At 36.0% G+C, this 144,179-nt stretch overlaps 2 protein-coding genes across 3 annotated transcripts; one reads left to right on the forward strand and one right to left on the reverse strand.

Annotated features, from left to right (window-relative positions):
* The first annotated feature begins 21,637 nt into the window (after positions 1–21,637).
* LOC145663681 (uncharacterized) lies at positions 21,638–89,887 on the forward strand. The gene is made up of 6 exons (XM_081729777.1): positions 21,638–21,781; positions 33,861–33,973; positions 47,851–47,992; positions 53,768–53,853; positions 58,817–58,970; positions 89,587–89,887. The coding sequence occupies exons 2-6, from the start codon at positions 33,926–33,928 to the stop codon at positions 89,709–89,711; spliced, it is 555 nt and encodes a 184-aa protein (XP_081585903.1). The 5' UTR covers positions 21,638–21,781; positions 33,861–33,925; the 3' UTR covers positions 89,712–89,887.
* A 32,542-nt stretch (positions 89,888–122,429) lies between these two features.
* Positions 122,430–139,510, reverse strand: LOC145664498 (uncharacterized). Of its 2 annotated transcripts, XM_081731219.1 has the most exons (7): positions 138,973–139,510; positions 135,255–135,489; positions 133,659–133,883; positions 132,080–132,310; positions 129,297–129,538; positions 126,208–126,367; positions 122,430–123,984 (listed from the first exon to the last, which is right to left on the reverse strand). In XM_081731219.1, exons 1-7 carry the CDS (start codon positions 139,078–139,080, stop codon positions 123,755–123,757), a joined length of 1,431 nt encoding a protein of 476 aa, XP_081587345.1. In that variant the 5' UTR covers positions 139,081–139,510; the 3' UTR covers positions 122,430–123,754. The 2 variants fall into 2 exon arrangements, with proteins under 2 accessions (XP_081587345.1, XP_081587346.1); XM_081731220.1 differs by lacking the exon at positions 126,208–126,367 and having other exon boundaries at positions 123,768–123,984.
* Between the last annotated feature and the right edge of the window lie 4,669 nt (positions 139,511–144,179).

The following is a 144,179-nucleotide window of genomic DNA, read 5'->3' on the forward strand; positions in this document are numbered from 1 at the left end:
GTTAGTGTTCATCATGGATACACAGTGGAAACATCCGTTTACCTGTATTCTCGCAGGACCTACTGGGTGTGGAAAAACGTATATTGTAAAGCGATTACTGTCACATCTCCCAACCATGATCAATGCGAAATTTCGTAAGATATACTGGTATTATGCAGAATGGCAAGACGTGTATGCGACAATGCCGGTTCCAGTAGAATTTCACGAAGGACTTCCACGAACGAAAGATTTTCAGACTCAAGATGGACCACATTTGATTATTATTGATGACCGTATGCGAGAAGATAATAGAGAATTGTTGATATGTTCACGAAAGGATCGCATCATCGAAATATTAGTGTAATTTTTATAACACAAAGTGTATTTCATCAAAGTAAAGCAAATAGAAATATGAGTTTAAATTGTTCGTATTTGTTGTTGTTTAAAAATTCACGTGACAAGTCACAAATCAAGCATATGAGTTATCAAATCATGCCTGAGCATCCACTGTTTCTACAAGAAAGTTATGCAGACGCAACAAGAAATCCACATGGCTATCTACTGATGGATCTTAAACAAGATACACCCGATGAAATGCGATTTCGTACAAATATTTTTCCCGACGATTTGCATCATTATGTTTACGTACCAACAAAACATGTTTAAATTATTGTGCATGTGAAAAGAATGACTTAGTCTGTCACGATGTCTCCTACAGTGAAACACGCTGATCTGCTACGTGCTCTGCACAAAGCTAAACCAAGATTGCTTAAAGCTATTATTGCCAATGCAGACGCTTCATTAATTCATAGTATTTGTGAATGTTGTTATAATGTCTTAAAAGGCAATGTTCCACTGACAAGTGCGCAGAAGTCAAGATTAAAGTGTTACAAGAACACGCTCCGCTATCTCGTAGACAATACAAAATCATTGGATAAAAAGAAGAAACATTTAGCCGTACAACAAGGAGGATTCTTACCTGCATTACTTGCACCTATTGTAGGAAGTGTGTTATCCAGTATTTTGTGTAAACAATAAACATCATGGAACATAGCAAGATGGTTTTAGTGCCACCAGAAATGCTTCAACGAATGCATGCATCATCATCCCATGCGAGTGAAAATCGAGAATCTAATCCCGATCGTGAAATGGAATCTATATTGAATACATCGTATCCAAGCAGGCACGTAGCCAAGGGGTGGGTCCGGGGGGTACGGACCCCCCCCCCTTCGGATTCAGAAATGAAAAATATTAAGGAAGGATAAAACAAAAAGAAACGAGAAAAAGTTGAATCAGCGTCAAAAATATAAAGTACACCAAGCGTTGCGTTACTCTTTCTTATGAGGAGCTTTGTGTGGAGGAAACGGGGGAGGAGGGTCAAGTTAAAAATGGATATTATTCTCACGAAGCATTCCGAATTCCGTCTAGCTCCATGCTAATCCTATGGACTACAAATGACGATCGATAAACCGGTTCGATTAGATAGACTCTCAGGTAGAACTTAAGAAATGCTCAAAATCACCAATAATATGAGCCATTTTGAATTTCGCGGCAACACTACTCCTTTTTATAGGATGTCTTTACTTGATGCCGAAAGAGATCTCGTTGCTATCCTTGACCTCTGCTATTAAACGAAGATAAGAAAAAGAAGAAGAAAGAAGACAAGTAAAATCGAGTTCAAATGACCTCGGAAGACTTTATTTTTCAATACTTTTTTATATTCTTTTACTCAAGATTTCTTCACAGTTTTTTTATTAAAATAATTATTAACATATCCTCATTTTATTGTCGGAACAAAGCAATATGGGTATGTTGTCAGTAAAATAGTTTAGATTTATTGATCTCCTGGTGTGTAACCACGTATTTCATGTCACGCCTCCCCCCCCATTACGAAATCCTGGCTAAACGAATGAATATATGTTGCCACTAAAATAGCTTAGAATGATCGAGCCCCTGGTATGACAACCACAGTATTTCGTCACGGACCCCCCTATTGCGAAATCCTGGCTACGTGCCTGATCCAAGTAATGAAGAAAAATGGAATCAGTACAATAGAATATTACAGAAATAGCTTTATGTGATACGTAAACAAGAAGAACCAATACCACTTACAATTACATCAATGAAACCTGATGGTGACGTCCCGAATGTTGACGATAGCACGAAACAAGAAATTTTAGCCGCAATACCACAAATGTATCGTAAGAAAGCCGAACTACTATTCCGTCGTTTAAAATAAGATGACGCAATTACGTGGGATCATAAAGGAACAGTATACATCAACGATAATAAACTACATGGATCCAATATTGTAGATTTAATGTGCGATGTGACTCGACCGAGGAAACATTCTAATCCTCAAGGCTGGGAATTGTTTTGCAACTACCTTGCATCGTCAAACACACCTCAAGAATTGATTGGTAATCCACGAAGATTAAACTATATTGTCAAGCATAATAGTACAACAGCATCTGAAGGATCTGCACCATCAAAACCAGCACCTGAATTATTTTCTTCCGGAGAAAAAGAAGAAGATGATGATGATGTTTTAGAAGTCCGACCAAAAAGAAAACGTATCATTCCACAATGGTCAACGTACAAACCATGAACAAAAAGTTGAAATCCATTTATTACAATCCAGCACACCCTGCATCGTTTTCTACTGCAAAGAAATTATGGCAAGCCACAGGAAAATCTATACCTTTAGCCAAAATAAAACTTTGGTTAAACAAACAACCTACCTACAAGTTACATCGTCCTGTACGTCGTCGTTTCCGTAGAGATTTTTATCTTGTCAACAATATTGATGATCAATGGGAATGTGATTTAAATGATTTACAATCACTTCAAAACTATAATGACAATTACTGCTATATTCTTACAGTGATTGATGTGTTTAGTCGGTATGGGTGGGCTGTACCACTAAAATCAAAAAGTGCCGAGGATATAGTGAATGCATTTGAAATGATTTTCCAGGACAGGAAACCAATTGTGCTACGTAGTGATCAATGAACTGAATTTGCCAACAAGACAGTACAAAAGTTTCTCAGGAAACACAACGTGCAACATGTTACAACAAAGGATCCAGATATTAAAGCCAGCATCGCAGAAAGATTTAATCAGACATTGAAACATCGTATGTGGAAATACTTTACCAAATATCAAACATACAATTACATCAAAGTATTGCCTTGTAAAAGCATACAATGAAAGTCGGCATTCCAGTATTAAAATGGCACCTGCAAACGTTTCTCAGGACAATTTACTGGAGGTGTGGCATAACTTATACGACAAAAAGCTACAACGTTCAAAACAAGATACGGATTTATCTGTTGGTGATACTGTTCGTATAAGTAAAACAAAACGTATCTTTGACAAGGGTTACCTCGAGAACTGGACTTGGGAAATATTTAAAGTAAAAGCCATTGTACCAAGAAACCCACCAGTGTATCGACTAGAGGATTTAAATCATCAACTCATCGATGGTGTTTTCTACAGAGAAGAATTACAACCAGTACCGCTCCCTTCGACGTTCCTCATCGATAAAATATTACGTACAAGAACAAAAGGTCACAGAAAGGAGTATCTCGTCCAGTGGAAAGGATATCCTTCCTCATTCAATTCATGGATCCCTGCAACTTCATTGAAGAAGAAGAAGAATGGAACCTGATCAAGATTTTTACGTTACACTTCCCAGTAATAGTTCCATGGATTACTTTCCAGAAAATACATTGACTTCATACATTACGAAATTGCAACGACGTGTAGTTTCGCCAGAAATGGGATGTGGCAATTGTAGAGATTCATTATCCACATTCTTTGCTGAACATTAACAGTGAAAACAATAAAATATATTACAAATCATCAAGTAGTAGTGATCAAGAACCGTGGAAGTTTGTAACGATCCCTGTACGCTATTATAACATTATACGGGATCTTATTCATGCAATTAATATACATCATAAAGAAACCAATTTATTTATATCTCATGACGCAAGTAATAATATATGCCTCATAAGACATCCTAACAAGGAAATCCATACTTCTGTACAAATCTCACCAAGTGTTAGTTTAATGCTTGATTTGAACCGAAAAGTGATTTAAAAGATATGCAAAAGGGACAATATACACCGAATGTACGATTAGGCTTAACATCCAAATGTACGTCTACTGTGACATTATTGAATCTGTCATTGTTGGAGATACAATGGTACCCTTGCTACGAATTGTCAACATGGATCCTGTGAATCATACTTTTGGAAGTCATGCAGTACAAATCTTTAATCCTGCACATTATGTTCCGGTGGAAAAAATTCATTTTGAGCAAATACAAATCGATATAAGGGATAGCACAGGTCATCGTATGCCATTCACCTTTGGAACAGTGTGTACAAAACTACATTTCATTCGTCGTCGTCATGACTGATCCGTATTTGTGATACTACCAAAAACAAGCGTTGTCCGGTATCGGCAACGTCTATGTGGGAAGTCCCTATCAAGCAGGACATGGCATTGGAAGTTTCCTTGGTGGTTTATTTCGTTCAGTGTTACCACTTGTGAAGCAAGGAGCTAAAACTCTGGGAAAAGAATTATTAAAATCAGGTGCCAATATGATTAATGATGTTGTGATCTCGAATCAACCGCTGGAAGAATCGTTTCATCAACGTATGCAAGAGGCAAAAACAAATTTACAAGAAAAAGCTAAAAAATAAGTTGAAAACTATGCTGGGAAGTGGATATCATAAACTAAAATGGGATGACTGCTCTCAGTTTGAGGTTGACCTTCCAACGATCAACAACACCATCAATCCTACGAAGAGACGTAAATTATCACATAAGAAGAAGAAGAGATCATTGGCATCGTCACCAGATATTTTTGATTAATTCAACGATGGCTTTCTTACATCATCAATCCTGTGAATGTGTAAAAAGTGAATTGGACATTTTTTCAGCGTTACCCACGCAAACCATTGTTCTAGACAATCGTATTATTGGCTACAAACCAATTAGTTCAATAGCTGAAAATTCACCAATAGAATTTGTAGTGAGTGGTAGCAGTGATGAGTATATTGATTTGCCACAAACCTTATTATACATCCAAGCACAAATTGTGAAACCAGATGGTTCCTCCTTTACCAATACGGATAAAGCAATTGCACCTGTCAATGATTTTCTAAATGCTATGTTTAGTGAAGTACAAATCTACTTGAACAATAAACTGATTTCATTTCCGTCACATAATCATCCATATCGTTCGTACCTGGAAAAACTGCTCAATTATAGTGATGGAGCTAAAAATACACATTTACAAAGAGCAATGTGGTTTCAAGATACGGCTGGTCATATGAACGCAACCACCAGGGAGAACAAAGGATTTCAACAATGCTATGAACTGACAAAACAAAGTATGAAATTCGATATTATTGGACATCTTCATTGTGACATTTTTAATCAAGGTAAATTTTTAATTCATGGAGTGGAATTACGTGTGAAACTTATTCCTGCAAAGCCAAACTTTTGTCTCATGGCCAGTGACAGTGGTGTCAATGCAAAAATCAATATTATAGATGCATCGTTGCAGGTGAAAAAAGTCAGCATCAGCCCTAGTGTCAAATTGGCATACAATAAAATTTTATAATCTACACCGGCAAAGTATCCTCTGACAAGGGTTCAAATGAAATCATTTACCATCCCGAAGGATATACAATCCAAAACTATTGATAACCTGTTTATGGGAACATTGCCAAATCGTATTATTGTAGAATTTACATCGAATGAAGCATCCAGTGGAAATATTACCAGCAATCCATTTGAATTTCAACATCTAAACATTAATTTCTTTACATTGTACGTGGATGGAAAAGCTGTACCTTCAAAACCATTGCAACCCAACTTTGAAGAAAATCTCTACATTTCATCGTACCACACATTGTTCTCAGGCTCTGGCATACATTTTACCAATACTGGAAATACAATTTCAAGAGCCGACTACAAGAATGGATATACACTGTTTGTATTTGACCTAACTTCCGATTCTTGTGCTGGAGATTGTCAATATTGGAATTTACAACGACATGGAGCCATCCGATTGGAAGTTCATTTCCAAGAGAAATTAGCAACACCTGCAAACTATTGTGTATGGGGAGTTTTCCTCACTCCTAGAGATCGACCACCAGCGCAACATTATCCTGGACTTTTAAATTACAAGGTACGTATACGTTATGTATCATTTCCATTCACGATGTTGAATACATTACAATTAGCTAGTGCTTTAAACGGTAGTCCATTATTCAGAAATCATTTTACCGGGGTATTTGCAAGCGATGAGTTGCCCTCACGGATTTCTCTTCCTCTGGCAATCATTGTAAATACAGATCCATCCACAAAACTAGGAAGCCATTGGATTGCAATTTATATTGATAATCGCGGTGTTGGAGAATATTTTGACAGCTATGGCCTTCCTCCTTATGTACCACAACATGTTGCATGCTTAAAACTTCATTGTATGTACTATAAATATAATAATAGCCAAATGCAAAGTCTTGGTTCATCCGTATGTGGCTATTACGCTTATTTTTATTTGTGCTGTAAAGCCCAAGGAAAATCTCTGCGTCAAATTCAATACTTGTTCACAACAGTACCCACGGTTAATGATCGTAGACTACTGCAATATACCTTCCAGGTAATTTTATCATATTTATCATTGTAAGTATATTTGTTTTATCATCATCTATTTCTATACCAATCATCTTTTTCCTCGTTCTTTTTACAGAATTCACAATACGAAGCTTTGCAAACGGGTGCTATGCTGCAAAACATGGAAACAAATCATTACAATCAAGAAGAGGAGGCGGTCTAATGAAGAAACCCAGCTCAATATACAAACATTGGCAATAAGAAAGAAAAAGAAGAAACCAGAAAAACGAATAAAATACAATTTATGCTTATCTATGTGTTTTTATTGTCCATTCCATCAATATGATACATACAACGTTATAAGATTCTCCTAAAGTACTGTGCGATATAAGACGAGAACCCTGGGCAAAGTTTCCACCTAATTCCTAGACAACATTGACCAGGGACCTCGTCGCGCATCAAAACCAAATCATCGATCACGTGACCGTACTACACCCGAAGGGTCCTACCAAATTGAAAGGGAATACCCGTCCATACCTTATAACCTTATCAAATGGGATAAATTGAGTCAATAACCGAACACGTGGTTGTACTAAAAAATTTGGCAATAGGACCACCGAAACATATTGAGGTCCTGTACTCTGCTTAAATTGGACAATTTCCACAATTGAAGGGGTGTACCCCTTGCCAAATTTTAAGAAGGGTGCAACAATATACCCATGTCTTATGATAGGAAATGAACCCCTGTAATCATATAAGGTAATAGGATCTCATCAAAGGGGATAAAATGGACCAAAAACCAAACACGTGGTTCAACATATTTCTTACGTTTACATTTTGGCAATTTTGTACCTCTAAAAGGGAACGAGGTGGACCATCCAAATTTATCATGATACATATTGAGGTCTTGTACTATAATACCAAATGTTTAAATTTGACATTTTCCAAAATTTAAAGGATGGGCCAAGGTACCCTTCCCAAAATTTTAAAGGGGTGCACCAATGTACAGATAATGGACCCCTATACATGACCATATAACCATATAAGGTAATAGGACCTCATCAAAGGGGGATAAAATGTACCAAATACCAAACACGTGGTTGTACTAAAATTTGGCAATTTTGTACCCCTAAAAGGGAACGAGGTGAACCACCCACATTTATAGTGATACATACTAGTGTTCTATACTATAATACCAAATGTTTAAATTGGGCAATTTCCAAAATTTAAGGCGTGGGCCAAGGTACCCCTCCCAAAATTTTAAAGGGGTGCACCAATGTACCCATGTCTTATGATAGTTAATGGACCCCTATATATGACCATATAACTATATAAGGTAATAGGACCTCATTAAAGAGGGATAAAATGTACCAAATACCAAACACGTGGTTGTACTAAAATTTGGCAATTTTGTACCCATGAAAGGGAACGAGGTGGACCACCCAAATTTATAGTGATACATACTAGGGTTCTATACTATAATAACAAATGTTTAAATTGGGCAATTTCCAAAATTTAAGGGGTGGGCCAAGGTACCCCTCCGAAAATTTTCAAGGGGTGCATTAATATACCCATGTCTTATAAAAGGTAATGGACCCCTGTATACGCCCATATAACCATATAGGGTAATAATACCTCATTAAAGAGGATAAATTAGGTCAAAAACCGCGAAATTTGAATTTTTAGCAATTTTTTACCCATGAAAGGGAACGACATAGACACCCAATACTGATAGAGGTACATACCCTGGTCCTAGGCTCCCACACCCAATTTTTAGATTTGACCATTTCTAAAATTTAAGGGGGGTGGTCCTATATACCCTGCCAAAATTTAAGGGGGGTGGTCCTATATACCCTGCCAAAATTTAGGGGGTGGGCCAAGGTACCCCTGCCAAAATTTAGAGGGGGTAGTCCTAGGTACCCCTAGTTCATTGACCCCGGGACAAGGTCATTGACCTTTGACCTATGACGTCACAAAGGTCGGGGTCAAAGTCCAAATTATTCTCAAGTGACGCCATTACTACTCCTCCCAACCGCCCTTGACTGTAGGTTTCGATTATGGCGTTGTCAGTTCGATTGTATGTTTTGTATATACGATTATTTTGATTATTTGGGTTTACTTATTATTAGTTATTAGGAAGTCATTCTTTTTAATTATTAGCGTTGATAATGTTTTATTCTTGAGTAGTTTCGGTAACATTTTAAGAAATTATGTGACTATTTTTGATCTCCCTCGTATATATATTTCAATTATTATTATTATATTATTATTTTGGCAAAGTTAGTGTTATTTAATTATCTTCGATATTTCTTGTTCGGTAGAGTTTTGTGTTATTTCATTTAGGATTCTAATATTCAGTGCAATTTTGGACGTGTTTGTATTTTTAAAGAGTACAAAAAGGAAAATTTATTCTTGCTCGTAGAAAATATTAGTTTTTCTTTTATCGTTTGTATTCAGTTAAGAAGGTTTCGTTGTATGAATGAAGTTTTTTACTTTTGTAAACATTACGTTAGGTCAGTACCGTACTTTGTTCTGGAATTTTCACCTAGTATTGCTATCAGTTTCCTCTTGCGACTTTGAGTTTGATGTGTCAGCTTTCTTCGCGCTGTATACTGGTGCGAATGTACACTTTTTAGAATGTGTTTTAATTAACATTGAGATTTGTGACTGAAATGAATTAAAATTATTTAATACTATTTTGTTAATTTTAAATATCTCCTTGTTTTCCTATTACTATTTTAACTTGTACGAAGTATTATATGACCTCCTTTAGTCAGGAACATATAGATCGAAAATTTGGACATTTTATTTTAGTAATGTCTATTATTATTATTATTATTATTATTATTATTATTATTATTATTATTATTATTATTATTATTATATTGAAAAAGAAAAAGAGAACATATTCCTGGCTGCAATTTTTGGTTATCCCTGACACCATTTTTGGAAATTTTGAGTAAGATTGTGGCAATTTTTCCCCTGTGGTATAGCAACGTTTTTATGATATTATTCTGATGCCCTGTTTTTGAGTACCTTACTCCACTTAGTGATTTTGAGAAATTCGTTTTGGAGTTAATTTTTAGTTTGGTGCTTCAGATTTAGTTTTTATTGATTATCAGTATACCCTTACGTAGCCTTTTTCTAGTTTTTGTGTTACTTGTCAACGGGAGCAATGACTGGACCGCGTAGGAGTGCAGTTTTTTTTGCCCAGGGTGCCACCTCCCGATATTGTCACTTATTCGTTGTTTCCTCAAGCAATTTCCCCATGTTCTTCACGGCTAGCCAAGTTTTGGGCTGGCATTTGTTTGTGTTTGTTTGGATCAGAGTGGTTCAAATTTTTTTGGCGAGGTACAGTGTGCCACCGTTTACTCCGTCTTTATTATGACGATGTTAATTAATATGATTTTTGGGGATATGTTTTGTGTGTGCTTTATGCTTGAAGAAATAACAGGTTATTTGTAATGGTATACACAATGGTTTGGTGGGAGTACTTATTTTGTGTTTTTTATTAAGAAGAATTGACACTCCTATTTAGTTTGAATTATGTTACATATTTTTTTATTTTTTTTTTTAAATTTTGAGGTCATATATATTTTGTTTATCCTTTGCATGAATTATACTTTTATCTGTGTTGCACCATTCTAGTTACATGAGAACTTAAATCTTTTTTTCCTACGATTCCACAGATCTTTGCTGTCGAATCGCCAGGATTTTGCAAGAGGAGGGAGGCCATGTTACGGGATATGAAGTAAGGACAAGCTAGGATATATTTATTTCATGTGGAAATTCAACCAGTCATCAATGGAAGCCAAGCAGCCTTCAAGAGTTCACTGCCTGATGTTATTAACACCAATATTCTGTTGTACGTCGTTAGCTGACTTTACATTGAATGATAAATTAACTATTGCTTTGCTGTTATTGAGGAAGTCTTTGTACTTGTAATTTGTAATAAACAGTGGTAGCGACCTTTAGAACCTTCACCCTTTAACAGTCTCACACGCAACGCTTTTCGTTCGCTTTGTTAGATTAATTGCTTCTCTCAATTGGTTCGACCTCATTGGCCCCTCATAGTCAGGCTACTACAAGACATTGTCCGTTTCGTTCGTTTACCAACGACACGATGTTACAACAAGGAAGTAAGAACTAAGGAGATTATAGAAGTAAGTACTTTGACTCAGGTGAGTCTCCTTTTGGTTCGTTTATCTGACAACGTTAGCAAGCTCAGGAGCAAGTTTGAGAACTTTGTGTTGAATCGACGACATGTAGGAACATGGACTTGGTCAATGTCAGTTTAGGGTAATCGAGCAGGCTCAGGAAATCTTATGGTGTCACCATCATCTCATCCAGACTTAAGAGAGACAGTCAGGTCAAAAGCAATTGAGAGAGCACGATCTTGGTTTTTGGATCTCAACCACGACGCGAGACACATTGGAGTTCCCTGACTTTGGGTCCGGCATTCAATGCCATGGTTGTTTGTGGGACAAGTTTTCACCATGGAGATCATCAAGACATCCCGACCTGCAAGTCACTGGAATTTCGATGACAGCGACTAAAGATCACCTACGAGTAAAAAGGAGGAGAATGGAAAGACTTCGAATTAGAGTGAGACTTTTCAAAGTTAGTTGGTATTCCTTTGCTCTACCTTCTATTCCTTAACGTCCTTATTGCTACCAATTCTCAATGAAAATGCATTGGTTATTTTTAAATTATTTTAACACTAAATTCATATTCATTACCTTATCTAATTTTGCTCGTGGTTCTAGTCACCTAAGACTAGTGGTTCAGGCCTGAGAGAAGAGACCATCCCGGCATGCACCCGGAGGGATTGAGGAAAACCATGAAAAACCTTAGTTAGGATGTTCCATCGAAGCAGCTTACGTGGGCAGGTCCTGCCTACCCAAATGCCATGTGGTAGGCAGGCACGCTATTCCTACACCAGCGGCTGGGTACGAGATAATTAATCTGTCTTGTTTAAAGTCGTCTGGAAATTGGCGCTTCTGTTTCTAGGAGAGACAAGAATTCAATAATGAAACAGGATATAAGTGCCGCAATAAGTAGTATTGAATTGTATGGTTCAAAGTTGTCTTAGTACTAACTTGTAAGCATAATACGTTTGTAAGGAGCTTATAGCCTAAAAGTTGTTGCTTCACTTTTAAAGCACTCACATTTTCGCAGTACCCGTTTAAATTATATTGCGATAACTCATGTTTATCGACTTTTCTCTGTTTTTGGATTTTGGCACTTAGACTCTCTAATTTTATTCAATTGTCGTCTTGTCTCATCTCGTTGACATCACTAAGCAATTAATATCAGTTTCTCGTGAATAAATTCAATTCAATTTCTCTTTCGTGCCTGCCCCCTCTCCTTCTCATGGTGATGCTACTGCCTTGGATTCACGTTACATGTCATCCTTCTTCAGATCCTTCATTGTGGCCGTCCCATCTATTCTCCTTTTTCCAGGATCATTCAAAGCACATGCCCTTTCCTTCATTGTTGTCCAACAAAGACGTTGCAACGTTGCATTTTTCTTTACCAGTGTAGAGCCCAAACGGTAGGTCCAATTCCGAATTTTCCAACTTTTAGATTGAAAACACACACTTTTCAAAACATTGCTCTCTTATCATTTTTTCGTAACTTCAATAGTTACCAAGATGGCTTATGTAAACGGACTTATGGGACACCCTGTAGGTTACAAAATGTTTCTCTACAAGTGGCATTGAGAACAAAATTAAGTACATACACAACCACTTCTCTCGAGAATATCTGAAATTATCAGACAGTTGATGATGATTTGCTGCATTCACTCTCATTGTTGGGTAAATTAGCGCAAACTTTGTCCAGTGAAACTCACAGTGTTGCGAAAATACTGTCAGATAAACTTTGCCAAGTATTATGGAAAAATCCCGGGTACAAAACAATGTGACATTGCAAATATACTTAATAGTGAAAACATGGAATTAAAAAAGGACCTAACACAGGAAGACATTTGATGTTTTTCGATATTTGTCACATGCATCAGTGACTTCTTCTGATCTAGAAAGGACCTTTTCGATCTACAAAACGTTTCTCACTGGTAAACGCAGAGGGTTTACAAAATAAAACCTAAGGAAGACGTTACAGAGACGTTACAGAAAAAATCTAAGGAAGACGTTCAAGCAACAGAGACCATTAAGGTGAGATTTTTACAAGAAATTAAAATTTGACTTTCTTAGTGTATATTTCAGTGCATATGTTAAAATTTTTAATGCACTTTTTTGGTATTTTTCTTGCATATTTGCATGCATATCTTGTGGCTTGTTTGTGCATGGAAATCAATACAATTACATAACACACTATTAATTACATGCATAGTAAAAAAAAACTAATAAAACAAAAAATGAAACCAGGCAAAAGAAGTAATCTAAGTAAATCCTACGTACATACATCAATCTAAATTCCAGTATAAAAATAATGTTCACTTAGAAGAATTCATATTTTATTAATAACATATTAACAATGACGAGTGTATAATAATGTTAAAATTCAAATTTGACAAGGATACTTATAAAATATTCATACTTAGCTATTTGAATTTTTAATTATAGATTTTATGATTTTTATAAATGTTACTAAGAGAACTCCTAAATCCAAAACTAGATTTTTTGCTGACAGATCATTATATAATTTATACAAACGTACTAAAGGAGAGTTCTTGAATTTTTCGGTTCTAGGAATATCATATTTAAATAAAATTCTATTCCTGTTTCTAATTCAGCATTAAATGAGATGTTTTCCAAAAATTCTGAAATATCTATCTTATAATTTACAATTTTATGCAACAAAATTTGCTGATGTATTACACTCCTATTCTCAAGGCTAATATATTGGAGTATGAAATCCTTAATCTTAGTGCAGACATATATTTCTTAAAGTAAATAAATTGTAAAAATTTCTTTTGAATCATTTCTAATTTACTTGAATTTAACTTACAAGATGTAAACCACACAGATGAACCATACTCCAACTTACTTCTAACTAATGTGTTATACAGTAATTTGAAGCTGTTAATGTCATTTAAATCAAAAGCATTCCTAATTATGAAACCTAACTTTCTATAAGCTTGATTTCTTACTTCATTTATATGAGACTTGAAGATCAAACCATCATACATTACCACACCCAAATCTTTACACATATTCATTCTGTTTAGCTGTTATCTGTTTATTGTGTAGCATGTATTATATGAGCGTTTTGTTGTTGAAAATATCATATATAAGCACTTTTTAATATTAAACTGCATATAAATTTCAACTGACCATTTATAAGTGAATCTATTTCATTTTGCATAACACAATATCATCGTTACCTTTAATTTCTCCATATAATTTTATATCGTCTGCATACATAATGCATTTTGCAAATTTGACCCTTAATGATAAATCATTAACACAAATCAAAAACAATAGTGGGCCTAGATTTGAACCTTGTTGTACCCCTGAAGTTGCCACAAATTCAGTAGATTCAAAATTATTGTAAACTATATATTGAGTACGATTTACTAAATAAGATTTTAATAGAGACATGAACTGATTTGAAAAGCCCATATTAAATAACTTTAACAATAAAATAGAGTGATTCACTTTATCGAGTGCTTTAGAAAAATCAAAATATATGGATGTACAATTGATCTTCTATGAAATACAGAGTATATATATATTGCGTATTCGTTATTAAGTTGGAAATAGTTGACCTTCCTGGGAAGAAGCCATGCTGTCTAATATCAATATATGATTTTACATGAGCAAGAATACGATTATATAAAATGTGTTCTATTAATTTAGATTGAGCACATAAAATTGCAACTGGTCTATAGTTTTCAATCTTACTAACGTCTCCTGATTTAAAGAGAGGTGAAAAGTTTTTTTTTTTCATAAGATTGGATAGGTCATAGTCTTTATGATTAAATTGTAAATAATACATAATGGTTTCTCTAATACTTCTGCACAAGCTTTCAGTATGTAAGGTGCAAAACCATCTGAACCACTAGCTTTTTTCGGGTGTGGTAATGTATGATGAGTTTCTTGACTGCTTTTCTAAATTCTTCAACAGTAATAAAATTCAATACTAACACGTGTGGAAGTAAGTTGTTTAACTGCTTTAGATTATTAATTTTACAACAATCCGAATTTTCATAAACTAATTTAAAGAAGTCAGCAAAGCCATTCGCAATTGAATTATTTATGTCCAATACATTTTCTCCATATGTCACTATTCTGTTACGATTATTTTTAGTATTTATGTTTTTACTTCTTAACAAATTCCAAAATCATTTTATATTTGACTTCAAACCTTGCTCTATATTATTTATATATTTATTATATGCTTTATTCATCATTTTCTTGGATTGTTTTCTGAGTTGTCTAAACATTATTCTATCATGTTCTGAATATTTCATTCTCTTTCGATATATTTGTTTTTGTTTAACCCTTTCACTGTGGAAGGCGACGGAAAGCAAATTTCCCTAACCTGCGAATGTCGATTATAGTCGACGTGTTAAAATTTGTCTGTATCTTGCTTTGAATTAGTTAACTATAGTCGCCAAAGGTTTTCTGTGTGATTTCTATTGTTTATCGAAAACAATAGAACACAAAAAATGAACGGTACAACTTCGGCGACTATTCTCGACAAAGCCAAGATACGGACAAACAAATTTTAACCTGTCGACTATAGTCGACATTCGCATGTTAAGGAAATTTTCTTTCTGTCGACAAAAGTCGACTTCCTCTGTGAAAGGGTTAATTATCTCAATTATCTCATTGTCAAACTAACATGGGTATTTGTTTCTAGTTGAAGAAATTACTTTCGGTACATTTTTATCAAAAATGTTATTCACTTTAGAATAAAAATAGTCCATCGCCTCATCAACATTATCACAATTGTCAAGCATTTCAAACTTTTCTTGCCTGAACATTTCATAAATCTGAAGAAAATTAGCTTTTTGAAAGTCATGTTTTGATACATATTCATTTTTAGTGTCTAGTTTCTTAATTTTTAAAATTACATTCAGCATTAAAGCTGGGTGATGTATATCTTCGTTGACAAATGGACTGTGAATTCTAGATAATTTTATCGCTTCTTCTTCCACATTAGTTAACACCAAATCTAACATTTTTCCATTTTCATTATTTGCATCATTTATTGATTTTAAACCATTCATATTAATGAAATCTGCAAGTGTATTGTAACATACCCCATCCTCATTAAGATCATAGGTAGGACCACTAATATGCAGCAGATTAAAATCGCCTACTATAATTACATTTTTTGTGAATATGTTTACCATAGAATCACAAGCTTTAAAGAACGATACATAGTCTTCATACTTTGAAGAAGGGGGTATGTAATAAGTAATAATATAGTATATATCACCATTTATGTTTAACACATATACTTTCTGTATTACATTTAAACTCTATTTTATGAGAAATATAAATAGTATTAATAGCCACTAATATACCTCCCCACCTCTATCAATCCTCTCATCTCTATAAACAACATAATTATCAGTAATGAATTCGCGACTATGAACATAACTATGCAGCCAACTTTCGGGCACTATTATTATATCATACATAGCATCTGCACTATTAACATAAAATTCATCTGATTTTGTGTTTAGTCCCCTTACATTTTGGTAATATATTACTATCATTTATTGCAAATGGTATTACTATCATTTATTGCCATTAGTATGTGTTACGAATCTCGTGTCTGAGAATTGGGCATTTTACAATTGTAAAACATCATCCATTGTCTTTAATAATACAATATCTCTATCAGTATCTCTTTTCTTTAATTTTACCATTTCAGCATTATCAACCCAAAGAAACGCATAGCCTTTTCTTTTCTTTACTTTCCTTGCTTGTCCCAAAATTTTTCTTCTATAGTTAGTTATACTATGATTGATGTAGATGGTTTGCATAGCGTTCAAACCTAAGTGGGTTGTATTTAAATTTTGCTTCTCCTTCCGCCTTTGTACAACCTTTTCTTTATGCGTTCTCCTAACAAACTTAACAATAATACCTCTGTCTTTTTGATTTGGCACTTTTTTTCATTCTATGACAAATGTCAATTTGTTCCTCCCTGATATCCAAAGCTTTACAAACATTCCTAACAGTTTCAAAAGTATTTTCATTCTGATTTTCAGGTACACCGTAAATTTCAATAGAATTACGTCTATTGTATTGATCGACCTCATCTAATTGCAAATGGTATTCAGCTAATTGCTTCCTTAATATCACATTTTCATTCTCTAAATTTGAAATTTTTTCAATACACGAATTCAACATTTCCGACTGTTTCTTGATTGTCAGTGTTCTTAACATGAATAACTTAACTAACTTCCCATGTAAAACATTCAGCGATTTCCCTAGGTTAAGTTCAATTTCTCTATTGTTTCCCTAAATTTGCTATTTCTTCTCTTAACTCATTCAGTACTTTGTGCATTTTCTCGACCGTAATTAAATCTTCGGATACAGTTTCTCCTAGTAAACACTTACGTCTTAATTTCGAGCAATTGTCACATCGCCATTTTTGATTCTCCGATCTCATATACGTCACATAATCTTCTTTCAAATTAACACATTTCAAGTGAGCGTAATTCATGCACTGCACACACTGTATTTTTCACAAATCCTGACGAGTAACCGATTTATTGCACTCTAAACAAACACTCGTGATTATTTGCTGTTATTACTTAGGTTCTTCTTCTATCTGAACTGACAACTATGAAAATTCTCACGTCTTTAATTTTACTTCTTGTGGGTTTCATTCTGTTAGGGCATTTATTGTTTACACCCCGATTAATTTCAAGTATGAACTGGCAACTTTAAATATACTAACGTGTCTGGTACTATTGCAGATCGATCTTAACCTTGATCGATCTTAACTTCGATATTTGTTTACATTAGTACTAGTTCACAATTTACACTCACAAAATGCTGTTTAATTAGTTCAAATTTCACGAACATCGATTCTAATACGAAAAATGTGTACCACAATTACTTACTTTCTATTGTACCTCCATTGAAATTTCTCCAGTTCATATTTCCAGATATATTACACAGAAAATACGGAGTACATTCACTTAACTTCTATCACCACACTATCAGTGTTTCTATTGTACACACATATATATATATACCGCCGCAGATCCAGGATATAATCAAGGGAGGGGCTAAACCATAGTTTGCCGCTTTATCCATTGTAAAGAAGATAGGATTGAAGCACATTTTATCCAGTGTATCCTTGAGCGTCAAAGGGGAGCTATAGCCCTCCCCATGAATCCGCGCATATATATAGTGTGTTTATAAATCAAGTTTTATGGAAGCGACCATCACAGACCTGTTATTTGATTTAATTGGCATTTGTCTGTCTGTTCCACGATAACTTTTAGAAAACTTATCCGATTTTAATAGACTTCACAAGCAAGGTTTTCCAAGTGTCACACCCCGATATGCTTGAAACTCCTGCAGTGAACAAAAGAATCAAAAGTAGGACATACCTGTTTTTTTTATCGGCCAACTCAGGGGATAAAGGTGGTAAACACCAACCTAAAGTGCGAACATAAAGCAATATAACACATTTTAGCAAGGCCATAACTAGCAATGGACCATGCGGATTTGCTTGAAACTCCTGCAGTGAATACAGGAATCAAAAGTGAGACTATGTGTTTTTTATGTGAACCAACGTGGGAGAAGGGGCAAACATCTGCTAGTATATGAAATACTACGTCTGTTAAGAAGACTATAACTAGTTACGCGGTTAGAAATACACCAAAGCTAATGTTGGAAATTAGCAATAAGTTTGGTCACTTTACGTGAAACAATATTGTGCACCAGCTTAAATGCCCACAAGCATGTTTTTGAGGCCGTAAATAGTGTTGCCACGAGACGAGACGAGACGAAACTTCAAGCTGTCACGTCTCGTCTCGTGTAAAGCATGTCTCGTCTCGTGTCTGGTCTCGTCTTGTTTGTCTCGTAAAATATTGTAGCAAATCATACGAACGAAAGTCAAATGTAGCAGACTGCACCATGCTGATCAAGATACAACAAAGTTACTCAGAACACAGAAGACAAGAAATGTCACGGTAGTTACACCGTGAAGCATTCATCTCTGGTGCGTGTGGTAGTCGGTTCGATCTCGGTTAGTGTCATGTGAGCTTTGTGATGAAAAACGAGTGTGTGTGTTTTCTAGGAATTACCTCGTATCCTACCACTTTCTTCATTCCACTAATTTTCTCATATCATCCATTCAGCGTGAGCCAAAGTTGCCTAAAGGCCATAGAAATAAGTTCAAAAAAGCTCACAAGGCAAGGGCAAATAGTTTACAAAATAATATTTTTCTGCTGTTAGTTGTCTGATTCTCCTCGACCCTGACTTCTTTTTTTTTTTTTTTTTTTTTTTTTACATTCTGAAACATTGAAATTTATTTCACGAGTTTCAATACACGAATATACAGTAAAATGCTCATAATTGCATCGAAGACGAAGACAATTCACTCCATATATTCCTGAAAGATATACCTAGGTATATACTTTGATTTAATATATTCCAGCCTTTAGGTTTTGCAGTGGTAACCCAGACCAATCCAAAAACTACTTTCCATTTTAGCATGTTAGGATGTGTTGCAATTATTAAAAAAAAGAAATAACAATAGCTTGGAACAAAATAATTTTACTGAGTAATAAAAAGTATTTAATTGAAATTTTATAGGTTACTGCACAATAAGCTCTATTTAAAGTGCCATAGTACTGGAAGCTGAACGACACATCGGAGGAAAGAATGCTTGGGGGACATTCTACATCCCCATTTTACAAATCTGTCCCCATATCCACGGGGTCTGTGCCCCTATATGGTGTTTGCCCCGTTTGTGTAACATGACGGTACATCCAGATTAGCTAGTGGTGTAAAAAATGATTTTGGGGTGGCAAAGCCCAAACAAAACAAAAACAACCTCTTCATCTCCAATGCTTTCGTTAGTATCATAAATTTACTGATTGCAAACAACAATTTGAAGGGTTCGTCGACAATATCTTGGCTTCCTTTGTCCTTCGCCCGGCTTCCAAACGAAGAGCTGAATTTTACAACATGACTGTTGTATATTGCAGATGCCCCTAAGCTAGCGATTGGTAAAATGGCAAAAGTATATGTGTGCACGCGCGTGAGAGAGAGACACAGAGAGAGAGAGAGAGAGAGAGAGGAGACAAAATTTTAGTTGCAAGATGACGTGCTTCAATTGCCGTTTTCGGTGCATTTAGCAAAAAGAATACCGCCACGAGAGAATAAAGACCACTATAGTCTATTCTCTTCCGCCACCTCAGCCAGAACTTTCAACTACAGCTTGTGAAGAGTGTACCCAGTTTTCAAATTCAATGGATGGTGTTGGTAGTTCGGTTTCTTGAGCTTGTAAAAATCTTCCCTGTCTTTGTTTTGTTTTCATCATTCCAGCCAGAAATGAAAAAAATAGAGAATTCCTCAGTTTACAGCAAGAGGAATTCAGGACAAGACACTAAGGATGATATTCTTGGAAGCTCATGTATCACGATTGTTTCGTTTAATAGACAGAGGACACTTTTCGATGAAGGCTTTTCAACATGTTTTCTAACAAAGAGGATTTTTCTTTTGCAATCTATATGACAATTGGTAACTTCAGTCTTCGCCTTTCCCGCCAGCGCTTGCATTTTCAAGACACGAGACGAGACATTTCACAAGACGTCTCGTCTCGTGTCTCGTCTCGTAAACGAGACGAGATGAGACACGGGAAATGTTTTTGTCTCGTTTCAACACTAACCGTAAATGAAGCGAGGTTATACTCCTGACTTGCCTGGAAAGCCCATTTCTGCAAATCTACATCATGCAATAGTAAATGTGCATCTACGGCGGTTTGAAAGTTCTGAAGGACGACGAGCGACACCTTACGCAATTTATCTTTACGTGTTCCACCTGAAGAAATTTGCTTTTCCCAACGATGCGACTGTTTTCAGGAAGTTACTCTCTTGTAGTGTCGCACAACGGACAGTAACGACAAACACTTTCGTTTTCCACTCGTTCATAATTTAGTTGCTTTCCTCTTGTATTCCAAGTCCACAGACTCGTCACTCATATTAGCGCAGGTCACCGATGCTCTCCTCCGCACATATTCCTTGTAGGATTTATCCATTTCTACAGAGTCGGTGATGGCATTTGGTTCCATGATATCGTCTTCCAAATCAAAGTGTACAATAACGTCTATGTTGCATATTCGCATGGCTCTATCTGCAGCGTCATTGATCAATTCTCAGAGGTAGTTTGCAAGATGTTTTTCTGCCCTGTTTGGAAGTAGTTCTGGAATGTCTATAATAGCAAAATAGGCTGCAAGTAGACGAATGACATTTTAATGGGTATAAACCCATTTTGGATAGGGCCCTATAGCACTGACATATTGCAACCCAATAAACATAGTGATAAGCATGCGTTATTGTATATATATATACAAGGTGTTTCAAAACTCCCTGCATAAAATTTGTCACGTGAGCACCGCAGAGTTCTGAAACATGGATTTTTGGAAAGGGTGCATACTAGTTTCTAAGTGAAGTCTTGACTCGACTACGGTAGGTCTCGTAACTTTGGAGCTATGGACCTTTAAAGTTCATTTTTTTATGTTTCCGGCAGCCTATAACTCCGAAAGTAAGAATTTGTGCCGAATATCTTTAATCTTATTCCTCTATTGTATCCTGTACTTGTAGATATATTTCTTCTAGTGTGACTATTGAATTCGCATACTTTGGAGGTTTACCGCAGTTTCACACTGTAAAATGAAACTCACTTGTTTAATCAGACTTTGTTCCACTGAACATCGCAACCCCTATTTTAAAAATAATTCACTTCTGAGGTATTTGATACAACATGAGTATTTATAGGGTTAACTTCATCTGCGTCTGTTTTTATAAAGAAAACAATTCAATGGAGCACTGGAGTAACAATGCAACTTGAACTCTATATATATAAGGCTGTTTCTTAGCAACAAACAAAATACTGTCTGAAATTTATTGTTTTTTGTCATCTGATTCTATATTTACACGAAACTTCAATCCTACTTTGTCACCCATGATGTAGAGAACATATGCAATAGAAAAGTACTCTTGGTATGTATGGTTTACATAATTAATGTATTATTTTATAGACATTAGGTTTTGTCTTTGTAACAACACTAATGAAGGTTTGAAAAGTAGAGTATTTACCTGCTTTATATAGTCTTTTACTTACATTGATCATTATGGAACCTTTTTGTTATCATTTTTTATTATCATTTTTATGGAACTTTTCATTTTTCACGTTACTTTTATCAATGTTTATTAATTTCACCATATAAAATACTCTATATATTGTAGTTTACATATATAATAAAGTGTAATTTCACATTCAGAAAACTACACAGCCGATATAAAAGTTAATTATTGACTTAATAAGAAATATTGCAGCTATGAATAGTTGTGTTTTACTCATCAAAACTTGTTGATATTCAAATTTACACATTATATAAGGGGCAATCAACTGAAACCCGTTCGTTCCATGTATTATTGGTATAGTGTGTAGGAGGATATTGTTTGTTTAATAGTGTGTAATGGCTAATGTCCCTGTGTGGTGGGTGTAGAAATGTTGTTGGTATGTGTTTTCGCTTTGCAGGTATAACGAGTGAAAGATGGCTTTCAAGATCCCCAATCCATCCAAACAGAACCAACGTGCCGTCATCCAGTTTCTGAGTGCCGAAGGTTGTCAACCAGCTGAAGTATTCCGGCGTATGAAAGACGTGTATGGTGATGCATGCGTCTCCAAAATAAGTAGTGGGCTGTGCCAGAATGTTTCAGAAGGGGCGTGAACAAACCACTAATTATTCCTGTCCTGGTCAAGCCCATGTCGTTGCCACAGAAGACAATCGTGAAAAGGTGAATGCGGCTATAGCTGCGGATAGACGCTTTAGTATTCAATCCATAGCTTGTGACTTTCACATATTTGAGCCTCTAAAGAAGGCATTGGAAGGTCAGAGATTTCAGTCTGACGCTGAGGTTCAGGACGCTGTGCGTGATTGGTTTGATAGTCAGCCGTCCGAATTTTACATGGACGGCATTTGTAAGTTAGTGACACAGTGTGACAAATGTCTCAACTCTCATGGTGACTTCTTCTGAACAATATTTTTACTGCACGCTAACCATAGACGCCTCTAGACAATGTACAAGTTTCCGCTCGAAATAAAACTTATTTCATGAATTATGACCACTGAACGGGTTTCAGTTGATTCCCCCTTATACATGAGGGTAGCCGTTATTGTTTGATTTTTGAGTTTCTTTGCTAGTTTCACTCCTAAAGTGGTTCCATATCAAACCAAAGTAACCCATGAGAAAACTTAGTTCAATAGAATAATATTAAATGGTGCCCCTAGCGATTTTGAGTTTTCAATGCATTTCAATATCAAATATACCGTAATTCAAAGATAACTCGTAAGTTTGAAAAAATGGAAGGTTAATAAACATATATTACACTGAGAAAAATGATTGGGTTGAAATTGACCCTATTGATGCATATTTTAACCTAACCAGGTTCCTAAAACTGCTCCGACCCAAATAGGGTCAAAGTGTTTAGTTAAATTGGGTTGAAATAAGTTCAACCCACTGTGCAGTTAAATATAGGTGTCCAACCCAACGACTCAATTGAGGTGAAATCGCACAACCTCTTGATACATCTAACCGAACTTGGTGTACAACATGATCCAACAAAGTGTAAATTCCGAAGACCCAGAGGCAGTCAGACCCATGACCCACGAGACTCGGTAATCCGGACAGACTCGTGACCCTGACATACCCGGTGTGACCTGAATAGATGATAAATGGGAGCAGCGGCGTAGCGTAAGGGAACGCCGGTATGCCCGGCATCCCCTATTAATAAGAAAAAGTACGTATTTCATTACATATAAATTGTTTGCTTGTAATTATCACAATTATTTCCACCGCAATCTTCTGGCGCGCTCTCTCGACTTACTTTGACAAGAGGAACGTACGCATGCGCTTCGCTCAGATGCACATTTTCTGTCTTTCCCCCTGTCGTATGCTATTTTCCTCTGGCTTCCAGGCCTACTGAAAGCATCGGGGTTTTCGTCTGCTTTCTGTTGAATGCGCATGCGCAATACTTCCCTTCTCACTCTTCCTCATCCCTTGCAACCCGACATTTGTTTTAGATATACGCTGGCATATTCAAGTATTTCCAACTGTATATATTTTGAACTAAGCTATAGTTTCTGAACAGAACGTACGAGCTCTAATATAAAGGAAATAGAACAAAACGGAAATGGTTATTTCAACGCATTTTTGAAGCATACCGGTTATGTAAATAATAGTATTAAAATAGTTATGCCTTAATCGTAACTAAATGCATCGTAATTGTAATCTTCATCGTAAAGGAGCTCACAGACACAGGCATAAATTTAAAGCATTCTGTAGAATTACGGTCACCGATCTGGTAGGACAAGAGAGCCACCACTCCCCGTCACTCGCAAAGATTTTGCCAGGGCCTTTCAGTCACTGGCACAAATCTCGGGGACATAAGGGGAACATGTTCCCTACAATCTTGTCCACTCCCCCAATAATCCGATTTGAGATTGTGATGATGATTTCTATCCGACTGCCACAAAGGAAACTGATGTCCTTTGACTTGTTTCATTTTTAAAAAAGAATCGTATTCTTTAATATTTCATTGCCATTAATTATTAGTAGTCTATTTTCAACTATTTGTTTAATTTCTGTAACAATTCCTATAATGCTATTGTGGTAATCATAATTTTGCTCAGATAAGAGTATTGTTGCGCCAAATATAGGCCTGATTGATTTTCTTTCATAGTTTTGGGGAAGTCATTATTTGTATTGTTATAAAACAAATGTCCTAAAATTTTAATGTGGATCATTGTGGATGCGTAAGTAGAAACATGTCAATTATTATTATGCATATATTCAAATTTCAGAATGTGCTCACGGCACTGAGTTGTAATAATGATATGTACCACTATTTCATCTACATCATTTGGTATATAATATACAAGTACAACAAGTTTACCTCAGAAATCTGATTCATCTACTGTAATATGAGTCTCTTCTCCCCTTCCCCCACAATAAGCCTTAAAATGTGCCCTTCTGCCGATGTTATAGACAACTCTGCTCCCCTAATCCTCCACAGCATTTTTTTCAACTTCATAAATATTTTGAACATCGTTAAAAAAAGGAAAGGATTATGGGAACAGTCTTACCCATCCCACGAACGTTGAAGACAGATTTCCGCCCTTGACTTCAGTATCTGGATACAGAAACAGGCCCCCAGAGTTGGTTTAAGTGCTTTGTATTTACATCTTCAAATGATATATACACTCAGGCCCATATTCACGAACGGGCGTCTGAGTTCCAAACCCAAGATGACAAATTTCTAGGGGTGATATTTTTTTTTTTTTAAGAATGAGATTGACGTGTGGTATGTGGAGAAAAAAACCGCCCACGAGAAAGAAATGAAGGGAACGATACTGGAAACAATGTTTATACAAAAGTGGGGCCTAGTTTTCTCGTCACAACGGTAGTGGCAAGAAGGAGCTGAGCCAATTGGTTATTAAATTCTAACATAATCCACGCATTCGCTTCTCTATGCCCCACTAGACCTCCAATTAGGGGGGCTTCCTCCTAAATTTTGTATAACCCTATATTTCCATTCGGAATAGCTATGTATTGCTGCTTGCAGTAGTACTATATCGCACAAATGACTAACTTTGGCATCCTCCTTTCGGAATATCACGCTACGCTACTGATTCGGAGAGACCCATGACTCAGTCTGAACCGCGCGGACCTATGTTGGAGTGACTCAGTGATCCGGTAGGGACCGGAGATGTAACGTCGTCACATATATGGGAGTGTGTGAGGGTACTAATGTAATTCTAACGAACATGATTCCTCTCTCATTGTCTTTTCACTAAATATAATTTTCTTTCTGATTTGTTGCTTGCATCTGTTTGTCAAGCATTTCACTAAAAGATAATCTCAAGGTTTTCAGAAAAATAACCGATCACAATCACAGAAAAATAAGTTATACATCTCTGTTACGAGGGATCGTTAAAGTTTAATCGATCTGTAAAACTTGTGGTTTAGAATATAAAAGATATAGCTGAGCCCAAAGAGTGTTTTGTGATTCTTTTTGTATACCATATGTTCAAAAAACGAGTGCGGAAAGACAAATAAACATGAAATTATATTTAAAATATTTAAGACATGTTATCTTGATTAAGAAATGTCACACATAGAATCAAAGAAATGAATGTTTGGGCAGAGAACACAATTAATCAACTATAAAACTCTACAGTAACTCTGCAGAGATGATATTTCGGCTGCTTTTGAGTCACGGATCCGTTCGATTTACTGAGTCTGTCTGGGTGATGGGGTCTAACTGGGTCAATGGATCTGTCCGGGCCACCAAGTCTGAGAAGTGAGACGGAAACTCGGATGACCTGGACAAAAGCCGTGACCCGGTAAATCCATGACCCTTTTCATCACTGCACTATTCATCTCAGCGACCATAACAGCTATGAAACCGACACTAATATCTGTCGTTTTCGATTCTTTTATATATCACCACTTGCCACCCTCCAAGGTACCAGGGGTCTCTTATAATCACGATAATCATATGTGTACTTAGTCTGGAGGTGACCCATGTAAAAATTTGCGACACCGTAACATTTAGTATAAAGCTTTTTTCTTTGCATTTTATGATGGTTAGGTACTTCAACCTTCATATTATGACGGGTGCCACCCTGGCACTCGTGGCCAATTCCCGTGACTTTCAGATTTTCGGGATTTCATCCGGAATCTAAATGTTCGATTTAAAAATAACAACTTAAGCCTGTAAATGTCACAATGGTACAAATTATATTATCAGTTGAATTACAATAAAAAACACTTTCAAATGATGTAACGCCAATGAGATCAATACGTATAAGAGGAAAATAATAGAGGGAATTTTATTGGGAAAATTCCCCAAAATTACCTTTTCGCGATTTTTCATTTGTAATGTGGCAGCGACTTCAAAGTACTAACAGAAACAAAGAAGAGAGTTAGGGGAGAGGTCAGGAGAAGTGAGCATTGATAATCGTTTATTCACATATGTGCGGATATGCAGCTATATAAACTAACAATGATTAATGAAGATTAAATAATCAGATCCCAGCCGTTGGATACATCTAATAACAAGACCCGGGATGATGTATACTCTGATGTCTTTCATTGGTTGCATTGGTCATCTTATGCAAGAGACTGGTTTGGAAGAGCAGCGTACGGTGGAGTTGCCAATATGTTGTCTGGAAAGACAAGTTCAAAACAATCAGAGGTCTGCATATGGTAGTGACGGTACTTCTTGAGGACAAAGTGGAATTGGGGATGTAAATTCTCTTTAGATGGAACTTGAGAAAATCCGACAGAACCCCAATGGTAGATTGTATGTAGACATGTTCATTATACCCGTCATGGTAATACACTTATTCTTACAAATCCAGAGAGAAGGAGATTGGTTGCTTGAATTGTACTATCTAAAGCACCTGATACTGCACTTCTTTGTAGCAGAACATTGAAACTATGCAAGATAAATCACTTGTCACGTATTAGTAATGGAAAATGTCTTACCTAGTAACGTAAGAACTCTTCTAGAGAAAGGAGTGCATGTCTGTAGACACAGACCAGATTCCTGGAATGTTGTGACGCTTGACCAGTTTGGAGAGCAAACTTACATCCGGTATGACAAAGCAAAAGGTGGCCTTGTTGAGATGAGCCTGTCTGTTGGTCAAGTATGAGGGTGGGTCCTTTTCAATCCTATCTCCAACACATTGTCTATGTTAATGGATACGATGTTCGAAACTTCATCTCATGATGTGGAGTGTGGTGCACATAAAGAAGTCAGACAACACAGACAAAACTTGACTGGAAGAAAATAATGCTAGATCTTTTTCAGTACATACACTCGCAGCTGCTTCAAGAAGAAACTGTAATAAACATCGTCAGTGAGCAGACAGCTGATGAAAAAGTAAGTGTACATGATGCATTAATAATTGGCGACAGAATGACCACTACTTTTAAAAACAAACTCACAAATGGATTCCATGATAGCATCCGCAAAGAAGTAATCACCATGGCACCAATGAAAAAAAACTCTCAGGGTCAGAAAAAAGAGTTATATGATGTAGAAAAACTGTATGCTCGACTATTGGTTATCTTTCAACATAAGAATATAGATCTTAATACTCGTCTTCAATATGAGCTTTCTCCCATGCGATTCTCTCTGTTTGATGAATATGGCAACATGCGAAAGGGTAACAACGCAATACTAACAAATGAGCTTGCTATCATAGTTTCAACAGACCCAAGACCAGATGTGCTGCTAGCAGATGGGAATGTTTTATTGTATCATGCGCTGTGGCCAGTTAGGAGTAGTTAGGTCTTTAGTCGAACATGTTAAAGGGAATGCGACTATGATACGTATTCTTCCCATCCCATGATTATGATACGCACGTAATCTTCGACAATTATAAGACTCCATTTATAAAGTCTCATGAATGAGACAGACGTTCAACTGGTGGTGCAGTGCAACTTGTTTTGACTCTGTAGACACCACTGCTCGCGCGAAGTGCTGTTCTTAGTAATATGTATACTAAGGCACAACTCATTCATCTTCTGTGCTCTATTGAACATTCTAGCCCTCATGTAAAGTTTATAAATAGTGAAAGAGCCTTGTTTACGCATGAGGAAGCAGAGTCACTCTTACCAGTTACACTCTGCAGATGTTTTCCCAAAATGGACAGAAAAGTGTGCAGCTTCTTGGTGGTGATAAGGATGTGTTCGAGCCAGATGCCCTTTTCTCCATGAAAAAGTTCAATGGTAAGATAATTGACACCAATGCGAGTGTCATTCATTTGGGTGAAAATTCAAGGAAATACTAGCTTTATACACTCTTACAGGATATGATTCAGTCTCTTGTCCATATCGTAAAGGTAAAGCTGCTGTATGCAAACTCTTACTGAAATACGAAAGCCTTGGGTTAGTTATTTGGAGAAATCCAAGTAACACTCCTTTCCTCTTAAAAAGGAAATTATTAAAACACATTGGGACACTTGTTCTCTTATTTCTAATGCGGAATTGGTTTACAGAGTTTCATCTTTTTAATTTGACGAACTCGGTTCAATACTGTATTTTTGCACGATTTTTTAAATCTATTTATCCCCCACCACAACACATCTTTCAGGAAAATCAATACGATAGAACGTATGTTAGTCCATGGTCCAACGACGTACCAAAAAGCATGGAAATACATTCATTGATTTAGGAGCAGTTAATTGTCCAACATTATTGTCATTCTTATATAAATGGATAGGTTACGTATTTCTATCTGAATTGGTTTGTATTTAATGTTTTCATATCCTGAAATAAGACTTTCGGGATAAATAAGCTCGGTCCCGTGAAAAACGTTTTGCCTCCCTCTTAGAAGTCTATTGGCTACACGGGGGCGCGGTGGCTCAGTGGTAGAGCGTTCATCTCCGGTGTTTGGAATCCCTGGTTCGATCCCAGCTCGCGCTGTGTGGACTTTGTGATGGACAAACACCGTGCTCGTGGGTTTTCTCGGGGTTCTGCCGTTTCCTCCTACTTTCTTCATTCCACCATTTCACTCATCTCTCATCATCACCGTCTCCTTTAGCCTAACCGGCATAAACGTGGGACGTAAAACTTAAAGATTTCATTATTTTTCTATTGGCTACACTCCTGGGCTTAGATTTGATCTGGAAATACTTCTTGCTTAAAGTTTCATTTATTAATATCTTCTCACTTACTTACATTCCCGAAATTTACACAATAAATCTCGTATTGAACCACTATCTAGATTTAAAGCAACCTTCGGCAAACCATTCTACTCAAATAAACATCAATTATTTATCTTCCTTTGTAAAGAAGTACAGCTACAGATAGTTCCACGAAGAGATTGTAGACTTACCGTAATTAAATTTTGATATACTTCATCTGCACTAACGTTTCCCTGCTTCATTATGCAGACTGATTAAAATATCATGTTTAGTTGTAGACCGCTTTGTTTTTCTAAATTAAATAGAAAAAAATCCTAATTTTTTGTAGGGTGTAGAGTGGGCCATATAAATTCTTGAAGTACAAAATCCGTGAATAGGCAACCCAACTAACGCCCGCTCCAAGATTAATTACGCGTGGTAGAGTAGCTAGAACAGCAGCATATATATATATTGATATTTCAACAAAATATACATACGAATATAAAAAAGAATAGTTCCTTTTACAAATTTTGGTTGAACAGATATAAGGAACGTGTTGGAAATGACGAACGAAAGTATTATTATTATTTCTAGCAGTAGGAGTAATAGTGTAGAACGTTCGGAATAATTGCTAGGAAACCATATCGTTTCAGACACAATTATGACTCATACCAGGCCCTAAGCATGACCCTTGTGTATTCATGAATAGTTTGCTAAGCATGATAGGTTCCAAAGACAGGACGATTCAAGGTTGTATACAGACATGTGACGTCATATTGCTAGTACAGTATTTCCCCTGTGAAGAAAGCCGTTTCCACTCTAAATTGTAAAACCGAAAGAAATTGAGTATTTTTCAATTTATTACACATCAGAAGTATATTGTATTTGATAAAAAATTCCTTAATTACCGCAGTGGGAATCGAACCCGAGACCCTTGAATTACAAACAAAAATGATCACGCGTGGGTTCAAACCCGGCCAAAAGTTAGCTGTTTTTATATTTTATTTTTTAATAAATTTTGATACTTCTTTCATTAAAATAAATAATACTCGAAAAATTTATTTTAATCCTGTGCGTACGTCTCTACTGATAGCTAAATGTTAAACGAAAGGATTCCAGTCAGATTTCATGTAGGAGGTAGAGCTACTGAACTCATAAAAGCCGAAAGTAAAATTAAGTTTTTAAGTTTTACATTCTATGGTCATGACGGCTAAGCTAAAGGAGACCTCGATAATGATAATGAAACAATAGCGGAATAAAGAATGTGGGAGGACACATAACTCCGAGAAAATCTACACACACGGCGTTTGTCCAGCACAATGCCCACTGGGCGGGAGATGGAATAGATTCAGTGACAGCAGCTCCAAAGCTGAGCGGGCTACGACTAAAATAAGCATAAAGAGAGCGCTTAACATTTGCGATACAGGGTGAACCATTAAATTCACAAAACTTCAATAATAATAATAATAATAATAATAATAATAATAATAATAATAATAATAATAATAATAATAATAATACAATTTTTAAAGTTGCCATAAAATTAGGCATAACTTAGAGATAAGTCGGGATTTTGGGGATTGTCCGGAACTATAGGACAAACCTGTGTAGCTACATAAATTTTTAAATGAAAGTGTTCCACTAAAGCTTCAGGTATAAAGTATTGTACTGTACGTTTTAAGGAAAATAACTGTAATAAAAATAACTGAATATCACTGAACAGTAAAACATATAATAAACTAACTTGTAGAATATGCAGAAGTAATTATAAAAGCTTTGCTACAAAAATACCTACACAGGCAATAATAAATTTAATAAGCTCCGAAATATAAAGGAACAAAAAAGTGTATAAGATTGAGTATACAAAGCGATTGTTACTTAAGAATGCACATACAATATTTCGGGTTGATTTGAGTTGATTTTAGTTTAGCGTCCCTTTCAGCAGCGAGACTCTATGAGACGTGGACTTACTGATTAACGTGGAATCCGAAATTCTGCCGAACATTATTTCGAGAATCGAGATAAAACGAAAAATGATTACGATACTTTTCGTCTTTTCTCAATTCTCATCTCCAAAGTAAGATGATTATTTGAATGAGCCTTGTCCCGTCTCGAATGTAAAATGTCTCGTTTCGATTTTGTTTGTGTTGTTTTAGAAATGAGATGAAAAATTCCGCTTTTCGTGGGCAACACTAAAGAACACCAAATTATTATTGCCAAGTGTCACGTTTCTGGTTGTAATGGTATGACCTGAGCGATAATAAGCTCCTAACTTTTAATCTTCTACGATATAATAATAAATATTATTAGTTTATTATTATGACTATTATCATTCCTGAAGATTTGATAGTTCAAGTATTGAAACATTCCAGTATTCAAATATCTGAAGATAATAAAACATGTGTCATCGCCATTCAATCGCCATCACAAATTCTAAAGTAAAAAAAAAAAATAAATACTGCCCTTCGGATCAGATCGGAGAACCTTCAGATTGCTGGTCGAGCGGCTTGACCACTGAACCACGATTACACCTTAATCGATTCGTCTTTAGTTTATTTAGGATTATAAAATACGCGCTGTATTTGATTCAAAATAAAGGAGTTTTGTATTTCGCTTTCAAAAAATCTGTAATGTTGATAATTCAGTGAACACAATGATATAATGGCCTCCGAGTTCTCAATTACATATTCCTGTGTTTTGCCAATCAATTTGACTATTAACAAGCTACTGTTTTTTACCAAACAGAAAAGACTCTTTATTTAGGCGATCGCAAATAAGTAACGCTTTAGATTAGCGGTTAGCGTTGTGGTTTCGTACTTCCGCGTTTCGGGTTCGATTCTCGCCTTTTACACTTTTTAAAATGTTTCATTTACAAGGCTGAGCTCCAGTTGGGTGCTGCTAAATGAAAGATAATCTCTAGTGGAGAAATTCAGTGATGTAATTCTCAAAATAAAGGAAGAGAAATGAATGAAGAAAACGAGTTAATTTTGTTAATGGTTCTATATTTGATATTATCCGTTAATTTCGCGCATTTTTAAATTGTTGTTTATTTACACTATATTCTTCTCTTTTCTCCTTGTGTCTCAGTGTGTAAAATTTTACAAATATTATACAAATATTATGCAAATCAGGAACCCTCATTTATAGTTGCAACGTAAGGGGAAATACGCTTAATACTGATAAGTTCTCCAACTCGTTTGAGTGTTATCGAATTTTGCATTTCTAATTTTTACAAATAATTTACTGCACACCAATATTCAGCATTTTCAAAAGTCATTTAACGAATAATGAAATCGGACAAGTTCTTCTTTCGAAGTAATATTACGTATCAATCAGTGGCGCCGGAACCTAGAATCTCAGACCCTGTCAGACCCACAAAATTTTCATGAGGGGCTTTGTTCTTCCCTTGAATGATCCATCCATACTTTAATTAATTTGCAGGTAGGACTACTGTTAATAATTTCAAAACTCAACGCAAGGCTTTGTTTTTACTTAAAAAAAAAATAACCTACTACATATACCGCATAATCTATCCGTATATTATTTGATACACATGTATGTTTAGTCATTTGAAGTCAGTTAACTCGTTTATATAACCCTTCATTTGATTTAATTATAATATTATATAAGTCCCCCGACTTATCTTCTTAACGGCCCTCCGGTGTCTGTATTTTTTTCTGGTACTGTGCTGTGTACTTTGAATACAAGTATGCAAAGACTCCCTTTTGTCATTTCGTCAGCCAGCGTTTTGCCTCACTCCTGCACAAAAACCTCTTTATGATTTGTTCTTTTAACAGGTGGGGGCAACTTCGTGCTGCTGTTCTAGCTACTCTACCACGCATAATTAATCTTGGAACGGGCGCAGTAGGGTTGCCTAACTTACGGATTTTGTACCTCAAGAATTTATGTGGCCCACTGTACACCATAAAACTCGAACATTTAGTTTCGAAATAGTTATTGTGTGCCAGTGTGTATGTGGATTTTCTATTGAAATAAACTTTGCACATTAAAATCCGCATGGGTATTTGAAAGAATATTCTTGAGGTGAAAAAGAGGAATAAGATAGAATTGCATGAAATATTAAGCTTTAACTATTTGGACGAGAAAGAACAAGTAGTGATCATTATCCTATTAACATTCACATATTCAAATATAAACCACACAGAAATCGGGTACATATGACAGAAATTACATATTAATGAAGTATTTCTTATAGTTTGCGTTCAACGCCCGTGCTCTTACATAACTTTAGGTCAGTTTGACATCTATGTAATACCTGTATTGTATATCAGGGCTAAAGATATCCCGAATAGCTATTGAAGTAATTAAGAATTCATACTTAATTTGTTTAACGTTTTGTTCCGTTTTCTTCTTTGTAGGTTCACATCTGGTTGGCTCATTGTGTGTTGTATGTTGGGAAATTAGTGTAGTTGCGGGCACAAGAATGAATGCGACGAGAAGAAAAGCTTTAATCATTATTGTGAGTGGACTGGTAAGTAATTTAACAGTCGTTAGTATTCTTACGTAAAGTCCTTCTAGGTTTAAGTGTTGATCAAATTCAAGTTCAAAGGTCTTCTAAAACTGTTGTAAGCTCATGATGAGAAGTTTCTATTTATACTGTACAATTAGTATAATTAAATTTTAATATAATAGTATACAGCAATCGAATTGGCAGTCGGCATGAACATCATTCCCAAGTATGCAATGAGAACTTTTCTTTCAGCATGCGAATATTTCGACAAGTTAACAAGAGTCTCCCTTCGCTAGAAACATACAGTATGTCAGCGCAATCGGATTCGCACATCAGTGTTGGCAACGTTGCTGTAAGCAAGTTGGATGACGTAAGATCAGCGCTCAAGTTCAAATTTGAATTCAACTGTCGCACCAATAGTATTAGGTTGATGCGAATGAAATGTTCGTCCTAGGTGCATCATTCTGATAGGTCAAAATATGAAAACAAAACTTTGTTAATCAAATAGTCGCAATCCGCCACCACACACGTTTGTCATCCCTCAAACCTTAACTAACGACTAGATTCTATGGCAAAAGAAGTGTGGAGTCTCGATAAGAAGTTCCCAGCCGTTCATTACACAACCTAATTATCAGAGAAGGTCTTCCTTTCAAGAAGTGATCGAGATGTCAGAATAGGTGGTAGTCAATGGGGAAATATCAGAGAAATACGTAGGTAAGAAAGAGTTTCATACTGCAAGTTATGTAGAGCCTGCAACGTTCTTTGCACAACAACATTATAGTGCAAGATGTCTACATCACGTATGTTAACTATTGTTGAATACTTTCAAAATCTTAATGCATTTCACAGGTTTTAGCACTATAAGATTTCCATTGATGGTTTCACCTCACCTGAGAAGAACACAGTGGATGATTCTCACCATACCAAAAATATTTGTGAGTGGAGACGTAGTTAAGAAGTCATTCTAGACTTTGTCACGATCCAACCATTGTTTTAACAGTTTAAAATTTTCATAACCTTGTTTTACATCTACAGTGGCAATCCGAATATTGTGCTTCAGCTGCAGGAAACTACACACCTTCAGACGGGATTCTTGTTGTCAGTGTGAACTCATGTGGCACTCATGAGCCCAAGTTTTTCAGCTTATCTATTTCACAGAGCCACTTATGATAGTGGTATAATATATATGTGTAATCCGTCTGCAATGGCACATTTTTGCGAGAGTCTGTTTAGCGTGGTATTCCTGAGTAGGTCATCCAAACATAATGTTGGTAGTTTTTTCTTCATTATTAATACTCTCCACTGTCCCCTGCCTTTGCGCTTTTGTTAACGGCTTACTGACAGTCACTTTTGCCTCTTAACTTTTTAAAAATTCTCTCGTTTATTATTTCTCATCTCTCTTTTCTTTCATTTCCTCGACAGTTGAGGTGGAGCCTTTGTTTAATTATATGCATAGAACAATGATATATACACACATAAAAAACACACAGCACATATAAATATACATATATTCTTGAATTTCTTATTTATAGTACATTTACTTGTTTTCTCTAACTTATAATTTTATTATTCATTTATTACTTTTTGCATATACAATACATTTATATATAAGGTACATACTTTTTTACGGTATATGAGTTACAAACTATTTCACTTAATAGTGTCTTTACATTCTTGGAATAGTCACAATCCCCCGGTCTCCTGGAGAACATAGTAATCGTGGAGATGAATCTGTCGATTTTCCTTATTGGACTTGCATCATAGCACTACACTATAATGCACTTTTACTAAACACTCACTTTTATAACACACACTTGTGCTCGCACTAATTGAAACATAAATAGAAAGTATTTTTTTTTTTCTCCCTTGTTAGGATTATTAATTCTAAACCCCCATGTGCCCTCATATTCTTCTTGCTGTTGCATTTTTATATTGTTTCTTGTTATAGTTTTAAAGTTTCTAGCATAATTCCTCACATTCTTTGTACGAGTCTTCTATTCTTAATATTTCATTAATATTTCTTTCTGCTATTAGAGTAATTATGTTTGAATCCATATACATTGAAACGCTACATGTTCTGGTGTTTCCAGTTGGTTGTAAAATCTACAATTCATATCTTCAATTAGATGTAATCTTCGTAATGTTGTATTATACAGACTATGTCTTGTCATGTAATGTATCATGCCTTCCCTGAAGTGTATATGTTTCAAATGTAGTCTCTCCTTTATGTTTGGGAACAAACCATACGTTCTTCTTCCTGTAATTCATTCATCCCATTCTGCTTACCAGTACTTCTTGTATAACCTCTCTTCATGTTTCCAATGATCTTCCTCGTAGTTTTTCTAGTTTCGCTGTTGATTTTTATTTTTCCAATATGTTGCTGCTCTTTTTAATATTGTTAGATGCATTGGCATAATTCCTGTTTCTACCAATAAAGAATCTTTTGCCGTTGTAGAATATGTACCAGTTAGCCCAGGGATGCAAATAACCACTTGCCCACTCGCCCGGGGCGAGTGGTACATCGGTGCGGGCGAGTTTTTAATATCACTATTGTTTATTTCAAGATAAGTAAATTATTTTTATTGTGGGATGTGGGCTAGTAAAATTTTGTTGCTTATTTGCATCCCTGAGTTAGTCTTATTAATATTGGTCTTTGAGCACTATCTATTTTAAATAACATTTCGGTAGTTCGGGAGATGGGTTCAAATACTTGACCCGTAAATAGTGACAATTTTTTAAATGTTACTGTGGTACAGCTTCAGAATTTTGAGTGGTAACTGAAATTTCGTTTCCCAATTGATATTATTTTGTACATTATATTTTTCATTTTTTCTGCAATATTTTCAATGTGGTTGTTCAAGGTCAAATTTTCACCAAGAATTATTCCTAAATAATTGGTTTCCTTTACCCACTTTACATTTCTAATCTATTTTTATGGTTAGATTCCTTACTAATTTTCTTTTCATAAGTATATAGGCTATACTGTTTTTGTTGGAGATAATTTTAACCTCCTCAGTGGATTTGTACAGTATACTGTACATCTAACTTAGGTATGCTTTAGGGACACTTATTGATTTAGTTGAGATAAAATTATAATTATTGGTCATAAACATTTATTTTGGACCCTTAAGGCACTTTAAAATGCAAATTTTAAAAATATATACATCTACACACATTTTTCAAAATGTACATTATAATGTACATTTTCCCGCTAGCATTTGTGTATAGTACACACAAAATGAAAAATTTCAGAACACTGTACTAGATTTTCGAGTATGAAAAAGTGTACTATAAAAATGTCTCTTTTGTGATTACGCATTATAAGAAATCACTTTTGGTGGAATTCATAGAAACAATTTTTTTTTTGGTTTAGATACAATGTACTTGGAATTTTTGACAAAGAAAGTGAGACCTGAATTTTCCGTATGTCTGATATTTGCAACGGGTTGGTTCATCCTGACACTCATGAGTAGGAAGATGGTCTACTTTCTCCACTTTTACACTTCGCCAGTGAACTTTGTGGTGGACAAACACCGTGTGCCTGAGTTTTCTTGCGGTTCTCCCGTTTCATCTCACTTTTTCATTTGACCATTTCTTCCATTCTTATCATCATCGTCTCCTTTAACCTAGCTGGCATAATCGTGGGACGTAAAACTGAAAGATTTAACTTTTTCATTTTTACCTGCGTTGCAACCAGAATCCAACAAAAAAAAATACACTGCACGGAGTAGAACTTCTGTAAGCAAAATGTACAGTATGCTGTACATGGTTTTTCTTAAATACTTTTCAACCCAAATAAAAATAATGTGAGTGTTATTTGACATATAACATTCAAAATCAGTCTTCTGCAATACAGAAACGCGCAATTGTTTATTTTGATCATCCCTGTTTACTCAATAGAAACACAGTTTTAAAACACAAGGAAAGCACAATTTTCACAAAGCGCAAACAGTACCACATTAGTAGTTCAATGATTGACCAACAAGTAGCAACACTGTCTATGCACAATCTTCAATGAACACCAAACACTGCAATTAAATTAGCACAAATGCATTTGAGTGACTGTTGGGCGGTTTTCATTTTTAAAACAAATAGTTGAAAACTACATACAGTATACTGTACATTTTCCTTCAATGATTGTAACATGGAAACGTAAATTTGCCACGGAGGAGGTTAATTTATTGTTACTATACCACTATGTTAATTTTTGTACTGTTGCATTGGTCTACTTTCTATTTCTATTCTGTTATCGCCCTCAATTAAAATGTCTATATCATCAGCATATGCTACTACACCATTAATCCTTTTAGGATTTATAGTATCTTTTTATACCATGGCGTAGTATCGTCTTTGACCGCTTATTTAGGTTCTAAAACAGGTACTTAAGCCGGTTGTTTTATTGATCAAGTGAAGGGTGGACACCCTAGATGCGTTGGGTCACCTTCAGACTTTCAAAAATTTCTCCCGACTTTAGTTCTCAATATGCAAGATTGAAATTTTCTATCCATATTATGTACATAATAATGCATTTTGTTAAAAAGAAACTCAGATCCCTACGTGAACCCAGGCCCTGGCCAATGAGGCGCAAAAATTTCCAAAATAATTTTCTTGAAAAATCTCCCACTTTTTCCCATTTCTAGTGTATAATACGGACATGTGAGCAATACCGTTGGCAAGTATGCTCTATCCTGGAGAAAACGAGGTATCAACCATGATCCTACCATAAAAAGTGAGGAAACAGTAGCTGTTTGAGTAAAAGTCTAAACTTTACCTCAAAAAGTGGAAATCCTGAAAGGGTTAACTTCTGAGATGGATTCTAGTCCTTAAAGACATGATTCTACAGATATATTCCATAATACTGTACCGCATATTGATCATTGAAGACACCATTTGTTGTTATTTTCTGTACATTTTCTTCTTGACTTGATATTGTTACTTTTCTGTTTTTGCAATAATCTAGTAATGTCTAATAGAGATCTTCTGAGTAATCTATAATAGAGATCTTGTTGTCTCATCGTATTCAATAATCCTGAGTACGGCAATTAACAAAGGCACCACTCGTATCTGCAAATATTCCAATTACATATTTCTTTTCAGACATTCCTACTATATCCATCTTTAGTTGATTCTCTTCTGTATCCAAATTGGTTTTCGTACATTGCTATTTTTTCCCTAACTTCATTTATTATTGTTACTAGTTATTTTTCGAAACTTTTACTAATGTGTTTATTAAACAAATTGATCTGTATGATTTCGAGATAGTAGCAAAGGCGCCCATGTTGTGGTTTCCAAGGGGGGCAAGTATAAACGACGTTTCAAAAGTAGTTTCAAATTTTGCTGTAACTAATGTAAAAATTCTATTGGATTTTCGATATTCTGAAGTACAATTTCCTCTAGGGGCAAGCGCCCTTGGATAGTAGGGTCCTTATCTTCTCCTTTCTTTAAAATTACCAGTGTTGATTCCTTCCATTTTTCCGTTATTCTATGCTGTCTTAAGCATTCGTTAATACTAGTATTAATTGCACTTTTATTTCTATTATTCCTTCGTTCTTATTCCATATAGACCTGAAGTTCTTTCTTCTTATTCAACTATGATATAATATTCCCAATCTCCTGTTCTGTAATTGGTTTTACTTTTTCATTTCTGTAATGCTCTACCATTTTCTTCTTAGTTTCTTTCGTGTCTCATTATCTGTTACATTATCATCTGGTAGAAGTTGTTTCATTAGTAATTCTACTGATTCTTAATAATATGTTGTCTTGTTCCATCTTCTTTTTGTAATGTGGATATTACAGTTGGTGATTTTATCTTTTCCATGGCAATTTTGTAGGAAGTTCCCCCAAGCATTAGTTATTAATTAGGGATTTATGTTAGTTTCCTACTTGACTTTTGTGTGAGTTTCTTAATTTAACATTATTTTATTTTTGAATTTGCTTCTATCCTTAAGTATTCTTTTCAAGTCTGTTAGTGTACTTCAGATGTTTTCTGCTTTCTCATGAATCCTTTTGTATCTGAGGTTTTACCTTCCTTTACATTTTTGTATATTCCTGAGACGTTTATTTTATTACTGCTATTTCTAAACATTCTATTTTCTCTTATATTTACAGACGCTATCAGCGTTTCTTTATATAATTTGTCATCGTTTATCATCATTTTGTAGTTTATGTGGTTGTGCATTTTCCCAAGTATCCTCCAAATATTTCCATAACTTCCGAAGGACTATGGGCCCACAATCCCATGCCTACTGCTGGTAGTATAATTTTTGTTTTGTGTCACTTCTATTGTTGCGAGAAATTCTATTACTCCCTGCAAGTCTTTTCCGAATTCTTCTCTACTTGATTCAATGTGCGTAAAAATTACATCAAAAATTGTTAGTTGAATAATATATCATTATTTTTCTTCGATTTTTACTTTTAATGTATAGTTTTGATATTTTTTTCCAAATTGAAGTCTGAATGAGTTTCAACTAGTAACTTAGTTTCGGAAACCCTTTTGGAAACGTTTCCAACTATAAGTTTATAACATGTAAAATACAAATTTTATCTTGAAGGTTTAGCCGCCCTTTTTGTATTGTTAGCTTCATTTTGTCTTTACTTATTATTTTTAACCAATTTTTGAAACTCGTCAAATGATTCAATTATTTTGTCAGATCTATTACTGTTTTCATCTTGTTCGAATTTGTTGGTGTTGTATATATAATACCAGGATATTTTTCTCTTTTATCCATAAGTTATTCTTGATATTGTGCGTTCATATAACGATTTGTAGTCTGACATTCTTTCAGTTCTTTAGCATATTTCCCCTATGTAGTGGCACAAAGTATAAATTAGGGTGTGTCGAAAAACAATACTTTTTCGAAAAGGTAGAGTGGGTAATGCGGAAAAGTGGCCATTTGTGACCAGAAAGACATCTGATTTTTTTAAAGATTTTGTGGAAATCGTTTGTGTATTGCGCATCGACCTTGAAATTTTGATAGTGATTTGGTTATGCAACACACACAACAATTTCACAGAAAGGAATTATTTAGCTATTTTGTGTATCTTTTTTGTATTATGGTAGTTTATTGTCTTGTTTGTGATAAATATGTTCAATTCACGTCTCAGGAGTTGTTTCATATACTATTTGTTTATGCTTTTCGTCAAAAATGTCAATTTTAGATTAAAGCCATTTTTTTCTATTGATGTTTTCCAGTTGGTTTTGAGTTTGAGTTTTATTCGGAAGTTTTCCGATATAAAAGACTAAATAAAAGGTTTGGCTTTCTAATTGCTAATAGTTCCTCAATTACTGTCCAGCGCTTCACTTATTTTCATAGCCTATTATGCTTTAAAAATAACTCAAAGCTAACCACGAGGAGGTGGCTGGACTTCAGGCTGTCTCGTCTCGTCTCGTGTATCGTCTCGAAAAAATGTGCTCGTCCCGTCTCGTGCCTCGTCTCGAGAGGTTCTGTCTCGTCTCGTCTCCTTTTGTATCGTCTTGTCTCGTAAAAAAAATAGCAGCATACCATGGGAACGAAAGTAAAATGTAGCAAATTGCACCATGCTAATCAAGATACAACTAAGTTATCACACAGAACACACAAGACAAGAAATGTCACGGTAGCTACACCGTGAAGCATTCACCTCTGGTGTGTGTGGTAGTCGGTTCGATCTCGGTTAGTGCCATGTGAGCTTTGTGGTGGACAAACATCGAGTGTGTGTGTGTTTTCTCGAAGTTGTCTTGTATCCTATCACTTTCTTCATTCCACTAATTTTCCCATCATCATCTATTCGGAGTGGGCCAAAGTTGCCTAAAGGTCTTAAAAATAAATTCAAATAAGCTCACAAAGTAAGGACAAATAGTTTACAAGATAATATATCTCTGCTGTTAGTTGTCTGAGGCTCCCGACCCGGGCCTTTTTTTTTTTTTTTTAACATTTTGAAACATTGAAATTTGTTTCACCAGTTTCAATACACGAATATATAGTAAATTGCTCATAGGTACGTGGAAGATGAAGGCACTAATGTCAAATAATGTTTTCACGACAAGCAAAGTTCGATGTAAAGGTGTCACCATCCCCGGCACTACCGTATACTATCAGCTCACTTGCTTTATAGTGTCGGTATATATATACATATATATTAGGTAGATAGATAGATAGATGTGTGTGTACACTTTGATTTCATATATTCCAGCCTTTAGGTTTCACACTGTTAACCCATACCAATCCAAAAACTACTTTCCATTTTAGCATGTTTAGATTTGTTGCAATTATATATATATATATATATATATATATATATATATATATATATATATATATATATATATATATATATATATATATATATATATATATATATATATATATATATATTAAAAAAAAAGGCTTGGAACCAAATAATTTTATTGAGTAATGGAAAGTATTTGATTGAAATTTTATAGGTTACTGCACAGTAAGCTCTACTTGACACATCGGAGGAAAGAATGCTTGGGGCCAGTCTACACCTCCATGGTACAAATCTCTTCCCATATCCGCGGGGTGTGTGCCCCTGTATGGTGGTTGCCCCGTTTGTGTAACAAACTCATGACAGTACACCCAAATTAGCTAGTAGTAAAAAAAAAAAAGATTTTTGGGTGGCCATTTTGGATTAAAGTTTCTTATATTGTCGTGATCTATTCGTAATCATACAACGTACATCTTCATACCAAGCCGAGCTATCTGCGGCGATAGACCATCGGCTTGAAGGCCCCGGGTTGAGTCCCGGAAGGGTCATGTGTATGGATTTTAACAACATTTGTTTTTTCACATTGTGTCAGGGAGCGAAATCGTACGGGATAAAAGCAGTGTTGAATTCAGACATTTTCACCCGGGGGGAATGTCAACTCCTCGGGGGGGAGGGTTGTTTTTCTGTATTTTTGAAAGAAAGCAGCATATTTAAAAATTCCATTCACATCCACATCTTATCTAATATTGAGACTAATTGCTGATAAATATTCAATGTGAGATTATAATTTTTAAAAAACAATCGTTTAATTTTATCTACAACATTAAATAAAGACTGGCAAAAATATTTTAGACTAAAGTTTAACTGCTATTTACAGTAACTATTTTTATTTCCTATATTCAGTAGTTACTGTTTGTTACTAATGTAGAAGTTTTTAACAAGATTTAAATTAACTCAAATATTTTTTTTGTCCTAAAACAAACATACATAGGAATATCTTAACAAAAAATTATCATTCTTTCTCACACTTCTGATTCTAAATCAAGCATATTAGCCTTGGTTTCTTCACTGCATACACATCAATAGTTTAGTTTACGAAATCTTCAGTAGGATTAGTGACGTATCGTGGAAAATCAGCGCTTGGCGCGAGAGTATACAACGGCACCCCCGTATATATGAGTGAGGTCGACAGACCAGTCGCGAAAGGTTAAAAAAAAAATAAAATAAAAATAAAAAGTAAACCCTGCTTTTCCTTGATTTTGAGCACTTTTCATTACTTTTTTCCTTTCATTTTCTATATGTGCACATGTGTTTCATTCCTCTGTTTTTCTTTCCTTCTTTTATTTTCTTTTTCCCCTCCCGAATTTTGCGCCCCTTACTTCGGCGCCCGGGGCCATCGCCCCGCTTGCCCCTCGCCCATGGCACGGCACTGAGCAGGATCTTCATCACCTTCAATGGCAATCTTTCACTTATATACTACTATTATATTGATAAATTCTATATACATCTCTAACATAGGATGGATAACTGTTCCTCCCTGATCCCTCTAAATGACGTCTTCTGAATCTCACCCTTTACCTGAATTATTTTTAATTAAAGAAAGGTGTGTTTACTTTAACAATCGTAAAACACATTTACGTCTGTTACTTCCGATGCGAGAAATGAGATTTAGACGCTCTATTTCAAATAATGCAAGAACTGTACATTTTCAAGAACTGAATGAAGTCTGCTGACATCAGAGATCATATGGAATCAATCTGTGCTAGTGCTACCTACAGTACATGCTAATATATAGACCCTAATATAGGGCGAGAGTATAGTATCTACTAAAATACAAACCTTTCTTCAACAGTTGACAATTTCATGTTCTGCCAAACTCGGTCATAGCGTTAAGAACTACAAATTTTATTGACTATTTGGTATTCTATCTTAGATGTTACATGTTTAATATTTATATAGAATGGGTCTGCGTCATTTATATGTATATTGAGAGATCGGATTTCGTCTGCACGTGCACGGAAAGAAAAGCAAATAATTGAGTGAAGTAATTTTCTATATTTTGTGACTGAAATATTTGAGTTTCTCCGGGGGGGAATGAATTTTCTTCGGGAGGGAGATTCCCCTGGGCTACCCCCTGAATTCAACCCTAGATAAAAGGATTTCAGACTGAAAAATTTGGAGCGAATACCCTCCTGAGGTTACTTTCATGGGAGTAAGGAATTAGTAAAAATATAGGATATACATTTTATAGCAGGGTTAAAAATATGGTTTGGGTATCCTATTTCTTTTCTGTTAATTATGTTCTTCAATGTTCGAATTTTGATCATTCTCATGATATTTTCTGCTTTCAACGGAGTTCCATGAATATTATACCAAATGTTCTTTACATTTATTAAGTTCGAAAGGTTTTATGCGCCTGTAAGAAACCGTGTTTGAAGATAATTCAGGTAATAATGAATGTTATTCACTAAGAAAGTGAAGTATTCCCCTCCTTCCAACATGGAAGCAGAGGGCAATTTCGCACTCTGGTCAAATCAAACATTTTCGCGTAACAAAAGGAAGCCCCCCCCCTGTAAAACCTCTTCAGCTCCAGGGTTATTGTTATACTATAGGGGAACCATAAATTTGCTGAAAGCAAACAATTTGAAGGATTCGTCGACAATATCTTTGAATTCTTTGTCCTTCGTCCGGCTTCCAAACGAAGATGTGAATTTCTCAACATGACTGTTGTAAGCGGGCGATTGGTAAAACGATAAAAGTGTGCTTTTATGTGTGTGTGTGAGGGAGAGAGAGAGAGAGAAGACAAAATTTTAGTTGCAAGATGACGTACTTCAAATGCCGTTTTCGGTTCATTTAGTAAAAAGAATACCGCCGCGCCACCAGAGAATAAAGACAAGTGAAGTCTGTTCTTCTTTGCAACCTCAGCCAGAACATTCAACTACAGCCTGTGATGAGTATAGACCTTACCCAGTTTTCAAATTGAATAGCTGGTGGTGGTAGTTCGGTTTCTTGACCTTGTAAAAATCTTCCCTGTCTTTGTTTTGTTTGTCATCATTCCAGCCAGAAATGAAAAAAAAATGAGAATTTCGCAGTTTACAGCAAGGGGAATTTGGGACAAGAGATTAAGGATAATATTCCTGGAAGCTCACGTATCACGATTGTTTCATTTAATAGACAGAGGATACTTTTCTATGAAGGCGTTTCAACATGTTTTCTCACAAAGGGGATTTTCCTTTTGCAATCTATAGGACCACTGGCAATTTCAATCTTGGCCATTCCCGCCAACGTTTTCATTTTCGAGACACGAGACGGGACGAGACACTTCACGAGACGTCTCGTCTCGTCTCGTGGCTCGTCTCGTTTTCGAGACGAGACAAGTAGTCTGTCTCGTCTCGTGTCTCGTCTAAAGGGGTTCTGTCTCGTCTCGTGGCAACACTATCCACCCTAAATTATGTTGCCAAACATGATTTTACTAAGAGGAAGGCTAAGATTTTCTTCAGTTTTCTCCTTGTATTTTATAGTCACTTTTTGTTCGAAATGCCCGCATACGTTCTCTAGATTCCAATTTCACTTTGATGTAGCCATCACGTGCGATTATTTTTCGATGTTCTACAAGTAATCATAGTTTCATTCAAATCGGTGAGTGACACTTCCATAAGTCTCCTTGTAAGAACAACAGAAATTTCATTAATAACCGAAATTGCAACTACAGAAGACATGTAGTTGCAATTTCGATTATTAATGAGGTTTCTGTTTTTCTTAGTTAGTGAAGCTACTTTTTCTTTTCTTTTCTTTTCTTTTCTTTTCTTTTTTCTTTTTTCTTTTTCTTTTTCTTTCTTTTTTTTTTTTTGATTCCTTGCCAAAACCAGTCGTTTCTGTAAATCCTTTACATTTTCATCTGAATTTGGTTTTAAGAACAATACTATTTTTTTATGTGTTGCTTGTTGTGTTACTGTTGTTCTTTCTGACTGAAATGTTCTTGTTGCTGTTGCATAGATCGTCGTATACATGGAAAATTCTTCTGCTTCTCCTCAGGATAGATTTGCATTCCGTCCCTTATTTTAACCAGCTTTAGTTCTTTTATTTGTGTAATTTCTCCCCTAAGTTTCTGATTTTCATCTTCTACGTTTTGAATTTTACCCTCAACTCTTACTTGGTTACTAGCCGTATTACTAGTTTATCCTTTGTGATTCTATCTTTGTAGACCCTACTTATGTTGGTTTTAATATAACATCAATAAATTTTAATATAACATCAATAACTTTTCTTTGTATATATCTTCTATCATTTGAAAGATTTCATCGTTTTCTTCACAGATGACTTCTCTAATTTACTTTTATCATTTCGTTCCTCTTCCTGATTTTGACTGACAGGTGAATTGGGCGGAGTCCTGTTCAGCCTATGGCTTCTCGGAAATGGGGATCCAGAAGCCATGTCTATTTCTTGAGGGAATAACCCTCTTTTACTGTCTCTGTACTATGTGTTAGACTTGTACAGTTTTTCACCTTAAACAGTATATTAGTTATTCTGTTTAATACCTTTCGACATGTGAGTTTATATCCCCTCAGTGAGATACTTGTTTAAATTACTAGTTACGCGCTACGTCTAAACGTATAGTCCACCCACATAACAGCTAAGTTATACAGATTGCCTATCACTCCGCAGATTTAGCAAACTTTCATGTATACTAATATGTTCCCATTGATTTATTTTTTCGTATTAGCAGTAAACTGAACTTTGGTCTTATATTCTTCTTTTTCTACTTTTGTTTCAAGGGTACTTAGCTTCTCATTAAATCAGAAGTTTAAAGGTCTTCTTCTGCTCAGTCTTCGTACACGGAAACACATCACATCACTACGTCACACATCCTATTGTCTTGCAATTCTCGCCCTAATTAACGAAGTCGACTTGTTCTACGTAAACACAAAACATTCACATTAATTGTTTTATTATATGTTTTTATTCTCACTACTCGAATAGTCCGTGGGGTTTTCAAACTTGTTTTTGTCAGTTTTCCATTTTTCTAGATGATTAGTCAATAACACACACACACGACATAGCTCCTCACGATATAAACAATATTCACAGAGTTCTGTAGTACACACTGCACACTTAACGCTCACTATGACTCACTTGTCGGTGCGTACGGGGCTCATTTTACAATGTTGTGTTACGGAAACAAAATTTGACAAACTAACGGCAATGGGGCGCCTATTCCAATTCCTGGTCCAAATATACCGTTAATGTTTTTCGCCGCTTGCTGTACATAATGTTCTAGTTTAAATTCATACGTAAAGAAAAATATGAAGGTCGGTCAGTATGATTTTTCTTTCGTAGAGAATTGTAGAAATTCAGATGCAATTGCAGAATTGTAGAATATTCTGCAGAATGTTATACTGACAAAATGATATTTGAATTGAATTGAAATATAACGATTAAGTTATTAAAGGAATGAATTTTTAACGATTCTTTTTTAAAATGAATTAATTTCTGGAAACTTTATTTGATTAAATTAAAAACCAACAATTTTTTTTAATTTGTTAATTTAATCGTTGATTTTTTAAAGGATTAATTGCAAGCCCAGATAAATCTAACACACGCAGTATTAGGCCTTCACAGTTTACCATTTAAATTCAGCTTTTATAAAACTTGAAATATTTATCAAATAATTATGATATCGTACAATCCTTCAGATTTTCAGTGTTTGGTGTTTGTACTCTGGTCAAAGAGATGTGCTTGTGAACTCTACGGGCAAGCTTTTCGTCGTGAGTCCTGTGTATAGTGCTAAGCTAAAGAATCAAGTGCAACATAGAAGTCAAGCATTGAAGGAACAAGGTAACTTTCTGAAGCTTTAATTGATAACTTGGAACTAGTTCTAGGCATTACTTAATTGAATAATTGTAAATCATATGTTCTAACTTCTATCAGCCAAATTTGATGTTGTATGTTACGGTAAGTAATATTTCTTTATTTAACATTCTTCCAGATGCAGCCTGAAAAGCCAATTTACACTGGAATAATTAAGAAGGAAATGACCAAAGGTCCATACTTAGAGATATCATCCTGATTATAGCCTAGTAGTAGTTAGGTTTTAGAACTAAGATAAACCTAAGAGAACATACTCAGGATGGCAATCACAGATTCAAATCCCGGTCTTCCTGTGATTGTGAAACAAGGATGCCAACCTCTAGTCTACAGCCTACCAGAAATGAATCATATACGTATAGAGTGGGCCGGACTCAATTAGACAGTTTTGAATAGTTGTTATTCTTATTGAGAAATGTATAACATATTGCAATGGTTATTGAAATGGTTAACAAATGGTTAGGTTAGGTTACAAAATGAAATAACACACACATATTGTAGATAATCGAATTTCAACATAGAGGTCGACCTGCGCACCACCTAAGTCAATACAGGCTTGCAGATGCACAGGAATATTTTCACATGCTTCCCTACACATACTCACTGTAACATTGTTCAACTCCTGAACAATCACTTCGCGTAGATGTTGCTCACTCTCAATAGGATTAGTGTACACTTTGTTTTAAGGTGACCCCAAAGGGAAAAAATGAAGTAGGGTTTTGTCGAATGATCTGACTGGCCACTCCACAATCCAGCGTTGAAGAAAAATTTCTTGCAAGAAGACCCGAACAATTTTGTTGTAGTGTGATGAGACTCTATCTTGCTGCCACCACAGTTCTTGAAAGTTCTGTCGCCTATTAACTTCTGGAATAACAGTTTCTCTCAGTAATTGTAGGTAGCTTTCCCCTGTGACGCTACCTTCCGGAAAAGCAGGCCAATCAGTCCTTTCTACGTCACGTTGCACCACACCATCACTCCCGGAGACTGGAAATGGCGTTCGATGGTGATACTGGAGTTCCCTGTCCGGAGAAATGATGAAGTTGTATCTGTTTATCAATCCCGATGAGTGAAATATAGCCTCATCGGTCCACACAATATTCTGAATAAGGCCAGGGCCCTCTTAAAACTTGATCAACATCAATCAGCAAACTCAACTCGCCTGTCCAAGTCGTCCTCGTTCAGAACATGAATAAGCTGTGAATGATATAGCGTCAGCTTCATCTCACTCAAAACTCTACAAAAACTTGCCCTTGAAATATCCAGCAGGGCAGACAAACTCTGTGGTTTGATGGCTGTCCAAGTCCAAACTCTTCCAACATCATACGTTTGAATAGGCACAATCTTCTCCACTTTCCAGCTACTAGTGCGTTGCCAATTGAACAGTCATTTGTTTTCCACTTGCATGGCAAAAAGCAGTCGCCTACTATTTGTTTCAAAATAAGCTAATCAGATTTAATTTCAGTTGTGCGGTTTATCTTGATAAAACGAAGATATATATATTTCATTGTATATACCTAAGCGAAATATGTTATTATGTTGCGTCTACGCTAAAAATGTTAATCTCTAAATTAAACAAAATACGTACTTCTACTAAATGAAAGAAATATCCATTAAAACAGTATTATTTAACGTGTGTTTTAACTGTCACGAATATTCTAACCTTAGTGTGCAAGATTTCTGTTATACAGTATACTTCCCAAAAGAGTTATACAAATTAACAATGTATCCCCTCCTAAATAGTAATTACATTTTGTTTAGAAAATGAATTACGTCGTTGAAATAAACGCAAGTAATACACAAGAATTTTAATGTACGTGCTCGTAATTTAACTATTACGAATACCGAGAAAAATAACTTAATGCATGTTAACCAAAGCAACTCAGTATTTTAGCATCTAGGCCAGCGTTTCCCAATCTTTTTCAACTTGCGGCACACTTCAGGATAACTTGAATTCTCGCGGCACACATATTATTATTATTATTATTATTATTATTATTATTATTATTATTATTATTATTATTATTATTATTATTATTATTATTATTATTATTATTATTTGAAAATATAAAATACTGCAGTTTTTTTTTCTAATTACTGACATCCTTGTCACAAAGAAGAATGCTCGATCACTGGTTTTTCCTCGTGGTAAATCATTATGCTTATTTTTTATTTTAATTTTAAAATAGAAAACAATTGCAATGAGATATAGGACTCAAGTTGTTAAAAATACACTTTCTTTTTCGAAAACTGTATCCAACCTTCCATTAAGAATGAGGATCACTAAATAACGAACGAACAAACAAATCTCTTTTACTTTTAAAACGCAAATGTAAGTAATTCGTATGCATGTTTACTTTGCCAGAAGGATAGAATAATATTTTAAAATTTCAAGTTACGAAATAGTCTGCAACAATAAAGAAGCAATAATGGTCATAACAATGATAACAAATACTTTTTTTTTTAAAATTAGAAATGTACAGAAAAATATTCTACAGAAAATTAAAAATTTTCTACAGAAAAGTAACACAGTATCAAACTTTAAATTTTAGATTCATAGTAGTAATGTGAAATACAAATATACCTTTTTCTCTATGTCTTGCAATTTGATTGCTATAGAATTAATAATTTTGTTTCGATTTCCTCGCGGCACACCGGTTGGGAAACGCTTATCTAGGCTGTCGTCAGAAAATAAAGTTAAGACGGGAGTTCATGAAGGAAGGACTCTTTTGAATCAATGGCAGAATCAATGGCAATCGTTTATTCTTCTACAGGAACAGAATTGCAACTCCTCGAAATCAACTGGACTCGGATCAGGAGTGCAGACAAGTTTTGAAGAGTGAAAAAAATCCTTGTCCAAGAAAAAAAAACAAATTAAAATGAAAGTTCTCATAATCATGCTTAATTTATTGCGCAATGAAAACATTTTTGCAGAAACTCCGACTCACAAAATTTCTCAGCCATCAAACAGTCTGAGCTCAATGTCCATTAGTGTGCAAAATATCAAGCAAAAAGTGTACGACTATACATAGGTAGGGGGAGAAAAAGAAAAAAACTCTTCCACAACCCATAGGGAGGATAGTTTTATTTGGTAAAGTTAACATTAAAAAAGAGAGAGAGAGCAACAAGGAACTTACAATAGCGATAGCCAGGAAGAAAAATTGGGAGCTGGCCCTCTTAACCGTATCCTACTAAATGGGGTTTCGTTTGTTATATGTTTATTAAACTTGTTTAATACTTACAGCCACGGACGTAAGCAGGAATTCTTTTCGGGGGAAAGGTATCCACATTCAATATGAGAACAAATTGTATTAAAATTTGTAACAAGGCCCCTAAACAGACAAAATTTACAGAAAAGTTGGGAGCTTGGGGAGGGGGAGTTTGGACTCTATCACCATTTTTGGGGGCTCATTTATTGCTTTTAATTCATAAATGGGAAAGAGTGTCAACTTTGAACTTATTAAACAACCCTCGTATATAAAAGAACTGCTTCTGTCACAAGTTTGATATGTTTATCTATGTGTTTGTGCGCTTGGCCCCGATCTTAAGACCTTATATGCCCAGGAAAACAGGAAAATTGCCCACGCACTGCGTTCCTCAGACCTATATCTTCGATCTAGTCGCTTGAGTACGAATGTTCGGGAAATTTTCTTTTCCACCCACTCTTTGTTATATGCAGACTCAGCAGACAACAACGACACAACCCTGTTGCTGGTTGATGGCATCTCAGTAGAATGCCTTGAACGAGTGTAACACAAGAGTGTAATAAAGATTAGAGTTCGGTATAAAGAGTTTGATCAAACTTGTGTAAATATTAACATGCTTTAATGTTTCTATATTGAACATTGAGTATAAGAGTAGCCTAAGTACCAACAGAAATAGGTCGAAATTAATATTGATGTGCATATTAAGTTGGATATTATTGCTGTTGGTACTTAGGCTACTTCGGCATTCAATCATTCAAGCCTGTTGAATAATGTCTAAATTTATTTCTGAGTGCTAATAAAGGTCGAAAATTCATTTATAATGCCATAATTTCTTAAATAAATACAAAAAAATGTTTATAACCATTTCCTGATATGCTTTTCATTTTGAAAAATTGATATTTCTGTTTTTTTTTAAAAAAAACTATATATACTGAGAGAATAGATAGAGCATGTATATATAGAGCAGCGTTTCCCAAACTTTTTCAACTTGCGGCACACTACGGGTGTAACTTGAATTCTCGCGGCACACTCATAGATATTATTATTATTAGTAATAGTAGTAGTAGTAGTAGTAGTAAATAGAAAATACCGTCGTAATTTTTTTTCTGTGATTACTGACCTCCTTCTCATAGAGGAAAAAGCTCGATCACTGGTTTTCCCCCATCGTAAATCACTATACTTATTTTTCATTCTAATTCAAAAATAGAAAACAATTCCAATGAAATATAGGACTCAGGCTTTTAAAAATACACTTTCTTTTTGAAGACTGTATCCAATCTTTCACTAAGGAAGATACTAAATAACAAACGAACAAACAAATCTCTTGTACTTTTAAAACAGATGGAGGTAATTTGTATGAGTGTTTGCTTTGTCGAAAGGGTAGAATGATATTTTAAAATTTCAAGTTACGAAATAACCTGTAACAATAAAGAAGCAATAATGGTCATAACAATGATAATAAATACTTTTTTTTTTAACATTAAAAATGTACAAACAAGTAACACAGTGAAACTTATAATTCATTAACGTGATTAATATACGTCACAATTTTTAAATATTAATACAATTCTGTTTTCGAAATACAATCTGTGTAGTAGTAATGTATGTATACAGTATACAATAATATATTACAATTACAGTATTTTTTCCATTGCAGAGGTTCATAGTAATGTGAAATACAAATACACATTTTTCCTGTCTTGTAATTTGGTTGCTATATAATTAATAATTTTGTTTTCATTTCCTCGCGCAACACCAGCGGCCCATTCGCGGCACACCGGTTGGAAACCGCTGATATAGAGAAATAAATAGAGTATGTATACAAAAGTGTACAGTTATCCTGTATCACATAGTGTCTGATGAAGCCAAAGAGTTACTTGGTGAAACTGTAACACACGTTTAATATTTAATGAAAATATATAGTTTTGCTCAGCAAATAATTAGTGTGTATTTAAATTATATACAAAGCAAAGCTTCTACTTACGGAAAATATTTCAGTTGATATTTTCAAAAATCGAGTTTTGAAAACCGAAAACTTAAAATCGATTTTGAAAACTGAAACCGAAAATTAATTTTAAAAACCGAAACCGAAAATCGATTTTGAAAACGAAACCTAAAATCCGATTTTTTTATATTTAGACTTATAAGAGTTTCGTTTTTCCGAAAAATCGATTTGGACAGGACCAGGCCGGTAGCCAGCCCAAAAATTTAGGGGGGGGGGCGGTAGAAGTTAGGAGGGCCCGATGGAACCATATTATAGTTCATTTGGAAGCCTACCGTCAAAATTTTAGAGGGGGGCAGTATAAATTTAGGGGGGACCGGCCCCCTAGACCCCTCTGGATAGGGGCCTGGACAGGACTAGTATCCTCCTTCGTATTACTTTGAGTTACAGACTGAACTGACCCAATAATTTTTATTTTACGACTTTCGGAAAGAAGCTATTAACAGTTAAACGCATTTGTATCAGTTAAAGAAGTCAGAATAAAATTTATTAATGTATAGTAAGTTAAATATAATAGTAATCTGAATCATCTCGTTTCAGGTTTACTTCTTTCTTCAGGTTTAGATAACGAAAGTGCTGTGACTGTTATTCTGTGCTTCCTCTGTGCTTTACGAGGAATGGTCAAGGTAAACGAAAATAATGTGTCCATAAATATCAAGAAATAGTGAATGACCGAAGTGTCCTTAGGGACAGAATCAATCACATGAAATATTGTTACTATTGAAGCAGAATTGATTCTCCAATTACAACAGTAGAGTAACGAGGGGCGAAGGTCTGCACTTTGACTTTGAATGACTGTAGATTCGATAAAGATAACGATTGCAGTGGTTTAATTGAACCAGAAAACACCGGAATAAAACACATTATGAGTCAATATGGGGCTGTTAAATTCGTAAGGTGATTCCGGTAAATAAATATATATATATATATATATATATATATATATATATATATATATATATATATATATATATAACTAAATCAGCGTAGCAGTGGTGCCAACCCCCCTTATATCCATGATGCACCCCCAATTGTCTAAATTGTCTATCCGTAGGTGTTCTTCCATGAAAAAATCTTTTCGATTAATTTTTACACCTTCTCAAACATATTTATATAGATTTTTAACCCCCCCAAATATTTCAATGACGCAGTTTGCGTCATAGCCTTCCTCTGTGGGCACCCCTGAATAAAAGCAACTTTCACACAGACGTAGGAGTGAACCTTCGTCTATATTTAGGAGCTGCTAAAAAGTCTACAATTGCATTACTTAATGACATACATCCTTTTGAAACATAATGAGCAAATTCAGATTTTTACCCCAGTATAGGAGGCAAAACTCTTATGATAATAGGACAAAATTCCATTAAAATACACAGCGCTCACCTCTGGTGCATGGGGTCCCGGGTTTAAATCCTGCTCCCGCCAAGTGAACTTTGTGATGGACAAACAACGTGTGTGTGCGTTTCCTCGTAGTTCTCCCGCTTCCTCCCACTTTCTTCATTCGACTATTTCATTCATTTCTCATCATCACCGTCTCCTTTAGCCTAGCCGGCATAACGTGGGACGTAAAACTAAAAAAATCATTTTATTTTTCCCATTAAAATACACAAAGTAAGAAATCGATACACATATATTTTGAATTATTTCTAAGTAGCTCAAGTGGTAGAGCGTTGGCTTCGCATTCGGGAGGTCGTGGGTTCGAATCCCGCTGCCGACCATCCTGACTGAGGTTTTCCAGGGTTTCCCTCAGTCCTACCAGGCAAATGCCGGGATGGTAACTACTAAAAGGCCCTGTCCGATACCTTCCCAAATCCTTTCCATTGTTATTGTTGTTGTTGGATATCCAGTGTAAAATGGCCTCTGAGCTGTATCTGGTGATTGTTAAATAAATAAATAAATAAATTTATTGAAACAAGAAAGTAATGGGACCTGTTTTTAAAATTAAGTATCATATGGAAAACTGTCCCTCTTCTTTCAAAATAATAAGAAGATAATTAAATATCAAGATAATTAAATTCGATACAATGCTTAACAACAAACGTTGCTGTGCTATCAACTATTGACCAATTTTAAATATCTGTAATAATTACAAAATATCAGAAGAATGGAACACGTGAATATTCCTTTTCTATGTGTATAAAGGATAAGAAAAAGGCATCTTACGGTGCAAACAAAATTTTAACACCATAATTATTAGACTAACTTTTCTAATGAGTTAAAAACAACTAAACCTTTGAAACATGTGAATATCGTATAAAAAATACATAATTATTTGACCACATGAATGTTATATTTTTAGGAAAAAGAAATTCACTTAATGTGTAGTGCACAAAGTACGAAGTTTCTCTTCCAATTAACAAGATGTTAAACTAAAACAAGAAAGTATCCCACTAATTTAAAAACAAAAATTATGAAACTACGAAATTGCTTGTATGGTCATTGTCAAAAGTATGAGCACACTAGTGATTTTTCAGAATTAAAAATATATACATATGTATTCATACAAAAGCCAATTTGTTGGACTTGTTCTTTAAAATATACATCATTCTTCATATAAAGCAATCAAAACGTATGGTCCACTGGGACAAATTTATTGAGTATGTTTAGGTTCAATGAAATGCCCTTACCCTTAATAAGAACTTCAGAACTTCCAAGCATTTGTTTGACTAATTTGTTCAGCTTTTGAGAAAGCTATGCGACTCTAGTAGCTTTGAAGAGTCTTCCAAAGACCTTCAGTATTCGTTGACATCTATTTACAGACTGTCAAGTTCATCTTACAAGAGCTTGATTTGCAACAAATCCGGTGACTGTGGGAACTGCTCCATTTATTGATTTTGTAAGAGTCTCCTTCGCATTGCAGATAATTGCTGCTTTCTGTTCTATTAAATGTATGGAGATTTATGACAAAAATACGATTACCTTATTGTCAACTTGAAACTTCATTCTACTCATTCATCCACGGGGACTCCGTTTATAGGGCTTCCTACATTTTACAATACACTGAGCTTTTCGAGGCGTAAGGCGTCGCTTCGATCCTCAAGATAAGGATTTTTCTGTTTGTTTCTATGTTTGCATACGAAATCTTCTAATATAAGTTTGGCAGACAATCTAGACACTAGGTTTAAACCAATAGATTCAACATTTTAGTCCCTTCTATCCCTTACCTAATTCCACTACTATAAATTGAGAGTTTCCCTTCGCTTCTACAATAACCCCTTGAATGAGGACGATTCCCAAAACACACTCAATCTAGCTGAAGTTCGTTTCCTACTTATAATTTTATTAGACTTCCTAACTATGCTCTATGCACAAGTCTTACATGAAGGCTTTGTTCGTCCGTTTGTCCGTCTGTCGATAGGTACCAGAGCGAGGGTAAGACATATAGAGATGCGGGAATTGACTCAGTGTCCTAGGTATAGATTCAATCTCCTCCGTTAACCCTCTATTCAAAGCGGAAGTGATTCATATTGGCCCTTTCCGGTTTCAATATTTGCCGTATCGAAGACAAACGGTAACAGATAGCGCGAAGTGTTTTTTCTTTTTTTTTTTTTTTTTTTTGCGGACGATTCGGTGCCTCAAGAAAACACATCATGAGTATCTATAATCCTCTATCTGAACCGGAAGTGTTCAAATTTACTATTAAGACCTACTTCAAGCTTCAATAGTGATTTCCATACAGCAAAACGGTAGGAGATATTGAGACACTGCTTTTTTTCAATAGATTCATTGCAATAAGAATAGATTCCACCTCCTTTGTTAACCTATATTCAAAACGGAAGTAGCTCAAATTAATCATTTGCAGTATCAACATTTATTGCCACAGAAAAAAATGGTGATAGATAGCGACAAGAGGTTTTCTGCAATCGATTCAGTGTCTCAAGAGAACATATCGTCATAAACCCTAATACCCTACCAAAACATGAAGTTTCTGAAATTTACTATTACATCGGGTTTAAAACTGATTTCCATACGGCAAAACGGTAAAAGATGTCGAGATGCGGCTTTTGCAATCAATTGAGCATCTCAAGAATAAATTTCATCTTCTTTGTTAACACTATATTCAAACCGGAAGTGGTTTAAAATATCCATTTCCGAAATCAACATTTTCCTACTAGCAGAGACAACTTGCAAAACGCTTGCTGTAAGCTTGCATTGAAAGTCGGCAAGCTTGCACCCGGCTTGATTGGAAAGCATGGAAGCATGATACAAGCCGGATTCCAGTAACGAAGTTAGATGAGGGCAACCTTGAATTCAGTGTTCCATTGCAGCTTGACGCTAGCATTTTACGTTGGCGGCAAGTCAATAGCCAGTGAACGGCCAGTAATTCTATGACGCTCTGCGAAGAATCTAAAGTATCGCTTGCAAGTACAACAAAAGGTTGATTTTATGAAAACACGCGTTAAAAGTGCAAGCGTAGAAAGCGTAGAAAGCGTAGAAAGGCCAAGCACACGCCAACTGGTCGAAACCTTTCTTGTTACTTAAGTTATCACCATAGAATAAAAATGGTAAGAAATAGCGACAAGCGGTTTTCTGCAATCGATTCAGGGTCTCAAGAAAAGATAATATCACAACCGACTGCATCCTATAAAACCGGAAGTGGTTAAAGTTTACTACTATTTCCGGTTTTGAATATTGATTTTCATAGAGTAAGAACGATAAGATTTACTGAGATGTGTTTTCTTGAATCGATCAGCTTCCAAATAATAACTTCTATCCTCTCCGTAAACCCTTCATGGAAATTAAAAGTAGTTCAAATCAACTATTTCCGGTTTCAACATTTATCACCATAACAAAAACCGTAATTGATAGCGACGAACAGTTTTCTGCATCCGATACAGTGTCTCGAAAGTATATAGCATCGCAACCCGAATCACTGTACCTGAAATTTGAAGTGGTTGAAATTTACTAGTACTTTCCATCTCAGATCTGAAATTAGAAGAGCAAAAATTGTAAGAGATATCGAGAAGAGTTTCTTGCAATCAATTCAGATTTCTAATTATAGGTCTCAAATCATCTTCGTTAACACTCTATTCAGACCAGAAGTGATTCAAATTAGCAATTTTCAGTTTCACCATTTACCACCACAGAACTAAAACAGTAAGTAATAGCGAATAGGCCTAATGGCCTTTAGATATGGATTCAGCGTTTCTATCTTTGGTCTTATTACTCTTTTGCAACCAGTATTTATAGATATACTTCTTCAACTCTGAGCATTGAATTCATATAGTTTGGAAGTCTACCGTAGTTTCACACTGTGAAACGAAACTCATGTGTTATTTCTTGGGAACGTTTTCATACAGGGAATGCTTTCTATCATGTCCACTTACTAATATCTCAAGTTTAGAAAAAGACAAAAGTAAAAACTACAATAAATGCAAGAAATTGTGAACTACAGTGTACTCGCAAAATTTTCTGCGCATACGTGTACAATTAATGATATAACTTATAAATACCATAATAAAGTATTAATTTGATACCATGAAGTGTATCGCTTTTAATTTAAAATTAGTGGGTAGTAGATTTCTATTTTGCTTACATACTTGCCAAGAATAACGTCAATCCATTAATTATGAACCTTTTCTTTTTCAGAATGAATGTAAGTATCTAGTGCCAGCAATCTCTATATTATCTTACAACGCCATGTTGGACTTCACCAACTTCTTAATTACCAGCTTCGTTGCATTTAGATCATTTTCTGTGTTTCGTGGTTTTGTATATTCAGCAGCAGCTCTAACCCTTGTTGGTAAGTTTATACTCGTTAATAAAGAAAATTAAAAGACAAAGGAAACATATTAATATATGAAAGCGGAGTAAAAGTAATCTGAAAACCTTAGTGTAGACTGGAAGATCAGATGGTGATGGAAAAGCCGGTATCAAACAAGGTTCATTTCTAATACTCGGTGTGAGAAAACGATATCATTCAGGTACATAAAATTAGTTTTTTAAAAAAAACTGATGACCGTCAGAGGCGTACTGGGATGAGGCAAGGATATTGAAAGAAAACGTTAAAAAAAAACTAATAGTAGTAAACGAAGAAAATTATGCAAAGTACTGGAGAGGAGTCGCTACAAATTAATTCTCTTTAACGAGGACGATTACGAAAGATCACTTACTGATTGAAATCCAGATTATTTTCCAATAGAGTAACTTCCAATAAACCTTTTGTTATTGTTAATTATTCCATATCGGACTCCCGAAGAAAACTCATCTAAACAACTTATTGACCGTGCCAATAGCGATTACTCTCAATCATGACTCCGTTTTCTTTCATTTAGAAATAGGAAAGAAAGAGAAGAAAGTAGAAGGGTAAAAGAAGGAGGTAGGTAAAGAAGAAAGAAAAGAAATAGGGTATTTTAATAAGAAACAGATTACTGGATAATTCCGGAAATATAGTAAAAGGTCGGGAAAGTCGTTGAAAGATGAATCATTCTAAATGTTATTAACAACTAATCAATTTTGGAATGCTTCGGAATAGACACATGTTCCCTCATACCACCCAGACCTAGCTCCAGGCACCACGATCGTGGGGTTGCCCAGACCTAGACCTGGAAATGAGAAAAGTGAAATCATTCTTTGTACTGTTATTCCAACCGGTGATTGATAACCATCCAGCATCTGAACTCTGTTCTCTAGGATCGACCACACATATGAATTAGCCAAGGAAAAAAAAATCAAACTTATAAACTCAATATAAATTTATGTGTCGTATCAATCGAAGTCTCAACTTCCTGGAAGAAAGATGTCGTATTTAGGCTTATCCTGCTATTTTTGTTTCACTCCTAGAGCCGATTTAAACCATTAGTAGCGGTCCTTCATGACCTAGGTTATTTACCTTAACACATATATTAAAACATGACACATATATTACAGATGTTAATATGACAAATTATATCACTAAAATTACTTAAATTAAATCTATCATGCATTCACACGCTCACTCACTCAGGACAGTGTATATATGTTTAAAGGAAACCAACTAACTACAAAGATACAAATAATTTATTACATCCATAGTGAAAAGAAAAGACAAAACAAATAATTATAAAGGAAATCTTAAAAGCACAAGTTCTTGGTTATATATTAATAGAGTACATAGTATTATATTTTAGTAAATTTTTATATATTCAATCATATTGACAAATGTGAAAAAAAAATAATTACATGTATCATATCTTAGGCATGCTAAAACAAAATTATGATTTGCGACATACGCAAAGGAGACACTTATTTCACTTAAAAAAAAATTGGACAAAGAGGAAAGAAAAAAAACTTTTTGGTGTATTAGAACTTATATGAGTCTCTACCTCACATTGGGTAATAAGATATTAATGATTTTGAGCGTTCAAATCACAAATCACGCACTACTCATAGTGTCCAAAACATTTCGCTCCATTTAACTTCGTTCGTGTTTATATATATCTCTATATATATAAATATATATATATATCTATTGGTTTACAAAACCATTCGTCGTCTATACTTGGTTTATAACTTTTAACAGTTTATATCTGCAATCGCACACTGCGACGCTTTATACCCATCCAGGGATTTCGACAAATCACTATCGCTAGAGGATGTTTCTCCTCTTAGACGGTCCATTTCCAAACTTATTAATTGAATAGTTTTAAGTTATTTATGCAACACTGGGACATGTCATGAGGCCTTTCCTTAGGATCACTTTCGTATATATTTGTATATAATTCGGATTTTTAAAACGATCTCCCGCAGATGTACGGAGTATAAAGGTTCAAATTGAGGATAAAAAAAAACTGGTCAAGTCACAGGATACATATGCAGGTGAGAAGGATTCAAGGTACACTTTCCACAATGGTTTTTGGTTGGTAGTTCAGGGATAATATTCGTTATGATGTGGGTTACGTTTAGACCTGCCGTTACTTTCCAATACATGCCATTACAGAATTACATAAGGTATCATTTACATTTATTCAAAAGAAAAGGAAAATTACTTAAGTGCACGGCGGTATTCATGACAAAATCTACATTCTCAAATTCGTCGGAAAACTCACTGGCAAACTATAGCAACCAATACACGTTTAGGGGGGACAGACACGAGCGCTCTTACATATATTCATAATACATTTAATATCATACTTTTACTTTAAAATCATATTCACATATTAAGTACATATACATTTCGACGTATTCATTTCTCTCTCTATATATATATATATTTATATTCAATAAATGCGCACACATTTAAATTAATCACCCCAATAATAACATTTTTTACAAGGTTGCAAACATTGTCCCAAAACAAATGACTTCCTACAGTACATATGAAAAAGAAAATCGCTTTTCTACCTGATACCGCGCATCTATAAATTTTTCACTTTTATATAATCAATTCGTGTTTAAATCATGAAAAAAAAACTTTGTGAGGCAGGCACGTAACACAGAGCATTTCTAAAGATATAACTAGATAAACCAAAGTACAATTTCTGGGCCCAGGTTAACTACAAAGTAATCGAAAACCAAAACAGAAAGGAAAGTGACCAATGGATCAAAAAAAACTTAAGAGGAACGACGGTGAAAGAACGTAATCGAAGTGTCGTCAAATACTAAGTCTTTGTTCATTTCAGCGATAGGTCAAAATGTGATGGAGGACCCAATCATTATCTACTCCATTCATGAATCGTGTCTTGCAACGTCTCAGCTGGTAATTTCAGATCAGAGTTGTACGTTAAATAAATCGTAAGCGACAAGTTCAAAATCGGGGGGGGGGAGGTTGAAATTAAAAAAAAAAACTTGAAGAAATGAAGACAGAGAGAGAGATAGAGAAGAAGGAAGACGAAGAATAGGGGCGCCAAAGACTTAAGTGAGAAATAACTAACGCTACAAAGATAGAAGTCGAATTTCGCTCTCAACAAAATCCATAGCCAAAATATTCTTAACATGCCAAAAGGGTGGTCTACTCAAATACGTAGACTCAAGGGGCGCCCTGCTGCCAAGGATGCAAGTTCTGTGTCCATCAGATCCCAATCCCACAAGAGTTTGCTTGTAAGATTGAAATCCGATCCCCGTATCCGGCCCAGACCAGCAGGATAAAAGGAGAGGGGGAAAGGGACCAGGTAACTGCGTCCCCAATTTTGAAATCTCTAAGTAAAAAAAATATTCGACCCCTTAGAAAAACTCAGAAGGTTCGAGGACAGTAATGAAACTAGAATAGAAGTATTATCTAAGATATCCCTAACTAATGATTTGCCGAAATAAAAAAAAATTAAATAAACTGAATTTTGGATCGGTGATTTCTATTGCCAAACCTCACCGATAGCTACCCTGCGCAGACACGCCACAGTCTGGGATGTCGTTAATTTCCCTCGTCTAATTAAACTAAGAAAAGAAATGAAAATACTTAAAGGGACTAGGGGTCGACATCCGGGTACGCAAAAATAAATTTCAATAACTAATTGTTTTGATTCTGTAACCCTATCAGAGCTGTCGCCTCCATGAACATTGTAAGCTAGCCTGAGTAGGTAACGTGAAGGAAAAAAAAATCTCACGGAGCAGGATATTCTATTTTAAAAAAAACCGACTAGAAAATATAATTCACTACAGCCCTGTTCTATAGCTACTATTGTCTTTTCATAATTTATTATTCAATATGTCTAGTCAACGATTATATGATGCTACCCCTTCTATCAGATGGTATTACTATGGTTGATTATTATTATAACACATTAAACTACAAAGTATTACCATAGTCCGACTATATATTGCCCTCCGGTCCGCGTGATATCATGGTGCAGGGGTCAGAACTTGAGATGTTTGTAGCTACACGTATCTATTCAATATCTATATATCAACACACGGCGAAGTATTCACTGGGCTACTATATATTTAACTATATGGGTGTCCTATCTTCTATATTCATTTACTACAATATTCATACACTTTATATTCATATTCACATTAATATTCATTTGCCACGACGCTATATTCTACAAACACCCTGTTTCCTCTATCTACGCCCAGCCTATTTACACATTTCATCATAATACTTTAAAATCTATAGTCACTACAAACATTTCCCATTCCGATCACCGCACGACAACCTCACTCGAACTCAAGACTCTTTCACACACACACAATACTATGTAATACCTGGTAGCTTTATTAAGAACGAAAAAAAAATCCTACGTATGTTCACTGAAAATAGAATTATCCGCGATAATATTTAATGTTTATAAAATTCTGCAGCAACAATGAGCTTCTGCAGCCACGAAGAAAAATGAACATCTAATATAATTCCAAAGCGAAGAACTAGCATCATATCGCCCGACTTCTGTTAAAAAATTACGTATTGTTTATTTACTTAAATATCTCGATTTCTAGACTAGGCAGAATGTTGAAATTTTCAGAATATATTAATTTTGGGTCACTTGACCTAACTGTACATTCATATGGGCTGTGAATTATACCTTCTAGGTTTTATTTCGGAAAGAAAGGTCAATTTCATGAAATCTAAATCACTAAGCACCTCGACAGAAGAATGGCGGTTAGTACTGACTTTTGACACTAGGGCTAGCGACGATATAATCAACCCTTGAACAACTGAATGTGACCTTGTACACGGAATTATTATACTATATTAAGTTCACTATTAAATATTGTGTATGAGTTCACTTAATGACGGAATAATAAAGAATTTATCGCATAGTAAATACTACACTGTCCATATTTAATTATCTCACACACTCTTTCATCACTTAACTACCACAATTACTACTACTAGAACATGTTTCTACATTACGAACACATACATGCCACATTCATACTACACACTACATTAATACATGTTATACTAATAAATATACACAGAAAACATTCATATTTTACCATTTTAAATCGGCTCTATGAAAGGAAAGGGGAAGAAAGGAAACAGGGCCAACTGGCCCTGTATTCACTAAATCACATTCTTGAGTGTTTAATTAATGCCCTGAGGGGACATATCGGAGTATTAGCTAACAATAGGACCCCTGCCCTGAAGGGGCAGGAACCCGGAACAAACTACATGTTCAACTCATCCCGCTGGAAGCCGTACTCCCAATTTGGGAGTCAGATAGGAGCCCTTACTGTAAATTTACACGTACATTGTGATTACTATTCTAACTACAACAAAATTAAATACCGCCATGTATGCTAAAAAAAAATCACTCGCTACCTACATAAACAAATCTCTATGTGGACAGGTCTTGTAACCCTCAATTAGCAGGAAAATTGGAAGGTGGAAATATGATGGGAAACACTGATCTTCAGAACCGGTTTTAGAAAGGAAAACAGAAATCACACCACTTCTTAATCCTGTCCATATCGATCGGCAGATGAAATCATGGCGTCAGTATATTGCCCTTACTATTTCAGCCTTTTTTAGTCCAGTTTTGACTATGAAATTTAACAGTTTTTGGCTCCTCGAGACTTCCAGAGATTTAGAGGTTAAAAAACTCCCAAATATTACCTTGTTTGCAGCTGTTCTACTCCTTTTTCAACTTTTTGAGCTAGACGATCCAAATCTAGTGTCTTCAGCGAGACGTTCCGGCATGGAATAGAATAATTGCGCCCTAATATCATAGCGTGGGTTTATCATCCAATCAGAACAAAGCATTTTTGGCGGTGGGGCTTTAAAACGAATAAAATTTGGTAAAATCTGGATTAAACTAGTTTTTAGAAGGACCTAGGTATCTAAAAGAGAGGTGAAGGGTGGTCCTGAAAATTCTGTCGAATTTTAGATTGGTTATTTGATCTGGAAAGTTCCGTCCAATAGTGGATCTATATTTTCGGATAGCACTGACACCGTAAAAATTGTAATAATCCATTTACATATCCATATACAAAACTTATAACTAATTTAAAATATAAATAAAGATATTGATTCCCAAAACTATCATTCCCAATGAATTTTTTACAGTTTTTCCATGTTAATTTGAAATAGAATAACAAATAAAATTACGAATTATATGAACAGCCAGAAATTTTTTGTTAAACGTCAGGTACAGTCGGTGCAAAAAAATTTCGGGCACCCTCCTATTAAAAACATAATCTCATTAGACTGTAATGGCATATTACAGTTCCCCGGCGTCGTTAAAAAAAATTTTGTTTGAATAACAAAATTTTGTTGAATAGAATTAACATGTATTAATACTAATAAACTAACTACTCACTCATACCCTCAAATGAGACAGTGTAACATTCACTTTGGGTATTGAGATAGAAGTTCCCGTTTTTTGTCCTCAGTACAGTTGAAAAGCTTAAGATTCTGAAAATTGTGAGTTCCGATACTTTCACCTTTTAGATTGTGTAATACAGCGCAATTTTTCAATAATTTAACTGCTAAAAATGTTCACAAAGGAACAGAACGGACAGGAGTTCCAGCTGAGATATTGAAAGAGACAACTCATATAACTATCCTTCCTCATTTCACCAGGTAGTTGCGGAATTAGTTTGTCGATTTGACAGCGGTCTCGCGACTATCAATCCCTCGAGTGGCTAGAATTCCATTTCCGCCATTAGTTTGTATTTGCGAAGGGGCAGAATTCTGAGGTCTACTTGCACAGTTATTGTTAACATTGCCGTTTTGACCAGTACCGTTTTCTCTTCTCCGGTACGCCCCGTTAAAGTTCCTCCTATTATCGTCCCTATTCGGGTTCGATTCCCCCATTGTGCGGTCATAGGGGCGATAACCCCGGCGATTGTTAAACATCGGTCGGTTACGGAACAGACGTCGACCGTTATATTGATTGTTTTCTGAGCCACTCCCACTCGGATAGCGAGATCCAGCTTGGGTGTAACTCAGAAAGTCCGTTTGGCAACTTGTCGTTGCCTTGCTTTTCACGGGTTTCACGACTTTTGCTTGTCGGGCGAAATACCTCTTTGGTGGGCCTCCAGTTTCTTTCCCACACAGGGCAGCTAGGCGTGACGTAACTTCTCGCACCGTTTGGCACAAGTGGGAAGCAATAGCCCGCGACTCATCTGGTGGAAGAGCGTTCACTATGATGTCTACTAGTTCGGCTTGCGATGGGTTTTCTGCAATCTGATAGTACAGTTCGATGATCTTCCAAGCATAGTCCAGAAGGGACCCATACTTGGCTCGATCATATCTTAAAGATTGGAGGTTGCGTTTCTGAAGCCTCTCTATATGTTCGTTGCAGTATTCTTCCTTAAAAAGGATCAGAAAATCATCAAACGTATGAATTCTATATTTAATAGAAGCAAACCACGCGCCTGATGCTGCAATTAAAAGTTTTTCAACTATTTGTAAACGTTCTCTATCGGTCAGCCGATACATTTCTAAACACTGCTGCAATCTACGCAGAAAAACACGAGGCTGTCCATTGGTAATATTCCCGTCAAAAGTGGGAAAACGTTCGATGTCCCTCAGCGAAACCTTGGAACCCATACTAACATAAGCAGGGGAATAGTTACTGGGAATTAACATATTCTCCTGCACAATCGGAGTCGTCACCGGATTTACCACCGACGACGTAGTAGCGGTGTTATAATTACCCATGTAAGTGAAAGGGATTTTGTTGGTCGTATTGAACATGTTGGGCTCCATCCTTGGACCAATCGCACCCATGAACAACGACTCAGAATGGCACCCATCTCCTCTTCCCGGCAACACGCTATGTGATTGTATACCTCCATGTAAGGAGGGAGCACTCACGCTAGTGACCGTAGTCGTCACAACACTCGACTGATTCGGCACACTATTGGAATTGAACCACGACTTTGGTTCTGACCGATGCATGGGGTAGTGCGTCGCAATATCCCGTGCATCAACTGACACTAAATTTTCTTTTCCTGCGCCACGGGTAGTTGTTATAGCGGGTAAGATTTCTGAGGAATCGCTACCGGGGAAAGGATAGGTTACCTCTGATTTTTCGCGACTAGATTTTGTCATTTCTTTTTGAATATTTGCTATCTCGTTTTGAATTTTCGAAATTTTCTGGTCAGTTACTTCCAGTTTGGTTTTCAATGATAAGTCTGACAAGGTTGACTTTAAACTATCAATTTCGGCCTGCTGTGTTTCTAATTTATTGTTGATTTTATGCAATTTGGTATCCATTTGTTCAATTTCAGAATTTACATGCTCTAATTTACCCTCAGTCTCCTGCTGAAATTGCTTTAGGGACTGTTGAGCCTCGCATCTGACCAAATCAATTTCAGTAGACGTTTGCTGCCTCAATGTGGTTATTGAGGAAGCAAAGTCCAAACATATGTTGTCGATTTTCTGGGTTAATGCCTCGAATCGAGATTCGGTTTCTCGTTTCGAGGTGTCAAATTTCTCATTTATTTCACGTCTTATCTCCCGGCTATTTTCATTCATTTCCAGGCTATTATTATCTATTTTCTCATTTATTTCGCGTCTCATTTCCCGTAGCATTTGTTGCAATGAAAGGAGGAGAGCGTCATTATTAGATGACACAGTCTTCCTTTGCTTTTCTTTGGGTTTATCACCAATTGGATCCCCATCTTTTTCATCATCATCGAGGTCAGATATCTCCACTGGAGATATTTGGCCTCGGTTCTTCGGGGTACTATACCCTCGCTCACCGTCCGAATCGGGATGTTCATTTTCTTTTTCAGAGGATAAACTCATGGGTTCACGCGACTGGTGGAGCTTCCCCTCACATTCTTTGCAGTATTTAACTATTTCACCAGCCCGGACCTTTTCTGCATTTTCAGCAGTATCCTCTAAATTAATACAACTGAAATGTATCCATTTCAGCACACATTCGTGACACCTCACTAGCCTACGAGAGACGCGAGCTCTTTTCTCACTACTTTCTAAAGTACATTGTGTACATGAGACTTCCGCGTTCTCGTGTGATACTACTTCCCTATTGGTTGCCATAGTTTCCATATAAAAAGACACAATATAAACACATGCAATTATATCCTTATAAACTAACAATACTTATTAATCAGGTACTATTCATAAATTAAGGGACTCCTATCTAATTCCCTCCTTGGGTCAACTTCCAGCATTTTCAAATTTTAGAAGTCACTTTAGCAAATTCCTTCATTTCCCCCTTTCTACAGAGAGAGACAAAGATAGCAGAACAGCCAATGACTATAATTATTTAATCTCACTGTAACTTTTTAATTATGCACCTTTTGTGGCCAAGTCAATATGTGCTCGATCCTAAACAGTGTTTAATAAATAATTTCAGATTCGTTACCAGGGAAAACAATTGTTTCCATGGTAACTGTCCGATGTCAACGGTCGCCAATATTGAAAGAAAACGTTGTCCGTTGCCATAGAAACCGCCGTTTCCAGGGCAACAGGTCCTGTCACGGTTAGCCAATATTGAAAGAAAACGTTAAAAAAAAACTAATAGTAGTAAACGAAGAAAATTATGCAAAGTACTGGAGAGGAGTCGCTACAAATTAATTCTCTTTAACGAGGACGATTACGAAAGATCACTTACTGATTGAAATCCAGATTATTTTCCAATAGAGTAACTTCCAATAAACCTTTTGTTATTGTTAATTATTCCATATCGGACTCCCGAAGAAAACTCATCTAAACAACTTATTGACCGTGCCAATAGCGACTACTCTCAATCATGACTCCGTTTTCTTTCATTTAGAAATAGGAAAGAAAGAGAAGAAAGTAGAAGGGTAAAAGAAGGAGGTAGGTAAAGAAGAAAGAAAAGAAATAGGGTATTTTAATAAGAAACAGATTACTGGATAATTCCGGAAATATAGTAAAAGGTCGGGAAAGTCGTTGAAAGATGAATCATTCTAAATGTTATTAACAACTAATCAATTATGGAATGCTTCGGAATAGACACATGTTCCCTCATACCACCCAGACCTAGCTCCAGGCACCACGATCGTGGGGTTGCCCAGACCTAGACCTGGAAATGAGAAAAGTGAAATCATTCTTTGTACTGTTATTCCAACCGGTGATTGATAACCATCCAGCATCTGAACTCTGTTCTCTAGGATCGACCACACATATGAATTAGCCAAGGAAAAAAAAAATCAAACTTATAAACTCAATATAAATTTATGTGTCGTATCAATCGAAGTCTCAACTTCCTGGAAGAAAGATGTCGTATTTAGGCTTATCCTGCTATTTTTGTTTCACTCCTAGAGCCGATTTAAACCATTAGTAGCGGTCCTTCATGACCTAGGTTATTTACCTTAACACATATATTAAAACATGACACATATATTACAGATGTTAATATGACAAATTATATCACTAAAATTACTTAAATTAAATCTATCATGCATTCACACGCTCACTCACTCAGGACAGTGTATATATGTTTAAAGGAAACCAACTAACTACAAAGATACAAATAATTTATTACATCCATAGTGAAAAGAAAAGACAAAACAAATAATTATAAAGAAAATCTTAAAAGCACAAGTTCTTGGTTATATATTAATAGAGTACATAGTATTATATTTTAGTAAATTTTTATATATTCAATCATATTGACAAATGTGAAAAAAAAATAATTACATGTATCATATCTTAGGCATGCTAAAACAAAATTATGATTTGCGACATACGCAAAGGAGACACTTATTTCACTTTAAAAAAAAATTGGACAAAGAGGAAAGAAAAAAAACTTTTTGGTGTATTAGAACTTATATGAGTCTCTACCTCACATTGGGTAATAAGATATTAATGATTTTGAGCGTTCAAATCACAAATCACGCACTACTCATAGTGTCCAAAACATTTCGCTCCATTTAACTTCGTTCGTGTTTATATATATCTCTATATATATAAATATATATATATATATATATATCTATTGGTTTACAAAACCATTCGTCGTCTATACTTGGTTTATAACTTTTAACAGTTTATATCTGCAATCGCACACTGCGACGCTTTATACCCATCCAGGGATTTCGACAAATCACTATCGCTAGAGGATGTTTCTCCTCTTAGACGGTCCATTTCCAAACTTATTAATTGAATAGTTTTAAGTTATTTATGCAACACTGGGACATGTCATGAGGCCTTTCCTTAGGATCACTTTCGTATATATTTGTATATAATTCGGATTTTTAAAACGATCTCCCGCAGATGTACGGAGTATAAAGGTTCAAATTGAGGATAAAAAAAAACTGGTCAAGTCACAGGATACATATGCAGGTGAGAAGGATTCAAGGTACACTTTCCACAATGGTTTTTGGTTGGTAGTTCAGGGATAATATTCGTTATGATGTGGGTTACGTTTAGACCTGCCGTTACTTTCCAATACATGCCATTACAGAATTACATAAGGTATCATTTACATTTATTCAAAAGAAAAGGAAAATTACTTAAGTGCACGGCGGTATTCATGACAAAATCTACATTCTCAAATTCGTCGGAAAACTCACTGGCAAACTATAGCAACCAATACACGTTTAGGGGGGACAGACACGAGCGCTCTTACATATATTCATAATACATTTAATATCATACTTTTACTTTAAAATCATATTCACATATTAAGTACATATACATTTCGACGTATTCATTTCTCTCTCTATATATATATATATTTATATTCAATAAATGCGCACACATTTAAATTAATCACCCCAATAATAACATTTTTTACAAGGTTGCAAACATTGTCCCAAAACAAATGACTTCCTACAGTACATATGAAAAAGAAAATCGCTTTTCTACCTGATACCGCGCATCTATAAATTTTTCACTTTTATATAATCAATTCGTGTTTAAATCATGAAAAAAAAACTTTGTGAGGCAGGCACGTAACACAGAGCATTTCTAAAGATATAACTAGATAAACCAAAGTACAATTTCTGGGCCCAGGTTAACTACAAAGTAATCGAAAACCAAAACAGAAAGGAAAGTGACCAATGGATCAAAAAAAAAAAACTTAAGAGGAACGACGGTGAAAGAACGTAATCGAAGTGTCGTCAAATACTAAGTCTTTGTTCATTTCAGCGATAGGTCAAAATGTGATGGAGGACCCAATCATTATCTACTCCATTCATGAATCGTGTCTTGCAACGTCTCAGCTGGTAATTTCAGATCAGAGTTGTACGTTAAATAAATCGTAAGCGACAAGTTCAAAATCGGGGGGGAAGGTTGAAATTTAAAAAAAACTTGAAGAAATGAAGACAGAGAGAGAGATAGAGAAGAAGGAAGACGAAGAATAGGGGCGCCAAAGACTTAAGTGAGAAATAACTAACGCTACAAAGATAGAAGTCGAATTTCGCTCTCAACAAAATCCATAGCCAAAATATTCTTAACATGCCAAAAGGGTGGTCTACTCAAATACGTAGACTCAAGGGGCGCCCTGCTGCCAAGGATGCAAGTTCTGTGTCCATCAGATCCCAATCCCACAAGAGTTTGCTTGTAAGATTGAAATCCGATCCCCGTATCCGGCCCAGACCAGCAGGATAAAAGGAGAGGGGGAAAGGGACCAGGTAACTGCGTCCCCAATTTTGAAATCTCTAAGTAAAAAAAATATTCGACCCCTTAGAAAAACTCAGAAGGTTCGAGGACAGTAATGAAACTAGAATAGAAGTATTATCTAAGATATCCCTAACTAATGATTTGCCGAAATAAAAAAAAATTAAATAAACTGAATTTTGGATCGGTGATTTCTATTGCCAAACCTCACCGATAGCTACCCTGCGCAGACACGCCACAGTCTGGGATGTCGTTAATTTCCCTCGTCTAATTAAACTAAGAAAAGAAATGAAAATACTTAAAGGGACTAGGGTACGCAAAAATAAATTTCAATAACTAATTGTTTTGATTCTGTAACCCTATCAGAGCTGTCACCTCCATGAACATTGTAAGCTAGCCTGAGTAGGTAACGTGAAGGAAAAAAAATCTCACGGAGCAGGATATTCTATTTTAAAAAAAACCGACTAGAAAATATAATTCACTACAGCCCTGTTCTATAGCTACTATTGTCTTTTCATAATTTATTATTCAATATGTCTAGTCAACGATTATATGATGCTACCCCTTCTATCAGATGGTATTACTATGGTTGATTATTATTATAACACATTAAACTACAAAGTATTACCATAGTCCGACTATATATTGCCCTCCGGTCCGCGTGATATCATGGTGCAGGGGTCAGAACTTGAGATGTTTGTAGCTACACGTATCTATTCAATATCTATATATCAACACACGGCGAAGTATTCACTGGGCTACTATATATTTAACTATATGGGTGTCCTATCTTCTATATTCATTTACTACAATATTCATACACTTTATATTCATATTCACATTAATATTCATTTGCCACGACGCTATATTCTACAAACACCCTGTTTCCTCTATCTACGCCCAGCCTATTTACACATTTCATCATAATACTTTAAAATCTATAGTCACTACAAACATTTCCCATTCCGATCACCGCACGACAACCTCACTCGAACTCAAGACTCTTTCACACACACACAATACTATGTAATACCTGGTAGCTTTATTAAGAACGAAAAAAAAATCCTACGTATGTTCACTGAAAATTGAATTATCCGCGATAATATTTAATGTTTATAAAATTCTGCAGCAACAATGAGCTTCTGCAGCCACGAAGAAAAATGAACATCTAATATAATTCCAAAGCGAAGAACTAGCATCATATCGCCCGACTTCTGTTAAAAAATTACGTATTGTTTATTTACTTAAATATCTCGATTTCTAGACTAGGCAGAATGTTGAAATTTTCAGAATATATTAATTTTGGGTCACTTGACCTAACTGTACATTCATATGGGCTGTGAATTATACCTTCTAGGTTTTATTTCGGAAAGAAAGGTCAATTTCATGAAATCTAAATCACTAAGCACCTCGACAGAAGAATGGCGGTTAGTACTGACTTTTGACACTAGGGCTAGCGACGATATAATCAACCCTTGAACAACTGAATGTGACCTTGTACACGGAATTATTATACTATATTAAGTTCACTATTAAATATTGTGTATGAGTTCACTTAATGACGGAATAATAAAGAATTTATCGCATAGTAAATACTACACTGTCCATATTTAATTATTTCACACACTCTTTCATCACTTAACTACCACAATTACTACTACTAGAACATGTTTCTACATTACGAACACATACATGCCACATTCATACTACACACTACATTAATACATGTTATACTAATAAATATACACAGAAAACATTCATATTTTACCATTTTAAATCGGCTCTATGAAAGGAAAGGGGAAGAAAGGAAACAGGGCCAACTGGCCCTGTATTCACTAAATCACATTCTTGAGTGTTTAATTAATGCCCTGAGGGGACATATCGGAGTATTAGCTAACAATAGGACCCCTGCCCTGAAGGGGCAGGAACCCGGAACAAACTACATGTTCAACTCATCCCGCTGGAAGCCGTACTCCCAATTTGGGAGTCAGATAGGAGCCCTTACTGTAAATTTACACGTACATTGTGATTACTATTCTAACTACAACAAAATTAAATACCGCCATGTATGCTAAAAAAAAAATCACTCGCTACCTACATAAACAAATCTCTATGTGGACAGGTCTTGTAACCCTCAATTAGCAGGAAAATTGGAAGGTGGAAATATGATGGGAAACACTGATCTTCAGAACCGGTTTTAGAAAAGAAAACAGAAATCACACCACTTCTGAATCCTGTCCATATCGATCGGCAGATGAAATCATGGCGTCAGTATATTGCCCTTACTATTTCAGCCTTTTTTAGTCCAGTTTTGACTATGAAATTTAACAGTTTTTGGCTCCTCGAGACTTCCAGAGATTTAGAGGTTAAAAAACTCCCAAATATTACCTTGTTTGCAGCTGTTCTACTCTTTTTTCAACTTTTTGAGCTAGACGATCCAAATCTAGTGTCTTCAGCGAGACGTTCCAGCATGGAATAGAATAATTGCGCCCTAATATCATAGCGTGGGTTTATCATCCAATCAGAACAAAGCATTTTTGGCGGTGGGGCTTTAAAACGAATAAAATTTGGTAAAATCTGGATTAAACTAGTTTTTAGAAGGACCTAGGTATCTAAAAGAGAGGTGAAGGGTGGTCCTGAAAATTCTGTCGAATTTTAGATTGGTTATTTGATCTGGAAAGTTCCGTCCAATAGTGGATCTATATTTTCGGATAGCACTGACACCGTAAGAATTGTAATAATCCATTTACATATCCATATACAAAACTTATAACTAATTTAAAATATAAATAAAGATATTGATTCCCAAAACTATCATTCCCAATGAATTTTTTACAGTTTTTCCATGTTAATTTGAAATAGAATAACAAATAAAATTACGAATTATATGAACAGCCAGAAATTTTTTGTTAAACGTCAGGTACAGTCGGTGCAAAAAAATTTCGGGCACCCTCCTATTAAAAACATAATCTCATTAGACTGTAATGGCATATTACAGATATAAGTGCCACCAGCATTTATTATTAACTGAAAGCGCACCACCTGTCACCCATAATAACGTCCCGATAATACACAGAAATATCGTGCACTGCGGTAACATAGAGGTCCATCTAATGTTGTATTAATCGTGTTGACATTCCTTTCACATTTCATCTCTGTTTCCTTTTTTTATTTAAAACATGGCAACTAAGCTGTCACCATTGAAACAGTGTCGATATTTGCAAGGAATACTGGCAGATTAATTTTAAATGGCTCCCATGAAACCGTCTCAATATTACTTACCACCGTCCCAACGACTGGTAAGTGACTGAGGCATAACACGTTCTTATCTGTGTTGGCATATACCTATTTGTTTTCAAAAACTTCATAATACTGATGTAGGATTTGATTCTGCAAAATCTTCCTAGTAACAAAACAAGAATTATTTAATTTTAAAAACAACGAAGTTCAGCGGATTAACGTATCACTGGGAAAACCGTTTAAAGAATGAGCATCTTTGAGTTTGACATGTTTTGGAAAAGACGGAGAAGGATGTGGATTATTCCGTAGTTTCTGATTGTTTAGCGTTTACAAAATCGAGGAGTGAAGTTTGTGAAATTATACAAAAACTAATTTTAAATGCTAAAAATTTGTGTAGTAAGACAATCAAAGCTAGGTATTTTGGAAAGAAAACTGGAAACCAGGACGGAAGACCTAAGTTAGAATCGGAAGAAGTTGGAAATCCAGCAAGTTTCTCGAAGTTTCTTTAATGAATTCTAAGCAAGTACTTCAAGAAGCTTGACATGCTCGATGTCCAGTGCATCTCACCTAGCAACTTAGATTACGAAGGTAAACTTCAAATACGTCAAAAGCGGAGATAAAGTCGATCGAGTGCGATCAAGTAAAGAACTCTACAGCAGAATCAGACAACTGTAGAAGCAGTGACATCAAACACAGTTACAAGCACGAATATACTAATGTGGAGTTTCAATATTAGAAGTGATTGGACAACATAACATCGGACTTTTTGAATTCGACAAGATTACAGGAAGAGCACTGTTGATTAACTTCTTGAGACAGAAATATGCGCATGACTCCAGAGTATTTCCAAAATAATAAGGAACCTTTTACAACTACAAATTATCGTTCAAGAAACAAAGGTTGGTTTTAAATGAAATTAAGTGGCATTACGGCAAGGAGTATTGCAATATTCTTCTAAAAATTTGGCATTTGTTTCACTGTCTTCCCTCTCTCTCGCCATCAGATGCATTAGAACATGGAACAGAAGTTAATCATTGAAATGCATCTGAAAGGTTGAATTACAATGAAAATGTTGAGAAATATATGTGCTTCTTTCACTCTTTGGAAAGAAATAAATTTGAAAATAGAGGAATTATAAATGTAGAACTTAAAACATAGAATTCGAGAGAAAAAGGAAAGTAACATGATGCATTTGAAAGATTGTTTGATTGCGTAAAATTCGATGCCACACAAAATTTACCAAAGAACGCAGGGAATCATTTCAGATGAATGGCAACTCCAACATTGTTTCATAGCTTTTTCCGAAACAGCTTCCTGTTCATTTCATTTTGAAACAACAGTTAACTCAAGCAGAAAAATAACTTCAATCAATATCTTATCTTTCGCCCAGTGTTATTGAATTTTTCTATCTGATAGCATCTATTATTTGGCAGATGTGAGTGAAAAGTATCAAGAGTGAAAGCTTCAGTCTTGATCAAATATATCAAGAGCAGATGTACTAAGGTATGGAGATATTGATTTTGAGAAAGAACAGCGCAAATTAGAGTTCTTGATTCTATGGAAATGAAGTAGAAGGATGCAGATAACGTGGTTGAAATCCTCGTGAAGGCTGACGAATTGATCTAAGATATTGTCGGTCCAAATGCTATGGCAACGCTGCTGTGATAGTAGGGCATAGATGTAGCGTTTGTCAAAGCATTAACGAGAAAATCAATGTAAAAATGTTTGTAAACTGTGATAATTATTCCCTTAACTTGCCGGATATACATGCGGAGAAACAGAAATCTTTAATTTAATATCTTTTGAAACTATCTAAGACCTCTACCTTCGTTCGTTCTGGTAAAAATGAGCAAATAACCGCTGTTCTCTATTGTTTTAAAATAGGATCAAATATTTGACGCAGTGCAAAAGTAGAAACTGTGAAGCCCTTCGCTATGTACCGGTACTTGTAGATCTACAGGTCATGATGAATAATGAGGGCGAGAGCAGTAAATCAAAAAGTGACAAATACGCAGAAGTTATTCAAACGAACTTTGAAATACCACTCTATTTGTGAAGATTTTGGAAAAAGGTATTCCAAGGAGTTCCAGGATCCTACGATAAACTTTCCTGGATACAAAATACCTCAAGTATCATTTTTAGGCTGAAAGAAAAACTCTACTCTGCAAGTCCCTCAATAAATGACTTGACCTCTATCAAAAAAGAAATAAAATTATACCGGTTAATATCTCGAGAGAAAAGGATAACCACTAAATAAGGGATGGTTCGACCGTGTTCTCATAGAAATGGATGAAAGTTTCATTTCGTTGTTAAATGATGATTCAAAGTTCGGCTCCTTCCATATGCTAAAAAAAATATATTACCTAGATGACAGTAACGATTTAGGAAATATTTGCGGAGACCTACAGCAGAAATATTAATCCAATTCAGATCAATTAAGAAATTTTGGGCTATAGAATGCTGTGCGCTACTACCAGTTCCTGTTTTAAAAAATCACAACCTAAAGAACATCTTGAGTTAACCATTGCTTTTTCCGTTGTACGAGCTGTGAAATATTTTTCAACAAATTAAAAATTAAAATTTAATTCTTTCGTATTTGAAAGCATCAATGGATAAAGATAGATACCTAACCTTGCTCTATTAAATGTTGGGAGGGAAGTAATTTTTTAAAAAATGAAAATATCATAGAGAAATTTGAAGCAGTTAAGGAAAAGGAGAAATGTGTTGGAAAATGTGTACAGAAAAAAATATATGACAATCATACTCAAAAGTGAGATGAAACTTCAATTATTTTAACATGTTGGATCTCGTACAAAAATTGTGGCAGACTTAATACCTTAAATTCTAAAATTTTGTTTTTTTTCTTCACAGTTAAGTCACATACATGCTTAATAAACATAGCACGCAGGAAAAGATATAATTGATATAAGATGAATGTAGGTTCGAGAATAGAGATATGAAAAGAAAGGCGCAATTTCTGTGCTTGTTCTGGGGTGACGTTAGCGCTAGATACGACACTGATGGCTGTTTTCTGTTCTAGAGAAAATAAGATACCCTGGAAAAACATACTATGATGATACTTGTATATAAAGCAGTGGATGGGAAAGTTACTATACGAGCGGCTAGTAAAGGGTTTCTGTTCAAGGAGTTTCTTAAAAGTTTTATAGGAATCAATGAGTTATATTAAAATTAACGAAGTTAAAACAAATGTACTACCATAAGATATTTTTAAAGAAAACATATTACGTCTTCTATTTGACTTTCGTCGACTGTTATGTGCTTATGTACGTACACTCATGTCCAAAATTATTGTCGCATATCTATAGATATCTTGTAAAAAATAATTTGATAACGAATTCGCCCGACATTTTTTATAACGTTAGTATGTGTATAATCGGCAAAGACATGTATGTTGCAAATTTCATGTCAAAAAAGCAGTAAATAAGAACAATAAAACGAAGATAAAACTTTCTTGTTCATTTATTTTGTTTCTCACTCTAATTTTCAGATTTATAATTTTTCCTACGAAATTTACCACAAATGTACATTTCCGGATTATACACATAGTATCAGTATTAAAATTACCCTGCAAAATCATTATCAAATTATATTATTACAAGAAGACAAGATATACGACAATCATTTTGGACATGATTATACACATAATATGTGCTTATGCAACACATATAACGTTCTCTCAATTAGCAGAGAAACAAATAGATCTTACTCAAATCAAAAATCGAATTACGGAGAATAAAATTAGAGTCATTATAGATTTAAATAGTCAAGTTTTGGTCCCTTTATCTCATAAGTCATCAGGTAATCTTGTAAACCCAGAAGCTATACCAATAACTTAAAGCAAGTAAACTAGGAAAATTAATTTTCTACTAAAAACAAAAAAGGTTAATGTATTTTAATTATAAACCGAAGTTCCACTTTATAAATCTTTGTTGCAGTTTGACCTTGGAAAAACTATATATACAAAACTATGTACAAAAGTTTCTTTACTCCTTTTAAACCCGGAGGGCAGATTCCTATTCACTAGAAACGTCTTTAATCACCGTTTCTCTAAAGACAATGCTCTCTTATCTTAAAGTTATTTAAAAGTCATTTCTCTCTAAAGTTTATCTATGACCTTAATTGTTTGGGCTGTGAGTAACAGACACAGGGGTTTGTTTCCAATCAATTCTATTTGCTCTTAATTTTAGAAAGTACCATCCGCACTCTTAAAGTACCTGGTTTACGTTGGCTGTAAATAGATTAAAGCAAATAAAGTGCAAAGTGCATAATAATAATAATATACGTGAGAGTAACGAAGCCTATCCCAGATCTGGTTTGAATCTAAAACTAGATTAACATATGCATATTTCAATATCCCGTCATATTTCTAAACAATAACATGTGCTTCTCCACGAGGATCATTAAGCAGCCGACTGAAAGAACCTATGAAGAAGTAAGGAGGAGGACACGGAGGAACCCTACAACCCCTGAACAGGCTCCGTCTCCAAAATCAGCTATAAAAGACCACGAGGGATAGAAGACATCAGTTCCAGCTCAGCTGATCATTCCTATCTTTCTTTTCGCGCTGGTCTGGCAGGCACGGGCAAGAGGTCCAACCTCATAGCGAAAAGTCTATTACTTAGAGCAGAGTTTCTCAAACTTTTTCATTCATGGAACCCTTTCACGTCAAAAATAAAATGGCGGAACCCACGAAAATAGTATTAAATTATTTGACAATTTGTAATAATAATGTCGTTTATTATGCACTATCATTGAACAAAAAAGCACCTTTTTTTAGATTTGGTAGTATTATATAAATTAGCATCACACTATTATTTTAAAATGCAATAAATTTAAATTACTGTAAATATGATCACTTTTAAACTGTTTTATGTGCACATGAAAATTAAGGTTTTCATAAATACTTCAAAAATAACAAATTGCTGTAAATATGAAATTTTATATGCACTCAAAAAATTAGGTTTTCACAAACTCGTCAAAATATTAAGTTACTGTAAATATGATAACTTTTAGACTGTTTTACATGCTCACGAGAATCTTTTCATAAACAATTTAAAATATTAAATTTCGACTTCTTTATTCATTGCATTTAGCATTGCACCTCAAGGACGATCAAATTTCTAAACATATTAAAAAATAAACCAAATTTATTTACACATACGATCAACTTAAACTAATTCATAATGATCACAAGCTCTTAACAGAATTAATAGAGAAACAAATACTATCAAGATAGGACGAAATTGTGGCAAAATAACAAGAAATGCTAAAAGAACAAGAAATTATGGTAAAAGAAAGATATACATTAGAATTAAATTGGGATAGTAAACGTGAAAATAAAAATGTATCTTTCAATGACCATGACAGTTATGATGAGATAAATTCTTAAGTGCATATTGTTTAAAATATCTTTCCGTCGTTGGAACTCAGAAACCAAGTCGTTATTTTCTTCCTTATATGAGAAAGATCTCTAATTCTTTATCTGTGGGTAACGTACCAAAATGTATGACCGTTCCCACGTTGAACTGCGACACTGATCCGTTGAATAAGGAAAGATTTAGATCGTTTATCTCCCGATATAAGTGAAATAAGATGACCGATTTTCTTGATAAAATTAGCTCCTTCTTGACCCCAAGTGCCACTTGACTCGATGGCAATTGGAACAAACCAATATTTATCAACGAGATTATATATTTATTCTCCTTGTCTGTCTCCTTACGAGCAGCTACGAGACCTGCGCGTGATGATGAATGTGGAAGATTGGAGGGAGCATAAGTATCTGTGCAGGTGAAGTCCCAAACTAGAGCTATGGTGGAAAGACTACAAGGTGGATGCAATGCAGTGCTACATTCTTGTCGCTCTGGCGCATGACGTCATCTTGGTCGCAGACGTGGCAAACGAGAGGCAGATGAACTTTCAACAAGCGCTTGCTCGCTGGTATCTCACACGCAAACTTCTCTTGTATTTGTAGTGATCTTCAACGAAGTGAAAATTTTAGTACAAACATTAATTATATAAACGTAATGTAATCAATGATTAAGCTAAGTGAAATCAAAGGAAGATATTTACAATAGCAAAAGCATAGTGTGAAAGACTACACCAGTCATTCTTAACCATGACTACAAATCATTCTTAACTTTGTAATTCTGGAGGGAACCCCTAAATATGTATATATAATTATCCAAAGTTATGATTAAAACGAACAAAAATTTCAAAATCTGAATGTAAAAATGTCCCGACAATGTTGCCCTGACATGGTAGGTGGATACTTTATTCTCTTGATCTAATACATTGTTATATATCTTTGTAACCATTAATCGTTATTACGAACCTTCCATTCGTTAGTTAATTTGAAGTGCAAGGTCCCGTTTCAGCACCGAGGCTACAGGGAATTCATACCTCCAGAATGAAATGGGATCTGAACTACATTAACGCGTTCAATGTTCTCCATATGCGTAACTCGAGGGAGGTAATGCCCCCTAGAAAATCGTGCCTCCCTTCTCGAGTTACATGCCTGCCTCTGTGGGGAAAATTTTGTCTCAATATCTTATGGACATGATAGAAATGATCACCTCTGCCGCTCCCCCTCCCTCATGATTTCGAATCAGGATTCATCTTACCTCGAAGTTCGTCTTTTTAAATCGTACTATTGGATTTTTGTACGCAGAATCAACACAAGCCACTGTATATACTACTGTTACTACTATTAATACTAAACAGAAACTACATAATGAAATCGTGTTTATGGAATTTCATTTAACATTGCATTTATTTATTATTTTCATGTAAAACTTACCATATTTTGTCCTGTCGCCTGGAAGCTAAAATCCATTACTGGAGACATTCTCAATGTTCTTGAGGAAACCTAAGGTGTTTTATAATAGTTCCTTTACTTTTTCTGTTGTAATTACTACAGCCGTACGCTGCACAGTTAGGCATTCTCGATATCACTTAACAGAATAAAGTAACAAAGAATTTCCACTTGTCACTTCCAGACGCGACTTTTCCCGTTGTCCCTTGCGACCCAGATGACGTCACAGCCACGACAGCGCTTCAGGCGACATGCGCATGCAACCACCTTGTAGTCTTTCCACCATGACTAGAGCTTTCCCTTTTTTCCAGGGCACTAAAGTCATTCCATCTGGTCTTTTTCCGTCTGAACGACTGCATCCGTTTGGTTCTCGTACAGATGGGACACTTGCAGATGTGAGAGCTCTCAAAATGATATCGTTCACACTTGAGTGCCATGATTGTGTACCTGCGCTGCTCTTGCATAGTGGGCCATGTAAGCCTCTATTATTGACGAGAGCATTACAAGCACGACAACAGTGTGGTTCGCAAATATCTGCTCCTAACCGCAGAACTGTAGCTATGCGAAAACTTTCATTGCTGAGATGTAGACCAACAGAAGATGACGGTAGAGCTTGACGCCATGCACCGTTTTCAGGGGACGAAACAGCGAGAAATCTGGCCTTGTCTTCGATCTTATGAGTTGATTGTGTTAATGAGGAAAGATGATGTTTTACTATGGGTTCGTCAAAGGCTGATTGAAGATTTCTTTTCTTGCTAGCAGGAGGAGCAGACCCCACTAAATTAGACCAATAGTCGATGCAGTTTTGTACCTCTGAATCGGTGTCCAATTCGACTTCTCTCTGTAGCAGAGTTTCAGTTAATTGACTTGAGCCATAAAAAAGCAAGAAATGACGGCTTAGCAACATCTATGGCCCGATGGATTCCGAGAGCTCCATTTCGGACTGATAATGATGCTTGTAATCATGATTCATTGCTTAGGGTGCAGTTGAGGATAGATTCCAATCCTGTTCTTATAGTATCGTCAAATTTCTGGAGTAAGTCCTCTTCACGAAGGAGAATATCGGAGGAAATACTGTACTCTTGGTATTGACAAAGAGGATCACAATAAATAAAACGCTGAATGAGCTGAGATGTTTGATATGCGTGACAAGAATAACTAATTTCGAAATCTTCTCTACCAATTACAAATCTGCATTAATAAATTCTTTATTAATGTCTCCGGGCTTCTGGTGATAGAGCTGCGCCTAGGAGTTCAGCATTAGTTGATTGAAGTAGTTGTATACCAGGTGTAGATTCATTAAATTTATTATAAAGACCCTAAATTTCCGCTTCCTTAGCACCTAGAAAACTCACTTCGCATTTTGAGTGGTTGAGATGTAAACCGATGGATGTTGCCTATGAGCGAATGTTGTCTAAACTATGTAGTACTGTATCAGTATTTCCGGCTATGGTCCCGTCGTCGAGATACCACACATTCAACTCTGTGTTTATATTATTGACAACTGGTTGGAGGGTCAAAACAAACAGTGCTGAACCTAGGGAGTCGCCCTGCTGAACGCCTCGTTGAGAAAAGATAATATTGTCTCCTACAAAAAGGTTGCTAGGTTCAGAATAGCACTGAAAAACGTAGGGATAGAAATTTGGAAAGTTAGTTTTACTGCCGCCAGCATGGAATATGGTCATTTTACAGTAATTTAATATTTTGAACTGTTTATGAAAACCTGATTTCTGAAATTGTGACATGGAACTTAATGTGACATTAGAATCATTTTTTATTCAAAAACCACGTGTGCTGAGACTTCAGTAGGAGGAGTGGGCTTGATTTTGTGAATACAGAGCTCCTTAATGTCAGCTTTTATGGCGAAAAGCTACAGTCTCATATCTAGTTCCGCATACAATCTGTTTCGGTATTTGCTTTTGGTAAACGCATACACAGAAAATCCACTTTTACTAGGTACTTACAAAAGGAAGTAGCACCTTAATAGCTTTCTTCGATAACCCCGAGTATTCTTTTCTCAACTATCCCCAGACGTCTACCAACGACAGCTTCTTGAACTGAAGTTGAAGGGATGAATCGGATGTCAAGTCTATTAGCTTCTCGCATTCGTCAAGTGAGGCGAGGAGAAATTTTCTTGGATGTCATATGGATTTTTGATCCACTGATGTTGATGATATTCACTTTCGTTTTCTGGGAAATACTGATTTACAGTATACTGTAAATTCTCCAAGTGTTCAATAAATTCTTTATTAATGTCATCGAATTCTGCGAGAGTCCCTTCGTTCTCCTCAATGAAATACGTCATATTCAGACTGAATGATACTTCTGCTCCAGAACTGTAACTTCCTCTTAAAAGCCGTGATTTTGTCCTCTGCTGTAAGTACACTTGCGTTCTTTCATTGAAGGGACAGATTGACCTCATTCATTTCCACGAATATGTCAGCTAGACAGGCAAGCCTAAATAGCCACTGTTGATCACTCAAACGTTCTTCCAACTCAAAGTAGTGATTGATGAAGAAACCCCTTACCTTGTCCCTTAGTTCAAAGAGTCTGCTTAAAGCTCTTCCACGAGAAAGCCATCTTACTTTTGTATAGAAGGAGGAATTGATTAAGGCTTCCTATATCATCGCAAAGAATTTTGAAGAGCCTTGCATTTAGTGCTCTTGACTTGATAAAACTTATGACTGTGACTGCTTCATGAAAGACGTTTCTGAGGGGCTGTGGCATTTTCTTTATGTTCAGTGCTTGACGGTCCAATATACAATGGCTACTTTTGTAGTTTTTCACAATTTCCTTTATGTGTGTAACAGCTTCAGCTGTTTTTCCTACCATTCTTTCGCACATCAGTGCAAACCTCAACGCAGTTGTCCCATGCTATCTGATTTTCTTCTAAATACTCAATAATAATTCTAAAAATTTCTGACCCAGATGCAGTAAATCGGAGATGTTTACATAATAGCATATCTTCTTCCACAGTTTCTTCATAATGGTAACCTACAAACACAAGCAGAACAGCCAGATCTGCTACATCGGTTGACTAATATATTTGTAGTGCAAAGGGGGATGACGAGCTGACGGTTCAATTCTTCCTTTATGTAACCTGCCAAATCTTCAATACAACGAGCGACTGTGTCATTTGAAAGTGGCACTAAAGAGATTTGTTTACCGGATTTTTTTATTTATCATGCAGTTAACCATGTCAATCGCACAAGGTTTTATCAGTTTCCCGGCTATAGTGTGGGCCTCGCCTGCCGGTGCCGGTACAATGAAAGATGCTTCTGTTGCATTTTCTTTCATACTAAATGACATCTGAACTAAGCTCTTTTGTGAACTGAGTAACTCACAACGCTTTCTCTCAAAGAAGTCAATATTTAAAAAAAACTCACCACGATTGGTTTCAAAATGACACCGTAATTTTGCAGTAGCCATGGAACTGTTAGGTAAAATTCTACCACATATTACACGTTGAAGGCCGCTTTGAGTATCCATGAAGCCCATGGTAAATAACAGTTGGAAAGAAGCATTTGTCATTTGCGCTTTTTTCAAAAAATCATATATTTTTAAATTGTACTCCAGTTCAAACTTCCACAAACAAATTCAGAAGGACCCAGAATTCAAACCAACTTTTACATGAAATAGACTTGTGAATTTTTTATTCGCTTCCTTGAGGTCGGTTTATATGGAATCCCTAGGAACTCTTTAAGGAACTCCTGGTTCCGCGGAACACACTTTGAGAAACTGTGACAGAGGAAACTACTTATTTGTAGGATAATGTAGAAAAAACTTGTATAGAACTTTTGTAATAAAAAGGTGAGGGAAAAGAAATAATCCGTGTACCGTCTGTATCATATATTGAAAGCATACATAGCATATATATATATATATATATATATATATATATATATATATATATATATATAAAAGCATACATGTATGTATAGATTAATATCAAACAATTATATAACCATGTACCGGTATTTGCAGCGGGTGGCTCAAAATGAAGTACTTGCATTAATCGCCTTTTTCGAAAAGAAATGCAAAATCATTGTGGCTTTAATTAACATTTTCATATTTGATTATTCATTGTCTCACTTCCATGTCCTTAAGTGTGCAAAATAACAAGATATCAGAGAAAAATTTAAAAGCTACACAACACTTTATAACTGAAGAAACACAGAAAACACTGAAAATGAATAATTAAATCTCATACTTTCAGAGCTAAAGCCCTCAATAGGTTGTCTCAATATCTCTTTTGTATTAATGAACATTACTTTTCAAAACTGACTTACTTTTCAGAAAAGGTAATTACACATCGTAACACACTTGAGAATGACAATAAAAATATGGAAATATAAGCGTTATTTATGCCATACAATTTCGAGTGTCGTTCAGTTTTATTGAATACGCGTAAACTAAATCGGAATCCACATATCACTTCTTCCATTTAAAGATTATTGCACAGCTCAAATTTTACGACTGCTCAGTTACATCAAAGAAATTTTAAAATCCAGTTTTTTTCTTTAAATTCCATTTCTGGAATTAATACTTACAGGTTTCTAAGTCCTTTTCTGGAAACGTGAAAAAAGAAATATTTTGGTCCCCAATTCTGCTCTCTTAGGTGCCCCTCGAACCACATGCCTTGCTTGCTCCCTCCTAATTGCGACCCTGTTTGCTGGAATCTATGTATTCATTGGAAGTCAAATCCCATTCTTATTAAAGTACTAGAAACACAGAGCATGTTCCGAGGAGTTAATGTTCGAGTCTAGTGGAAAATGAAAATAAAATTGGTATTAGCAAGTTATATTTTGGAAAAGAGGAGCAAAATATATTCGACGTCCGCATAATCGTTTCACTTGGATACGAAAGTTGAACTTTCACTTTTTAAGAATCTGTATATCATGATCTGTTAGATTAATGGTTAGAACAGGTGACTTCTATGGTTGTGAGCGTAGGTTCGACTTCCGAAGAACCATATTTTTTTCTCTCTCAGCAACACTCATTTTGAGCGTTCCATAAATGTAAGTTTGAATTAAATGTAGCCGCAGCTACTTCAAACTAGAATTATTTTCAAATATGAGTTTTATTTTTTACTTTTGAAAACGTATTTTTTTAAAGTGTGATTATTACAGAGAACATGATTATTTATCAAATAACATAAAATATATATCTATATATTTTAAATATATTTTTCAATATGTTATTGATATATACAACTTGGAAGTGACCAGTCTCATAATACTATGGATATATTAATACTATCGAATACTATTTCATTCGATTTTGAGCAGAGTTAGACTAAAGTCGATGTGAAGAATACGTTCTATTCTTCCACTTATTTTATATTTATTTTTGTAATGTTGCTATATCTTAAGAAAATCGTACGTTTTGGAAATAAAAGCAACACAGGATACAAATAACTAGTTTAAAATTATCTTGTAGTATTTTGCATCAAATAACTTTGTAGAGAAATAATTATAAATTTATACATAACTAGCATATATTACCCGCTTCGCTGGGTTGAAATGAAAATTTAAATGCACAACTCCGTATCTCATGTGTTTAGTACCGGTACCCGTGAAATATGCTGCTTTCGTTTTTAATGGCATCGATTTAAGCAGCATCGCAAAGATCATTAATCATTTCGGCGACCCCGAAAACCATGGATTCGACACTAATATTGGTCATTTTCTATCATATATATATTCCCCTCCCCCATGTTGCGGGCCATGGCATCGGAAGTGTCACCTTTATCTCAGCCACCCCCAAAAATCGGTCATTTTCGACAATTTTTAAATCTCTCTTCTTCCCCCACCCCCAAGTTGCGGAGTTAAATTTGAATTTAAACGGGATCGAAAGTATCACTGTTCATCTAAGTGACCCGAAAACTATAAATTGGACACTAGCCATTTTCGATCATTTTATATATCTTTTTCTCGCCCTCCCCCAAGTGGCGGGGCTGATTTTGGATTTAAAAAGGATCGAAAATGTCACTGTTAATCTGAATGATCCCGAACACTATCGATTAGACATAATATTGGTCATTTTCGATTATTATTATTATTATATATATATCTCCCCTCCCCTCCTCTATGATGAGGCACATGGCATCAGAATGTCACTGTTAATCTCAGCTACTCCTAAAACTATGGATTCGACACTAATATTAGTCATTTTCGATCAGTTTTAAATGTTTATCCCCCACCCGTACGTTGTACCCTCCCCCTTCCCAACTATCAGGGCTGAACTTGGATTGAAACAGCATAAGAAGTGTCACTGTTTCTCTCATCGACTCCGAAAAATATGGATTCAACACTAATATCGGTCATTTTTGATCATTTTAAAATTTCTCTGCCCGTCCCCCAACCCTACGTTGCATCGTCAAAGTGAATAGCCTAAAGCAATCCCTGCCTCTAAACTCATGTAAGTTGAAAATTTGATTGAGATCAGTCGGGTGATTCAAGAGTGATGAAGTCACAAAGACAGTCATTTTAATTTTAACTTTTTGTACATATATATCTCCTCCTCTCCCTCCCCTAGGTTGGCTCCTCAAAGTGAAACGACAGAAAACACCCAAGATCCGACCCTCATATATGTTGAAAATTTGATCGAGATTAATTGGGTGGTTCAAAAGTTATTAGGTGTTATTAGTTTTCATTTATACGTCCCCCTCCCCTAGGATCTACCGTTAAAGTGAAGTTAAAAAATGTTTCCAGATCCGAACCTCGTGTATCTTGAAAATTTGATTGAGATCGGTCGGATAGTTCAAAAGTTATTAAGTTACAAAAATAGTCACTTTCAGTCTTATATAAATTGACTTTTATATATATATATATATATATATATATATATATATATATATATATATATATATATATATATCCCCTCCTTCTCCACCCCTACGTTGCTCCGTCAAATTTAAATCATAAAAACGATCCAAGGTCTGAATCTCATCTGTGTTGAAAATTTGATCAAGATCGCTCGAGTGGTTCAGGAGTTGTTTTATTTATTTTTATACCCCCTCCCCAACCCTCCCCTTAGTTCTACCATCTAAGTGAATAGCCTGAAACCAACCCAGCCTCGAACCTCATCCATGTTACAAATTTGATCGAGATCGATCGGGCGGTTCAGGAGATTTAGAGTCACAAAAATAGTGATTTTCAATTTTTTATATGTATAGATGGCAAACAGACTATTCTAATAAAAGACTACTCTTATTTAGGTAAAATTTTCGTTCGACTGTAAAATTTGACCACACAGTGAGGAAACTTGAGTCTAGACAAACTTTCTCTTTGCTTTCTATTTAGTCCTCTTTTCTTTGAGTATATTATGTTAGTCTCCATTAATATCTATTTAGGTTTTATAATAAAAACTTAGAGAATCAATAAATACGGAATCGCCTCTCTAAGACATACAAACATTACCAGCTTTTTATTGAGTTGTATGTTCCTACTTATTGAGTTTAATGTACCTACCTAAAAGTAAAATTAGAACTGCTACGTAAATTACCTTACATAAATAAAAATCTGACAAGCACTTTTATTATCGAAAAAAAAAGTTATTATAGCTAAGATAATTCCATTTATTTAATATTTTCCCAATTACATCAGAGCGATATCGCAATAATTCAGTTATAATTTTCCAATTGTAATACGTATAAGTTATCAATATTTATAATAGTACCTGTACATATTAGCTACTTACGGAATTACTGTACATTCTTTCAAATGAAGATGAAAGTGAAAATTAAATCGATTATCGTTACTGTAGATTCCTCTTAACTACGTAAGGTTACATGAAGAATAGTAATTTTCCAAATCTGGTGTGGTACCTACTAATATCATACTTGTGATTATATTTTCTTTACAGCTGTACAGTTGGTTTCTTTTATCATCTTGAAACGACAATACATGAACATTCTGAAAATCTCTGCCATAAAGCAAAAGCCTGTGAAGCACATAGAGAACACCAAAAACATAAGTTTGAATTATTGAAAGGATCTGTTTCATGAGTATGGCCTGTTAAAGTATATATGTACGTTTAACTTACATTCACTTACATTTTTAAAATCATCGATGATTGGTTTGCAAATTTTAAAAAAATAATATTGCTCCACTTCTTTTTGTAACTTCTTTATAATAGGTTTTTATTAAACTTATATAAATATATCTGTCATTCATTATTTACGCGAACATAACAGTAGTTTGTTTTACGGTATTTATATTATTATTACGCAAGTTTGTATAAATATTCAATTCTAATATTTTGATTTAATTAAAATAATTTATGATGGAGTTCATACGTTTTATATGCCGACTATATTTGTCTGTCTTCACTGACGAAATAATATATCATGGTAATTAACGCCCATCTACGTAAGTCTGAAAAAAATAAATATTTCAAGGTTCGAGGAAATTAGCTTGATCGGTAATTATTAAAAGCTATTCAAATATAATAATAATTTCACATCTTGAACTTTAGGGATTTCTCATAGTCTAAGGTCATTGTTGAAAAGTAATTCTTGGTACAATCTGATTGACAATCACTTTCAAATCTTTGTTTAATTTTCAAAAATTTTCTCACATTTTTCGATCACGGTTGGAATTTTTTTTTTTTTTTTGTTTGAAAATGTTTCAACTTTAGCATTATAGTTGCGACTAACAGGCTAAGGTTATTTATGGGAAAGTGCAATTTGATTGTTCATCACTTTCAAATCTTTATTTAAATTTTAAAAATTTGTAGACAGAAACTTGTTAACCATTTTTTTTTAATTTTCTAAATTTTAACTTTTTTTTTTTTTAATCTTAGGATTATAGTTACGGTTTACAGTCTAAGGTCATTTGTGGAAAAATTAAGACTTGAATTTGTAGTTTGATTTTTTAAACTTTAAGAATTCTAGGTCATTGATGTAAAGTTAGGATTTGAAATCTGATAGATGATTATCGCAACCTACTAAAGGCAACAATAACAATTCCATACTTAGAACTTTAGTCACAATTCGTAGTCTAACAAGTAGACCTCACCACTTCGCCGTTGCGTTAGCAAAAGGAAATAACTACTGTCCTAGAGTAGGGTTGAATATAAGATATTGACAAAAATTTTAGCTGCTAATGAGCACTGGAAATATGGGAAAACGAAATAGAAACATGAATGTGGGAAAGCTATCTACAATATAATTTGATAGTTGCGAGACCGATATTTTTTCGAAATAGATAGAGGAACAATAGTTATGACTTCAACTATGTAAATCGAGTTAGGAGGAATGTTTTTATGGCATTTCAGATCATGGACGCCATCTTGAAATCCGCCATATTGGATCGACGTCATTTTTTTCAAATGGAAAGAGGGCCATGTGAGGTATCAAACAACAATGATATTTTCCACCCAATCTCATACACTAATTAGTTTGTCCATATCTAGAACGGTTTACAACTTACAGTTCTTTCAATGTTGAAAAATTCGTTGTTTGTAGCAGATAACTATAGTGACAATGAATATAGCTCCAGAGATAGCATTCTTACTGGACAAAATTACGGCAATTCAAGAAATGCAAGTCCTCAGCATTCATAAAACGGTCAAAACAGAATTTTGCAGAGTACCATGAGCACCTAATAAAAAATGAAGCGTCACAAATATCACAAAAGTTAATGCCGGAAATATTGAAAGCGTGCTTCTTCGGCACTTCGAACCATTCGATCGGCTCATCAATATATACTGATTTACAAAATGCTTACTGAATCATTCCTGTGAAGCGAGGAGACTGAAATTGATTGTACACAAGGGAATGCAGAGTGACAATAGTATCTCTGTCATGCAGTTTTGAATGGAAATGTTCGTCCTTTATTGCATAATCACATATAGTACGCCAATGTTTTGTATTGTCTAAAAAAAATACATTGAAAGGTTGAAATATGCCGGTGGTACCTTTTGGAAATTGTCACACTTCCACTGATTTCCCAGCTGGACCTATTGTACTTCGCACCTCTTCATTATTAAATAATTCTCAGGTATCCAGCATAAGTGAATTCCTGCTCCCTGTATTCGACCAATAGCAATTCACATATCATTCAGCTTCCATACTAGCTTCTTGATTGTTTATCTCATGATGTGCCTCCTCTAGAATATCCAGAGTGTATTCCATTTCGAATTCCAATTCTTCATCCGCTAGGAATCTAATTATGTCATCTGCGATTACTCTTTCCTGTTCTGATATATTTGTTGCATTGTGCTTGAACCGTAATGTCTGTAACTGCTGCAGGAGGTACATAGCAATGTTTGTCTTATTTAACGCCATGGTGTGTCGTGTTTTAGTCTAGAATTGTTGCCTGCACACACTCTCCTAACACATACACACACGCAAGTATCTCACAGAATTACAGGCTTAATGCAATAAACGAAATAACTATTTCTCAAACACTTCCAAATTCACGGGTAGAACTCACAGTGAGAATAATATATTTGCTGCACTTGTCTCCTTACAAAGAGTTTGTCGCTGTAGAATGGTACACGATGCACGTAAGCTTCTACCTTATACCGTAGCTGCTACGACCAGGAATGCCATTGGCAACCAATATTGCTATTCTCTTCATCGTGCTGCCCCAACTGCTTATAGTTTCAGTTTGAATCTACAAACGCATACACGAAGTGGCGAGGTCAGAACCACTTTAGGAATGCTGAGGACTTTCATTTCTTGCATTGCCGTAATTTTGTTCTGTAAGAATGCTGTCTCTGGAGCTATGTTCATTGCCACTGTAGTTATCTGTTATCTGCTACAAACAACGAACTTTTCAACATTGAAAGAACTGTAAGTCGTAAACCGTTCTAGATATGGACAAACTAATTAGTGTATGAGATTGGGTGGAAAATATCATTGTTGTTTGATACCTCACATGGCCCTCTTTCCATTTGAAAAAATTGACGTCGATCCAATATGGCGGATTTCAAGATGGCGGCCATGATCTGGAATGCCATAGAAACATTCCTCCTAACTCGATTTACATAGTTGAAGTCATAACTATTGTTCCTCCATCTATTTCGAAAAAATATCGGTCTTGCAACTATCAAATTACATTATAGATGGCTTTCCCACATTCATGTTTCTATTTCGTTTTCCCATATTTCTAGTGTTCATTAGCAGCTAAAATTTTTGTCAATATCTTATATTCAACCCTACTCTAGGACAGTAGTTGTTTCCTTTTGCTAACGCAACGGCGAAGTGATGAGGTCTACTTGCAAGGTAATTGTTAGAATGTTATTCTAAGTGCAATCTGAGTCTAATCACTTTCAAAATCACAAGTGTAACAAAAATAATCGTTTATAAAGAGCCGAAACTCTTTAGATATACTGTAGAAGGAATCTGGTAACACTATAATATGAAACAACTTATCCCCAAGTAAAGCGCTTATTGGACTGAAACGTTTACTTGCGACAACTGAACGTTGAGCTTTAAGATAATTGATTAAATCATTCACATTCTTTTTAAATGTTTGATAATAACAATTTATTATTGCTTCGTGTAGTTAATATAGCCAACATTGGGCAGGTCACTGTTATCTCGTTCAGAGAGTATGGTTCACCAATAGTGTAATGTATATTAATATTAATTATGTGGATGTTTATAAGTATTTTAGATATATGTTTTAATTATCATGAAATAAGTACTCCAGTCATGTGTTTTCTTATTATATTCATTTACTGAAAAATAAAGGATACTCTTCTTCTGGTGTGAATCCATACGTTAGTTATCAGGACACTTCCAGAATCCGAAGTTGTCTTCCTTACTTCATAATATTAATTCTTCTTAATATTTTAATATACACTACACTACACTATGACACCACATTCAGAACGCACTAAGAAAAAACAAGAAATGATTAAAGGGGGGGGACAAAGAAAACACACAAACACTTCTTGATTTCTGTTCCTTCACGTTACAGGGATTTTACGCTGTTCAACCAATCGGCAGCAGGTCGAAAGACGAACGGACTGGTTCATGAAAGAATAGAATAAGAAGTCACCTAACAAAGGGATTCCCCTAATCGAGTTATGACAGTGCTCAGTTCCTTCTTGTTACACAATAGATTATTTCCTTCGCATTATCCTAGTAACAGATTCCCTATCTGCGTAGTATGGGGGGCGCGGTGGCTCAGTGGTAGAGCGTTCACCTCCGGTGCTTGGGGTCCCTGGTTCGATCCCAGCTCGCGCCGTGTGGACTTTGTGGTGGACAAACACCGTGCTCGTGGGTTTTCTCGGGGTTCTCCCGTTTCCTCCCACTTTCTTCATTCCACCATTTCACTCATTTCTCATTATCACCGTCTCCTTTAGCCTAACCGGCATAACCGTGGGACGTTAAACTTAAAGATTTCATTTCATTTCCTATCTGCGTAGTCCGCTTCGAGGTACCCATCTCATAACCGTGATTCAAGTTTATGGCTGAGTAAAGCTCTTTAGGTCCCCAAGGAATATCACGAATTACGTATTGGCTCGTATTACACTTTCCCATTAATAGTCCAGCCCCAGTCAGTCATTGTAGGTAGTTCAGGATTCGCAATATGTCTTTTACGTCATATTAGAGCTTGAAAACATGCTCTTTTTATGGCCGGTCGCAGAGTGTCTAGTGTTGGAGACATACAAGATCCATAGACTTGCTTTCTAGTGAAAAACAACCACCGAAATTCTTTCAGAGATGTTATCTTTGGGATTCTGAAGTATACAGAGCATATAACTGCTTCCAGAACTCGAAACATTTCTTCATTAAAAGTATCTTTTCCCAGTGATGACAAAGCGTCAAGCACTGTCTCATCAAATTTATTAAAGATAATTTTCGTTTTACCATAAAATGATCTGGTGATATCAGCCCCTGAGAGAGAATGCAATCTAATCAAAGCATCAACTCGTTTGTGACCTAACGTTTGATATACCGTACGAACAGAAATCTTACGTGTTTTAGCTCCTGAAACAACAAACCAAATATCTTGTGGAAGTTGAGGGTAGAAATTCGCCGCCACCACTAGGACATCAGTATCAGTAGAAAATATCTTTAGAGTTGTGCTCCATTTACACTTGCGAAGAGTGAATGTAATATGATTTTTGTATCAGCCTCTTCTTGTGTTGTTACTAGAAATTCAGCACACCGGTGAGTGGCAAGAGCCTACTTCCGATAGGATACTACAATATTTTCCCCATTATCCAAGCTGTTTTTCACTAGAGAAATACTGAAAATCTTCGATAGTCTGTCCTTGTTTTTATCATGAGAAAGAAGTTCTTTGAAAGGAACATTTTATGTTTATGTTGGGTTCTACCTCTTACTAGAGACACTACCTTGTCTTCGATCTCTTTTTGCATATTTAAGAGAGTTATCTACGTATGTGTCAACATAAATCTCAGACAGAATACCATATTTAAAAAAAAAAAATGCAGAACCGATTTGTCAAATCAGAAATTGTTCTCTTCTTCTTTCCTGCTTTCAGTTTGTGGACCTCTGCCATTCCATCAACAACTGCGAATGGATATCTTTTCCCTTCATCTTAAGTTGAACTAGCCAGATTTATTTGAAGCTGTAATAAGAAGAACACAAGAAGAGGCTAATACAAAAATCATATTATATGCACTCTTCGCAAGTGTAAATGGAGCACAACTCTAAAGATATTTTCTACTGATACTGATGTCCTAGTGGTAGCGGTGACTTTGTATCCTCAACTTCCACAAGATATCTGGTTTGTTGTTTCAGGAGCTAAAACACGTAAGATTTCTGTTCGTACGGTATATCAAGCGTTAGGTCACAAACGAGTTGATGCTTTGATTAGATTGCATTCTCTCTCAGGGGCTGATATCACCAGATCATTTTATGGTAAAACGAAAATAAGTTTCTTTAATAAATTTGATGAGACAGTGCTTGACGCTTTGTCATCACTGGGAAAAGATACTTTTATGAAGAAATGTTTCGAGTTCTGGAAGCAGTTATACGCTCTGTATACTTCAGAATCCCAAAGATAACATCTCTGAAAGAATTTCGGTGGTTGTTTTTCACTAGAAAGCAAGTCTATGGATCTTGTATGCCTCCAACACTAGACACTCTGCGACCGGCCATAAAAAGAGCATGTTTTCAAGCTCTAATATGACGTAAAAGACATATTGCGAATCCTGAACTACCTACAATGACTGACTGGGGCTGGACTATTAATGGGAAAGTGTAATACGAGCCAATACGTAATTCGTGATATTCCTTGGGGACCTAAAGAGCTTTACTCAGCCATAAACTTAAATCACAGTTATGAGATGGGTACCTCGAAGCGGACTACACAGATAGGGAATCTGTTACTAGGATAATGCGAAGGAAATAATCTATTGTGTAACAAGAAGGAACTGAGCACTGTCATAACTTGATTAGGGGAATCCCTTTGTTATGTGACTTCTTATTCTATTCTTTCATGAACCAGTCCGTTCGTCTTTCGACCTTCTGCCGATTGGTTGAACAGCGTAAAATCCCTGTAACGTGAAGGAACAGAAATCAAGAAGTGTTTGTGTGTTTTCTTTGTCCCCCTTTCAATCATTTTTTGTTTTTTTCTTAATGCGTTCTGAATGTGGTGTCATAGTGTAGTGTAGTAAAATATTAAGATGAATTAATATTATGAAGTAAGAAAGACAACTTCGGATTCTGGAAGTGTCCTGATAACTAACGTATGGATTCACCAGAAGAAGGGTATTCTTTATTTTTCAGTAAATGAATATAAAAAGAAAACACATGACTGGAGTACTTATTCCATGATAATTAAAACATATTTCTAAAATATTTATAAACATCTACAGAATTAATATTAATATACATTAAATAAGTTAATAAATTTTAGAAATGGGTGTAACGCTAATTTAAAAAAGATATTAATTGCTTCTCTTGAGTGAAATATTAAATTTTGTATACTGTTCTTTTCCTTATGTTTTATATAACAACGATTTTGAAAATAAAAGTTTACTCGTATTTCATGCGCCTTTTATAAATTTATCTATTTGGCATAAATAAATAATAAAAAGTTATTATTTTGTCAAATTAAATATTTTTTCTTAGAAAAAATCTTTTTATTGAAATTTGAACCAAAATGGCTACATTTACGTAAAAGGTGCTAAGAATATAATCTGTAGAACGTACTTAGGTCTTTCTTTAAAAATAAAATAAAATAAAATAAAATAAATAAATTAAAATCGAATGATTAGGAGGGAAGTTATAAGGGGTTAAGCGAACGATGACTCATCATTTCTCCCGACCCCGTCCCCCTCCCGGTCGCGGGTCTGTCATGTCCACCATCACTATTCTCATTCACTACCTTATTAGAAACAAAATGATACCATCCACAATACTCTACCATTAAATTGCACACGGGATGAAAAAAGTGACCACTAGAAAACTGACTACTACTAAATTTGTATTTTTTGAAAATTTTGTGCTAATTCAGAGAAATCTTTAAGTTTTACGTCCCACGATTATGCCGGTTAGGCTAAAGGAGACGGTGATGATGAGTAATGAATGAAATGGTGGAATGAAGAAAGTGGGAGAGAACGGGAGAACCACGAGAAAACCCACGTACACGGTGTTTGTCCACCACAAAATTCACTTGCGAGGGCTGGGATCGAACCCGGGACCCCAAGCACTTCTGCTAATTCAGAGGAACGAATGGAGTGAAATGTACAGGTGCTAAAATTTACAACCTGTACCCATCATGTAGTCATTTAAAGGAACGGAAAGCGTTTAAATGTACAGATATTAAAATTTAGAGTGTTGATTGTGAACCATGATCATTTTATTAACGTTCAGCGTTGAATTATGCCACGTAGACGCTTAGTTCAGTCCAATAATCGGTTAGTTTACGAAAAACTTAAGTCTTTCATCAACAGGTTGGCAGCTTCTTTTACCTAAACTGCTCCGAGTTCTTAGAAAGAGTTATTTTTGCTAGGCTTGTAAAAATTTTCGAGTGCATGAATTTTCACACAATACTTTTCAACTGAATATTTTCAAACTAAAAAAGTGAAATACATATGTTCAAACCGTGATCATTTTTTTAAAAAACTAAAAAAATCCATTTGAAAAATTAAACATAGATTTGAAAGTAATCAGACAATCAAATTGAACTTAGAATAACATTTCAACAATGACCCTACACTGAGTTCTAATTAAAGTTCTAAGTGTGAAATTTTTATTTCTGCTGCATATTAAGTTTTGATAATTACCTATCTGATTCCAATTCCTAATTTTTACATCAATGATCTACAATTCTAAAGATTCAAAAAATTCAAATTAAAAATCAGTCTTAATTTTTCCACCTATAAATCATAATTGAAGGGTCCAGGGGAATAATATGATAAGTCACATTTTGCAAATTTTACAGTACAACAAATTTAAAGTTTGAAGTTATATATTTTTCAAAATGTCATTACAATGCAATGCTTATTGTTGTTAACGTTCATTTTAGTTATATCTTATTGTGATTGGATATTATAAAGTATGAAAAATAATATAGTAGTAATACTTTTTTAACAATAAAAAAGTACTGTGCTCTGTTTACCGGACTTATCAGAGTTTTCCCCAAACAATCACTACTGTCTTGAAACTGATGATAATTTTATATACAAAATTGCTGTAAGAAATCTAATAAAAACACATCTTTGTAACACTTGTACATATTATGAAGTTTTTTCAATGGTGGTTTCTTGATTTACTGTGCCTTTGGAAGGTTTGTGTAGTACTCCACTGCTTTTAAAGAGAAATAGTTTTACAGTGACTGCAAATCTGCATATTTTTCTTGAGATATCTCCAGGAACCCTAAAAAATGATAGGCCTAGATGAGTGATGCTTTTAAAATTAGTTGAGGTGAAAACAAGATAGGTTAGAGACAGCATATAGAAGTAGTACTGTCAATCGGGTCGAAATGAAAAATGAAATCTTTTAGTTTTACGTCCCACGGTTATGCCGGTTAGGCTAAAGGAGACGGTGATGATGAGTGATAAATGAAATGGTGGAATGAAGAAAGTGGGAGGAAACGGGAGAACCCCGAGAAAACCCACGCACACGGTGTTTGTCTACCACAAAGTTCACTTGGCGCAGGCCGGAATTGAACCCAGGTCCCAAGCAACAGAGGTGAACGCCATTGAGCCACCGTGGTCCCCAGCTCTTTTCAAGTCACTGGTTGGTCAGCTCGGGTCATGGATAGTCAGCTAGGGCCGTGTTACGGGTCAGTCGAGTCATCTCGGATCGGGTCACGTGTCAGGTTGGTTCGAACATTTTTGTTTCGGGTAAGGTTCCGGTCGGATTTTGGGTCAACTTGAACCGAACCAAAACAAAAATGTTTGACCTAACCTGACCCGAGCTGACTCGACCAACCCGTAACACAACCCCAGCTAAATCTACTCATGACTCGAGCTGCCCCAACCAGTGGCCCGGCTCGAGTCGGAATCGACCCGATTGAGAGCACTGTTTATAGGCTAAGTTAAACATTTGTAGGCTAGTTTACGTTAGGGTAGGTTACGTTAGTTATTTTGTAACGTGTAATACGTTAAAACTTACCATCATAGGCCGAGGATTACCAGTATTTTTCAAATGTTTCGTAAGATCATCAACTTTTCCGCGATCAATACAATGAGGTGAAGCGAATGCAGTGACCTCCTCTGTCTATCCTTTTTGTACCACCCGCAGTCGGTATGAATGTGATGCATCACAATAAGACGCTTCACTCTCGTTTTTCCTAGGCTTACGTCTCTGCACAGGTACTATTACAATTAGGCCTGACAGGTATATGTTAATTTCATCATTTGACACCATTTCGTTCATTCGTCTAATGATTTCTTGTTTTCCTACATCATTAACCTTCTCAAAACGTCGTTTGCAGGTGCACTCTGGGTTCGGTCTCATGGCTCTGTCGTTTGAGTTTTGCATTACATCTCGAATTCTTCCATATGAAAGTTTTTTCTTAGATGTTGAAGGTGGAGCAGATTCTTCTTCACTCAGGGAATCATCCATGCTTTGATCATTACCACTGGCCACAACAACTAAAGAAACCCACGTTTTATTGTAAACTTCACGTAACTAGAGCACGTTTCTGAACGAATACTGTGAACAAGTAATTTCTTAAATGGCCGATATCAATGCTGATAGTTGTATATACAACACAACAATAACCTGGACTTAACAGCGTTTTCCCCAGAAGGTCGTGGACTTAACATATTCTTCCCCAGGATGGGTTTTCTTTACTCGTAAATATTTTCGGACTTATCATAGTGTTCCCCTCGTCATTAAATCAATAGAAACGTCCGTTTTCATAGAACAACACTGCATCAAAAACAAAAAATACCGATTTTTGGACTTATCAGTTTCTTCCCCTGGACCCTTCAATTACAATTCTATGGTTTAAAAGTTGACAAAAATTTAAGAAAAAACAAAATGTGATCAAAAATTTAAAGCTAAAACTTTAAAGTAACATTATCAAACCTTTAAAATAATTTTAAGCAAACATTTGAACGTGCTTAAGCAATAAAATTGCACTAAGAATAACTTTCCAAAAATAACCTTACACTATCAGTAGTACCTACAATAATAAGGCTCAACCTTTCTCAAACTAAAAATATAAAAACAAACATTTTCAAACTGAGATTGAAATTTTTCATTAAAGTTTCAAAAAATTAAACAGATTTGAAAGTTATCAGCCAATCAGATTACACCAATGACTTCAGACTATGAATTGTAAGTAAAGTTCAGTGTGTGAAATGGTTGTTGTTGCATATCAGCCGGGTTTAATAATTATCTATCAAGTACTGTTTGTCAGGAAAGTAAATGTACATATGTTTTATGAATCTGGCATTCCAGCGCTCCACCCATGGAGAATATGAGAATTAAATCAATCAAATATGTAATGAGGGGCAAGAAGAAAAGCCTAATCTGAATAAACACTGAAGAGGGGCACAAGCTATGAAAACGAATAGTGCATAGTATAAATAAAGGACGACACCGAAAGAGAAATTTAGAAACAGCTACTAAATGGACAAAAAAAGAGTAGAAATTGTCGAAATAGGGACGTAAAATACAAATGCGAAGAAATATACCAATAACTATGCGCTTACCAAGCAACGATCTTGGTGTAGTGGTTAAGGCGCTAGATTACAAATTCAAGGGACATCAGTTCGAATGCATAGAGAGAGAGATGCTCCCGGAACTGAGAGTAGGATGCTCCCCTTCAAATCAACGAGATGACAAATAGGAGCTTACATAATAAAAATGCCTAATACAAACAGATATAAAACATCAAAGTAATAATTGCAAGCATTATCCCGTACGGTTCCGAAGTCCGAACAACATACCACTAATATCTCCAATGCCAAAACATTGTAATTTACACAACTCCCCCTCTCCCCAAAGTGTTCTGTGAAAACAATCACAAGTTTTGGGATGAGGGACCATATTGAGACCACAATATTAAACTATATAAATAGGCTATTAGCAGATTCGTATTCAGTTATTTTTCCCACAATCAGTTTTGTTCATATTCAAGACAGCAAAAGCACTATATTCGTTAACGACAAAACGAAGTTATTACAACACTACGTTACACGTGAATCATGCATATTAGGCGGGCTATACACTACGAGATCAATCCTAGGAAATATCTTAGGATTTATCTTCGGAAAAATCTTACAACACATCTCGTAGGAGATCCTACCGTTTTGTACCATACACGTGAAGAGTTTTCCTGTCTAACCATATGACGTTTATCAACATTGTGAAATAGTTCTATTTAATAAAAGTACAAAATTTAAGACTTACTATGCTAACTACACTGTGCATCCCACTGATATTAATAATAGACCCTATATTGTTAAATTGGATACATCTAAAAAAAAAAAAAAAAAAAGCATAAGTCAGAAGGGTACTGGTATACTTTTGGTGCACCACATTTTAGAAGATTTACAAGTAAAATTCAATACTTTGCATGAAAAGACATATTTATAAGAATCAAATTTTTGCAAGCAGCACAATTAAATACAAAGTAATACACCTGTATTTTATGTTTACAACTGTAGGGTTACTAGTGTAAAATCATTATACAGTAAAACCTGCCTTAAACGGACCCTTTATTAAACGGAAAACTATCTTAAAGGGAAATATTTCATGGTCCCATGGATTTTGGAGTAAAAGACATGTAAAAGTCCCTTCATTAAGCGGAAACTGTGTTATGCGGACAACGGAAAGCAAAATAAACCTTTAACGGAAAATTCTGAGTGTCAGACTACATCGTTTAGAAAATTTTTAAACATCCTGTGAGAGGGTAAACATATACTGTCTGCGATAAATACTTCGTTCTTTTGTTAAATCTTTATGGGCAGTGTTGACCTTCGTCAATCACTACTCATATTCAGCTCCCACAATTTTTCGCTAGTCCTACGTAGCATGTCAGCTGTCAGTCTTCTTTGTAGGCGTACTTCTGTTCCGCTTGTGTAGCAACTAGCGACAGCCAACAAAAATGAGAAGAAAACTGACAAAACAAAGTTCTGGAAAAAAGGAATTGAGGTAAAGCAGAAGTTATATATCTCCATCCCGTGTCGTGAGAACAAGGAAGAAAGAGTTCAGAGGACTTTCAAAATTCCAGAGAAAGCTTTTCTGTGTCCTGAAGCTAAGTAGTAGCAATGTATGCAAAAAATCCTGCTTGACTATTGGGTAAAATAAAGGAAAGTGTGCACAGCATATTTTGTGTTTATTTTAAGTTTTTTTTGGGGTATTAATCCGTAGAAGGAAAAAGTACTGTAATTGAACAAGTTGCGTACATCAATATATTTTATCATTATGTCCGTTATAAGCATATATATATTTTTTAACGGAAAGGTCTATCTCCATTAAGCGGAAACCTGTCTTTAACGGGAATTTTTGCGAGTCCCGCTCGATTCCGCTGAAGACAGGTTTCACTGTAAATGTTTTAACGACGGATAAAATATGTGAAGGACAGTGTTTAGCAGAAAAGGTCCAGCTAGTTTTTCTAAGAAATGTTACAATTTCGGTATTTCTATGCACATTAGTTTATTCAGGTTAGTTGAGGTTGGGTTAGGTTATGTTAGATTATATTAGTATGATTTCGCTTACTTCTATTAATATTAGGTTAGTTTAAGTTATTTAATTTCATTAGATTAGATTTGGTTAGGTTGTGTTAGGTCTAAGTACTTGCATCTTCCATTTCTCCTGTAAATTTTGTATGTTTTGCCTACTTCTGGACCCCTTCTGGAAACATTTACTTAAGTGAGTGCATATAAAAGATGACCGGTGATACTACTTTCTACCACCGATGTGTTTCTGCATAGTTTACAGAAGCTATAATTTATGTTTACAAGTGGAGCGCTGCTACCACGATACCGTGACAAGTGCTATTCAAACTCGTATCATTGCCAAAATCCACTCGTTTTCACTACCTTCGCTGACGCGCCTGCTTCCTTCGCCCGCACCCCCTAGCTGACGCTCGGGCCCCCGCTTTGCTCTGCCCTGACTCGGTTAGATAGTGTTTGTGCTTTCCAGAGGCCACCTAGCACAACTTGGTTTGCGTTTCTTGCACTATAGTTTTTATGCTATATATCCGGACCCCGTATTTGTACTCAAATCGTAAAAGAATTGTAGTTTATCAACAATTGCCCCCATGAGTTTTATCTATGTTATGAGAGATATTTTCATGTCGGTCAACGCAAATCATTTAGAAAACAGTGTCAAATCATAATTTTTCAACAGTTATTTCAAGTGGTACACCTAAAGTAAACCTGCACGATCAGAAGATACCTCATCAATTGTGTTTTCACTTGTTTTCATTTTCTCTCACCTGATGTCGCTTAAAGCGAAATCTTACGAATTTTCTTTCCGAAATAGAGCATGCTCTAAACAAGAGAAATCTCATAGGATCATTCAGAACACAGGAAATGACATGCGATCTGATGCCATACACGTTGAGATTTTGACTCTAGGACAAATCGTAAGAGGTTTCCTAGGATCTATCCTATAGTGTATAGCTGGCCTTATACTCGTGATTTGTGCTATGCACAGACTAACCACCAAGACACGCTGAGTCACGCCTGAAGGAAACAGCGAGGGCAGATAGCGATACAATGGACGGAACAATCAACGCATTAGAGACATTTCAAAAGAAAGAAAAAAGATCCTTCTTTCACACACTTCATGCTGTAATTCTAACTTCCATTCCCCACCAAGAGCTCCTCCGTGACTAAGCGGTTAGCGTACGCGCCTTTGGCGTGGGAGACCCGGGTTCGATTCCCGGCGGGAGCTCATGTGGTTCGGATTCCACGTTAATCAGTAGGTCCACATCTCATATAGCCTCGCTGCTGAACGGGAAGTTAAACTCAAAATCAACTCAACTCCATTCCCCATCAAAGTTACGCGCCAAGAATATTATACAATTAGGGTGGCCAGATGTCCGGCTTTTGGAGGTCCTGTCTCGTGTCCGGCTTAGTAGTCGAGCCGGACGCCCATCTGTCCTGCTTTTCAGTTCTCGTTATAAATGTTTAACTTTCCGTTATTCTGATGGTTCTATGGCTCCAGTCTCAGAGATTTCAGAATTTGCAAATTATTTCAATAATTACATTTTCTTAAAGTTTTAAAGAAAGAAAAGTTTAGAGTTCCAAAATTTGGTAGGAAAACCATTATATTGGTATTGAATTTTAACATATGAATGTAGCTATTTCTAAATGTAGTTTTCCCAGCTTGCTTGAACCAAAGATGTCTAAAAGCAATGAATTGAGTTGCTTAACAACAACATTATAACCAGGAGCGTCATTTCAGATTTTGCTTGGGGGGTCAAGACCCCTTGATATAAGTAAAATCTCGCCCCTTTCATTGATTTACTACTATTCTATTGATAAAACGTATATACAACTCAAACTCAGGGGGGACAATTGCCCCTCTCTGCCCCATTAAATGACGCCCCTGCTTATAACCTATCATATGTGAATTTCACTTCACAAGTGGTACAATCAAAATCATAGACTGTCTAATTGACAGAATTTTGTTTTTAATTAATTACAATTATGAACCCAAGTTAGTGAATGAAACAATGATGGTCAATGAAAAAAGTGATCCGACGTCGGACTTCGAGAAATAATTTGGTAAAGAGTTCAAAACAGAACTTTATAAAAGAAATGGTTATGATGTGCTAGACACAGCATGATTGCTTGTTTCGTCTCGTCATGTGAAAATGTCACGTTTTAGCGAGGCGAGACAAAACCTGTGTCTCGTCTCGTGGCTATCCCTGTGTCATCTCGTGTTTCCAAAACGTGACAAATTGTTGTCTCGTCTGTTTTCGTCTAATTTTCTTCCGTAAACCTCATAATAATATAAGTAAAATTGAAGTCATGCAGCTTCGAAATGTAACTAAATTTACAAGTTAGAATTGATAATCGGACAATGGAGGGCTACGGAATGCTTTTGAGACATTTAAAATGCGACGAGTCGTGACAAGGATCTGCCTCGTCTCGTCTCGGATTTAACAAAGCCTATCTTGTCTCGGGCATCCTGAATTGGAAGCCTCTCACCAGCAGTGACGAAGCGTACTATGAGGCTCTGAGGCCGGGCCTACCCTGTTTTATACCGTACAGGGTTTGTCCGGAAAGTAATAGGGCTGAGTCGATTTAAAAAAAATATATATTGAGCCAATCGTTACAATTCTTTAAAAACTTTCAAAATAGGCTCCTTCTGCGTCGGTGCGGCGCTGCCAGCGCGATTTCCAAGCATTGAAGGCGTCACGGAAGTCATTCTCCGGAATAGCCTTGAGAGCCGCGGTGCAAGCTGCTTGGATCCCCTCTGTCGTCTCAAAATGCTTGCCTTTCATCGGGCGTTTCAGGCGAGGAAACAAAAAGAAGTCCAGGGGACCACATCTGGGCTGTAGAGCAGCTGCGGAAGCATTGGGATGCCGGCCTTGGTCAGGTAGCTGTTCACAAGAAAGGCGGTGTGAGCCGGGGCGTTGTCGTGGTGCAGCTTCCAGTCGGCTCCGATGTCTGGTCGGACCCGATTGACCCTTCGTTTGAGTCTCTTGAGCACTTCCACGTAAAACTTGGCGTTGACGGTTTGTCCAGGAGGAACAAATTCATGATGGACGATGCCTTTGATGTGAAAAAAGACAATGAGCATCGTTTTCACTTTGGATTTGCTCATTCTTCCCTTTTTTGGGCGAGGAGACGCCGGCGTGGGCCACTCGGAAGATTGCCTCTTTGTCTCGGGATCATACTCAAAGATCCATGATTCGTCACCTGTGATTACGTTATTCAAAAATTGGGGGTCACTTTCACACATGTTCAAATTTTCTTGGTACAATTCCACTCGAAGCAATTTCTGGTCGTCAGTGAACACTTTTCGGACAATCTTCGCGCACACATTGCGCATGTTCAAATGCTCCGTCACAATTTCATGAACCACAGTTTTTAGTAAATTTAACATCTGGGCAAGTAAACGAATACTTAGTCGACGGTCTGAGTTCAAAACTTCGCGCACACGAGTCATATTGTCGGTGTTTGTCGAAGTCGAAGGTGTTCCAGCACGGTCTTCATCGGCGACCTCTTCCCGGCCCTCCGAAAAGGCCTTGTGCCACGGAAACACACCACTTCTTGCTAAAGCATCATCTGGGTAAGCATGCTTGATCATATCAAACGTCTCTGTCGCAGATTTACCGAGTTTAACACAGAATTTAATCGCGTACTTCTGCTCTAACGAACGCTGCATTTTCGGCTTGCACCACTCACAGAAACACGTCGCGCGAAAAAGCCTGTCCTGACTCTCCGTGTGCTCGGAGACAACTGACCAGCCGCTCGTTCGTTAGCTAGGAACGCCCTCTACCGGATCCAGTCGCTGCGCGCACGCTCCGAAGTACAGTCATGGCGGAATAAAATCAGTCCTATTACTTCCCGGACAAACCCTGTATATTTTCTTTATCTTTGATTTCTTATAAAATGAAGTCAATACTTAAAAATTTTTTCAGTAAAAAATAGTCGGTTGGAAACACTTTAAGACCCTTCTGTCTGAGCCTCACCAGCTTGCTAGACAGGCTTACGGGTTATACTGGTCAGGGAGCGAAGCTATTATAGCTGCGGATTGCGCACATTCTCCGGAAGGTGCGAAGGCTCGCCTCTGGGAGTTGTTTTAGCGTTAAAGGCATCTTTCAATACTAATGTTATTCAATGATTTCCTTATGTAGAGTAAGAAGTTTCTGTGTAGAAGTATGTATTTCTAATAGTGATAACTTGTTTAATTTAGGTATATACTCTAAGGAGTTATTCAGAGTAGCTGTTGTTTTTTTCCTACATGGGGCCTGGTCCATAATAGCTTGTAAAATATAAACCTGATACATTAAACATATGTATAAATTTACCAAACACTACCGTACAGGATAAAATAATATTTCTGTGTATTTTTAGTTGTTTTCCATTTCATAGAATCAGTGGGGTATTTACGATTTTGTTTCGGGGGTTTTGCTTTGTAAGTAGACACTTTTATGCCGCTTACTCGATTTATATTATAATGATTTTTTATTTGTACTTTTATATGATATATATATATATATATATATATATATATATATATATATATATATATATATATATATATATATATATATATATATATATTAATCTGAATATTGTATGCAAACTGTATATTTCTTTTTTTTTAGCATTGCAGCTCATATAGATGAAATGAATCTTTTAGTTTTAAAGATAGATAGAAACACTGGTCCATTAGAATCTATAGTTTTAGTCCGCATGTGTTGTAGAGAAACGGAAAAATATAGGAGGTGAGGTAGTTAGCGTCCTTCCTTTTTTCAAAGTTAACGAACTTTTCTTTCTTTTGACTAGGGAACTTTTCGTATTCAGATTCTGCAATGTGTCTCCTGATTCATATATAAGCGATCCCTGTTCTCTTGGTCAGGGTTGTTCTTTCAGAAACCATTGGATCACTTGGCTACATAAGGCCTTCGGTCCTGGATTAACGTGGATCAACCATTTTTGTTTTTAAGTCAACTACGAGGACTTTTTCCTTTTGTCAGGGCTATGCAGTGGAAGACTTGCTGGCTATGTGGTCTTGCGTTAGGCCAAGCAGGGAGATAGGACATATAATTTAATAATTTAAAATGTTAACTTTTTCTTAAGATATAGGAGTTTTCGATTTTCCTAAGTTTTTTCCCTGCTAGGAATTATGTTTAAATAGTTAGGTGAGATTTTATTAAAGTGGTGGTTTGTTAAACCTTCGGTTAGGTCTTATGAAGGATATTCCCAAACTCAAACGGTTTCGGGTTCGATCCATTTTATGGTTGAGAATTTATTTCTCAGTTTTTACATGTTGTACAGTTTTCCTGACTTAACCTGTGATAGGGATTGGCCCTTGTAAAAGGGTCAAGTTTTCTGGTCTCATTAGTGAGAGACCGATGGATGGGGCACAGCCTACTTTAAGGGCCATTTTTCTTGTCTCATAATGAGAGACTGTTTCTTACCTTCTCCTCACCTATATCCTCATGAAGAGTTTTAGCTAGGCATCCCGAACACAGTTTTTCTTGTATACGAGGATTCTGTGTAGCTAGGACAAGCTTTTCTTCAAATGAGAGAATTGCTTTTAAATTTAAGGCTAAGATGAGCTGTTGCATCAGTGAGGACAGCAAAAAGCTTATGCCACAGGACCTACCACATTTAAAGGAATTTTAGATGATTAGAGAATTTACATTAGGCATGTACTGGGGCTGGCTCGGAGTGAGGGCCTATACAGATAGAAACACTTCAGTGTTTGCAGTGAAGACTCTGGGGGAATAACTCTGCATATGCGATTACTAAAAACTTCAAATACGTTTATCTATCTTGTAAATAAAAGGATCATCAAAATAATGGTGTTTTGTCTTTAAAATAAAAAAGTCCCTGAATTCGGGAACAAGAAACTTCAGTTAAAAATACCCCTAGATAGTAGACTGAGAAGTACGTATATATAGAGATATTGAATAATATTACATACATATTAATATAATTTTTATGTGTAGTATATATATATATAGTGAGTATTAGCTGAAGGAAAGAGCCGAATCGATAAGTAGGACAGGTAGTTTCATATGAAAGAAGAATTGAAACTTAATTAGATATTTCCTAAAAGATATACTACATATATTGGGGGCTCAGCCGGGATTTTGAAGTCAAAATACCATATCCTTTTTATGAAATTAAGATCAGGAAGAAAAACTAACATGGCCGGACAGATAGATATAGGGGCATTGAAGGAAGCTCTGGGGATACAAGGAGATGCAGATATTGAACTAGAACAAATTCTACAGTTAATTAGGAGAATGAGTCAGAATAATGAGGGAAATAATGATAGAGTAGAAACAAACAGTGAAAACGGAGAAAGCTCTGTTAGCACATGCACTTGTAAGAAAATAGTGGACGAAGTAAAGATTCAATTGCCACATTTTCCGGATCAACGACAGACAATCCATTTTTATTTATAGAATCCTTACGGGGTTATTCAAAGAGAAGAGACATCTCTTTGGAGGACATTTTAGATAAGATCGTTCCCAATCTACTAGACGGGGGTAGTAAACAATGGTTCAATTTTAAAGTTCCGTTTTTGAATTTCTCCACGTTCCAGAATAGCTCTCTCCAAGAATACTATAGCTTCAATTATGAACTCGAAATAGAATCAGAAATTGCGCAGAAAGTGCAATTGCCTTCGGAATCCATTGCAAAATTTGTGAGAAGTATGGCCGTCCTATACAGTAGACTTCGAACACCCTGTCAGAAGAAGAGCAAGTAAATAGGATTATTAGCAAGTCGCATCCTAAATTTAAAATTTACATGCACGAAAGAAAATTCAGCACGCTTAAAGAATTGGAAGCGTATGCTGTAAAGATCCAATCTCTTTTATTAGAAGAAGTAAATTACGCAAAGTTGCATAAAAATGGGATCGTAGGAAAAGACTTAGCAATTGTTTCTAATAACGCACAGGATCTTAGTAAAGTACCTGAAATTAAAGCTGAGGCTTTAGAAGCGGCATTATTTAAACGTAACTTGAGGGAACAAATTAGTGAAAAACCTGTATAGTAAGAACAGTTACGTTGCCATTTTTGCAATGGCTTAGGGCATTTAAAGAATCAGTGTAGGAAATTCAAGAAATTATCCGAGAAAAAAGGCGATCAAATTGCTGCTGCAACCGTTAGAAGAGTAGCAAATAACAAGAAATGCTCTCCATATGCATACGCTTTCTTCTATCGTACATCAACAGAAATTTTCTTCGACAGCGGGAGTGAAATTTCATTCACTAGCTCTGAAATTGCTAAACAGTGGATAGAAAATGGAGCGAAAATTCAGGAAATAAACGAAGAATTTCTTCTGGCAACCGGAAGTACTATTTCTAAACAAATAGTTTTCCCTCGTTTTTGTTTGAAGAAGAGAGTTTTTCTTTTCCATTCTATATTTTGGATTCTCCCTCCATCCCCACTGTTTTAGGAGCTAATTTCTTACAGCATGCTGGAATTCAGCTTCATTTGAGCAAATCAGGGTGGAATTTGACCCAGAAAAGCACCTCACAAGATTTATAATTCCCGAGAAGATAAAGAAAAGTACAGAGGCCACTTACGAGCGAAAGAAACCAGCTGTCAATAGCAAAAATGAACAAAGAGAGGGAGGTGATCCTACGAGTTCTCAAGGGACACGTGTCTCCCACAAACAGGAAGGGAGGGACACAGAAAGAAGCTTCGCTTGCGAGGAGGCTAGGAAGAGTGAAAAAAGAAGGCGGAGAACTTTTTATGGTCAGCTGTAGGCGGGGGATCCAAAAGGTATGGGAAAGGGCACCCTTAATTAAGTCAAGTATTTTTGGAAGAGACTATTTACTCTTTATGGACAGTGGGAGCTCCTATTCTTTCATTTCCGGACAAGTTGCCGAAGAATTTGAGAAGCAAGGTTGTAAAGTTAAAAGGGGCATAATGTATTTGTCTCTGGCAGAAGGTTCCACTTCAGTAAATAAAAGCGTTACTGTAGAAGTCAATTTCTATGGGAAGTGTGTAAAACAGAAATTCTTTATTCTTCCTTTTTTAAGGAAGCCTGTTTTATGTGGGAGATACTTCCTTTATAAGAATAAAATAGTATTATCATTTGGTTTATTCGGTTGGAAAATAGAATACTATATGTTTCCTGCTTATGCTTTTGATGCTTATATAGATGAAAGGTCGAAGATTTCAGAGAGTCGGTTTTTAGGAGAAAATAAAGAAGTTTAGATAGACCAAATGTTGAGTAAAGTCTACATAGACTCGAGTGTAAAAGAGAGGTTAAAGAATATTCTGTACACACATAAGGAAGCATTTTCAACTAAGCCTGGTTTAACCCATTTAATAGAATATGAAATCAGGGTTGCCAACCCCCGCCAATTTTATTCTCGGGTTAGACCCCTTTCAACAGAAAAGAAAAAATAATGGAGAAGCTTCTAGACGAAATGGAATCAGATAATTTAATAGAAAAGAGCCATTCCAACTTTGTAGGCGCCCCCATTTTGCATAAAAACGTGATAATTTGTGTAAATTAATTTTGGACTCGCGCCAGGTGAACGCTATGACGATTAAGGAATCATGTTCTTTACCTAGTTTAACTAAATCACTAGCGCACTTAGGAGGAAAGAACTGATTCATAATCTTGGACGCGAAGTTTGCTTACGCTCAAATAAAAATTCACCAGGACAGTCAAAAGTATACGGCCTTTAATACGCATAAAGGTATATATCGATATAGAGTTGGATGTTACGTACTAAAAAAATATGCCTTTTCCGCTAGTAAAATTGATGCAAATGATAATAGGAGAACTATATTTCACAAAGGTAATCGCTCATTATGATGATTTCCTATTAGCAAGAATTACTTGAAATTCTTAATGAATTTTTAAGTAGAATGAAGTCCGCCAGACTTACTTTGAATCCAGAGAAAGCTGTTCTGTTTTCTCAAGAGATAGAGTTTTTAGGCTTCCGTATACGACTTGGTGTGGTCACCTGCACGGAAGAAAAGATTCGAATGGCAAATCAATTCACTCGTCCGAAGAATGTTAAGGGACTTCAGGCTTTAATCGGCTATTTTAACTTTTTTTACTTTAGAATTAAAAACCTGGCCGAAATTATTGCTCCGATGACTCAGTTACTCCGAAAAAAAACACTGCTTTTAAATGGGAGAGTATACATGATCAGGCTTTGGACAGATTGAAGAAATCATTATAGGAAGACCCCGAACTTCTGCTACCAAAACTAAATGAACCTTTCTTTATATACACTGACGGATCAAAAATAGCAAGTGGCTACACTCTGTCAAAAAGATGATAAAGGAAGATTAGGAGTAGTTGCCTGCGGGTCTCGGCGATTAAATAGAGCTTAAGAAAAGTATCGTTCTGCATATCTTGAATTGCTTGCCATCGTTACGTCCATTGAGAAATTTGAAGTTTGTTTAGTACATGCTCCCGTAGTGCATGTTTATACAGACAACAGAGCTGTTATAAGTTTATTAAAGGCTTCTAATATCCCTCCGATGGTCTGTCGTTGGGCCACACGCATCATGAGATTTAATGTTGTTTTACTTTATAGACCAGGAAAGATACAGCACGTAGATTTATTATCTAGGATTGAAAATAATCACACAGAGGGACCGCAATTCATTGGTTCTGAAGAGGCTGAAGAGAACTTACCTTTGGGAGGAGACGATCCTGGTTATTTAAAGATACAATTAGAAGATGGTGCACTTGTTGATTTTAAAGAGGTGCAAAGATCGGAAGTTCTGTTGACCGATATCATAGATAGTAAATCTGTTAAAATAGAAAAGCAAAAAATGAAGCTTGAAAAGCGGAAGAAAAATATAAAGAATTTTACTACGACACCAGTCTCTGATAGAGATAAGAAAACATTTTTCCGGAAATTACCTTTTTGTCTTCTTGTCGAAGAAGAAGAGAAAAAGAAGAAAATTCAAATGGGATTCTAATTAGGTTGACAGATTTTGAACGGATAATAGGATATCAGGAGAAAGATGTTTTTCTGAATAAACTAATCCGCTTCAAAAGAAACGAAAGACAAACACTCTCTCGTTCAATGAGAAATAAACTAAAATACCTAGTGTCACATATTTTTCTGACCAAGGGATTCTTATGCACCGTGTTAAAATAATGAACGAGGTAAAGCATGTAATATGGATCCCCGAAATATTGCGCGCTTCTGCTTGCTATGCAGGACACATTATTGAAGAATCCGGACATCCTTCTTTTAATGAAACCTTTAGAAAAATAAGACACATAGTTTTGGAATGATGTAAAACGTGACATACTAGGTTTCTGTAAAAGTTGTGTAGCCTGTACTGTATTTAAGGAAAATGTCAAAACAAAATTTGGAGAATTGCAGAGCTCATTAGCTACTAAGCCCAACCAAATTATTTTTGTAAACAATTTTGGGGCTCTACCAGCTTCAAAGGAAGGAGGATACAGATACTGTTTTGTAGTAGTAGACGCTTTCTCCCGATTTATTAAACTTTACCCCATAAGAAGACTGACAGCAAAGACTATGGTAAATTGCATAGTTAATTTCTTTTCAGAGTACGGAACCTATGAATATATTTGTTCTGATAATCATAGTGTGTTTTCGTGCAAGTTATGGAGAGAAGTTATGACGGTTCTAGGAACTAAATATAGTTATATATATGCGCTTATAGGGCTAGGGTTAAGAAATCTGAAAGAATTATTAAAGACGTAAAATTGCTACTGGGTATTTATAATAAATACCATGAGAATTGGAGTAGGAATATTAAACACATTGAGTTTGCCATCAATTCAAGAGTATGCTCCTCCACGGGACATAGCCCTTTCTATCTTCATTTTGGGCGTGAACTACCCCATCCAATTTTAAGGCACCCTGGAGAAAGGATAAAAAAGGAAAGCGAACAACCACCCAACTATTCCAAATACGTGGAAGAACTGAAAGACAGAATGACTGTCGCGTTAGAGAGAGCTAACAAAGTTCAGGAAAAAGGCACAAAGCCTACAGGAAAATGTATGATAGAGGAAGAAGAAAAAACCATTTAAAATTGGGAGTAAGGTCTGGTTACGGGTGATCCGCTTGTCCGAGCCCACCCAAAAAGTAGCATATTCGCTTCTAAACAGATATTCCGGTACATATAGCATTGTGAAAGAGCCTGCTACGAATTCCTACATTGTTAGGAATGATTGGGACGGAAAAGAAACTAGAACCAATGCAGACATGTTAAAACCGTATGTGGCGCCCCCTTCTTTCTGCCAACACATTCTAGAATTACAACCCTCTTACATTTATTGTTTGTCCAGTAAGGAAGAGAAAAGATTTGGAGGGGGAAAAGTTATTCAACCCTCAGACCTAGTTGTTTAGAAACCAAAAGAAAAGGAGAGAGAAAGAAAAGGTTAGACTATTCAGTTTTATCTTTAGTTTTTCTTGTTTTTGACATTTCTTTTTTTAAAGTTAGACCTGCACTCTGGAGGCGAATGCGAATTAGTTTAGTTTGCTCTTAAGATCTCTACCAACGAAGTCGGAAGGTGCGTTCTGCAAATTCTGAAGGTTGATCCGTTGTTTCAAATGGAATTCAAAGTTCCTAGTTCGAAACGCTCCGTGTATGCGGCTGTTAGACCGCATCCAGAGAATCCGTTAACACTTCAGTTGTTATTCAATATAGATTCCTACAGGAATAACAAAATAAGACAGAAACGTTTAGGGGATCAGACAGAGGAACCAGTCCACAAGAAACAGTGGTTAGCAACCGCTGAGTTAACCCTAGAGCAAGTACGAGATATCGAGAAAATTAGGAAGGATTCCTCTACATATGATTTCAACAGACCTTCCTGTTCCAAGGACAGAGACAACGACGATGAAGATTTTATAGACTTGATCACTGATGGTGAATGTCTTGACTTAGAGTCTCTTCCTCGTACCCTGGGCAAAAGTATTGAGTGTGAGGAAGCACCTGTAAGGAAAGAACATGTAAAGAGGAAACTAGAATTTTAAATATTCTACGGAGTGCAACTGTGTTCTGTGATTAAAGACAGTGACTAAGTGATTAAATATCGGAACGTTTGTGTGTAATTAATTTTGAGTGTATAGGTCTTTATTTCTTGATTTTCTGTTGTTCAAAGACAGTTCGAGACAATGAACTTTTAAAAAGTATGTGCACAAGCAAGTAATTTCATATTTTCATTTTTTCTTTTTTTTATAGCTGGGGTATATGTAAGTGGACATTTAAGTGTAAATATGAAACTAATATTCATTTATTTCATATATATATATTAATCTGATTATTGTATGCAAACTGTATATTTATTTTTTTAGCATTGCAGCTCATATAGATGAAATGAATCTTTTAGTTTTAAAGATAGATAGAAACACTGGTCCATTAGAATCTATAGTTTTAGTCCGCATGTGTTGCAGAGAAACGGAAATATATAGGAGGTGAGGTAGTTAGCGTCCTTCCTTTTTTCAAAGTTAACGATCTTTTCTTTTTTTTGACTAGGGAACTTTTCGTATTCAGATTCTGCAATGTGTCTCCCGATTCATATATAAGCGATCCCTGTTCTCTTGGTCAGGGTTGTTCTTTCAGAAACCATTGGATCACTTGGCTACATAAGGCCTTCGGTCCTGGGTTAACGTGGATCAACCATTTTTGTTTTTAAGTCAACTACGAGGACTTTTTCCTTTTGTCAGGGCTATGCAGTGGAAGACTTGCTGGCTATGTGGTCTTGCGTTAGGCCAAGCAGGGAGATAGGACATATAATTTAATAATTTAAAATGTTAACTTTTTCTTAAGATATAGGAGTTTTCGATTTTCCTAAGTTTTTTCCCTGCTAGGAATTATGTTTAAATAGTTAGGTGAGATTTTATTAAAATGGTGGTTTGTTAAACCTTCGGTTAGGTCTTATGAAGGATATTCCCAAACTCAAACGGTTTCGGGTTCGATCCATTTTATGGTTGAGAATTTATTTCTCAGTTTTTACATGTTGTACAGTTTTCCTGACTTGACCTGTGATAGGGATTGGCCCTTGTAAAAGGGTCGTTTTCTGGTCTCATTAGTGAGAGACCGATGGATGGGGCACGGCCTACTTTAAGGGCCAATTTTCTTGTCTCATAATGAGAGACTGTTTCTTACCTTCTCCTCACCTATATCCTCATGAAGAGTTTTAGCTAGGCATCCCGAACACAGTTTTTCTTATATACGAGGATTCTGTGTAGCTAGGACAAGCTTTTCTTCAAATGAGAGAATTGCTTTTAAATTTAAGGCTAAGATGAGCTGTTGCATCAGTGAGGACAGCAAAAAGCTTATGCCACAGGACCTACCACATTTAAAGGAATTTTAGATGATTAGAGAATTTACATTAGGCATGTACTGGGGCAGGCTCGGAGTGAGGGCCTATACAGATAGAAACACTTCAGAGTTTGCAGTGAAGACTCTGGGGGAATAACTCTGCGTATGCGATTACTAAAAACTTCAAATACGTTTATCTATCTTGTAAATAAAAGGATCATCAAAATAATGGTGTTTTGTCTTTAACATAAAAAAGTCCCTGAATTCGGGAACAAGAAACTTCAGTTAAAAATACCCCTAGATAGTAGACTGAGAAGTACGTATATATAGAGATATTGAATAATATTACATACGTATTAATATAATTTTTATGTGTAGTATATATATATATATATATATATATATATATATATATATATATATATATATATATATATATATATATATATATATATATATAGTGAGTATTAGCTGAAGGAAAGGGCCGAATCGATAAGTAGGACAGGTAGTTTCATATGAAAGAAGAATTGAAGCTTAATTAGATATTTCCTAAAAGATATACTACAGCTTGTTTCGGGAGGGGTTTTGCTAACTTTATTCCTGGAAATGTGAAAATTCTGTAATATATATAAAACATTAAAAGTTGCAATAAAATTTCGATGAGTGTTAAGCCCGGAAGCCACCCCCTTAAATATGCCACTGCTTAGAATACAATATTAAATATCTTGCGTGGATTCAAGTGAAGTTCCTTCTGAGCCTTAACATTTCCTGTGAAGTCATTATCATGTGATGCATTAATTAAATGCAGTATTGTACTTGCTTTAAAGTGAGAGATGCAAGTAACAAATGCTTATCCAAGAAATTTGACTGCTAACAGTAAGAATACTTTCTGTTCATCTCCCTCCATTTTCAAATATGCAGGAAATCAAAACAGCGTGTGAAGAGGAAATTCCCCTCATCCCCCTGCAAATCCCAGACAGAAGAAAATATGAACTGCACTTCAACTATTTGTAGTGGAGCTAAATGAGAATATTAGTTTATCGAGCCTACCCTACTTGTGGGATTACGCTTCGCCACTGCTCACCAGAAATGAAGTGGGTCGTGGGTCAAGTGGGTCAAGATTTGTCAGTGGATCAATGAATCGTGGATCAACAGGAGGTGACCCACTGCAACCTACCACCCACCGTGACCCACCATAACCTACAGACCCACTACGACCCACCGACACATTCTGCTCAGTGTATTGTATATAGCATCCTCTGAACAGTGGTGAAAAAGTTTGTATACTTTTTACTATTAGGGTCTCCAGTTTACTTTTTCTTCTTTCTTCCTTTTTTTCATTTCTTTCTATTTACTTATCTGAGATGAGTATATGTAACACGGAAAAAGCAGACATTTGTAAATGAACTTCGGGGCCATTTTTCGCGAGGTAGTAGTGCACATTTAAAGTGTTAATATTACAAACTGAGAGTAATAGCCAGAAATAGCCTAGAAAGAGCATCTTAAAGTTTCGACTCGCCGTATATATGATACGACGCCTTAAATTATCAAGTGACGGTGTGGCCGATTGAGGAGCCTCCATGACTCACATGCGGAGGGTCTCAGGTTCGATTTCCGCACGAGTTACCTTTTTCTTTTTTGCTTTTACCAATAAAGTAGCCATTTGTGAGTACAAGTAAAATATTAATTCACCATATGTTTATAATGCATAAAACAATAGAAATTTTCAAATCACTTGTAACACTTTTCAATGTTCCATGTTAACTAGTCATGTTAACAAAATGTAACCTATTTCGTAAATATATTAATATCACTAGCTATATTACGGTTACCACAGTTGTTATGTAAAAAATGTTCTTGACATTTCGTGTCCATATCTGGGACAGTGTGCGAATTCCAAGGAGAATGAGGGGGAAATCCCCTTTGGGAATACTGGATGTATGCTATAGCCAAAGTTGATTTCCGAATTATCCCTATTGCAATTCGCACAGTCAACAGATATAGACACGAAGCGTCAAGAACATTTCTTATATATCGACTATGGTAACCATAATATAGCTAGTGATATCATGATATCAATATATTTACGAAATAGAGTACATTTTGTTAACATGGCCAGCTAATATGAAATATTAAAAATTTTACAACTGATTTGAAAATTTCTATTGTTTTATACATTATAAACATATGGTGAATTAATATTTTACATGTAGTTACGAATGGTTACTTTATTGGTAAAAGCAAAAACAACGTAACTCGAGCGGGAATCGAACCTGAGACCCTCCGCATGTGTCATAGATGCTCCCCAATCGGCCACTGTCACTTGGCAATTTAAAACGTCGTATCATAGTATATATAGCGAGTCGAAACTTTAAGATGCTTTTTCTAGGCTATTTCTGGCTATTCCTCTCTCTCAGTTTGTAATATTAACACTTTAAATGTGCACTACTACCTTGCGACAGATGGCCCCGAAGTTCATTTACAAAAGTCTGCTTTTTCCGTGTTAGATATACTCATCTCAGGTAAGTAAATAGAAAGAAATGAAAAAAAGGAAGAAAGAAAGAAAAAAAGAAAATTAAGACCCTAAAAGTAAAAAGTATACAAATTCACCACTGTAGATAATAATGCTTGCAGTTATCACTTTGTTTTATAGCTGTTTGTATTAGGCATTCTTATTATGTAAGCGTATGTTTGTCATCTCGTTGATTTGAAGTGAAGCATCGAACACTCAGTTCCGGAAGTATCTCTCTCTCGCTCTATGCATATATATATATATATATATATATATATATATATATATATATATATATATATATATATATATATATGTATGTATGTATGTATGTATGTATGTAAATAAATAAATAAATAAATATAGATAGATAGATAGATAGATAAACTTTCGAACTGAGGATGGTTCAGAGCGTGATGATCGACAAAAGTGCATAGAAATTTTACGGCATTTCTGACATGATGGTCTTTGCAATAGGCACATTTCTGAAGAAATTTGCCTATCGTAGAGACATGTGCAAAATTCGGGAAAATTTCCAGTTTTTCCGATCACCGCCCTCTGATAAATACCCCTGATTAAATATACATGCTTCCTCGTTTTCATTGTTTCACTTCTCTAATAAATTTCACCGGAATTTTTAACTCGTTTTCATTTAACATATTAAACGGGTAATACGCTATTTTTTTTACCACACTTCATGTGCTGTATGCATTATTTTAAAAAATAAAAAAAGTACATCTTTGTAGTAGATTCGAACTGACGTCCTTTGGATTTGTAATTTAGTGCCTTAACAGCTACACCAAGTTCGTTGCTTGGTAAGCGCTTAGTTGTTGATATATTTGTTCGCATTTGTATTTTATGTTCCCACTTCGACAATTTCTATTCCTCAGTTTACCATCTGTTTCTGGCTTTCTCTTTCGGTGTCGTCCTTTATTTAGGGGAAAAGTGGTAGTGACACACGCTTTTTCTTTTTTAAAAAATTGCTTACAACGACAATGAGAGAGTACCAAGGAATCTAATATTTAGTGCTGTACATACCTACGTATGTTTACTATGAAATAACTCGGAACTATTGTGTAATTACTCTCCGTTATAAGATAGCAGACAGAAATTTGAAACCTTACATTGCGTGCAATTACACTGCAATTGAGGGTAATAGCACGCAACAATTGAGTTCTGAGTGTAATTCATTTTTAAATGTTCCTTATGATGATATTTCCTAAAATTATTTGCTTTTTTCGCTCTTTTTTACTGCAGAAGAGCCTTACGACGTGTTGCTGTTAGAATTTTTGAGCTTTCCCCAGTAGCACAGTTGATGGGCCGATGTCGATCAACATGGGAATTTTTGGTGGGATCGATGTCGCTGTCGATGACGATCGATGCAGAATGGCAAACATTTTTTCGACATTGGCCAATATCGGCAAATCTATGTCGATCGACATCGGCGTCGATGTTGATCTATGTGGGTCCCATGTGGATTCTTCCAGATCAATGTTGGCCCCACATTAATCCATGTAGCCCCATCTAGATCTGCCTTATATCAACATAATCGATCTTGGTCCCTGGTTGAACAATACCGGCCTATGTGGGATCAATGTCGGCCCATCTAGATCTGCCCCATACCCACATCGTCGTTCGAGCTTCCTAGTTGACCTATGTGGGATCTATGTTGAACCACCCAGATCTTCCCTGAACCCATATCTTCGTTCTAGCTCCCATAGTTGATCGATGTGGATCTATGTGGGATCCATGTCGGCCCATCTAGACCTTCTTTATACCCACATCGTCGTTCTAGCTCCCTGGTTGACCGATGTGGAATCTATGTTGAACCACCCAGATCTTCTCCATACCCACATCGTCGTTCTAGCTCCCATGCTTAATCGATGTAGCTCTATATGTTCCTTGTAAAAAGAACGGAGCTATTCAAATGTATTTGAATCGCCCAGTACTTTTCACAAGGAACATAGAATAGGCGACATTTCTGATCTTCCAGCTTCTATACACAATTGCGAAACGTACGAGCTCAGCCTATTTCTTTTCACACTAAATGATTAAATATGAAAGTTTTATTCAAACCTGAGTGCGGATATGTTCTTTTGTATTGCATGTTGTAGATCTGGGTTGGACCCATATACAAGGTCTGTATGATAAGTAATGAGACTCGCCGCGCCGCGGCGCGCGTGTCGCTGGAGCGGGTTTGTCGGTGATGGAGGATGTAGGGGGGGGGGTCCGAGCAAAGCAACGCACCGCGCGTCAGTTGGCTCCGAGCCTTAGTGGAGCGCGGACAAGCCTTGGACAAAGCCCTTGTGAACATTCTTGTCACGGCGGAAAATCAACAAACATGGAGGGTTCCATCGAACAGCGTTATGCGATCAAATTTTGCGTTCGCCTGGGGAAAACGGCTACTCAGACGCTTTCTCTCATCACGGAGGCCTACAAAGAGGAAGCCCTATCCAAAGCCCAGGTGTTTCGTTGGCACAGTGCGTTCCGGAACGGCCGGGAAAGCGTTGAGGATCTGGAGAGGGCTGGACGCCCGACAACAGTGACTACGGACGAAACTGTGGCAAAAGTGAGGGATCTCCTGAACTCAGACCGTCGATTATCGTTGAGATTGATTGCTGATGAACTCGATATGAACCACACAACAGTGCACAAGATTGTGACGGAACAATTGGGAATGAGAAAAATCTGTGCGAAACTGGTGCCGCGAGTGTTGACTGACGAACAAAAGCAACGACGTGTTGATTGTTGTCAGGAACTGTTGAACCTCATGAACAGTGACCCTAACTTTGAAGATGACGTCATAACAGGTGACGAGTCGTGGGTGTTCCAGTACGACCCTGAAACGAAACGTCAAAGCGCGGAGTGGCACACTCCTGCGTCCCCGCGCCCCAAGAAGGCCAGAATGTCGAAGTCAAAGGTGAAAACAATGTTGATTGTTTTTTTTGACAATGTGGGGGTGGTCCACAAGGAGTTTGTACCCCAAGGACAAGCCGTCAACGCCGCCTTCTACAAACAAGTCCTTGAGAGACTGCACAGGAGCGTCAAGCGGAAAAGACCGGCGATCGCTAGCCGGTGGAAGTTGCATCACGACAATGCCCCTGCCCACACCGCCTTCTTAGTGACCTCCTTTTTGACCCGGATTGGGGTGGAAGTCCTTCCACAACCACCCTACAGCCCAGATGTGAGCCCGGCCGACTTCTTCCTCTTCCCGAAGCTGAAGCCACGCTTGAAAGGAACCCGTTTTGCAGACGTCACAGCCATCCAAGCAGCCGTGACCACATTTCTAAAGGACATGCCGGCTGCTGACTTCCAGGGGGCGTTTGCAGCGTGGAAACATCGATTGCAGAAGTGCATCGACGCAAGAGGAGAGTACTTCGAAAGCTTTTAAGTCCCTGTACAGATCAGATCAATAAAACAATGTTTCCAGACCTGGTCTCATTACTTATCATACAAACCCTGTAGAGCTACATCGGTTAACCATGGAAGCTAAAATGACAATGTGGGTATGGGGAAGATCTGGGTGGGAGATCCCACCCACATCGGTAAACCAGATGTGACCATATAATTTTTACAGATTTAACACCAGATGGATATGTCAACATATCAGATTTGAATAGGGCCATGTACTGCATCTCTGGCGCACGCTACATGCTTGTCTACCATTTTGGATTCAAGTTATGTTTTTCTAATGAAAATAGAAGAAAATGACATCGGATACATCAGACATTTTTTCAAAATGTCACTGGTGCAAGTAGTTTTGCCGCACTTCTATCTATGGCGGATCCAAGAGGGCGGTCGGACATTTAGCGTGTTTCAGAGATGCAGTATTTAGACTAAACAAAACAGTATATAATAAAAACATTTTCAGATTGAAGTATTCACATTTTTATTTTTTTTAAATAATTAAAATAAAATTTACACAAAACATATTCCCTAACTTTTTTTTTTTCGTGAACTTCACTCATTGCATAGAGGTATATATTGTACAATTGTTTTGCTGTTTCCAACATAACGAATGGAAATAAATACTTTTAAACACGTAACTTATTATCATTAATATAGAAACAACATAAAAAATGAGTGAATCTTCTCTTGCATCAACTTAATAGTTACCAAACGTTGACACTGTCTTCACCATTTTATTTCATTCCATATGAAGAGTTCGCAGGAAGGACTATGAAGGGCACGTTTTAAAATGCTCAGAAAATTCTTTCTCAGCACCAAAATGTATAATTAAGATGGTGAAAACACGTCGTAATTCGCTCACGTGTACATTCGCGAGTGGACTACGCCCTATTTTCACCAACTATTTTGCATCTTTTGGTGTGGAGAAAATATTTTTTGAGCATATTCAAAATGTGACCTTCACTGTTCTTAACGCGTACTCTTCATATACATCATTGTTTCCTTCCACTGAAGAAGGAACCAGCTCTTGTTCCGCAACGTGTGGAAACTATTTAGTTTATTCAAAAAAGGGTTCACTGATAAGTGGCCATTTTCCTGACCCTTATGTCAATATATCATATGTATAATAAAATTAAACACGTAAAAATCATATACACTCTACGTCAACAAAAGCCACTGTAAATAAATTTATTTCAAACATCGAATTTTTCCGCTACACATCCCGACTAGGGAAACTAATATATAATCAAAGAAACTATGCAGAAAATATTTATCTTTCTACTTAACCTGAAATAATTTAGAGAAAATTTAGGAAGTTCTTTTCTTCTGTAAATTATTAGTTTCCCATAAATTTTAACTTCTCAAAAGTTTTTTTTTTTAAATCCCACTGTAAAATATCCGTTAATTCGCACACTGGTCTGTAGTGTGGACTCATCCCTTACACTTACACAGACAGCACGGAAGTTCGGAAAGCTCATTATATTCAGTAAAATATGGATGCCACTATAAAGTTTTAATTTGGATAGGTTCTTTGCAGTAAAATACAACATAAAACTTATAAAAATGTATCACTAGGAAATATTTCTGCAAATTAGCGAACTGAAAGTTACTGTGATAAATTAAAAAAAAAAAACTATTAATAACGGTTACTTTCATGAAGTTTATAATTCTCTTGTACTTTAACATATTATTGTCTACTATTTTATTTACAATAAGACATTTCGTTCATATAAGTGTGTTTATATCAGACACGCTGCTGAGGGTTGATCACAACTAGCCGCGGGACCGATCACCCCACGGCTTTCCCTTCGGGGTGACTCTGCAAGGTGAATTCAAGTGGTCCTTGGACTCTTGCGGGTTCCCCGCGGAACGACTGTGCATCTTCCCCTAAGTCTTGAGCCTGTTCTCTTCTCCGATTACATCTGTAGCCATCCCAATCTCGCGAACCACTTAAGACTTTCCCAATCCGTCGGACAATGTCGCTAGTTTGTATATCAGGAAATCGGAGTTGTACTGCTCCTGAAGAAGAAAAAATTGTAAAAACTCAATGCAATAATACTGTATCACCAGAAGGGACTACACATTTAAATAGCAAATGTCATCATTGAGAAATAACAGATTAATTTTGAGTTACATAAATAAAATTCGAACGAAAATATAACTTTCTCCTAAAATACAAAGAAACCTTTTATACATTGCACAAAAAACATCCATTGTACGCATGAGCGCATTATTACGTGCCCGAAAGGCTAATCTAACAGGACATTGTCGTTCGGTGTCAAACAGAGGAAGTAGGGAGTGGAAAACGATATGTGGATGGCTCAGAATATCCACTCGTTTCAAGTCAAAAATTAAAAATTTACTTGCACGGTGCGATTAACAGAAAATTACAACTTCTTTCAGAGGCAAAAACAAGGAAAGCAATGATTTTATTTACCTGCGAATAACAGCGTTACCAATGCCCTAAAATGTCTACAAATGCCAAAAAACTCTAATTTTCTTAGTTTCATTTTTCTAGATTAACACATATTGGTCTCTGAACCCTCGATATATGACAGAAAAAAAATCTCCAAACACGAACTGCAGTAATAGAAACTGATGAATGAATATGACAAGGAACGCGTATAGCATAGCAGATACGGATCCATATGAAAGGAGAGTATCTAACGTATTATTGAATTATGTTTTGTCCTCTAGAATGACCTTTTACTCTGATGGTGATTCAAAATTTTTTTCATATTTCTGTGGTAAAATGATCACAACGAACAATAACACTTCCAGTTCCCTTACTACATATTGTTAAGGAATTCGATTCGATCCGAAGAGGAACTTGTCCTCGTAACTCTGGTATTGTTTGGGAGATATTACCGCAAGCTTTACTTTTACTAGGATAATGCGAGAATGGCACCTAAACAAAGGATTTCACTGGTAGTAATCCCCCTCCAAGATTCCTAAAAATATATACTGAAAAACGCCATACATCCGAAAGATGAAATTAGACTCTAGTATATATATATAACAAAATTCTTTAGGAACTCAGATCCTGCACAGGCGAATCAGCGACACCATCGCGAATGGGGCTTTTCCTCAGTCTCATCCGTGAACTGCAGAATGCTAGGACCTAAAATTATTGGGGCCCCGAACTACATCGTGGCGTGAATCTAGTGCATATATCTTGAAGTGAGGTCACTTTACTACCTGTTTAAACCATTCCATATTCGTCGCACGACAAAAATCGAAGGATAAATGTGTTGTTTCGACTTCATTAGACTTTTGTACAACGCATAGAAATTATATTTACAGTAAAATTTCTAACGGACATCTCAAAATAACGGACAGTTTTCAATTTCCTGGCAGAAATACATTGGGTGCAATGTGAAAATTACTTCTGAATAGCTGACATTCTCAATAACGGACGCGGATACTGAAAACTATTCCCCAGCGTCTATGTAGAACTTCCAACTAACGGACAGCCTGAAATAAAGCTTTGTTATTTTCTTGAATTTCAAGCAATAATAGGCAGGATCGTTAATGTACCACGCATTGTTGGATGTGATAATCGAACGCAAATGTCTCCATTTATTTGTTTTCAACATGCATTTAGTTTAGTATCCATTTTCAGCAAAAGTTTATTTAATCTTTGTCTATTTGCCTTGCTGCAAGTTGTTAATTTCGAAGAGAGAAAGAGTATTCTGTCCGAACATAATACTATAGGAAAAAAAAACTGTATTAGCTCATTATTAAACAGAAAGACATTTTGCCTACGTTATGTTGCTTATACGAGTAGTACGTTAAGTTTATACTGTAATTTTTTTTTAATAGCGGACATTTCCCAATAATAGGACAGTTATATTCCCTATTTGTGTCCGCTATACAAAAGTTTCACTGAACTAAATCAAACTTGGTAATTCTTCTGTCAGTCTCGTTCGATCCCTAATCGTAATCAAATGCATAGGAACAGGCTGATTTAAATCATTGTATAACCATGTCGTACGTCTATTATCGAGCGATAAAAATCGAATGGTGTATTCAGGCACTTATACCGTACTTTCTCAATAAAAAGATAAATAAATAAATAAAAACGCCTGGGCCCACGTAGACTAGGACTTTTCATTTAATACACATTCCTAATGAGACTTTTCCAGCGATTTTACTCTTACGCAAAGAAATCCTGGGATACTACTTTTAAAACTAGACCTGGATGACTTTTGCCCAATGAAATACAATTTGTACATGACGTACCTATAACTACATGGAACAGTTGTAATCCACAAAATTTTTCCTTCCCACGTAATCCGTCAATGCTAAATTTCATTGCGACGTCCCTCGAAAATACTGTCTTCAGAATGGACAATGTCAGTTTTTTGTAGTCATCTCCACGCACATTGGAAAGATAATGACACTAAAAAAAAAAAAAAAACATAGTTAGTACATTACCATATGAAATACAACAGCAATATGAAATACAATTTTATTTTGTCATCAAGCATTAAAAATTATGTAACATTCGTTCATGCAGTTCTCCATTCTCAACAATCTATATTATAAAAGAGAACGTACAAATCCTTTGTTCCCTCATCACGCTAATACGGCTGAACCAATTTCTTTTATTTTTGGGGGGTTATTAGGATTTGGACCCTAGATGGTTTTTATCATATCACTTTAATTTTTAATTACCAGTGTCTTGAGATAATTGACCATTCAAGTGTCCATAACGTACAAATCCTTTGTTAGTTCATCATAGGTAAAAATAAACGTATTTATATGCAACCCGCATGACCGTGTCACTCGGCGGGTTAACATAAATGACAGGCGCTATAATGTTAACATTTACTGCAATTTGAAAGCGAAAAAGTAAAAATTATCTAAGTAACAAAGTTTATTGCGTTCCGGGGTGACCGCAGCGAAGCGGGGCGGGTTAACATAAATGACAGGCGATATAATGTTAACATTTACTGTAATCTTCTATGGTTTTTATCATATCACTTGAAAGCGAAAAAGTAAAAATTATCTAAGTAACAACGTTTATTGCGTTCCGGGGTGACCGCAGCGAAGCGGGGTGAACGCTGCTAGACTTCTATATTTTCTGCACAGGTCACTAAAATACACTAAGACTACTTTAAATGATTGCAGATGAAGTCGAGAATTGCTGAGATCGTATTGACCGTTTGCCTTACAAGTTCGCTTCCTGCAAAACTGTGACATCATCATAGTCACCGATTCCACTTACCAAGGTGGAGATGGGTGCTAGAGAACTTCAAAGAAAGTATCCAGGACTTCCCGAATTCATGAAAAGTGAAGGGACTTCTCAATTATTTGCAAAGCGAAGGCTTGGAGAATCCATGTACACCTGTGGAAGTTGCCCTTAAACACTTAATTTTTATGAGAACCCGCGGATGGTTGGAAAGGTTGTAGAAGATGGTACCGGTATTGCCAAACAAAGCATAACTGTAGACATGTCTACGACACGAGGAAACCGTAAACCATCCTACCTTATGATTTTGTTGTTGAAACACGAAGGTGCTATACAGTGAAAGCAAGATTTTCGAACTAGTATTGGATTGCATTATTATTGGTAGTACTAGTAGTATTTAAGATCCAATAAGGACACCTAAATTATAAGTCCTAAGAATTCACAGTCCAAACTGCTACCGCTAGAGAAATAGTTGATTCGATTTTATTTGATTTGAAAGTGTATTATTAAGAATACGTCACAATCAGCTTTGGATTAAAAAATAAATAAAATACATAAAAATAAAAAAATACGTCATCTCCAATCCAGTTTGGCTGATGTACCGTACATGTACGCAGCAATACAGGGTGCGGCACGTAAAACCGGCCCGTCGTAATATTCTGGTATATTGTGTTTTTGGCAACACTTAAATAATCTACCTTCCTACCAAGAGATGGCGTGTCGAGGTCGGGTCGACTTACGTGACCTGCAGCAGTCACGTGCAGCCGCAGCCAGTGAAACTTATCGAAACCACTTCAGAAAAATGCCTCGTTGTGTTAAGCCGGGTGAGTGTCAGTGTGTGATAATGCCGTATTCGATACCCGAGCGTGTTGCCATTGTTGAAGGGTTCATTCTCACTGGATCTTTTGTGAAAACAAAGAATTTGTTTCGGGAGAAATTTCCAGGACGTTCTGTGCCAGCAAAAAGCACCATTCAAGAATTGATTGAAAAATGGCGGCGTACAGGATCGGTTCAAAATGCTCCCAGGAACAGACGACCATCTGTCTGCACACCTGAATTAAAGATGCAGGTGGAGGAGATAATGACAAGAAGTCCTCGAAAGTCAACCAGGAGATTGAGTCAACAGGTTCATGCGAGTGAGAGAAGTTGCAGACGTGTTTTAAGGGGACTGAAGTTAAAACCGTACCGGATAAGTGTTGTGCAATAACTGAAGGAGCCTGATCTGCAGAAGAGGGTGCATTTCTGTTCATGGCTGTTGAGCAATGTTGCCAGTGGTTTCTTGGATCCACTAATGCTCATCATGAGTGACGAGGCGTGGTTTCACCTGTCTGGGTACGTAAATTCCCAAAACAACCGGTATTGGTCGACAGAAAATCCACACGCAATCCACCAGGTACCCTTGCATGATGAGAAGATTGGTGTTTGGTGTGCCATTTCCGCCACACGCGTTATTGGGCCCATATTCTTTGAGACGACAGTGAACAGTGACGTGTATATGGGAATCCTGGAGGAGTTTTATACACACTTGACCGAAGAGGAGAGTCAGTTATGTGTTCACTTTACGGGCCGGTTTTACGTGCCGCACCATGTATATTATAGGCTCATGACATATCTCATAAAAGAAGTCATACCTATTCTATATAAAAATGCATGTTAAAAGAATGTGCATTGCGTGCGAAAGGACTCTACAAAGGCACCGAAAAGCCGAAGTGTAAGTCATTGTCGGCTTACCATCACCTTGTAAAATTAATTTTGTATGCATTGCTGAATTTTGAAACATGCATTTTTGCAATAGAACACCAACGACTTCCTTTATGAGATATGAAGCTGCACTCTCTACGTTGATTGGACAGTGTTTGAATTTTAGGCTTCTGAAATTTATTTTCCCACGCTTTCGACGGCCTGTATCTCCCAACCTATTGATCGGTATGCACATGTCACAAAACATTTTCTTGTTTCCATGTCAGGTACCCACCCCTACATTGTTTGGTACGCATTAATTTAACAACCTGTACATCCGAAAAAGCATCTGGCCACGAGATCTATTTTTAAAGAATAAAAGTTTTCTTTTTCAAACAATACCTGAAGGATATTTACAAATACTTCGTGTCAATACGAACTTAAGAATACCACTCACCAATTTTGAAGCCATCTCTCTGTCTTTTAAATCTTCTTCTAAATTGTGAACCATAGACAAACTGCGTAAAGGGAGCTTGTCAGCTAGCAGGTTTGCATTTTCTATAGATTGCAAAGCTTCTTTACCACTACAGGGAACTTGGTGCAGCTCATGTATTTTGGCTTCCATTTTATCAACTTTACATTTGAGATGTTTCATATCTAGCTGGATTCTCTGCAGTAACTGGAATATTTTTTCAACGGCTGAAATATCAAAAGAAAGAAAAAAAAAACAAAATTAATACAAGACCAAGGAGGCAATGGTACACATTGTTTGAAATATTTTTTTATTCTACATTAAGATAGTGTGTGCCGCAACTACCATTAACAAAAGTCATCTAGGTTCTGACCGGCACAAACCTCATATTGACCCTGAAGTCGATACCCACAGCAACATACGGGATGCATTTTAAATCACATATTGAGAAAAGCTTCATAATCAATGCATAAGCAGTTTTATTTTTATTTTATTTTTTTAAGTCTATTGCAAGAAAACTACTAATTGCTGTTTGAGGGCTTTCCTAATCATTACACCACATTCGGGTCAATTTTATATGTCTGTAGAGCATTTCAAGTGTCTTAATGGAATAAAATAGCCTGCTCGTGTCAATATCTAGGCATTCTACCGTATACGGAAGTTCTGCTGAAAAAGGTTACTGCAAAAACTCCTGTTGCGAGAGAATGCAGTTACATTTGATATTTCAACTTTCAAATTAATGTAGTATAAGAATGATATGCTCCAATGTTTCTCTGCAGAGCCTCCGTATATGGAACAATGTCTAAATATCGATACTAGCAGAGTAACGGTTTCAAATGGGGTGCGAGGAATGCTTAACATTCAAAGAACGTTGATCGCGTCTCTGTGGTGTGACAATTAAGACACCTGAACGGAATTTGCCTAATTTGGGTTCGTTCGAATCTCAGCCAGAGCAACAATAAAAACTTGAGTGTGTGTTGGTAAGCAAGCGAAGAAACCAGAAGCGCCACGAGAGGGCGTATCAGTGTTGCCAGACCGATCAGTTGGAAAAGCAGAAGACTCGAAGATAAAAAACAGGAGAAAGCAGTAGACAAATAAAGCGGCGGCATTTGAGTTCAAATCCAGGGAGAGAAAAATTTTGTCATTATTAAGGGGACAGTGGTCAAAACAAGCAGTCCAGAATTCATTATTACTTCCATTTCAAAATAAAACAATACATGCAAAACATAAATTTGAATTGTAATTACTTCAAAATGTTTCATAAAGAAAATGTTTTCCAATGATAAGGTAATCTTTTGGAGATAGAAAGACCCTCATGCCCCCTTTAGATATATTAATAATGTTTGATACAAACGTGTGTGAAGTAAGACGTAGTGTAAGAACAAAATGGGGTGGGAAAATGTCTTATCATACACCTAACTATAGTATAGCTATTTGATACAGTCACACGTAAACGTAACATAAGACGGTGTTTCGCTGACGATCGTGGAGAGGTGATCTAAGCTACTTTTCCAACCAGGGGTAAAAGTGGTTCTGAAAAGGTAGGGTGACGCATCATCCCTTGTGCCTATCTTTGCCTATTATAATTTTTTTAGGAAATGGGGGGACGCTATAGATATTTTTTGGAATTGGAGTAACGACGTCCAAACACTTCCAACCCAAGTACCAATCTAAACAGCACGTACTCGTAAATCTTACAGTAAGAAATAAAGAACGCCTACCATCATGCATATAGAAGATGAGCAAAGCCCAATAACTATATGCTCTACAGAGCTTTGTGGATGCATACAGAAAAATTTCCTCCTTTCATATAAGGAAAAAAATGAAAATTCTATATTAATAATAATATATTTCTTTAACTTCTCGAAACAAGGAAAAAGCAGGAGATTGTTCACTTTTAATTTTCTTTCGCAGTAGATCAGTAGAACGTAGAAAAAGCAGGAGATCTCCTGCAAAATCAGTAACTCTGGCAACACTGGGGCGTATCGGTGTCGACTTAACAATTTTGTCTGCTACCTGCGCACAGGCAGTAAGAAAAAACAAATGACTAACAAGACGCTGTTTTGTACAAAAATATAAATTTTTCTGTTTCATAGTACAAACTTTATATCGTCAGCCCGTCGGTTTAGCATTCAAAAGGTTGGGAGTTTAATCGCTCCTAACATACGCTTGCCCACAAGCCTCCTCTAATATGGAACAGAATAGTTCCAAAGCAACCATTCCAACAGGATGCGCTGCAAAACAAAATGTTATAAAACTAGAATTACAGATTATATGTTCTGAATTTTAAAGCCAAGAAGTACTTCCATTACGAAAGGAACGCCGGATCTAGAAATACTTTCGGAGGAGATCTTAAACACTAAAGGTTTCACTGTAAAAAGTAAATCTTAGTATGATATATATGTTTTAAAATGTAATTAGTACGAAATTTATATTAGTTACACAAAAATCTATTTTTGAGGAAGAGAAGGGTCCGGACTCCCCCCCTCCCTTCCTTCGCACGGCTTGGAACATAACAATTTCAATTTCCAAGCATAACTTTTACCATAATTTCGTTTTTCATTAACAAAAATTGGTGATAATCTCGGAGACTACTAGGTCAAGGCGGCCACACTAAGTGGTCGGAGAAAATCGATGCATTGACTACGTGCTAGCAGGGTTCAAAATGTCTCTAAAGAAGCAATATAGTCTTCATTTTGTTTGGTTATTTAATAATGAAGACACACGTAACTAAGCTTAGCAATACAGTTTAATCTTTGGATACTTACTACTGCCAATTCCTAAACGAGCTGATGTGAAGGTACTGTCTGTATCTGCACATGAAGTAGTGGCAACTGACGACGCTGACATTCTGCATGGAGTTTGGATTTGGGAGTGGGATGGTGAAGGTCCGTTTGTACTTTTACGATGTGATGCAGACGAGCAACCTCCGTTTGAATTGTGCACCATAGATGATACGTTTACCTCCGCAGTTCCTCCTATAGATACTCCAAGCGACTCTGAAAGCAAGTAATGAAATTATACAAACATCCAGTTTTTACTAGACTGTTAGGTATACAATAAGCAGGTGACAACTTATGGTTTTAAAAGCATGTTTAAAATGTTACAATGATTACATCCAGTATTCTATCTGTAGGGGGATGGCTGGAACTTCCTCCTCTCTGTTTCTCGAAATACCTCTCAACCTTGGATATGATGGAAATAAAACCCACTTTTTTGAGCTATTGACGAATTTATCCCCCTCTCCGGAAATCGCAGAAATCGTACACTGATTACATTAACTCACAACGTTAAAAGATACTAAAGCTGTTTATCTGCTTGTTTGATCTTGTCCTAAATAGACTCCCTATCATAATTAAATGAATATTTAATGTGTACGTTATTTTTCATTTATTTATTTATTTATTTATTGATGTATACTCATAATAGAACCAATTTAACGACACAGTTTGCATTACGAGCCAGGTTTTTCTGTAGTTAACCATCATGAGAAGATAGCATTTATCCGATAAAAGGGGAAAGTATTAACAACCTCGTTAAAAAAAAGAAGAAAAACAACTAGCAAGCCTTTTCATAGAAATAAATTACTTGAGACTAGATCTGAGTCTGAATGATTTGTTACGTAAGACTTGCTTGAACATAGCAAGTAGCCGATTTTGGACGCCAAATTGAAAAACTTGTTTATAAAAATCAACAAACTAGACATCTTATTTTTAGTTGTTAAGGCTTGTCACTCCAAGCTTGTTGTACACATTACAACAACTACTCTGCACATCTAACGAATAAATTGTTTTCAACAGGTTCATAAAACATTGTGGGTTACTTCTATCTGTCTACTATTTCAGCCAGCCTTACTTTTGAATGTTTTTCAGACGAAGTAGCAATAAACTTTCTCCAAAATAGTATATAGTTTCACATTTAAGTAACGGCTGCACTGGCATAGTAATACGAAAGAACAGTGTTTCTTTCAGGCCTGTTCCCCCCCCCCCCCGGACGAAATGGTTAAAACGTACTGGAATAGAACCAGCAGAGGGAAATATATGGTTTCAGTCCCTCCGAATACTAAGAGTAACCCCCGGAACATTTTTTTCTGAAACAAACACTGCGAAAGAAGGTCAACTCTCTGGCAATAAAGAATCGCCCACGAAATCTTGATAATTTTAACTTTCACACATTTAAAAAAATATATATTTAAAACGCGATTCAATACATAGTCCTATGAAACAAATCAGCTACGAGCTAAACTTTTAATTTGCGTTGAAATTACTATCAAGAGAGATATATATGAGGAGACAAGCAGTGTTCTTGAACGAAATTATGAATATAAAATATATTTAGCATAATTACCTTTCCGAATAGGTGCTGGGGGACTTGGAACACTACATTCGTTAAAAGTTTCATATGGTCTTCTCTTAGTTCCTGGATATGAGTCATCACTGTCCTCTTCAGACAAATATCTTTGTGGCTTTCTGCGACATCTTCTTGAATAAATTTCTTCGTCAGAAGAATCACTACTAACGTTTGAAGTCAGTAAAGCTTTGTCAGCCTTTGCTGCAGCTTTTTGAAATGAATCTGAAATGTTAAAAAATACATATATTCTACAGTTACTGATAAGGGAAAGTAGCTGCGAAATTATTCTTGGCATGAAAACCATACACGATAAGAAAGCAACATGGTTATGGATCTACCCTCAGTTGTGATTTCTTTGCTAACTGTAAAACATTAAATATTAGAATATCCCAAATAAAACAAATCTGTTTACGAACTAAATACTCTTGCTTATGTAAAGTTATTCACGACTGAAATTCGAGAGTAAGAAAGCCTGTAACAGAACTAAGAATAGAAGGCCTAAGAATACTAGCATTTTTATTTTATTTATTTATTTTTTAACTTTATTTAACGTACCTTTCACATTTCCTGCTCACGATAAGATAGTGCAAGGCTGGATTTGGAGAGAGTTATCCAGGCCTTGTCTTTAAGGTACTATATTCAGCATTTGCCTGATTTGACTGAGCATAAGATCCCGGAAAAATACTCTAGCATAGTTAACACCAACACAAACACAAACACACACACACACACACACACAAAGAAAAAATCCTTCTTATTTCTCTGACTGGAGTTGCTACTTTTCCCTGACTTCTTTATTTTCTTCCATATACTATTTACTTCATTTAACGTTATTTCAAAAGCACTATCCTATCAAATCCTATAAGAAACGTCATGGATTCTAAAAGCTAATTTAGTATATGAGGTCCTAACATAAAAAGTTCATTTTAGGTCATACAAATATATATCAACTCATACCAACTTGTAATGTAGAGGACAACAATTTTTCTTTTTTCTTCAATAAGACTGTATTCCAGCAATGTATTAAAATAGAAGACATTTTTTAAGCATATTTGTCACGAAACAACTGGTGACAGGAAGCTACGAATTTGAACAAGCTTACTTTATGAGTTTTTTTACCAACTAAGCTTCTCGAACTGTAGTCACAAGTATACAAATTACAATGGAATTAAACCTTTAAACTTTTCCTTGTTTTGACGAAAATATTCTCACAAATTTCGACCTGTAACGCTGGAGCGTCGAACAGGTGAGTCCACCGTTAGTAACCGTTATAAACGAATAAAACAGGAACAAACGTAATCCGAAACAACCTCTTGCAATTTCCCTGGCATTTATGTTTATTTCTTGTTTTCCTGATTTTCCAGAATGCGGACATGGTGTCTAGTCAGGATGGCCAGCCACCGGGCTGAAATCTGCGAGCTACCAAATACTAAGATAACGCGCTACCAACTGAATCACGGCTGCTCCGTATGATAGATCTTGCTATTCAATGCAGAAAATAGTGAAATAATATTACATTTTGACTCAAAATTGAGGTATAAATACTCAAAAACACAACGAGACAGATAAAAAGAAAATACAAATAGTACTCACTGGATTGTCCATAGATTTTTATGTTCACAACTGTCCAATCAGCAGATGGCTCCTTACAGTCCCTGATAAAATTTTGAATACGCCTAACGGATGATGTCTTAGGCCAAAGGCATTCATTTTCGTTTTTAAGCCATTTACTAGGTATAACTTCTAATGCTCCGTCCTCGTCAGTGAAAGCTGCTACGCAAAACTTTTTTCTTCCTGAGGTCATGTTGATTCTGTCTACAGATATGCTCTTAAAAAAAAAACTGAATAAGAAAACACTGCAGCGTATTTCTCTTCCAAACACAAAATACATTTTGATGTCACTGAGGTAAGGGAAGCACGGGATATCTTATTCGACAGTTTGCCACACATAAACAAATACCAACTGCGAACTGCATGGGAAGGAATAATAGTCACCTTCTATCGTAACATCCAAATATATCAACCAAATGGATGGGTGATCATTCGAACTATTTGTCTCAATAATATTAGTAACTTTGCCTATTTTCCCTGTAGTGACTTGAACAAAACTGTCCTTATCAACAGAGATACCAATCATGAACCCACTATTACTCACTGCTCTATATTCTTCACCCACAACCGCTAAACATATGGTCCTCCGCTATACGGTTTATTCAAAGCTAATTTGCGGTATGTCCTGGAAGTGAACTCACGAATAGATCAGGGTTGGCAAAAACCATGGTTTTTATTGGAAAAAACTGTTTTTTTGGTTTAAACCAGTTTTTTTTATTTAAACCAGGTTTTTTAAATTTAAACCAGGTTTTTTGGTTTAAACCAGGTTTTTTGGTTTAAACCAGGTTTTTTTGGTTTAAATAATTTGCTCTATATATTCATATCATGTATGGACAGAAATAAGTTTGTTTCGCCTTGATGTTATTATGCAACAACCGGGTTATACTGGAAGGGGTCACATAAGCTTAAAGCGGAATAAAAACCGCTTCTCGAGTTACATCCGAGAGAAATTGTCCTCCATTTGAACTCGGTACCAGGACTAATTGGCCACAAATGCAATACGTCTGCCGACGCACTCACGAAGGAATCCTGATAAAAATACGTTGTACTGATCTTTACATGCTTCTTAATATAACTGTCAAGAGTCATTTCAGAAGAACAAAAAGATAAACAGTTGCACAAGTGAAACCATTATACAGAATTACATATGGACAATTTCAAAGTAGTACGGAGTACAGAAGAACTAATTTAGTTCAAGTTAGTTAACAACGACTTTTATTGGTCGAAATTAAAGAAATACGACGACTTAATTTGCATATCAGTACGAAAAGTGATTAAAGATACGAATTATTTGAATCCACTTTGGCTCAGACTCATTTATACATAAATAGATATCAAAGATACTTCTCATTTCACTAAATGCCTCTCGTGAGGTCTGTATGACCCCCCTCCCACACACACACACAAAGTACGGCATTTCGATGTATTTTACCAATAGTAAACATTGAATTGAAACAATATTTAGAATTTTTCTTTGATTGCAATTACATAACAATAACAACAACTACAAAAAAAAAATCACAAAACAAACATACATAAACTTACTTTAAAAAAGTTGCTTTTGTAGTATAATCTTTTTGAGTAATGAATGGGGAATTTAGGTCTGAATATAATACGAATAATATACGGGAGTGAAACGTAATAACCCACAAATGTGTGTTCATCAAGATTTTACAAACACTTACACTTTTACGAACATTTTTCGTTTTTTGGTTTAAACCAGCCAACGCTGGAATAGACACAATCATATTATCTTCGTAGCTTTCGCTTAAACATCCGCAGCGCTGTGGACGGAAAATGCACATAGATGAAACAGTAAAAAAAAAAAAAAAAAAAAAAAAATCACCAGTTTGTTTTTCTTCTCTACTGTTTCATCTATGTGCATTTTCCAATCATAACGTCGAGGATGCTTATTATTTAAGATAATCTGATTGTCTATTCGTGAGTACATTTCCTATTTTCCTTATTTTGGACCATTTTTGTCATTACGCTCCCTTTTTATCCATGTGATATATCCACTCTACTCCTTATCTTCCCTTCTTAGGCAATGAAGTAAATTTTAATTCAACGACATCGAACGTCTAAAATTGTTATGACCAGACTTGCCCCGCTTTTTATTCGCATAAAAAATATAGCATCTCTAGTATCTAACCCTTATACACTATATTAACTGTGTTTCGACCTTAACAATGTATTTATAGGGCCTACTGTTTCTCTCATACAATATCTGGAATATGTTTGCTACCTGTACATGGTGTATAAAAGGTTTGCGGTAACCACTGAAGCACCGTAGCTCAATGGTAGAGCGTGGGTAGCATTCAGGAGGTTCTGGGCTTGATCCCAGGGGTTGTTCCCCGTAGATAAGTGGTAACACTTGCTACCTTATAATCCATGATTCCGGGTTAGATTCCTGTGGGGATAAAGGTAATTTGTATCCCACGTAAAACTGTAGGTCCCGTCCTTGGAAGCTCAACAACTCGTTCAAAACGTTAACTTGAATCCACTCACACTCAATTCCCATGGTCCACTATTCAAACAGTTTTCTCACTTATTTGCCAAGATCAAATTCAATGACTTTTCCAAGTTTTACACGTCACTACCCAGAACTTCACTGTACTGTTTTCTTAACTTGTTTCATGGTTGGCACTTCATCCTGTAAGTTATTTCAGAAGAGATCTAACCAACCTAGCTAGTTTTTAGGCAAATCTAGTTTCTGAGTGACAATCACAGGCTAAGTAACCTACGTGTGAATCTGTATTTTCATGGCCAATTCTAGTTTTCAAATGGCGATTACAGGCAAACCAACGTAGTGGCAGACATAAATTAACCTAATATGACCTAACCGGCAAGACCTTATTTTGATTATTTATTTACTCATGGGAAGGACAAAAAGAAGGGATCGATCCTTCAGGTAAAACTAGGATTTGGACAGGAAGTGGCCCTGGCCTTTCAAGAGAACGTACTATCCCGGCATTCGCATTGTGGGGCGGAGGAAAGCCTCAGTCAGGCCTGCGCGGGATTCCAACCCACGCTCGAACTACCCAAGCGCTGCGTGACAGGCGGATGCTCTTCCCCTACACCAACAGCTGGGTTCAAGATCCTACGTTGCGCAAAACAGCGAAAGTATGCGCTCACCTAAAGTTTATTAAGTACAAGGAGCAAAATAGTAAATTAACTTACTTAAAATGGAGTTACAAGTTATATTTATCAACATTGTGTCCCTTGTACTTAACACAAATCAGTTGTGATGCGTGTGCATCTACCACTGTTTTATAAAAAGTAAAATCTTGCTGATCTTAACCTAACCTGAAACTATGCAAGAATGTGCCAATTCGGTAGTGAATAACTCGATAGTACCTCCATTTGTCATAATCTCTCAATTTAAAGTACTTTTTAACGCATTTTTTTAAGTAGTAAATAAACTTGTTCCAATATTTGGCCGTCTCGGCCTGAGCCTCCTATGCCTGAAGACCATAAATCAAAATTATTCACGACTAAGTATAGTGATATCTACACATGTTTGCACCTGTAACAACAAAACCAGTACCAGATTTCTTGCATCGAGCGCGGACTATAAACTAGCCAAAATTTATTTGGAACAGTTTATGTGGATCTCTTTATCTATAGTCGACATCGTTCATGCAAATCAAAGATAAAATATGCATTCTATTAATGGAAGAAAAATAATTTTAATACTCACCTTCAATAATAAATACGATTTCGTCGAATTGATGGTAAAACCAAAACAAACAACAGTCATAAGTATATTTCCTGCTTTTCCCTCGCTTCGCACCGCTTGTGGCGCCATACGGTGTTATGGTTTTAAAACTGTGAACAGTTGACAAACAATCTGCGTACTCCGATCGACATCGATTCGACATAGATCGAGGCCGAATCGAAAAATTACTTTTTCAAATAATTGCCACAGAACCATCAAAATGTTAATTTCATGTGTTTCAAATTTATTCATTGTAAAAAGGAAATGTTTCCATGCTTTTTTCTTTTTGGTGGGCAAGCCTATTTATATCCCACGTGGGACCTATATCGGTAAATCAACATCGGCAAGCCCACCAAGTTCCCACGTGGGACCCATATCAGTAAATCAACCTCGGCAAGCCCACCAAGTTCCCATGTGGGACCCATATGGGAACTTGGTGGGTTATTGTGGGCCAGTTTAGATCCACGACGCCGACATTGGCCGATGTCGCACAAATATGGGTCCCACGTCGGCGTGCTACTGGGGTTGGTACCTTCCCTTCTGCTTCATTAACTATGGTTTTTGCCTAGAAATTGGAGAAATTGCAGTTAGCGAGATTATTGGGGAGGATTTTTCGGAATTTCTGACGTCCGTTGATGGTTCAGCGACTGCCGGTTCAGAAAAGTCACTAATTTTTTATTTCGTCGGGTCCATTGCATCATGAGGAAAGTCTTCTTTCATATTCTCCTCAATCTGACTACAACACTGATCAGTTGCAGCAAAATCAGCATCTATAAAAACTTCTGGATTCATGGAGAAAATATCACACTTTTCAAAGCTTGATCAGGCATTTGAACGCTGCATACTTTCTCAAGCACAACTTTAAAATGTTTTCTAACGTAACCAAATTCGATTTGTTCGAACGGATGCCGGCGCATCTATGAATAACAAGCATTATTGTATACACATTTGAGCAGACTGAACACTGAAAAATCTAAAGGCTGCAATTTAGCAGTAGAAATGTGGTGGTAAAGAAAGCATGATGACACCATTTGCTTTCGCTTATTCATATGAAGGAAGTGACGTATGGCTTTGATGATTGTCCATAATGAGAAAAGTTGGATCTTGAACAGATGGTTTAGTAATCTCTACAAAGTGTTTTAACCAAAGCATGAAGGTATCTTCATTTGACCATAATTTTTTTGAAGATGTGTATATTGATTCATGTCCTCTTGGTTTCTGTTCATAATTCATTCGCCCTGGATAAACAAACAGCGGGGGAATGTAAATTCCAGTTGGATTCACTGTCCAGATTACTGTAACGTTTCTTCTTCTTTCTAAACTTGTTGCTACTCCAACTTGTTCTCGTCCTTTAAAAACAAGAGTTCTCTGATGTTTTTGAACTATTGTGATTCCTGTTTCAGCCATGTTAAAAATCCTAGAAGGAGGGAAGTGGTGTTTGTCCATAAGTTGTCAAAAAATTGTTCTCTGCGTCTCTGTTGAAGCCCGTAATTCTCGGTAGATATGTTGTTTCTAGTTTATTGGTGCTTACTTGTGGATTGCGTTTCAAAAATGTTTCAGCTCAGTCTCTGCCAGCCATCGTAGTTTTGTACAAAACTTGTTCGACAACTTGTTTAGTGTTGCAAATTGAAAGACAATTCGACGAACCTCCATTAAATAATCCCGTAGAAGAGGTTCGACAATGTCATGATATGGCGTTTGATTTCCTCTTCTTGCTGCGTTGTAAACATTGGTTTCCTTCCCATTCTAGGTCCACCAAAAGTTCCTTTTCTTAATCTTGTTCTAATAGTAGTTTCCATGTGACAGTTGATACCTCCATTTTCCTAGGGTTAGAGTATTATTTCTAAATTATTCACTCAATAGGGTAATCACACGCATTCTTGTGTTCATGCGTGCTATCACCCCAAATCAGGGCATCTTGATTTTTTTTTTGTTCTTGAGTGGCATGAGTAAATATTATAACAAAATACTAACTATATTTTATTCTAAATTAACTGTTCATACATATTGACTACAAAAATACCGTACCCCAGAAGTAAATTTGAACTTACCTTTAAAGAAAACTGGTGAAATTTTTGAAGAAAAGCAAAGATTTTCAATATATGGCCATATTCCGCAGCATGTTCTCTGCAGCGCTCTCCCACTTAAGGAGATTCATTGGGCACGTTGTTGATGGGATGGAGCACCATGCAGACCTTCTCCATCTTCTGCTTCTTTCTAAACAAGGGTGCGTGCAATTATATACAGTGTGCCTGCACTATTCGCATTCACAGCTTGTGCCCCTCTTCAATGTCTTATTCAGATTAGGCTTTTCTCCTTACCCTTCACTACACTTTTGATTGATTTAATTCTTATATTCTCCACGGTTAGAGCACAGGAATGCCAAACCCAGAAAAAGATTATATATATATATATATATATATATATATATATATATATATATATATATATATATATATATATATATATATACTTTCCTGACAGAGAGTACTTTCAGTTTTAAAGGCTCCATTACATTCTTTACCAAAACAAACATTGACAAGCAGAAATATTGTTGTAAGAGAAACATTTCACAGTTAACCGTCAAACTTTATCCAGTTTCCAACTATTCGATTAACAAAATAAACGGTTTTCAAGTATTTGACTGCATCTATAATCTTAGACTATGAGTCATGACTACAAATTCTAACAAGATTCAAATTGTGAAGTTGTTTTAGTATATGAGTAAGTTTTTATAATTACCGATCAAGCTTCAAGCCCAAAATTTAGAGTTAGAGAGATCAATCAATCGTATTTCACCGAAAATAACAATTTCACTAATGACCTTAGACTATATTCTGTACTCATGCATATGATCAGATAGTATATTGAAGCTTCTCATCGTAGATGAGGTCAAAATTCCCTATATTTCATTTTGGCAATGTTTTACCAAGGCAAGAGATCAATGAGCCCATCTAAATTTACAAAAATACATCCCCGAGTCCTAGAGAATAATTACTAATTTTTAAGAATTCCTAGACTTAAGGGCGAGCTAAATGTATCCTCTTAAAATTTGAGAATCTCTCAAAGTACTCAAAGTACAAAGTAAAATTTGAGAATCTGTACAATGAAACAAAATTATAGTATGTACTTATCCTTTTTGACACTCCTCAGATTTAAGTGGTGGTCCAATGTACCCCTTCCAAAATTAAAGATGAGAGTGACAATGGACCCATATCCTATGATAGACAATATATTCCTATACTCACTTGTGTAATATAAGGTGATGAAGTCTAATCATAGTAAATCTTGGAGCAAAACATTCAAAATATCGCTTTATGTTAGTTGAAATTTTTAGCAAAATTTAAATTTAATGACGTTTTTCTACGTTTCTAATACTTTTTTAACATAGAAGGGCCTTTCAAATTGAAGAGGAATATATTTACTTCCTAGAGGCATTTTTTACCCATAAAAGGGAGTCAGCTGGACCAACCAAATTTACGAAAACATATCTTGGTCCTATAGCACGGCCAAAAAGAGATGGTCTCTGACGTTTCTTACCACATGCGGTGGGACATTGCAGCCCCTACTTTGATACCAGTGTTACCAACCACGATCACTCTGTCTTATACCATTAATTAAATTGCAACTACAGTTGCACCGAAAAAAAACTTGACACGCGAGTAGTGGCAATGTCACTGCGAGCTGTCAGAGACGTTCTCTTACTGGACGCACTATAGGGAGCATTTACCATTTTTCTTTTTAATGTCTCAAATTTAATGGGTGGTCGTCTTACATACCCCTCTCAAATTCTGAAATGAGTGAGTCAATGTATCCATGTTGTAGAATGATAATGGACCCCTGTACTCATAAAATAAGATGAAATAGATCAAATGAGTAATTATTTACCGATATAAAGAAACGAGATATCCCATCCAAATTTACAGATACATATATATATATATATATATATATATATATATATATATATATATATATATATATATCCTATACTACAATACCAAATTTTAAAATTTGGCAGTTTTAAAAATTTAAAGATTGTGGCCCTACGTAACTCCCCAAAATTTAGGGGACGGCTAAGCCAAAATCCCCTATGACATCATATATGATCAAATTAAGTGGCGTAATTAGAACCCAGTTAGACAAATACCTGTCCATACTACTATATAATGTACCTCATTGGACTACACACACGCTCCAAATTGTATAGATTAATCTTTAAATGGAGAAGCTTTCCATGCATTACTCCATAGCAAAAAGCTGTTTCAATGTTAAACAAGTCTATCAACTATAGTCGGCTACTTGAAGTGGTATAATGTTGAGTTACATCTGTTCAGGCGCTTGTGACATCAGCAAACTAGTTGATACGACCTAATGGAGCTATAGCAGCCAGTGGGCACATGCTTTTACTGATGACTGTAAAGCTGTTTTATGATTCTGCTGGAACTAGACAGCAGTTTCCACACCGTTCTCACCTGTTTCTAAGAAATCGAAAAAAAAAAAAAAACTGCTTATAATGCTATAACACAACCGTGTGTTAGAACGTATTGGCATTTGAAAGAAATATAGAAACCTGTAGCAAAAAAAGATACCAGTGCCGTTTCAAGCATAAAACCATGCTTTATGTGAGGTGGAATTATGAGAGTAATTTACTTCGAGTTCGTTCCTAACAGTCGTACATTCAATACCGACCTATACTCCGAACAGTTGGACACTACGCCGAAAATAAATAAATTAATTAATAATCATGCATTGGTGAACCGAAAGCGCGCCCTGCTGCAACAGGAAAACGCAAAACTACTTGGCTCCAAAAACGCAACAAAAAAATTCAGAAACTTGATAAGTCGTGACTTTGGCCCTTCGGACTACTTCCTGTTTCGGTCCATGCGCACTTCCTGAAATTACGATGCTTCACCAACCTGCAGTAGTAGGTAGAAATACCAGTGACTAACTCCTTTGCCTCTAAGGACAAGATGTATCAACGTGGAATCAAGGAACTGACAAGAAGGTGGCTGCAACAATCGAACAGGACTATATTTTGCATGTTAACTTGCTTTTAATGTACTGTAATAAATACAGGTATATGGAATACCAGAACATTGCAAAACATATGACTCGCCCCGTACGTTCTTCCTGTCTCTTCTTTATTTTTTTCCTCTTAGAGAGGTGGTAAGCGTGATATTCATCAT

Source organism: Thermobia domestica, chromosome 11 (assembly GCF_964235325.1).
Source record: "Thermobia domestica chromosome 11, izTheDome1.hap1.1, whole genome shotgun sequence".
Taxonomy (NCBI): Eukaryota; Metazoa; Arthropoda; class Insecta; order Zygentoma; family Lepismatidae; genus Thermobia; species Thermobia domestica.

Coding starts and splice junctions, on each gene's coding strand:
- LOC145663681 (XM_081729777.1), top strand. CDS start 33,926: ATGAATGCGACGAGAAGAAAAGCTTTAATCATTATTGTGAGTGGACTG. Junction 33,974..47,850: donor TCATTATTGTGAGTGGACTG/GTAAGTAATTTA, acceptor ACAATCCTTCAG/ATTTTCAGTGTTTGGTGTTT. Junction 47,993..53,767: donor TCAAGCATTGAAGGAACAAG/GTAACTTTCTGA, acceptor ATCTCGTTTCAG/GTTTACTTCTTTCTTCAGGT.
- LOC145664498 (XM_081731219.1), bottom strand. CDS start 139,080: ATGGCGCCACAAGCGGTGCGAAGCGAGGGAAAAGCAGGAAATATACTT. Junction 132,311..133,658: donor CCCAGCACCTATTCGGAAAG/GTAATTATGCTA, acceptor ACTTGCTTTCAG/AGTCGCTTGGAGTATCTATA. Junction 129,539..132,079: donor TCGTTTAGGAATTGGCAGTA/GTAAGTATCCAA, acceptor TTGATATTTCAG/CCGTTGAAAAAATATTCCAG.